At 39.5% G+C, this 143303-nt stretch overlaps 7 protein-coding genes and 1 pseudogene across 18 annotated transcripts in view; 4 read left to right on the forward strand and 4 right to left on the reverse strand.

The window, feature by feature from the left end:
- Nucleotides 1-223: 223 nt before the first annotated feature.
- LOC136677664 (protein transport protein Sec16A-like) lies at nt 224-12746 on the reverse strand. Of its 4 annotated transcripts, none has more exons than XM_066655256.1 (26): nt 12443-12746; nt 12292-12368; nt 11967-12061; nt 11750-11864; nt 11438-11630; nt 10811-10946; nt 10280-10413; nt 10064-10125; nt 8881-9019; nt 8526-8756; nt 8298-8395; nt 7873-7954; nt 7598-7715; nt 7166-7274; nt 6153-6270; nt 5906-6046; nt 5142-5255; nt 4850-5027; nt 4674-4765; nt 3214-4548; nt 2881-2961; nt 2746-2802; nt 2525-2642; nt 2297-2437; nt 2094-2182; nt 224-827 (listed from the first exon to the last, which is right to left on the reverse strand). In XM_066655256.1, the coding sequence occupies exons 1-26, from the start codon at nt 12470-12472 to the stop codon at nt 804-806; spliced, it is 4107 nt and encodes a 1368-aa protein (XP_066511353.1). In that variant the 5' UTR covers nt 12473-12746; the 3' UTR covers nt 224-803. The 4 variants fall into 4 exon arrangements, with proteins under 4 accessions (XP_066511353.1, XP_066511354.1, XP_066511352.1 ...); XM_066655257.1 differs by having other exon boundaries at nt 6153-6258; nt 10064-10128; XM_066655255.1 differs by having other exon boundaries at nt 2881-2958; nt 10064-10128.
- A 2643-nt stretch (nt 12747-15389) lies between these two features.
- LOC136677665 (probable peptidyl-tRNA hydrolase) lies at nt 15390-19169 on the forward strand. The gene is made up of 5 exons (XM_066655258.1): nt 15390-15953; nt 16300-16519; nt 17598-17697; nt 18384-18429; nt 18620-19169. The coding sequence occupies exons 1-5, from the start codon at nt 15780-15782 to the stop codon at nt 18875-18877; spliced, it is 798 nt and encodes a 265-aa protein (XP_066511355.1). The 5' UTR covers nt 15390-15779; the 3' UTR covers nt 18878-19169.
- Nucleotides 19170-32145: 12976 nt separating this feature from the next.
- On the reverse strand, nt 32146-39460 carry LOC136677614 (torsin-2A-like). The gene is made up of 5 exons (XM_066655180.1): nt 39304-39460; nt 37440-37705; nt 36906-37081; nt 36144-36271; nt 32146-35960 (listed from the first exon to the last, which is right to left on the reverse strand). The coding sequence occupies exons 1-5, from the start codon at nt 39446-39448 to the stop codon at nt 35716-35718; spliced, it is 960 nt and encodes a 319-aa protein (XP_066511277.1). The 5' UTR covers nt 39449-39460; the 3' UTR covers nt 32146-35715.
- A 1571-nt stretch (nt 39461-41031) lies between these two features.
- On the reverse strand, nt 41032-53808 carry LOC136678455 (SH2 domain-containing protein 3C-like). 3 transcript variants are annotated; one of them, XM_066656507.1, is made up of 11 exons: nt 53724-53808; nt 47461-47500; nt 46144-46272; nt 44854-45287; nt 44366-44442; nt 43393-43862; nt 42780-42895; nt 42506-42677; nt 42009-42120; nt 41663-41869; nt 41032-41448 (listed from the first exon to the last, which is right to left on the reverse strand). In XM_066656507.1, the coding sequence occupies exons 2-11, from the start codon at nt 47485-47487 to the stop codon at nt 41279-41281; spliced, it is 1914 nt and encodes a 637-aa protein (XP_066512604.1). In that variant the 5' UTR covers nt 47488-47500; nt 53724-53808; the 3' UTR covers nt 41032-41278. The 3 variants fall into 3 exon arrangements, with proteins under 3 accessions (XP_066512604.1, XP_066512605.1, XP_066512603.1); XM_066656508.1 differs by lacking the exon at nt 53724-53808 and adding an exon at nt 51333-51422 and having other exon boundaries at nt 43453-43862; XM_066656506.1 differs by lacking the exon at nt 53724-53808 and adding an exon at nt 51333-51422.
- On the forward strand, nt 53260-58930 carry LOC136678456 (cilia- and flagella-associated protein 157-like). Its single transcript, XM_066656509.1, has 9 exons — nt 53260-53493; nt 54013-54284; nt 55511-55664; nt 55837-56104; nt 56198-56328; nt 57177-57327; nt 57415-57569; nt 57809-57937; nt 58786-58930. The coding sequence occupies exons 1-9, from the start codon at nt 53342-53344 to the stop codon at nt 58811-58813; spliced, it is 1440 nt and encodes a 479-aa protein (XP_066512606.1). The 5' UTR covers nt 53260-53341; the 3' UTR covers nt 58814-58930.
- Nucleotides 58931-79304: 20374 nt separating this feature from the next.
- Nucleotides 79305-98038, forward strand: LOC136678406 (cilia- and flagella-associated protein 157-like; annotated as a pseudogene).
- A 1358-nt stretch (nt 98039-99396) lies between these two features.
- Nucleotides 99397-115106, forward strand: LOC136678052 (spermatid perinuclear RNA-binding protein-like). 7 transcript variants are annotated; one of them, XM_066655839.1, is made up of 17 exons: nt 99397-99493; nt 102047-102196; nt 102310-102512; nt 103066-103225; nt 103702-103855; nt 105637-105731; nt 106048-106143; nt 106569-106680; nt 106987-107084; nt 107181-107280; nt 107365-107433; nt 107518-107630; nt 108276-108410; nt 108639-108779; nt 109021-109126; nt 109609-109653; nt 112883-115106. In XM_066655839.1, the coding sequence occupies exons 2-17, from the start codon at nt 102179-102181 to the stop codon at nt 112981-112983; spliced, it is 1746 nt and encodes a 581-aa protein (XP_066511936.1). In that variant the 5' UTR covers nt 99397-99493; nt 102047-102178; the 3' UTR covers nt 112984-115106. The 7 variants fall into 7 exon arrangements, with proteins under 7 accessions (XP_066511936.1, XP_066511937.1, XP_066511942.1 ...); XM_066655840.1 differs by having other exon boundaries at nt 107368-107433; XM_066655845.1 differs by having other exon boundaries at nt 107211-107280.
- Nucleotides 115107-118278: 3172 nt separating this feature from the next.
- Nucleotides 118279-143303, reverse strand: part of LOC136678345 (collagen alpha-1(XXVII) chain B-like) — an 87505-nt gene continuing 62480 nt past the window's right edge. The window contains exons 24-61 of the mRNA XM_066656369.1: nt 142877-142921; nt 142740-142793; nt 142486-142539; nt 140180-140233; nt 138759-138812; nt 134552-134605; nt 133338-133382; nt 132895-132939; nt 132714-132767; nt 132343-132396; nt 131225-131278; nt 130611-130664; nt 130463-130516; nt 130245-130352; nt 129921-129974; nt 129722-129829; nt 129576-129629; nt 129198-129251; nt 128728-128784; nt 128562-128615; nt 128415-128468; nt 128056-128109; nt 127868-127921; nt 127638-127745; nt 127405-127512; nt 126986-127093; nt 126808-126861; nt 125919-125981; nt 125774-125827; nt 125628-125663; nt 125270-125287; nt 124866-124901; nt 124626-124652; nt 124386-124451; nt 124110-124278; nt 123742-123851; nt 121766-121984; nt 118279-120496 (exon numbers count right to left, since the gene is read on the reverse strand). Of these exons, the coding sequence (XP_066512466.1) occupies nt 120350-120496; nt 121766-121984; nt 123742-123851; nt 124110-124278; nt 124386-124451; nt 124626-124652; nt 124866-124901; nt 125270-125287; nt 125628-125663; nt 125774-125827; nt 125919-125981; nt 126808-126861; nt 126986-127093; nt 127405-127512; nt 127638-127745; nt 127868-127921; nt 128056-128109; nt 128415-128468; nt 128562-128615; nt 128728-128784; nt 129198-129251; nt 129576-129629; nt 129722-129829; nt 129921-129974; nt 130245-130352; nt 130463-130516; nt 130611-130664; nt 131225-131278; nt 132343-132396; nt 132714-132767; nt 132895-132939; nt 133338-133382; nt 134552-134605; nt 138759-138812; nt 140180-140233; nt 142486-142539; nt 142740-142793; nt 142877-142921 (2649 nt within the window). The 3' untranslated portion in view covers nt 118279-120349. The remainder of the gene's footprint in view (nt 120497-121765; nt 121985-123741; nt 123852-124109; nt 124279-124385; nt 124452-124625; nt 124653-124865; nt 124902-125269; nt 125288-125627; nt 125664-125773; nt 125828-125918; nt 125982-126807; nt 126862-126985; nt 127094-127404; nt 127513-127637; nt 127746-127867; nt 127922-128055; nt 128110-128414; nt 128469-128561; nt 128616-128727; nt 128785-129197; nt 129252-129575; nt 129630-129721; nt 129830-129920; nt 129975-130244; nt 130353-130462; nt 130517-130610; nt 130665-131224; nt 131279-132342; nt 132397-132713; nt 132768-132894; nt 132940-133337; nt 133383-134551; nt 134606-138758; nt 138813-140179; nt 140234-142485; nt 142540-142739; nt 142794-142876; nt 142922-143303) is intronic.

Below are 143303 nucleotides of genomic sequence, written 5' to 3' on the forward strand. Positions count from 1 at the left end.
CAGCCCATCATTAGTGGAAGCCAGACATCTATTCAGTGTCAGCAATATGAAACATGAATGTGTTTTGATTTTCTGATCTGCCTTGAAATAATCCATTTTTAATTTACACTAAAATTAGGCTTTACATCAAATCCAAGTGACTGCCAGTGGTGTCGGGAAGATGAGAGAGACGGACGTACACTCAAGGACTCTTTTATTAGCACAATCAAACCCAAAACCAAACAACATAAATCCTGAAAGCAAACATGTGCAAGACAAGGAAAACACAAAAACAAAGAACTCAACTAGAATAAACAGGAATCAACCATGAACTGGTGCAGATAAATAAAAACTACTAGAACAATCTATAAATAGAAAAATATATATCTACACACAATACCAGACAAAGGAACACTGACAACAAGGGGGTGTATATACACATGACCACAGTCAAGGAACACCTGAGAAGGATAATGAGGGGGCAGGATCACAAAGGAGGCACATGTGAGAACAATAATGAGAGGGCAGGGCAAAGGCAGAGACATGGAAGGAGACTAGAATAACAAAACAGAGCCATGTGCTCCTTTAGAACATGGTAGACAAGGGAACTCGGAAGACACAAAAGACAGAGCAGGAAAACAAGGCAAAAGTGTCTGACTTAACAGTGATGTCATACGAAAAAGTTCCTAATGAAATACTATAGTAAATACACTTAACACATACAGTTATTTGCATCTCAGTTTATGTTTATGTAGCTTAATGTATTTAATGTAGCTTCATCCAGATCCTGCCGTCGACCTCCATGAACAGGAACCACCTCATATTCACATTATCTCTTCAAGAATATCCTTCACGTGAAGCACAACATAAGAAAAATGATAGCAATTAAATTATGTGAGGAAAAACAATCAGTTATTATACAAAGTCTGAATAATTTATCAGAGATAACATGGAAGTGTTAAGAATATACAGTGTCATATTTCAATTTCTGTAAATACATTCTTGACCCTTGAATTTGCATAAAGTTTACTGACCATTAATGTTCAAACAAAAACAGTTGTATCTCCATTCCTGCTCCATTTGTCAAAATGTCACAGCAAACTGAGCACTATATTTGGTTCAAAATTACTTAAAAGCTATTGATAGTTTGCCTTCCCCTGGGAAATGATCATTTTTCAAATCTGTACTATTTACATATATACCTGCTACAGTATATACTAGGGCAATGAACAGACTGTAAAACATGCTGTAAAACGCAATACATGGACATTTATAGTATTGTGCAGAAGTCTTAGGCACTTAAGATAATTCTATATATTTAAGCTAATGCCTTCTCAGCAAGAGTGGGGCTTGTATAAAGTTATATATAATCACAGTAAATACAAAATAATAATAATATTTAACAAGTAAGAAATATTCATTCATTCTCTGTAAGCGCTTATCCATTTCAGGGTCGCAGTGGGTCCAGAGCCTACCTGGAATCATTGGGCGCAAGGCAGGAATACACCCTGGAGGGGGCGCCAGTCCTTCACAGGGCAACACAGACACACATTCACTTTTGAGTCACCAATCCACCTACCAACGTGTGTTTTTGGACTGTGGGAGTAAACCGGAGCACCCGGAGGAAACCCATGCGGACACATGAAGAACGCACCACACTCCTCACAGACAGTCACCCGGAGCAGGAATCGAACCCACAACCTCCAGGTCCCTGGAGCTGTGTGACTGCGACACAACCTGCTGTCCCCAAATAAGAAATATTTTTCTATAAAGTAGTATGTGAGTAATGTTTTGTTCAGATTCTCCTTGAACTGCATGAATTTGTTAAATCAACAGCAAACATTATTTAAAATCTTATTTATTAACCAGTAAAAATAGGTTTTGGATGACAACCTCAGATGACTCCACGAGGAGAGATTTGGAAAAAGTTAAACCAACACATTCTCACACAGAATATCACACTGGAATAATGTTATTTGGCTTTATTCTAATGTTGGGCATTATTGGTTTGTTTGTTTTTTAGATAAATAACTGCTCAGATAAATAGCTTTATAAATCTCATAATCTCTGGTGCCTAAAACTTTTGCACCGTACTGTATATCTTTTAATCTTACATCAGATGTTGGTGAATATGGCATAGACGGGGCACTTTGCTTCCATCCCATGTGTTCAGATACTTGCTTTATAGAGTGTCCAGAAATAGCTAAATACAAAAGATAACTTGTCATGATGTACAATAATTTGACTCAAAATAAAATTAAATTGTAAACAATGACAAACTATGTTTGGAACTATTACCATGACTACGGTCACCTACCTCGGTCAGTTTGATATGTGTTGGCAGGCTTGACCATTGGTGGCTCACAACTGCTTATGCTTGATGAAGTGTAAAAATGAGTGTCTGTATTGTTAGACATTAAGACTGGATTGAGAGTTGCCATATATCCTCTCTTAGGCCCTGGATTGAGTAAAATAAGACATCTGTATCATGATATTGCTGAAAACAAGAGTCACTAATATTTCAATGATGTGGAAGGGAAATCACCTGATGTCAAAATGGGCATGCCACTGGATAGCCCCTTCGTGTGTGGCTCAGCCAATTCTCCTAACTTTTCAGTAGTCATCCTATTAACTCTTTTAGAATGCACTAACTCATGTTTTCTCTGTAGGAAATCACACCATATTGTAAAGAACACAGTAACATTGTCATGAGCTTCATTTAATACAGATATTCTTCATTTTATAAACATGAAGCACAAGGACAACCTTTTTCTTTTCCTCACTGGGATCCACCCATCTTTGAAGGTTTTCATCCCAAACAAGCTGTGGGAGGTCAAATTTGTTATTTGTTTGAAAAAACGTACATTTAAATTAACTATATTGACATCAACTTTCACTTACTGATTTGCCAGTATCTACAGGGAAACAAACTTCCTTCTTTTTGCCAAACAACCAACTGAGCCACCCACCTCCAGCTTCCTGCTGACAGACAAAATAATGTGGGATGCTGAAGGGGAAAATTGAGAAAGAAATGAAAGAAAGAGAACAAGGGGCAAAACACTGCTATAAAAAAGCATCCAAAGCTATTAAACTGCTAATGGTGACCCCTTGTGGAAAAGTATTAGCCTGCTAAATATGCATGAATGAGTGAATCTAAAAAGACATGAATTATAGGAAAGGGACAGTATTGTAATTAAGAAGTTTAGCTATGTTTACCTTGATAGTATGACTAACCTTTTGGTCTTTGGGATCTGGATGTAGACTCTGAGGGACAAAGAGCCGAGGTATCAAGGGTTTTGATAATGTGTGTGTCTGCTTTGAGTGAGCCATTTTCTCTCCCATGGAATAGGGATTTGCACTGAAAAGTCTGGGAGGTGTCTGGCCTAGAGCTGAGTCTACCAACAGGCATGACATCTGGGCAGGTCTGATCTCTGTCTCTGCTGCATGCTGACCCTGGATTGCTGAATAATCTTTGCTGATTGGAGGCAAAATATGGGATGCAGGTAAAGGCACAGTAAGAAGAGGCACTGCTTGTGAGTCCACAGTATCTGTTCGCTGAGATTTTCCATTGGACACAGCTGAATGAAGTGACTGGGGCTCAAAGGCTGGGCACAGCCTGGGTGTTGTCTTGGGATGCACTTGTTGTACCTCGGGTGAAGACAAGTTCTGCTTTGTAGAATAATAACACTGATTATTATCAGATACCATTTGGAGTGGAGCTACAGCAACACTTGGTTGAGTTACTGGATGGTGTTTTTGACACCGTTTACCCATGTGGTCAAAAGATGGTGTAACAGGCAGTGGCACAATTAACTGCGGAATAGACTCTGATTTTGCTGGCAGGGACTTGGATGAAGGTAATACTGTAGAAGACAATGAATTTAGATCTGTGCATGGGCCACACGATGGAGGTATACACACTGAATCTTGTACCAGTGACATGGAAGAAGATAATGTAGAAGCCACCATATTTGTCTCTGTGGTTGGTGAAATTGTCGGATGGACACACTTAATTTCTGTTTCCAATGATATGGAAGGTAATGTTGTAGAAGGCACTGTTTGGGACTCTTTATAAGGAGAAATCAACCAAGGTAATGGTTCACACTCTGTTGCCACTGACATTGGAGAAGCCAGTGTTGTGGGCTCTATATTTGGAGCAGTTATCTGAGGCAGAATCTCTGATTCTGTTGCCACTGACTTGGAGCAAGATAACATTGCTGAAGGCAATGTATGAGGATCCAGTGTATGTTGTGTAGATTTAGGAACAATGCTCAGAGACTGGGATTGGAGATCACCTGCAGTTGGCTCCAGCGTTGATGGAGATGGCTGTGAACGGACCAGAGTATTTGTTGACGCGTTGGTTTCACTGGAATCATCATTTGGCAAATCGTTTGAATCATCTGTGTGAACTAGTCCTTCAGGTTGCATTACATCAGTGGGCAAAATCTGAATCTGGGGTTCCAACACTGCTGGTGGCTTGTCTTGAATTGATTCCTCCACTGGTGAGCCATTTAGATTTTCTTGGTGAGAAGACATTTGGTAAATTGGAGATACAGACAATGGAACTGCCTAAAAAAGATGCAGCAATTACACAAAATCTATGTAGACCTACACAAGTGCAATTTCCTGTAATATGCAACCAAAGGAATTTGAGATTTAATGACAAAATTAAAAAATACTAGAAAACACCTAACCTTCTTGCTAAGTTGAAAACAAGTTGGATCAAGTATTTGGCTAGACTTTGGAATCATGGGTTTGTCTCTATATTCAAGAATGTCTTGTGATGCTGAAACCATAGAAGAAGATGCAGAAAAAATTAATATAGTCTCTTAATCAGGATAAAATGCAAGCATGTAAGATGTAAACACACCTGGTGGTACTAGGTGCACATCTGGAGTATAATTTTCTTGGTCCGGCTTCTCTGTAGTCAGAAGGGAAATTTGATATGAAGGTAGAGTTCTAATTGTTGGTGGTGTGCCCTGGGAGTTTGTCTCTAACATAGGAAGATTTGTATCCTGTGTCTTTGAGCCATGTGTGTTCAGTTCCTCCTAAAAGTTAGATATGATAAAACCAGAAAGTTTAAAATGTGCCATATATAGACTACATACCCAAAAGCTTGACATAAAGAATAGGACATCTAGTGTTTATTACAAGAAACTTACTAAAATATGGCAGTGAAGTTTCCTTATGCTGATCAGCCATTCTGGTTCTGATGATAATTCAATTTCTGGGATGTCTTTAAACTGCTGGTCAACGTATCTCATTTTTGTAGACAACTATATGATTATAAGTAACAGCACAGCGGACATAACGATAAACTACTGCCATTTAGACATCAGAAAAGTGAGCACATAGAGAACACATACACAATCATATTAATACAATAATGCATCTTTTTGTAGCTCTATGAGTTAAGGGATTCTAATAAAGTGGCCAATGTGTGCACATTAAATAAAAAGTGGGCCAAATGTTAAAGTCTTTTTCTGCTAAGTTTCTCCTGATTTTTCACTTATGTCAATAATCCCATTAAATAACCCTGGGTGAGGCCTAAAAGAAAATCTCCACTTTTCTGCAATTAGGAGCCCAGCAGTGCCACACTATTTCATGTGTTACCCAGATGTTAATGTTATAATGAGTCTGTTATTAAATTATTTGTGTAATTACTTGCATGTTTACATGCTTGACCCTCAGTGAACCCATGGAATACACAGGTTGGACAGGCCTTTTCATACGTGGGCTCCTTACTTTTGAAGTTTGCAAATTTTGGAACTTACAACAATAAAATATAAGGAATTGAAGTGTGAACATGCAGACTAAAAGGTTGCTACTAAACCTTTGAATTCCTGTATCCTCAAAATGACATAAAATCATAAGACTACATATTAATTAATTTTTTACTTCTGTAAGTGTGTTGTCATGTTTTTACCTCAATGATCTGGCTTATCAAGGTCAGAGAGTGTCCTGAACCTGAGGCTAGCAGTGCTTTAGAGATCACTTCACAGTACTGAAGCGCTTGAATGTAAAGTCCGGCTTCAGCTAACCGGCAAGCATAAATAAATTTGAAAATCTAAAGCACACAAAAAGAACTTTTAAAAGTAGATGGTAATGATTACATGTTAATGTTAAAATACTAAACTTTTAGTTTGTTAGATTTAGGAAGTTAAAAAAAATACCTGAAAGTTATAAAGGTGAACTGAATCAAAGCCAAGAGACAGGGCATATTCAAAGATTTCAGTACGCTGGATTGCTTCATTGGTAGCATACTTCAGGGCTGGTAAACTAGAATTAAAACTGTGGAAGTTAATTATATTAAACACTGATCAGTTCAGGCCTTTTATTTATTTATTTATTTATTTATTTTTACAAATGTACAGTGGGGTCCAAATATCTTGGACATTTATTTTGTGCTACTTTTGATTTGATAAAAAATAATGATGGATATAGTTGTAAAAAAATCTTGTGATAATTTAATTAGTGTTTCCAATTTTGCTAAATTTGTTGTGTATTTCCAGGTTTTAATACATTTGGGCCCACTGTAAAAACTAATATACAGTAAGTCCTTAACATACAAAACTTTCAATTGTATACTTTCAAAAACAAATAACGTCCATGTCCATTTGTTTATAATTTGTTTAAATTAGTGCAAAATTCAAAATTCTATGGTTTAAGTAAACGTTTACATTAGGCACATGCGTATGGCATACCTTTTAGAATCAATGTATTGTGAATACAGTTGAATTTTTGCTATGTAACACATGTAATTTATTTACTTGTGAGCTTGTAATAATGTTACCCCATACATGTGGGGTTTTCTAACCAGTATTTGTTGTCTTCAGTGTAATTATATTCTGTTCAAGTATTCTGTCAATAATTATACCTCCAGAAGCGGACATGTCTACCAGTCCAAGATAACAGATTTTTATGTATTATTTTATTTCATGGCTCTCTTGATACTGCTGTCTTGAAACTTTATTAAGCTATCTTCTTATTTATTGCCATATAGAGCTACATGTTGAAGGCTTACTAAAATATTGGATGCCTAAGCTAACTTTGTTGGAACTAGAGTTATGAATGAAATTTCAGAACTCTTTAGTATGTAGAGGACTTACTGTATTATAATATAATACAACATAATATTCAAGTAATCATGGCAACTCTAAAGAAGAGTTAGTGCATAACAGCTGACCTGGAATTGACCCCAAAAAGACAGGTGTCTGTTTTGGTACTCTGTGTGTCCGTGCCTAGTTGAACCACCATGTAACAGAAACTTGCAGCAACAGAACATCCTTGGGAAGCTAAGAATGAAAGTATATTATAAACTTTCTTGCAAAAGCAAGTTAGTTCATGTTATTTATTTAGACATTGGACATATTTTTATGAACATACAGCATGCACTGTTAAATAAAACAGGTTGACTAAAAATTATTAAATTTGAACTTGAATCAAACTTTTTATTTAAACGCTTTTATTTAAAGTTTCTGGGGTTGTTAATTTTTGAATCAATATACAAACACGTAAACAGTTTAAGCTTGTAAGAATGCAAATATTTAAGGAAGCTTGCAGTTGTTTATTTTACAATTCTACAGTTAATGTTTACACCATATATGTTTTGTCTTACCCAGTGTGTCTCCCATCCTAGTAATGGTTTTCTGGTGTAGATGTTTGAAATGGGTGTGGTTTGATAAAACCATGGCCAGGTGGATGTGCCAATGTCCGCAGTCCTTAATTTCACAACACTAGAGAAAATACTCATATAAACCCCCCAGGCAAAATATTTGTTAAAAAGTAAACACTGAAGCCAAATTCATTCCATATAAACCACTTTCTGCCGCATGGAACTCTAATAATAAACATTACCATAAATAAACATTACCATAAAAAAGACATACTCACAGTTGCAGATGATGGCATCTTTCCAGACATTAGCTGATAAAAGGTCCGCAATGAATCATTCACTGCTAAACTGTCAATGAACCTATTCAAGGAATTAAGCATGATACTGAAACTATCTGTAAGCTGTATATACAAGCAGAGCTGTGCAGTGTTTAACGTTATTCCATACTCCTTATTTTCATTGTGCTCAGTCACTTTATTATTTTTAACAAATTAAATATATTTCTAGATAAGCATGCAGGCTAGATTTCCTGCACTTAGCTAGTATAATCCTCTTGTATAACACTGATACTTGAGACACCTTAGGAGAAGTTGGAAATGCTGCCTAGCTACAAAGCTGTAAGAAATAGGGAGCAAGGCAGTGTAATATAAATAGTGTAATATAAATGCATATTTCAAGGATGTTGTAATTTGTTATAACTTACTTGCTCATCACATTAGAACAGGCCCTGCTATCCATTTTACCAGCCAGCATGAAAGCATGTCCCCACAATCCTTTGCTTATCGCTGTCTCCAGAGCATCCTATTTGTCAGGTATTTGAGAACAACAGCAATGTTTAACTCAACTGTTTCTGTAAGCAGACAAAGCAGTATGTCTGCATTACCCTTTGTTTTAAAATATGCATTTTAAATTAAATTCAATACATATTTACCTTTTTCTTGCCAAAGATTAACAGCTCTCTGAAGCACTGTAAATCCTTCTCTGTGTCATTTGATATTGCCCAAACATCATCTTGACTGGCTGATTCAGCATCACATGTCTTATTTTCCACTGTTCTACTGAGTGCTTCGTTTGAAAAATCGATAAGATCAGAGGTGCTAATTTTTGAGGAGGAGTCTGAATTTCTCAACAAAAGATGAGATATATCAGTTCCCACAAGTTTCTGTAAAACATTACCATATACCTCATTACACTTTGCTACATGTTATTAGCATATCATGTCATTATATAATTACATTATTATATGCTATAATTATAAATGCCAAATATAATAAATTATAACTTACACCATTATGTTTGCATATTAATTCCATGAGCTTCCATATTAGGCAAGACGCTTGTTTTTCTACCAGTGTTTCATTATGTAAGCATTCTTGTCTCTTCTTTCTGATGAATTCCAGCACCTCGGATTTATGGGTCTTATGTCTATGAGACAAATTAATTAAAAACAACATGTGTCATGGGCGGCACGGTGGCGCAACAGGTCGTGTTGGTGTTGTGGCTTCTAGCCCTGCTCTGGGTGACTTTCTGTGAGTAGGTTGGTGTTTTTTTCCAGTGTCTGCTTGAGCTTCTTCCAGGCCAGGTGTTCAGATTTCCTCCCATGTTCCAAAACCACATGTTGGTAGGTGTATTGGCAACTCGAAAATGTCCATAGGTGTGAGTGTGTGTGTGAGTGTGTGTGTGGGTGTGTGTGAGTCACCCTATGAAGGACTGGTGCCCCCTTTAGGGTGTGTTCCTACCTTGCGGCCAGTGAGTCCAGGTGGGCTCCGAACACATTGCGACCCTGAACTGGACAAACGCTTACATACAATGAACAAATTAATGTATTTAAACATCACTGATGTTTCTGATTCTTTTACGGGCGCGAGGTGGAAACACACCCTGAAGGGGGCGCCCGTCCTTTGAAGGTCAACATACACTCACACATTAATTCACTCAAACATCTATGGATAATTTTGAGTAGCCAATTCACCTACCAGTATGTGTTTTTAGAGCATGGGAGGAAGCCGGAACACCCAGAGAAAACCCATGTGGACACAGGAAGAACACATTAAGCTCCTCACAGTCAACTGGTGTCGGCCTAAAACCCACAACTCCAGGAGCTGTGCGCCAGTGATACTACTTGTTGTGCCACTTTGCCGCCCCATTTAAATACTTCTAGAATCTTTTTTGAATTTTTGGAAGTGAGAAAGTTTCACAAACTCCATAATTAATGTATGTATAGCACCAGATTATGATCATATTTTGTAAAAACTTCATGGTTCTCTCCTCTGCCAACAGTATAGATATGCCACTGGATTTACACTAAAATTATGCAATGTCTTAAAATTATCTCCAAAGTCTTATCATGGAGTTAAAGCAAGTCCTCTATAATATATCCTTTTTCTAGCTGCGCATAATTCCTCAAGTTACATTTCTGAATTAATGTTATAGCTCTTATTTATATTAATTATTAAAACAAGCATTTACTTTATTAGAGGTCCTGGGAAGCCCTGGAGTTCTGGTTGGTCCCTGCAGCCTTGCAGCATCATCTGCTGAGCAGTCAATTGTTCACTTAGAGCTAAACCCACATAGCAGATTATAAAGCATAGCCAGTAAAAATGCCTCTTTAGTGTGAGATTAAAAGGAGGCAACTGCTTAATAAACACCACACAAACACAGTGAACCTGAATGTATGGAAATGACCTCAGTGCTGTGGATCTGCACCAGTGCTGGTTTGCCCTCAGAGGGAAGATTTGGAAGCACAACAGACAGCTGTCCACCAGGTCCAAACCGAGCACAGCAGTGAAGGAAGGGGAACTGCTCTGAGGTGGAAGGACCTATGGGAAGAACATGGAAAGGTATTCTTTAAAGAGGATTTCAACTTATTCATAAAAATATCTGCATCATTTAACAAGTTATTTAGAGTGGTTTAAAGTGAAATGGTAAATTTCATACAAACAAAATGACCAAAATAACCAGAGAATATGCACCATATTGTGATTTATATCTAATGTTAATAATTGTAGAGCTTAAAATGTACAATACATTGAATTTCTGAAAATATGTTTAGACCAAAATATATTATTCCAAAACTATTTTATGCTAAATCACTGTAATTACATCTTCAACTTCATTAATTCAACTTTACTGAAATGTAGAAAAAATAGTGGAACTCTATAAACAGTGTATGTGATGGTATGGTAAAAGGAAAGAGGAAAGTGTATTAAATCTCACCCTTTAAAGAGCATGCAACTGTGATTTTTCCGGATTCTTTCTCTAAATGAGCATGGTCGACAAAATGAGCTGGAGACTGAATATTGCCATCATAATGTGGATAGTCAGTGTACTGCTGTATTGGGTATCCCCAGCCCTGGAACAAATAATTAACACAATACCATTAACACTAATAGAAAATATGTATTACATTCTTTATGTGGTTAAAAGTAAAGGAGTCAAAAAGGATTTTTGGGTGATTGAACTAGAACCCTTGTCTTCCCAAATAACTGTTTAGTTGAAAGTTTTGTAAATGAGCCATCAGTCATTTTTTTATAGCAAAATTAGCAAACATAATTCTGAAAACTGCAAAAAAATAAAGTGCAATTAAGAAATTAAGAATTAAATTGCTTGTTTGATTCAGTTTACCCTATATACTATAAACTTACTCTGCGTTGCTTAAAATGGTTTAGATGCCAAAACTCTTATCGGTAAAGGCCAGTAGGTTTGTGTAGGAGATACAGTGTTCCTTTAAAAATACATTTTTGTAAAATAATGTTAGTTTGAAGATTTACATTCTTTTCCTCCCGGGGACTGTATGTTAAAGCTAAAAACCATGGAGGTAAATTTATGTATGGAGTCTATTACCTGTTCTGAATGCCAGCTAAAGTGACTACTCTGACTGTTAGTGCTAGACATGCTCTGAGTAGAGTAGCCACTGTGGCTGCTTTCTGTGTCATTCTGATCACAGGGAGACAGCTGGCATTGGGTGAACTGATCATAGTCAAAGGATGAATCATAACGTGGGTCATATCTCCACCAGTCTTCATAGTTGTAAGGCCTTAAAAAATAATAGACAAAACATTACAAAAGTAATCTGAATAACTGGCAAAGCTGGCAATTTTACTGATATATAGATAAATTAACTATATTTAGCTGTGACTGCTATATTGAGTGTACTTTGTGTTATATTGTTGACTGTTGCTTTTGGAGAAATCAGTTTGGTATCCATAAGTGCAAGGATAGTAGTAATCTTGGTAGTAGGCATTAGAATATTGTCCTTGAGGATTCCAACCTATAAAATAATAAAAAATCAAACAAACTTTCATGAATACTGGCATCCTATTTGTTTAAATATGCAGATGCAAAGCAAGACCACAGTATAAAAATGAATTACCTCCATAGTTATAATAGTCAGTGTAGTTTTCTGACCAGTATGTTGAGGTTTTATTTCTGTCAGTGCTCATAGACCTGTCTCTGCACCTCATCTGCCTGTTTGAAAAGAAAAAAAAGCTGCCACTTCAATGTCAACCTAAAGTAAGCATATATAAAGTTTATCTAATAGCCGATATATGATATCCATGAAATAATTTTAGTGACATCATTTATATAATTTATATCATGCTCAGGAAGCAAATGTAAATTCTCATTAAATCTGATAATTTTATAAGTTAACAATAACTAATCACAAGGAAAAGGATAAAATAAAACATTAAACGAACCTTAGCTGTGAGTTGTGGCTGTGTTCTGAAGTGCACTGCTCATGTTGTTTCTGCTTATGCTCCTCTTTTTGATATTTCTGTTAAACAGACATTATTTGGGAGCATTGAAAAGGTAATATATTGTAAATGGAGTTGTCTGAACTGTTGTTACCTGGTCATAAAACTGAGCTTCAGATCCCATTTGTGGCCAGTGACCACGTAAATTAATCCAGGTATATGGAGCCCTGGAATAATGGAGGGAATAGTTGTGTGATAATGGAAGATCTGCATTTTGATAATCACGGTAGGTAGATCCATAGTAGCTATTGTAACTTTCTGCAGATACAGTGTGAGGTGTCCGGTGAATTTGCTGTGTCTTTAGTCCAGGAAATACAGGCTGACTGATATCTGTTGAAGATTTTTTTATGTTCTCCTTCCTTGATGTGGGACCAACCTCAGGTGGGTTGTCCTGATTTTTGCCCAGTCCTTGTTCACCATGCAGATTCTCACAGCCATTATTTTTAACATCTTCCAGTTCATGAGTAGAAATATTAGAATGTTCTGAAGCAACTGAAGGTCCAGAACATACTTCATTTTGGATTGAGGCTGAGAAAACATGTGGGAGTTGAGACTGGTTAGTATCAATTGCTCTTTGATTATCTTCTTGCAGAGTTTTTGTGACTTGGAGGTATAAGACAGGTATGTAATCTGTTGACCCTCCTGGTTTGGCTTCAGGTAGAATTGGTGGCTTCATATCAGAAGGATCAGACTCTTCAACCTGATTTACATTAATATCAGAGACCTGTGGACACATCTCAGGGGCTAACAACATATCAAAGGATGTTTCTGAAGATGACAAATCACTTTGTTTAATGCCACCTTGATAGGATCTCTTTGTATTTACAATGCTGACATGGTCCTCCACGGGAACATTTATATATTCATTATTCAGTGATGGCGGATCAGGCAAATGACTGGGTTTATAGTTATACGATCCTGGAGTCAGGCCCTTTTCTGAGACGCAGTCCCCTTTGTCCTCTTTCTCACACTTCTGGCTACCCTGATGCAATGATGATGGATCTGAAATGTCAATACATTTAAATATTTCACCTCCTAAATTCAGCACCTCATCTGAGTTGTAATCCAATTTGTTGTGTTTTTCTAGCTCCTGTACACCTCCTTGTATAGAGTTCATAGTGCTTGCTTGGATTGGAGCCACAGAAGTTCCAGAAGGGAGGTCTGACTTTGCCCTTTCGTCATAGGAATGCCAACATATTGCTTCAGAATTCTCTGGTAGTTGTTCTGAACATGACGTTGACGTATGTCCAGAGCATTGGTCAAGCTGAATTTGAGATTGTGTATATGTGATGACCTCCTGTGATGGTAAGAGAAGATGTGGAGAACATCTTTCAGTTTCTGAAGCTGATTTGTTGTACAGATGTGAAGAGTTGGGTGGAGTAGAAGAAAACGTAGTAAAATGATCACAATTATCAGTTGAAGAGGGTCCATGGTTGAGGCCACTTGAAGTGACATCTGGCTGTATTTCAAACATAGGACTTTTTTGTTGAGAAAGGGATTGTGGGGTGACTCCCGTTGGGGATAACTCTTCCAGAAATACTGTATTATTGCTTGCAACAAAGGGAGTTGAACCTAGAGTTAAAGGTGTATGCTCACTAAGAAGGCCTTCATGATCATTTAAAGGCTGGAAGTAGTTTTCATGTTGAGCATAACTCTCCGTATCTTGCATCCTTTGGCTGCCTGTATGGTCAGTCTGTACAGAGTTGTCTATGTTTGTTGTGGGCAGATGAGGTGGAGATGCCATTTATGCACTGTTGAAACTGTGGGAATAAAATTCTAGTCAGTATTAGGCTTGGATATGTTAATATGTTAGAACAGTGCTGCCAAAAGTGTGAACCCTCGCCCCTACCTTCTAATGGTAAAACATATCTTATGCAAAATATAGGCCAGGTAGTGTTACAAAATACAATTTTATATATCTGATATCATAACTGATTCAAAGCCAAAACAGTGCACACTGCAAGACATTTTGGCAGTCCTGACATACACAAAACACATTTCTTACGTAAAGAAAATACATGTTAGTTAGCATTACCTCTATTTAGTGCAGAATTGTATTAAAGCAATATATATATATATATATATATATACAGTGGTATTTTCTAAATATTTGTAAACAAAACGGATATTTTGCAATATACAAAATCTCCTTTTTAAAACAGTCTAACAGCTATTTGAAAAGTGTATGTTGACGGCTTAAAATAGACCCCCTCACCCCTCTGTAATATCACTCAGTGATGGCGGTCTTCCAGGTAGACCCTACTTTACTCTGGGTGAACGGAGGCTGCTCTGGAGTTAAAGGCTACTTTTCCTAGTGGTTAAACTCGAAGGAGGAAACTACGAGACTTCAGAAGGATTAATGCTCCTAAAACAACGATCTTCTTTCGGGCGCAGAATGTTTTAAGCCAATTTTAAGCCGAGAAGGACTCACCTGCTGCAGACTGAAGTAAGCGAACCTACTCAAACAGACACCATCTTCAACTGTAACTAGATACTGAGTGGTGGAGAAGTTCGTTAGCGATAGCTAGGTCATAATATTTATCTATAAAATTAGAAAATAATGAATGATGTAATTAATTAAATATATAAATAAATAACGAAATTAACCACACATTTTGTTTTTAAATAATAATTAAAATAATAATAATAATAATAATAATTATTATTATTATTATTATAATTAGCAGTATTATTAGTAGTATATAGTAGCAGTAGTATTACAAGTATTATCAGTTGATTGTTATAATATTTATGTCACATTTCATTGCATTAAATTTATACAAACAGTATATGTTCATTATAATTATTATGATTAAATATAGAGGTGTTAATGTATATTACCAACAACACAATGGAATTATTACTATATTCATAACCATTATTATCTTGTAATAATAAATGTTTTTATATCCGTCTATCCTGACCGATCCTCCTCGGTAGATGGCGGTGTCGGTTTTTAGTTCCTTTTTTGTGTCACATCTGACGTTTCCGGTTGCCATGTTTTTCAGAATAGATCTGTGTCACTATATATGATTTAAGGAAAGAAATAAAAGATTAAAAGATGACCTTTCGTCATGCACCGTAAAGAACAATCTAGTTTAAAGATATAAAAGTCCGCCGTTGAAGTACTAAAACGCATTGAGTAGATTGTGGACAGAAAAACCTAAAGGAGAAAATGATTAGTCTACAATCTGGCAACCAACAATTCTAGTAAGCGGCATGAAGTCATTCGGGGTTTTAATGAACTGACGAGCGCTTTGACTGTGAAGGTCGGTCTAAACTCCACTGAACGTGAATAAAGAAGCTGCAAGAGGAAGCGAGACACGTTGTAAAGACAGGGACACCGCTGACAGTCTCGTGTGTTTGTTTAGTGAAAATGACGCGGTGGTTTTAATGCTGATGTAATGTAACTGTACCTTTCAACGTAGCTGATGAGTGACGAAACGAGGAGGGTAAAACTCCTGGCGATTTTGTCTCAGGTTTGGAGGCTGTTATCGATGGCTTTGAGGCGGATGATAAATAAGTTGATGAACCGTGTGCTTTTGGGCACAGTCCAGTCTGAGAAGATGGCCAGTGATGTGGTGAACAGTTCTAGAAGGAAACTGGTTTGTACTTTATTTTTAAATACATTACCTCAAATACTGACTCAGTGAATATTTAAAGGTTATATTAACGGGCTTTAACGTTTTAATAAAGGGCCCATATCGTTGAGTTCTACCTATAGTTATGTGTTAAAACTTGTTCAGCCCACTGTGGTTTATTGAATGTCTTGAACACAAACATCATAAGTAAACCTTGGAGTAGAAGGTGGACAAGGATAGCCACTAGGGAGCATAGGGAGCCAATAATTATTTGTGATATTTTCTAAATTTGATAACATTCAAATTTGAAAAATGAGTCGTACAGCTGCAACTTTCTGACTGGTAAATAAATGTCTAATGTTTTTTTCAGGTGGTAGGGCTTGGTAACCCTGGGATGAATGGTTCAAGGCACAGTGTCGGGATGACTGTGATTTCAGCACTGGCCGAGCGACTGGGTGTGGCTGACCAGTGGAGGTCAGACAGACAGGTGTCAGGAGAGGTCATCATTTCAGTTTTTCAGGACACTCAGCTTGTGCTTCTTCGTCCAAAGCTGCTCATGAATGTAAACGGAGTGAGTGTAGCTAAGGCAGGTGAGTGGCATCTAGCAGAATGGCTTACTAAAGTAACCATAAGTTTATAGATGGGTTTGTAAGCAGTTATTCATTCATTCATTATCTGTAACCGCTTATCCAATTCAGGGTCGCGGTGGGTCCAGAGCCTACCTGGAATCATTGGGTGCAAGGCGGGAATACACCCTGGAGGGGGCGCCAGTCCTTCACAGGGCAACACACACAGTCACACATTTACTCACACACTCGCACCTACGGACATTTTTTGAGTCACCAATCCACCTACCAACGTGTGTTTTTGGACTGTGGGAGGAAACTGGAGCACCTGGAGGAAACCCACGCAGACACGGAGATCACACCAACTCCTCATAGACAGTCACCCGGAGCAGGAATCGAACCCACAACCTCCAGGTCCCTGGAGCTGTGTGTCTACGACACTACCTGCTGCAGCACTGTGTCGCCCCGTTTGTAAGCAGTTATTTGTTAGAAAAATTATTTAAAACATTTCTGTCAAACAGACACCGTGTGTTTCCAACAGTGTCACTCTTCAGGGGTAGGACAAATATCACTATATTTAAAAACATGGTATTATTTTGTGGCTGCACAGTGGCCCAGCATGGCCACCAAACAACTTCAGGTTCCTGGGGTGTATTCCCCACCTTGTGTAACTATGTGTGTCTGTCTGGATATTGGTGTGTTCTCTTCTCTGTTTGTATGAGTTTCCACACACAGTCAAAAACACATGTAGCTGGATCGGCTGTATGAAATCTTCATAGGTGTGAATATGTGACTTATTATATGAGTGTGTGATTTCCTGTGATGGACCGATGCAGTGTCCAGGGCATGTTTTTTCCTTGCAGCCAATGATTCCTGGTAGGCTTTGGACTCACTGTGACCATGAACAACACAAAATAGTTACAGAATATGAATGAATATTCATGGTATAAAATTCTCCAGTTACGTAGAAAAATGAAAATGTAGATATGAAAAAAATGGAGATGCAAGATTTTCTCTCTACAGTTACAAGGAGTAATAATAATAGCCTGTGTTCAACAATGTACTGTATACACAAAGAGTTAAAAGACTGTGTTTGTTTCAGCCGGGAAGTTTTCTGTGCAGCCTGAACACATTGTCTTGGTTCATGATGAACTTGATAAACCCCTTGGGAAAGTCGGCATTAAACATGGAGGGAGTGCAAGGTCAGAGTTACTTCCAAATTACATCAGTTTTGTGAAGGAGTTCTTTCATTCCTATTTTCCATCTGGAAACAGACAAACATACTCTATGCAGAATGTCATATGCATCGTGTGCTGTAATGGCTCCATGTAGTTTTGAAAATAGGGAAGAAAAAATACATCATTAGGAATGTTTAGTCTTTTCACACTGCATTAATTGTAACTGCACCAAAATCAGTGATGATTAATACATTTGTACTATTTGGGATATTATTATCCCAAATAAACAAATATTATTTGTTTTTATATTATTCTTATAAATACCTCAAAATTTGTTACAGCATTTTAGAAAGTGTTTGATAGAGTAAGATGTATATTAAAGTACACAAACTCATTCTGCAGACGGTCTTATCCACAGTGATAAAGGAAACCAAATCAAAAGAATGTGTTCATTTAACAGAACCACATCAAATATGCCCAGTTCTATAGTTTGCAAACAAATAAGGCTATATGGCCTAAAATATGTTGATCCCTGCTTATTCAACACTTATAAAATCAGGGGTATTACGACAGTGCTTGTTTCCATTTGCTGCAGAAGCAGCGTCTACTCTCCTGGAGACTTAACTCTTGATGATGGATTATTAAATGTATTTGTGCTTGAATGTTTGCTAGAATTCTTTTCTTTAGTCTTTTCAATCCTTCTTTGACAGGGGTCATAATGGTGTCCGATCCTGTGTTGATTGTCTTCAAACTGATGTAAGTCTGCTTTTATTTAATACAGCTGCAATCTGACACAAAAAAAAGGAAAATAACTTTAATTTAAATCTTAAACCTCTTAACTATGTGAATCCACACTTTAGTTCTTTATAATATATATATATATATATATATATATATATTTATTGTTTTATTTTTTTCTCCTCATCTTACTTATGCCATATTGAAGGTTATGCCACGACTACGAATTGGTATCGGACGACCCTCTGGAAAGACAACTGTGGACAGACATGTTTTGGGACGATTTTCCAAAGAAGAGCAGCTCATTCTGAGCTCTGTTCTGGAGCAGAGTGTGGACCTTTTACTCGCACAGCTCACAGAAGAGCAGCTCCAGACTTTTCCAGCAGGAGGCAGAAGAGCAGCAGGCAGAAAGAAAGAGAGAACCCCTCCACCTCATGATCTTGCTGAAGAGAAGACTCAGAGCTGACCCCACACTTATTCATTTGTAATAACCTGCAAATATGAATGATCTTACTGGTCATTTGATGGTGCTCTTTTCCTTGTGATTTTTAAATATATTTTTTAATAATCATATATGGACATATTTTGTTTATGATGAAAGTCCATTTCTTGTTAGTAGACCATTGGCTCATACTGTTTTAAACCATACACAATATCATGCAAAAGTTTGGAAACCCCTGGTCAAATTACATTTTTTACTAATTTTCTAAATCTGAATAATTTATTACACAGTATACACTGAATAAAGTATTCTTATTTTTGTGCACTATTTTATGGATTCACATGAATTTATTAATGTTAAAGGAAGTAAATAAACAGTAATTGTGCATTAAAATATGAAAATATTTATTCTCTATAAAGAGATTGGTTTATTTTAGGAAGTCATCACTTTTTTTTTTCAGCAGGGGCTCCCAAATATTCTGCCTGCTCTCATTGTGAAGTCGAACATATTTTCCTAAAACATCTTTCCCAGACTTTGTACAATATGTATGAAACAGTTCACCCTCAAGGTTCTACCCAGCATTAAAACATCCTTTTCATGCCTCTAACACTGGGTAACCGTAAAATAAATATTATTTGTTATATACAGGGGTTGGACAATGAAACTGAAACACCTGGTTTTAGACCACAATGGTTTATTAGTATGATGTAGGGCCTTCGTTTGCAGCCAATACAGCGTCAGTTCGTCTTGGGAATGACATATTCAAGTCCTGCACAGCGGTCAGAAGGATTTTAAGCCATTCTTCTTGCAGGATAGTGGCCAGGTCACTACGTCATGCTGGTGGAGGAAAACGTTTCCTGACTCGCTCCTCCAACACACCCCAAAGTGGCTCAATAATATTTAGATCTGGTGACTGTGCAGGCCATGGGAGATGTTCAACTTCACTTTCATGTTCATCAAACCAATCTTTCACCAGTCTTACTGTGTGTATTGGTGCATTGTCGTCCTGATACACGGCACCGCCTTCAGGACACAATATTTGTACCATTGGATCCGCATGGTCTTACTGGCGCAATGTGCAATTAATGCAAGATTTAGCCATGAAACCTCCCACACTACAATGACAGGTGTTTCAGTTTCATTGTCCAACCCCTGTACAAATTATATGAATATCTGCCGTGCTCGTTTTATTAGTATATGTACTCATTTTTGGGCATATTTTCATTTAACTAAACTCACAGTGAGATCTATCTCAACAGTCTCCAGATAGTGGGGCTAGTTTTAACAGCGTGTTACAGATAAGTAAATAAAGAAGTACATATCTCGAGATATAGACAGCAATTTTTGGTATTATTTAAATGCACAGGTTATTCAAAGCCGAGTACTACAGGTGCTCTGTAAATAAAATATATTTCAGTTATGTTGTGCTGAGGTTCAGCTCAACAATATATATATATATGGGGTTCTTAAGTACTTCGTAACCTCATATATAAAAACATTCTTAAAATTAAGAACGTTTCTCAAAAGCATTCGTAACTAACGTAGTATTTATGTGAGTAGTCTGACCCACTCGTAACTCGCTAAGTTCTTAACTTGAAGTTCATGTGCAGTTCTCTCTTTAAAACGATAGAGGCCGCTAATTATCCTTTTAAACACACACTGACGCATGGTTTCGTGCGCAGTAGCACCACACACGTATTAATACAAACATTAATTCATGAAGTTTTAAATTTACATTTGAAAGCGTTAATGAATCACGTAAATTGCATCCAGCAGCACCATAATTCTAATCCAACAGCCTGATGATGTAGTCAGTGTACGTCTGGTACAAACAGTTATTTGCTTGTATCATGGTGTAGTGGGAAGAGCTCAGTCCTGCACATAAGTGTACATGAATTTGTTTTTATTTCTAGGTTGAAAACTGTGTATTCACGTGAGACAATTGTGAATCAATTGAAATTACTCAAAGTAAAATATATAATTTATTGATATATTCTCCAATGTAACAGTCATAGTAGTAAATTAATACATATATTATTTTCTAAGCAATGGTTACAGACTGGCCTATTGAGCTTGTTAACCAATCAAATTTACTGATTAATTATGTACACATATAAGTAAACAAGAGGAGGGCTGACAAAGGTGCGTATGTGATGAACATGGCCACAGTACAAAGAATATTGTTCCTAAACCAAAGACTCCATTTGAGGAGACGCTGTAATCCATGAGGACAGGCAGTTCGTCTTCATGCAGTTCTCCATTTAAATCTGGACCAACTTTATTTCCCTGATGATGTGCTGTGTGACAGATACTGTCTGCCTAGGGATGAGACCATGGCTCTCCTTGGTATAGTACGGGAGAAGTTGACAAGTGTCACCAGGAGAAATTCTACACTTAGTCCACTTAGTTTCATGCAATTGGAAACATTCCTGGAATTGTTGGTGTGGTGGATGGTACACTTATCCCCATACACACTCCCAGCCTCTTCAGCCCTAATTACACCTGTCTGCACTGAATGTTTAAGTCATATGCAACCACCAAGGCCTCTTTACGGGCATTGTGGCCAAGTGTCCTGGATTTATTCATGACTCCTTCATTTGGGCCAGTTCTGAAGTGTGTCAGATGTCAAGGGAGGGTGCATTCACTGGTGGACATGTCCTGGGTGACAGCGGTTATCCACTCCGAAGCTATTTACTTACTCCTGTCCTGAATTCCCACACAGAGGCTGAGGAGTGATATAACATGGCACACCTCAGAACCCACAGTGTTGTGGAGAGAGCTTTGGGCATTTTCAAGTCATCAGGGGGTCTTTGGTGTTCACCAGAACGCAGCTGTGCCATAATTGTTGTATGTGCTGTGCTTCATAACATTGCAGTGCAGGCTGGCATACACCTTCCTGATGAGGAGAGTGAGGAAGATGATGAGGAGGGAGAGGAAGGACACATTCACTACATCCACATGTATTATTTTGAGTCTCTGGAGCATGAGGAGCCCTTTGACTAGGCTGTGGACTGGAAAGGCCAGGAGATGATCCAGGAGTGTTGCAGGGTGAAGAAGGTTGCACAGGAGATGTAGGTTGAGGTGGGGTAGATGGGAACCCGTTTAAACACACATCTACACCACCAGACATCCTTTCAGTTGCTGTTGGGCCTAGTATTCCAAAGGCTTTTTCCTGTTCTGGAGTAAGGGCTGGTGTAGATAACTGACCCCCACCAGTCTTAGTCCTCTCTTTCCTGAGTTCTGCTCCCTTTCTTTTAGCTTGACTAGAAAAATCATGCCATTTTGTCAGTGTAAATGGCGGATCTCATTGTTGTACTACAGGCACTTATGTTCCTGGCAGTGTCCTCCCATTTCTGCCCGTTCTCTTTATTTGTAGAACTTCCGCAAGCTTTGGAATATATTATATTTTGGGGTTTTTTTTTCTATTTCTTTAAGCATTTGGCTTAGTTCATCCAGGGAAAAATTCCAAACAAACAACAAATAATGCCCCACAGTTGAATAAAACCAAATAACATTATTCCAATGAGTGTGATATTCTGTTTGTGAATGTGTTAGTTTAACTTTTTCCAAATCTCAACTCTGTATTATTTGAAGTTATCATCCAATTCCTAGTTTTATCATTCATTCATTCATTCATTATCTGTAACCGCTTATCCTTCAGGGTCGCGGTGGGTCCAGACCCTACCTGGAATCATTGGCCGCAAGGTGGGAATACACCCTGGAGGGGGCGCCAGTCCTTCACAAGGCAACGCACACATTCACTCACACATCCGGACAGGTTTGAGTCGCCAATCCACCTACCAACGTGTGTTTTTGGAGCACCTGGAGGAAACCCACGCAGACACAGGGAGAACACACCAACTCCTCACAGACAGTCACCCGGAGCGGGAAACGAACCCACAACCTCCAGGTCCCTGGAGCTGTGTGACTGCAACACTTCCTGCTGCACCACCATGCCACGCTTTCTTATTTGGTAAATATTATTATTATTTTGTATTTACTGTGATTATATACAACTTTATACACGCACCACTCTTGCTGAGAAGGCATTATTTTAAATATATAGAATTATCTTAGCTGCTTATGACTTCTGCAGAGTACTGTAAATTATTTTTTTTTTGGTTTAAAAGCTTATGTGGTTCAAAAAATTGAGATTGTGAATTAGTGTTTTGCATTGATTTAATAGACTTTATAGTGATTGCTACAACTTCCCACTCAGTGGCACAGTGGTGCTGCAGGTTGTGTTACCATGTCACACAGCTCCGGGTTCTTGGGTCCTGGGTTCAAACCCTGCCTCGAGTCACCATGAGGAGTTTGTTGTCTTCTCCCTGCGACTGTGTGAATTTCCTGTAACTGCTCTGGTTTCCTCCCACAGTTCAAAAAGCAGATGTTGGTAGGTGGATTGGTTATTCAAAACTGCCAATTTGTGTGAAAGTGTGTGTGTGTGTGTCATGGACTGGTGCCCTGTCCAGGGTATGTTTCTTTCTGGGTCACAGATACGCTCGAGACCCACATTCTCACTACTGCATTCTTTTTTTTAACTTTTTCTTTTAATTACTATAATCTTAATAATGCTACGAGGGGAGAGTGGACCCAATTTTTTAATGTTTCATTTATGCCTTTTGAAAGTGATGCACATCTGTATGAGAAGTCAATTGTGGCAGACTATGAGATGAGGACAGATTCAGAGCTGTTATTGCTCTTGGGAAGAAATCTTGGACTATAGGTTTGCATTTAGATGGAAATAAATCAAAGAGACATTAGCATAAGTGGAGGCTTTGCTGATGCTGGGTACTCTCCTGAGCCAGTGTGAGCTGTAGATATCTTCTGAACTGAGACATATATCCCAATACTGTACACACAGAAGATGAGCAGCTGCAGAGCTTTCCTGTCAGCTGCTATACAGCTGAGATACCACACAGAGATTTAGTGTGTTAAGATATTCTCTGTAATGCATTGGTTAGAGGTCACCAGCTCAGGAAACCTGAATGATACCTAATACTTTAAATGATGTTGTGCCTTTTTGATAAGTGCAGTAGTGTTAGAGGAACATGGGAGGTCCTCCTAAATGTGAATGACAAGAAATCTGAAGCTGGACACCCTCTCCTGTCAGTTTTTTCACTGTTGAGGGACAGGTTTTTCTCTGAGCACCAGCTAAGTTCAGCACCTGTAAAGAAAAAGTAGAAAACTTTGGCTTAAAATTCATTCCCTCTTTTCCACCAGTACTAAGTTATGTTCTTAGGGACAGGTGGGTTTGCAGACTTATCACTTAGTAATCATCAGACAGGACATGTCAGGACCCTGATCCTGACTTCAGGCATTTAGGACCATCACCAGAGTCAGAAACAGGTTGAAGACTTTTATGAAGACCTATGCCCTGTGAAGTCCACCTCTTCAAAGCAGTTCTAGATTTGTGAGTGGCTCCCTCAGCCTGTACTCTGCCAATTTTACTGCAGGTTTGTTTTTCTGAAAGATGTATAAGTCTGTGATCTTTAGAGTTTGAGCCTTTGGTGGAACACTGCACATGGTGGACATTTTGATCGTGAAGAACTAAAAAATCAATCGGCTTCAAAGACTGAACTTTGATCAAATGAATGTGAGTGGCTGAAAAATAAAGTGTTGACACATTGAAAACAATGGATATACTCAAAAGTACTGATATACTTTATATATAAATGTCAGTGAAATATACGGCAATGTTTAAATATGTGTTGCTTTGGAATTAAGCACAAAAGAGGACAGCTAAGCTAAACAGAATGAGTAGTTTGCATTGTTTTGTAAAAATATACCAAAACAAATACATGGGCATTTTCCTTATATAAAAAATAGAGACATGAAAACAAGTGTGTCTTTGTACTTACTTATTGTGAAAAGAAAACACAATTGCAATTTTGGAAAATGTAGTACTGTAGTAGATTTCAATTAAATGTTTTTTTGGATGGTACAAATGATTGTGTTTTTAAAAAATAATAATATGGAACTTAGGGGCCAGTATGAAGCTATCTAAACGTATTAATACTAAAAGTATTATTCATGAAATAATTGGCAACAAATTTAACTTACACTTAAGACTGTCTAAAGATCTTAGTTCAAGAGAGACAGGAGGGGATGAAGAAAAGACTCCCATCTATAAGAACTCTTATGACACATTCCTTGCTTTGACTGCAGAGTCTTGAAAAAATACACACTCTTAAGCTATTCTTTCTCATGCATTTTCCTCAGATTTAGTGGTTAGTGTTGGTTAGTTCAATCATACTTTTACCAGTCCTTCCCCATGAGGTCAGAGGTCATGAGCCGGCTGGACACTGGGCTGATGGAACACTGCTAATTTATTCAGAAAGTGTCTCCCAGCTTTGCTGGAGGTCTCCACTGTTTGAATAAAAGATTTACATCTGAACAATTCTCCCAAGCACACATAAAGCATAAACATAGTTAGAGTTAAATGCTATAAGAATAATAATGTTCTAATACATGAACCAATGTGTTATGATGCATTTTAATATATGCCCAGTATGATCACAGGAGTGGTTCTGTGTGTAATAATACACATGTAATCCAACCTTTCATTTCATTATTTCTTTCCTGGGTACTTTTTACTAGAAAAATACAGAAAGGACACCTGAACAGTCAAAGCTTACAATGGTTCTACAAAGTAAATGTGGTCACTTATTAGCTGCTTGTACTCAAATCTGTTCCTCAGTTCATAATGGGTTTTTCAATGGGTTTTTAAATATTTAAGTAAATACATATTATTAATGATACTCTTCTGTAGTGTGATCATTGGATCTAAAGACTCCCTTGAATTTATTGGAGATACCATTATGCACAGGACACCAACAGCTGGCAATGTATTCTTTATGTAGTCTTTAACGAAATTAAACAACAACAAAAACAACAATAATTAAAAGCAATATTATTAGTATTATTATGATTAACCATACCACTAATAATTTAAATAATAATAATAATAATAATACAGGTTTTAAATAACACAAAATAATGTTATTAAAGTGTTTATAATGTTGTAATACTTATTGTAATTCACTAACAAAATGTGGTTATTCACTAATAAAATTTGTTTTTGTATTCTATATTTACATTTTGAATTTAAATAACAATGACAACAGTAATATTTGCCTATTTTTACATTAACAACATAAGATATATGTACATTGTTATTAAAATATTTCAATGTTGTAGTAACATGTATATTATATTTTATTAATGTCTTATTATTTCTAAGAAAAACAGCAATGATATTCAGAACAGTTGTGTTTTGTTTGCTAGTTGTTGCTAATGTGCGCCTATAAAAATACTCCATTTACAAACTGTTAATGAACAACTCCCTTTGTAATGGAGTGTCAGGTAATCCTTTTGTACGAGGCTCTTTCTGGGCGCAAGAGAGAAAAAAAAAACAGAAAAGGAGGGCAACGTCACTGGGGCGCACAAAGCCTAATGGCACAGAGATGCACAGTGCTGGATTGTAATTGCTTTAGAGCAGAAAATAGCCTTTAGTGTCTTTAGAGGGGGCTGCTGGTCCGCGCGCAGCTGCTGGGGAGCGCGAGCTGAAAGAGAGACGGCGGAGATTCATCACCACTCTCTCCATCACACAATGACCATTTATCACCGCGGCGCTGGCGATGGTGGTGTTCAAATCTCGTACCAGGCGACCACCAGCCCCACTCCAGCTCTAGCCTTAGTCTCTGCACCTCTTTTAAATGGGACTTGCTCAGCATCTTGGTCTCTCTCTCTCTCTCTCTCTCTCTCTCTCTCTCTCTCTCTCTCTCTCTCTCTCTCTCTCTCTCCTGTTGCTCAGTCTCTTCATACTGGATCATTTTCTGGATTTTTTAACCTCAGGTTTTCCTCTTGGTGGTCTTTAAGTGGACTTCGAAGATATCACCCATGCTGCGTTTTTTTTATTTATTTTTTTTTTACCTGGGATGTGCAGAGGAACTTCACATGCTACTTACTGCCATTTTAGTTCAAACGCCAAACCTCCAGCACTCTAGCTTGGCTAATACCCCTGTCCAGACTGGAGAAACCGCAGAGCTGAAAGCAATTCAACATCGTGGTATTCGGTCCTCTGTTCATGGATGGATTTGAAGCTGACGAAGCTGATTTTTATGTGGCTTTCCCGCGCTGCGGTGAAGGAGTAGCTTTACAGGTGCAGAAATGGCGAACGGCTTCTGTGAGCTATGCTAACGGTTAGCCCGCGTGCTGCAAATGAACGTTGTCACTGCGACCGTTGGAGAAAATGTTACAATTTAACGCGACGTTTACCAAGCTGCTATTCTAATGACATGTTTTAATTTTTAAACTAAAGAATTTATCTCCAACTAAATGAGTGTTTCTGGCTTTAGAACAGAGACGAATTAATGTTATCAATTTTCTGCAGTTAATTTCTTTAGAAATCATTATTTTTTAGAGATGATTATTTCAATATTGATTTAAATACGGTGTTTATAACTGATGTGCTATTACTTGCTCATTTTAATAGTAAAATACCATGTTTTTATTTAATCAACGAGCAGTGTACTTAAAACAGGGCTAGGCTTGGGAGAACAATAATTTAACACATTATGTCTTTTTATTTATTTTTTTTTTCAAATTATTTTAATATGAGGTAAATTATTCCAACAATATTTCAGCTCATTTATATGTAGGTTTATCGGATTCTGTGTCATAAGGCCTGATTTACTTGTTAGTGCATCAACCCGTAAGAACAAATTTGCAAATGTCGTTTTAAATAACAGTCTAATGTTTTTTGTCGCCTACGTGTCTGCTGTTTATATGAGCCCAAGCTACTGATTGTCCAAACGCAATTCTTGTGAAATGTCAAACGTTAAATCGAGAATTGTGCATGGACATCTGTTGCTGTAGGTTCCCACACATCTGCTGCACGCTATAAATCCTCAGAGTGCTTCGGCTCAGAACACCTGGAGTTAATGGTTTATTATATTTTACATCAGTCTTACTCAGGACTAAATTTGGTGTTCGATTAATAAATGTTCATATTTCACTGCTTTTTACTAGTGTCCAAAAATCATCAAACCAATAAAATTGTATAGAAAACATAACTTTTTTTTCCCCCAGCACGTAGTTTTCTGACATCAATTTAAAACGTTTGTGAAACCATTTATAAATCCATTATGAAGGATGAACTGGTCAAATGAGGGTTCTCAAGCAACAGATGAAAATAAAAATCTAATATACACGAAGATTCACAAGCTCAGATTTTCTTTTTGTTCCTCAAAGGCTTAACATTGTTTTATAAATAACAAAAATACAATATGTCCATTTCTGTGTATCTACGTTTTTTATTTATTTAGTTTTTTTGCTTTTATTTTTTAAGATATTGACAGACTTAATTATCATTTAATATATGAATTGTGTTTTCTTGTGAAAGTCACTAACAGGTTATTGTACTTTATTAAATATAAAATAAGAGTTTAAAAACAGTTTTTAAAAATAAAGACATTATCTTACTTTTGAGGTGACATTTTACAAATTAATCTTGTTTCATGTCTTAAGCCTCTCTAAAGGAATACTGCTACTCTAAAACCTAAGCCTAAAATGCTTGACGTGGTAACATGCAATTGACTTGGTGTTACTGAACCCAAATATTTTAAATAATTTTCATCAGTTGAACTCACGAACGATTTATATACAATTAATGAAAGCTAAAAATACAAATTGTAAGAAAAATCCTGTTGGGTCAGATTTTCAGTAGGGGGCGATTGGACGGTTTTGTCATATTTATTTGTTTGAATAGCAAGGACCAAAGACTGGAAGGCTGGCTAACAATGACATGGCGTGTTAATCCAATCGGATTAAACGAGATTAGGACTATACACACTTGGCAAGGCTTTTGATTACAAAAAAGAAAAAGAAAAAAGAAAAAGAAAAAAGTATAACAGGACTGAATGTACTGAATGTATACATTTTGGTAACAACACCATGTAAAGCAGTTTATTTTATTTTATATTTGCATATTATTTTCGTATTATTTTATTTTGACACCTTATGATTTGTGCTCCTCAGGCAGGTGAAAGTGGTAGTGGCATGACAGACAAATTCATTAAACAATCTATTTCCTTATTTGTGTTTTCATTTATTGGTTATATAGTTTTAATGTTTCTTAGAAAAGCAACTCTGTTAACATTTAAACATAATCATTTTAAAGCGTTTATTCTTATATGCTTTAAAATGAGCCTTATCAAAGTTGCATTAACTACACAATCGAAAGTAACACTTACAATGCCTTGAAATAACTGGGATACAAATTTTTATCTGGGAAACAAATGCATTTAAGTTATATATATAATATGTAAATATGAAACAGGTTTTTGCAGTCATGGATTATTTAAACCTGATCGTGTGTGCGAGTTACTGGTATCGATGCATATTTTATTACTGTTATTCTTAACAGCCTTTATAATAATAAATTAATTCTAATGATAACATTTAATTGGAAATTACTCTGAAGCAGCCCTGCATTGGACTGTTGCCCTGTACCGGGTGTTTTTCTGCCTTCTGCTCAATGGCTCCGGACCCACCACGACACTGAACAAGATGAAGTCGTATGAAGAATATGAATAAATGAATAATGGAATGAATAAATAAATTACCCTGAAACACACAAAAACAAACTAATGTCTGATATTGAAAGATTAAAACCCTGAATCTAGTTATAGATTGAAATACCCATACATTATTTTCGCCACAAATCAGTAAGTATCAAGCTGAAATAATTAAACAGTCACTTTAATTTCTTTTAATATAATTATTGTATGTTTTATATGATTAACCTATCCCCCCTTGAACATTCATTGTGAGCATTATTCATTAGTTGACCTGATGGGATTGCTGTCATATCCACCACTTACAATTTATTTTGATTATTATTAAAGTTAAAACAGGCGTCTCCTGTAGGTCTGGGAAATATAGCAAAAATCACACAATAGGAAATCACACAATATATATATTTTTAAACTACCATCAGAAATACAATAATTATTCAGTTTTTTGAACTAAATGTCTTTAAACCTCTTTCAGCAGGTCTAATTACGTAGTTTTTTTAAGGATATATACATATATATATATACTGCAGCTGACAACTGGTCAGACAACTGACAACTGTAGACAGATAATCCAGAATTATTTAAGTGAATTCAGAATATTGTAATTAATAAAAAAGCTTGTCTTTAAAAGCAAGGACATTATTATTATTATTATTTTAAAAAGCCATTTTTGTGCTTGTTACTTCTTTGCATCTGAGATAAAAGGCATGGTCTTAAGACATTAACACAGAGTGAAATGAAGCTCTCTCAGAGGTTGTTCTTCAGGCATGCTGCACAGACTTGAAAGGTTTATGGCCTCATTGTGTGGAAAGAGTCAGTGAGTTGAAATGAGAAGCTGCTGCTGTGCAAGTGGAATATGCTCTTATCAGTGGGACTACTTTTCCTGAGAGCAAATGAAGCAATATATCATCTGTAGAGAGGATTGTGACAATGTCAAAGACTTTTTCTTTTCCTTCGTTTTTGGAGGGTGCGGGTGGGGGGTGGGGGTGGTTCAGGATTCTCCCAGGCTTGGAGGCTTATCAATCATTTTTAGGCTAAGGCAAGAGTGTCCCATCTTCTCCCATGTCCTTGAGAGGCCCATGTCCCCTACTGACCACATAGAGGCCAAGGGCATCTTGGCTGCCCCTTGGAGCCCACTCCCAGCATTCCCTCCTCCCTTCACCCTTTGTCCACCTGTTGTCTTGGAGACTCCACTGCCACCGAGACCACCCATTGTTGTGGTGAGAATGGAGATGAAGCGGCATGCAAGCCCTCAGTGATCGCAAAAGGGATTGATACGGTGAAAACCTGTATTGTGAGCAAAATAGGATATTGTTTATAAAAGAGCTTAGGAAGGATGTCCAGTGGTGTCAAACTGTGTAAATATATTTTAAGTTGTGCTTCTGACCACAGGCCTATTAACTAAACCCCCAGAGAACACACTGGCCCCTGGATGGAAGAAACTGAATGTCAATAGTTGTCTTGCGTCATTTTAACAGTAGGTCTGGTGGAGCTTTGACCAGAGGGAAGCAAAAGTTGGCTTTGCCAACTGTCCCGAATGACTGCACCCCAAAAGGATTTCCCTCTTTGTGGTGATTGTCCCTCGTCCCTGGCCCACACATGGCCTCCTCCAGCCCCTATCCCGCCCCTCAGCCGGCCGCTGGCTCTCCCCTGACCCTGGCCACGCACATGAAAGCCCCATCAGCGCTGTGACCAGCCAAATTTACAAGTGAAAGGGAGCCAATAATGGAGCGGTTAGGGAGAAAATGAGCAGACAGAGGGGAGCTCACAGATGTTGAGGGGGGTGCTGTAGGCCATTGTTGCCAGGGGGAGGCGGTGAGGTGCCTTTTTAAACCTGATTTGGATGGGGAGAGGTGTCCAAATGGAAGGGCCAGAGGCCAGGCGAGGACAGCAGTCCTGGAGAGCGTGTGAACCAGGCCGTGGGGGTCAAACCAAGTGTGGAGAAAAGGGAGTGGGGGGTCATTTTGTTATTATCTCGGTCGGCTTTTTTGTAAGGGCACTGGAAACATTGGAAAATCCTTCCTTAAACGCTACACTGAGGTTAAAGGGCATTCAGGCTTGAGACGCTTCTCTCTTCAATCTTCCTCCCCACACATAGAGATGAGGACTGATGAAGTTGTCAAAGTGGGTATTATACCAGGGCTTTGTATGCAGGTGTAACAGAGAGGAAAGCTAACTTGTAAGAACTTTATCCTCTACTGAAAAACCTTTGTTTAGGTCCTTTGATGAAAAGCGTTAAGTCAGGCTCTCTGAGCCCGAGGATCCTTCTCCTAAGACCACTACCACACACCATCTGACACCTCTTCATTTCCTGTTGAGAAACGACTAATTTCCTGTGGCAGAAGGCGGATGGGGAAATCTAGCAGAGATCTTCCATCAGAAAGAGATGACAGCTGGCCCCATACTTACAAAGGACATCAAAGTAAAAGGATCTAGAACTTGGGTCTTTACTGTCCCTACCTACATTAGTCATCATATCCTTAAACATGGCAAAACCAATCCAGAAATATCACTTATACTTAAGGATTTAGTGAAGCTGAATGCAGGCTCTCTATATATATAGCATTGCAAAATGAATTGGCTGATCTAAGACTTGTTGTATATATATATTGAATGTCTCTAGTATCCAGTCAAGTGTTGGACAGTTAAAAGTAAAATCTCATAAGAAAAGAAGAAAACAGGAGTTTAATTTGATTTCTTTTTCAGGCATGATACAGCAGGGTTTCTTTATTCTTGTCACAGTTAGCACCAATAATACACATGAGCCAGTTTCCCCAGATATGGATTTATTTGACTTAACTGGTGATGTCAGAATATCTTACTACTGTAAGGCATCTTCTGGGGCCAAGAGTCATCCTACGCATTTCAAATGAAATTACTTTTTAGTCTTGGCGTAAGCTTAAGCTTTGTTTTGGAAACAGGCTCCTCTCCCATTTCCAAAAGTTTGTAAACACATTCATATGATGCTTGTTCTGAAATTAAAGGCACTCATATGGAGCACACCCCTTCTTTAAATCAGTAACCACTTCTGCGCCGCTGCACTTTTAGCTGTCATTTTTCTGTGCTCATTTAACCCCATACAGGAAAAAGAGAATGAGAGGTTAAGTACTGATATAAGATTATTAGTTCTGGAGCACGAATGCCACTCAAAGCCCAGGCTTTGAATCCCTCTGACTAATGCTTAGCACTGGGCATGATAACCTTAGGCTCATAAGCAGTTGCTACAAAATGTCCCTTTCTAGTGATCCAACTTTTTCTGTGGTGATTTCTGTGTAAATTTGAACACTTACGTTAGCAATAAGTGCAGAGATATCAGAATGAACATACTTAGGGGGATTTGCGTTCTTGTGGACACATACTAGATGAGTGCATGATACAGAGAATGAATAAGTAGCAAAGCAGCTATGAATGCCTTGGTCTGACATAATTATGGTATAATAAACATTAATAATTTATGCATTTCTGCTGAAATGTTGTGAATGAAAAAAAACATCAAAAGAATCAATTTTTTTTCAAATGAGTTGTGGTTGAATACTGAATAAATTTGTTTTAGTCGGCAAAGGCAAGCAGAATGTTCAAGACATTTCAGGACATACCTTATTGCTTTGAAAATATACAAGTGTTTCCTCTTATAAACAAACTATTTATCCACCCTTAGTAGTGTCATTATTTCACTACTCCCATCCATGAAACAGATTCTGAATTGGTATGGGCAATGTGCAACTTGAAAAATGAAGCTGAGGATCAATAGGCAGTTAGAACTGTACTGAAACTTAGTGGGTGGTAATGGAGAAAGGAGGGGAGGATATATATATATATATATATATATATATATATATATATATATATATACACATACAGAGGGTCCTCGACTTACAACGTTGATCCGTTCCTACGTCGTAACCGTGTATTCTTCCGCCGCGCACACCAAACACGAAGTTCACGTTACGACGTTTACGACGCAAAATCACTTACGTCGAAACAAGGCTTTATACAGAAAATGGGAGATGTGTCGTAACCACGAAACATCGTAACTCGGGACTGACGTAACCCGAGGACCTCCTGTATATATAAAAAATGACAAAACCTTCCAAATACAAATGAGCGGTATCCACATTTTTGTCATACCCTCTATGTATTGTCAAGGTATATGGTGTTAACGTAGGGACGGTGTGTCTAGAGGGGTGCACAGTCAGGCCGCACTGAGCCTTATATCTGTCAGCACAAAGTCGAGTGAAGGGCTTTCTGTGTGTTTGTGCTCTGCAGTTCAGCCCAGCACAGCCCGACAGTGCACGCTGACACACGTGCTGATGATAAAAGCCTGTTTCTTAGAGAGCTAATTTCAGTGACTGGTGCTGGAGGAACAAAAATACTACACTGTTTAGAAACATAGCTGGCTAGCTAATAAGGCAATTGTGGTTTAGCACACTACAGCAGATGATTTTCCAGCAAATTGAGGCTCAGTGTGAGAGAGTGAGGATAAAGACCATGAGCCAAGAGTCGACTGAAAGGTTTTCTTGTGTTTCAGTTTCATTCCTTTCTCTTTTAACCCACCCAGCAGTCAGTGAGCTCCCACAGAGCCCCCTCCCTGTGGCTCTCTTCAATGCACAAGAATGAAATCTCTGGCCTTGTACTTAATAACACAACATAACATAAATACACATTTTTAAATACCACAGTATTACTGTTACACCGCCCAGTCCTACTTCCAACAATATACATCTAAAATAATCAGACCTTTGTGAAAAAGTTCATTTGTATTCATTCTTGAATTTAAAAAAAAATAATTTACATTTATTACCTGTAAAGTGAAATATTGCAAGCCTTTTTTGTTTTTGTTGATCATGGCTTATAGGCATCCAGTATTTTAAATTATTAAAATATCTCATGAGAACAAATGTAATAGTATGTACATTACAGAAATGTCCAACTTCTGAAAAGCATGTTCATTTATACCCTCATACATACAATACTTGGTTGGTGTTCCTATTCTATGAAGTACTGCATCAATGAGGAATAACACAGCAGCAAACAGTTTGTGACACTGCTGAGAATCAGTGTTTCCTGTATTCCTCTTGACCATATTCTGGTTCAGTGAGTTGGCTGGTCAATCAAGCACTGTAATATCATGGTCAGAAAAATATTTGTTAGTACTTATGGCATTGGAGGCTATGTTTTGCTGGAAAAGGAAGTTGGCATCTCCTTAAAGCTCTTCGGCAGAAGTGAAGACAGGAAGGATGAAGTGGTGTAAAATCTCCTGGTAGACTGCTGCATTGGCTTCGGACCAACCGCAGTAAATGACATAAAACCCCCAAACATCACAGGCTGTGGAAGCTTTTCAGAAGGGACTTTCTGTGGACAGTTTTCCAGTTCCAGACAAGTGTGAATTCAGCAGTCTTCCCCAGGGCTGAGGTTGCTGGTGCTTGACAGAGATATACACAGTATTTATACTGTTTGAGTAGTAGTAGGCTAAGACTCAAAATGAGATATTCTAATAAATACCGGATTTCTGATCTTCCTAAACTACAAGCCATACTGATCAACATAAAAAACCATTCAATATGTCACTCTGTTTATAATAAATATAAAATATGCAACACTTCAGTCATGAATTAAACTATGAACAGAAATGAACTTTTTCCACAATATTCTAATGTTTTTAAGTGTATATGAATCAGTTAATATTCCAACAAGGTTCTACATCAGAAATCAAATAAAACAATTTCTGGCTTTTGAAAACTGAGATGGCTTTGCAAATCAAATATGACAACAGTGTCACCTATAGGTAAAAATGTAAAACACAGTACTTCACTCCAACAAACTCTTTGGAAAATAAATACATGAACATTCCTGATTTTTAAACCAGCCAAATATCTTAAAATTACTCTCAATCAGGAAAAAAGGATTTCAGCCAGATAGCTGTTCCCTTTTGATTCAAAACTCCGCCAAAGCAATCGACGGCATATTTTGAGCTTCAGTCGATTAAAATGATCAACAGCAGAAACAGTCCATGATCTCTGCGCCAGCAGAGTGATGTGGCAAACAATGGTTTTAGAATTCTGCTTAGAAGAGGCAAACCTCGCCAGCGAGGTACTTAAGTATCTATATGAATTCTTATCTCAAGACTTCTTGATCCAAGCTGTAAACTTAGGTTTTTTAAAAAGGCAGAATCCAAAAGCAGTAATTCTGATTTTCAGGTCTTCACTTCCACAGAAGACTGTTCGCTGTTGGACTCCACCTGGCCTGCTTCATATTGTGTCCAGAAACATTTCATCTCTGTCTTCATAAGAAAAGATTGACTTTAGCAGGCACTAGTTTGCACCCAGTACTTGAGAAGTGTTGACCATCCTGTGGAGTATAGGTTACTGCGCCCCCTACTGCTTCTGCCACATCTCTACGCTGGCACTCACCACGCTGGCACAAATCCCGCTGGGCACAGCGTTCAATGTGGCGCCGACACAAGGGCAGGAATGGCACAAAATGAGCTATCCTCTTTTCTGAGATTATTTTGGAGTGGTAGAATCCACCTAAGGAGAAAAGTTCATTCATTAGTTACTGAGTGGTCTGGACAAAGAAGTTATCATTTTGGCACTGCAATTATGTATATGCAACAAACATCATGACACTGTTTTAGTTATAGTGCTAGAATACATTACATTAATCAGCTTACAATATAAAAATATCTCTAGTACATCACCTGTGTCACTTACTATTCTTATTGTTGAACACAGACTCTGCAATGGCTTCCTCAAGCTCTTCTGGCTTGATCTCCTCTCTGTCTCGTCCAGCCTGCCTACTTTCTAGGGCAACTGTGTTAATGACCTCTTGACCTGCAGTGCTAAAGCAATGGAATATCACATCAGCCATGCAAATGTCCAAAACGATGAAAGGAATATGTCCATGTGGTTAAAGTAACACGTTTTGTTCTGGCAAACAAAATCAGGAAGAAAAGACCAGCTCATATGCTCAGTTACAATTGTGCAACACTGTCTGTCAGGGTGGCAATTTGGTAACAGATTTATTGCCAGGGTTGAGAGGGCATGTTTTAGTAAAGACTGGTTAACCTTTTAGAAATTTAATCTGTAACCTATTCCAAACAATTTCTACATCAAAGTAAGGGAATATAATTATTTTTCGAATAGTTTTGAAGTTATTTATCATTAAAAAATTATTTATATTATAAAAAAACTTTGCTTTACAAAATGATAACGATGAAGATGAAACAGTTCACAGAAAAATACTTTTGATGTAATTTACAAGTTCCTAAAATCTGTCAGCGTGGCTCTTGCTATGTCGACATAGTGTGAAAAATGTCTGAAACAATGCCCTGATTCTAATCATTCTTATTTTTATAATGTACCTGTAATGTCATTATTAAGAGTTAAAATTTTTAGATTCTAATGTAATGGATAATCATACTAAACACTTAGACAGTCCAAAAAAAAGATGAATGGAAACTCTGTCCTACCTACCTGATAAAGATGTAGATAGCCTTACGGTAGTTGGTCTGGAAAACAACATGTGAAGGGCCAAGAAAGGGTTCTAATATGTCAATCACTCCAGGGGGCATCTTTTCCATCTCGTCGAAGATAAAGATAGAGCGAGCACAAGCAGTGAGATTACCCTGGACCCAGTGTTTTAAATCTGACTATAAACAAAAGTGAGGGAAACTGTTGACATGAGCGACACATCAGTAACATTTTATTAGATATGGCCCAATCATGGCTTCATGAAAATTTATTCTGCAGGCAATCAATTAATCATTTAAGATATATGATTAACACAGGTCCTAGTTTTGATTATGCTGTCTGAAAGCTTGGCCTTTCTTAAAGAAGCAGTCTGATTAATATGATAAATATTATTATAAAGATAAAGATAATTAGCATACAGTTACAGTCATAGCAGGTATCATACTTTTGCCTTTTCTACAGAAGCTTTACTGAATAAACATCTGTAAGTTTTAAAGCAGAGAATATGATTAAATAATTGTAATAAAACTACAATACCTTGTATTGCTTCACTCTGTCAGCTAAAGGAAAGTGCAGAGTGGGGACATACTGGTGGATATAAGGGCTTCCCATGGCTGTTCCATAGAGGTGGCGTCCTAGCATTGTGCTGACCATAGTCTTACCAGTCCCTGAAGCTCCATGGAAAGACAGCACCAGTGGTCTGTCTGGATTTTCCTTTTTTAGGAAACTAACAACAGTCTCTGACACAATATCCCGCACCAGATGCTGCCCATATACATTTTTATAAAGATCCCACTCCAAGCCTGTGTGAAGGAAGAAATAAATGAGTAGTTCAAGTAGAAAATCTTGCTATTTTCTGATTCATGTTCAAAATATGTTTTTGTAACTGTATACCTTGACCTTCATCTAATAAACCCAGATCTATTGGCGCTTTTACGCTACATGGCACCTACACACCTGTTTTGCTTTTCCAGTAGGCAAAGCCGGTATGTAGCCTCTGAAAGCTGATATTTTTACTTCCTGTTTGTGCCTGGCTCCAAGCGGGCAGAGTAGGGACTAAATGTGACATATAAACATTACAGAACACTGATTGGCCGGAGAGACTTGTCTACACTGCAAAATGCAGACGATCAGCACAAACTAACGATCTGTAAAATCTCCAACTACAGTAGCGATCACATTGTTTTGTCAGACTCATTACGGCAGCTTGTAAAAGTGTGCAGTGGTATTTTGAAAAGGTTCAAAAGAAACTGGTGGCCAACTGAATAAACATGCAAGAGACGGATGGAGCAACAAGGAATGGAAAAGCTCCACTGATCTGTCTGAACTGTGGAGCAGAGCCATGTTCAGTCCCAAATAACAACAACAAAACAAGAATACACAATTAGAAAACAACTCTTAACATCAGCCACCAATGTTTTGGCATCCAAAGCCAGAAGGCTTTTTGGAGTCAGATGGCTTTAAAATGGAAAACTAACCAAGGAAAATGAAAGTAGAGTCAATTAGAGCAGGTACTGTTGTGAATTTCCCCACTGCGGGAGCACCACCTCTATCTCCCCCATACTTCAGCTAATCACATGCAGTTTGAAAGCCCAGTCCTCCACGTTGATGCGATTGTTTCCTTAGGTTTATGATGTAAGAAGCCCTGGCTATCTGAATTTGCCCATTTGGCCCTGTATTTGAACACTGCAATTTCAAAATGGAAAAGCTCTTCTGTGGTGTTTATTGCTTATTTCACTCGTGATAGTCTTCTGACGTATTTATGTCACTACACATGTTAACAACGTAAAACAATTCACTGAAGGGTCTCTTTAAGAATATTGATAAGACAGTGTCATAATATGACATAAATATCACTACCAGCACGCAGTTAATAACAGATTCCGCTGATTTCTTTCACATTTTCAGATCCTCCTTAAATGAAGGTTCGGTTATTTAAAAGGAATATATTTAAAGTGGAACCAAAATTTCGAATAAGAAAACAAAACAAAACACACTCTGAGTAGCTACCTAGTTAATTTAATAATGTCTCGGAGACAGGCATTCTGTGTATTACATTCAGCATAGCATTTAATTCACCTTTAATATAGAGTATTTATTAACACGAATTTTCAGAACTACAGACAACGTTACGTAGGCATTGGCGATTGCCATAGCCTATTGGTTTATTAGCAACGTTAGCATGATACACAACAACTGAGCTTTCAGACTGGCAAATATATTCAGGCCAGCTAAACCACATGGTAAAACAATGAATTTAATAATAAAGAATACTTTGTGGCTAGTAATTATGTCTGGTATTTCTTAAACAACATATAGACGCATTAACATCACTGTTACCAGTTAGCTTGGTGCTAAAAGCAAAAGACTACAGGTTTCTCGAGAAGTTTATTGAGCTTACCCTGAATATTGGGCTTGAAGTCGCAGTCACAGCTGTCAGATATGGTGCAATATATCGTCTTCATTTCAAAACCACCAACTGTTGATGTACAGTAAACCCAGAAAAGTGTGAATATCATCCCTGCTCCTTCAGACCTCAGCTCCATTGTAGAACAGAAGATGGAACAGGTTCAATGCTTCATTCACCCACAAGGGGCGCATATTTCTTCAGGTAAAACATAAATATTTGTTCAATATTTCTATTTCAAGACAAGAAAAGGAAGGAAAACACTCTAACAGGGCCACCACAAGTCTCGCAGCTACTTCAGTTACAATTACTGAACTTCAGACGTGTGATATTATAAGCTACACGTTGGCACTTAGCTACAAAGTCTAAGGTCAAATCTTAAATGGCTCCATTCTCCCTACGTAGTTCACTACACGAATTAAGAAATCTTATTTTCTCTGTAGAAACAGTTTAGTATTCACCAAGTATGGGGTTGTACACACGGCGATTCGTGCCCCGAAACCAAAAAGCCCTTTCTTTGACGTATTAAGCACTCTCTGAGTGCAAGAGCCAATGTTTTAATCCATATGTTGTGCACTACATAGGGAGCAATTAGCCATTTGAACCGCAACACAAGATAAGTGAATTGATAAAGGTTTCAGCCTGAGAAAACAGGTGAGGAAATTCTTAAATTGTTACACAATTTACCCACCATTAATATAAATACCCACCATATAAAATAATTACAAAGTAAGAGGATATATTTAAGGGTTCATATTATATATTTTTTCTTGTAAACCCCTGCCCACCTGCTACTGTTAATTATTAAGGTAATGTGATTATATGTAAAGAATCATCATTATTTTTCCCTGGCAATTTCCAACTATTTTTAAAAATCCTTTAGAATTAAACAAGTGTTAGTTAATGTGTCATTTAGACTGAAAGATTGATGCTGCCCAATGCAAAACATGTTTCTCCAAAATAGTAAATACAGGGGAAAAACATTTTAGCTTCCAGTGTAAGTCAATGTAAAAAGCTTTTATTCCAAAAAAATCTGGAATTCTACTGGTCCATTAATCATTACAATTTCACACAATATCATTAACAGCTGCTGTGGTCAAATGATGTATTAAAAGAAAAGGGAGTTTAATGTTATAGTCATTGGACAGCAACAATATACAAAATATAAGATGAGGAATAACTATATAGTGCTTTTCAAACACTTTAATGTCCTCTATTATGATAGGAAACCTCTTGCAAAAAAGCAGTCCACTCTAAAGCACTGCTTAGAACCTCACTGTATTGTTAAACACCTGTAGGCATAAGACTGTTGTTGTTATTGGTAAAATATCATAAAAAAATGAACCAGCAGGGCAACACACACTCACACATATGGACACATTTGAATAGCCAACTGACCTACCAACAAGTATTGTGTGAGGAATCCAGAGCACCCAGAGTAAACCCATGCAAACATGGGGAGAACACACCTCACAGACAGTCACTCAGAGTGGGCTTCGAACCCACAACCCCAGGACCCTGGAGCTGTGTGATAGCAACACTACCTGTTGCACCAACATGCTGCCCAATAAACATTTCTTATACAAAGCAAACATTGTGACACAAAAGACAATTAAAGCAGATCTGGTTTAATCAGAGTAGATGGGAATGAGCTTACAAAAGGTTACAAAACTGTCAGTAAAAAAATGCATGTTTTTGACAATATAAAAACATCTGTAAAGATATTACGACTGCTGATATAATAGATAAATAACTAAATCATGTTAATTATTCTTAAAAATATTTTGAATAAAATCTTGATCTACAATATTTACAAACTTGTATAAAAGTTAAAAACAAATAACTTAAAACATTGTTCAGTTACTCTGAGTGGGACCATGATAGCTTCCTTATGTCATGGTGTGATATTCTTCGAGAAGTGGAGACAGATATTTTATCTTTAGATATGTAACGTGATCACTGCTTTAAGTCACTGTGATGGGTGAGGTGGCTCCAGTCTGTTAGACAGAGCAGTCAACACTTTATCAAACTTCTCATAGCGTTCTTCCCTGCTTTCTTCCACCCCACGGCTGCCCCAAAGCAAACGCATCTGAAACTCTGTGATGAAAATTTCTAGAAGGTCTGGCTGCTCCTGGAAATCTGTACATGACAAACAGAACTCGTAAATCATAAATGTTTTAAAGCATCAAAAAGTCATTTCTGCTATTATTAACACCTATGGTAAATTGTGACACAATAAAATCTTGTTATATTTTGCCCATATTTTATGACCATTTCAGGTTTTATTACAACAGCAATAATATATTACCATGCGCTCCCATGTAACATGTAGACAGGGACCCTGGACACCTACCTTGTAGTTTTGCCTTTGCATTTGTACAGAACATCTCCCCGTGGCATGCAATGGTTCGTGCTGCATCCAAATGACTCAGCACACAGTCCATCCCAGCATCCAGGCTCTCCCATGACTCTGATCCCTCAAGAGTGACTCCAGTTTTCTCAAACAGGAGAAGCAGAGGGAGCACATGAGGGATAGTGGTTTCTGAGAGATCACACATCTCTTCAAGGATATAAAAAGAGAGTGATTATCAGAAAGTGGCATTAAACAAAGTATGTAACATTAAACTGGAGATTGGACAGACCTACATGCCTTCCCCTGACTTCAATTAGGTTTTGTGGTGTGAAGTGTGACAGAGTACCTTTTCCATCATTCATTCTTTTCAAAGCTGGCTTTAGGGTTTTCTCATACAGGACGGCACTTTCTGTGTATTTCTGCCTTAAAACTGCCCACGTCTCCTCCAAACGTGAAATCTAGAGAAGGATTAGTGGTATATGTGTAACACTCATAAACATCAAATTTACAACATAATTAATGGCTGGGAACTTTGGTCCTGGAAATAAGATGTATTGCCAAAAAACAATTAAAACCTTTCACGCCAGGTTTTTCATACACACAGATTAGTTCTTTAAAGGAAAATCCAATAAAGGGTTTTTTTCCCCAAGGCTTTGCTCCAAAATACAAATAATAATAATAATAATGTAGTTAACTATAAATATTTGAAGGTGGTTAAGAAGTTTTTTAAGCCTTAAAAATGTCCTAAATTATATGATTTAAAACAATGAATTAATGAGCTTCAACCCTTTAACTAGCAGTGTACATGGTTTAAACCTGCAACTGTGTTAATTTATCTTGTACCTGTGGAAGTTCCAGGAATTTCATTACTGCAGTGAAGCCAAACATGTTTCCCAGGTTAGTCTTTAGCTCTGAGGCCAGCGAAATAGTTCTGTGCAGTAAAGCTCCTCTCTCTTCCACACTCCCAGTACAACCCAGCAGCTCCACCGCCAGCAGGATGGACATGGTGTGGAACCTAGGGCAAGCAAGGTGAGGTCAGTAAACTCCATTACATTTACATGGAAGGGATATAAAGTATTTGACATCAGCAAAATGCTCTTTGTTCATATGTGGACACCTTTCCAGCAGATCTTGCCGGAGGTAATGTCCATGTGGAAGTGTAAGCAGTTCAATTCCTGAACAAACTCCCATCCCTCTTGTTCTGTCGACAGCTGTGTCCAGTATTCTAGCGACCTGCAGAATGAAGATGGGTTTAATACCCTATATAACACTGTGTCAGGGTGTTTTAGCATTTAACGGATCCCATTAATTAGTTATCAGGTGGCTTGTTTACACTGGCATTACTTTGATTAGCAAATTCTATTATTTTGTGTCTATTTCCATTTCTCAGCAACAACAATATGCTACAAATTGCGATCATGCTACATGATAGTGATGATGATTTTTCATGTTGAAAAGATGGAATCAAATAATTGTGGACATTTTTAATTAATGCAAGAGTTGATTTTAACCTCTATCTCACAAAGATGAAATATTGCTTATTTAATTCTTGTTTATCAGGTGGACAAGTAGGTTTTGTGTGGATGTTAGGCGTCATATTTTTTTCTATTTTAATCTCTTTATTAAAACTGCATATTTAAAAATATTTTTTTAACCAAACCATTTTTTACACAAGCATCATCTAAAAGGACACTGTGATTCTACTGCTGCTGGTTCTAACAGAGCCCTACCATGCAGTCGACTTTGGTGATGTTCAGAGCCATTGTTTTTGTATCTGCATTTGTAAGCACCTCCTTCACTCTCCTCAGGACTCTTGTTTCTAGTGGTTTATTCTCTGTGGGAAGCAGTGGTGACTGGTACACACTGGGGAAGAAACTGGAGGCTGATTCAACCACAAGAGGCATTAAGTAATCCTCATTGTCCTCCTCCGGGAGGCCAGTCACTGTCTGCTCCTCTTGTCCACTGTGCTGTATCTGACTGGTGTTGGCTGGACTGCACAGCAGGTTGCTGGACTCTGCAGTGGTGTTCTGACTAGACCTGGTCATGGTGGACCAGATGTTGTCTGTAGGCTCCAGGTAGATGACGGCTCTGTCAGTGGGAGAAGTGCACAGTTGAGTTTCGAGGGGTCTTTGCAGAACAGGTGACGAAGGGACTACAACAAACTTCCTGTTCCCTGATGGACTCTTTCTGCGTCTGTACACTAAGCATACACACATACACACACACACACACACACACACAGAGAGAGAGAGAGAGAGAGAGAGAGAGAGAGATCAAACTTTTAATTCAGATTTTCACTACTATTCAAGAGAACACTGGTCATATTATTAATACATGCTAGCCATCTGCTCTTTACATTGGTGAATAAATTACTGTTAAATGCACTGAGAAATGTCTTTACCATTAACTTAATTCAAAATTAATACCCTTTTCTTTCTACTTTAAAGTTACTACTGAAGATATAAACATTTGTTTTCATAGCGGTGATAGCTAAAGCTTTATTGAAATATATAAGTATATATATATTACAATGGATTATAAGTTTATACAATTTATTATAATTTTTAGAACAATTAATAATATCACCATTTTCTCAGTCAGTTTGGATGGAAGTACCACGGCTTACATTCTGAACATAGCTAATTTATTTCTGTTCCTTATATTTGAAAGCTTTAAAAGAAAAATCTTGAAAGTAGCACTTACAAGTGTTTATTGGTGTTGGAGATGAGGTGACCACAACACGCTGTTCTAGGTTTCCAGCAAAGCTCTTTACTGCCTCCCTGTGGTTAAAAACATTTAACCTTATCATCACTACCTCAAAGCAAAAGTGAAACAAATCAATGGGAAATACATACATTTTATCTTTACAGAAACAAATGTGCTATTGTAGCTTTAGACTTCATATTTACCACTTATTTGCTGCATATGAAAACTCAAGAGGCACATGTAGAGTCACTGGTTGTTGTTGTGGAGAGCAAGTTACATTTCTATTTTTAAATTTTTAGATTTTTGTACGGTAGATATCACAACCACTGGTTCCTATCAACTTCACTGTAAAATTAGCAGTTTTAACTGTTTTTTAACAGTTTTACTCTGTTCTGAATGTTCAGAATTATTCAGACAAATCCAGAGAACATATGGAACAAAGCAAAAATGTAACATTTCAGATATGGCTCTTAGTTTTTTCTCACCTCTGTGGGTTTATTAGCTCTATTGCCAGGGCCTCAGTTGCTCCTGTGCATTCTCTATTCTTAAGGCTTTCCTTCCTGTGCGTGGGGGAGTTTATTGGAGTCCTCTCTGGACTAGTTTGACCAAACATATTCTCCAGATAACAAAGGGGTAGAGTTCTGTTCACTGGGGAGAGGACACGTGCCCCACTCTGCTGGGTTAGAAGCGTCTTGTTTCCCACATAGAAATGAACCAAGGCAGGAATGGAGTCAAACGTTTCTCCTTCCAGGACATACTGCATTCGACTGTAGGTATCACTGGAGCGCAGCAGAACTCTGCTGATTAAGAAGTGGAGGGGTTTCTGATTCCAGCGGGTGGTTAAGACATAGTCTCCCGAACTTGTGAGAGAGTCACGAATGAGGAAACTGCCATCCTCAAGCACAAGAGACTCTGCTACCTGCAGTGTGGGAAAATGGGAAATAAAATAGCTTTGAGACATAATTACATTCCACCTCTGCAGGAGGCCGTATTTCTGCCCAGAGATTATACTTATTCTTACAATAAACTACACCAGCAGTAACTTCTCCGAAATGCCCTGAAGGTATCTAAGGTGTTGCTTAATGTCTGTCTAGAAAAGCATCCTTTAGGATTATCATTTGTAATCATTTTAAGGCTTGTGTTTTAACTCTTTAAATTTATGTTTACTTTTCAGATTTTGGAATGTAAAACCAAGTATAAACATAAGTGATACATAGAGAGAAAATGACACGCTAGAATATAAAGTAGAATGAGGGCCCTTTAAGATTAATTACTTAATAATAAATCTAAATTATGTATAGAAAAATATCCTGTACCATGAATTTTTTAAATTTATTTTAAGATCTGTGATATAACATCTCAAAATTCTGATTTATCTTAAAGAGTCCATATTAAAGTGTCTTATTGCAATCAAATGTTGAACCCCACCCCCACACAGGCACAACTGAGCTCTAATTATACTTTAGCCCTCCAGAGTTATTAAACACCTTTTTTTTGCTACTGTGTTGTAATAATACTGATATATGTAAACAAAATTGATACTCATTCAAAAAAATGAATACTGAACACAATAATGTATTTAATTCACAGTTTATCTGCTGAATATTTTAGAGAAAACATATATAATGGTGTAGGACACTTTGTATTTTACAATTCCAATTTTAACTCAACACGTAAATAAAGGGATGTTGTGCATTAAAACTGAAAACAAAAATGCTCAACATTAGACCAGAGGCATCCATACATTTGCAGACATGTATAATGTTCAGACTCACCTCCCAAGGAATACGTCCATGGTACCATCCGTGGCTTTGTATATAGCTGCTGCTGAGTTTCAGCTCTTCCTCCAGCTCTTTGCGGAGTTTCTCTGATGGAGTGTCCAACAGGCACGTTTCCTTCGAAAACTTCCAAAGGGAAAGAAAATGAATATCTTTTCTCAAAATAACAGAGATCATTCCTCCATAAGAGCCCAGGATATCTGTACTTGTTCCTGCTCCCCAAAGCCAGACTGCCCTCAACTGGACACATCTTCTCACCACTTACATCTACAGTTCTGTCCAGTTGTTATGGTGACATCACTGTGTTACAATACTTCATTGACTAATATATCACTGCAGCAATCGGTTAACCTCGACATCATTATTAGGGCTCAAGCTAGGACTACAAAAAAAGAGTAATGCAAGAGAGCCCCACGCTCTAAGCTGAAAATATGTGGATATTTATCAATGTTTATTCACAACTGTAAACTTGATTTGTGAGAAATTTAGACTGTGGGAAAAGTGGAACTATTGTTTGGCAACATACACACTACAGAATGTAAATGGTGGGAAGGCTAAAAACAATCAGAGCTCCTGAGACAAAGAATCCAAGCATAAAAGGAACCAGTATCTGTATTTTTTCAGTTACAATATAGTAAGCTTTCACACTGAGCGTGGTTGTTGCCTATAGAAACCCAAGCTGACTGCAGGCATCCAGAGATATGGGCATGGCTCCAAGCCCTTTTGTGTCACCCATCTTAATTCAATTATAGCTGCACTGAGATTCCTCCCTGTTTCTGGCCTTCCATGAAGGAATTCAAGTACAACAAACAGTAAAAAAAAAAAAAACTTTACAGTCCCATGAGCTGAAGTTTCTCTCAGATGCTCCAACATACAACACAGCAAATTCTCCAGTGTTAATAATAGTCAACACTATTATTGTAAACTGAACACTGAGGGTGTTAAATTATTGCAGTAACATTTGATTTAGTGTTGATTTTACACTGGTGAATTTGCGGTGTAGGATCTTTTTACAAACACTGAAATATTTTATCAGCAGCCTGGAAAATGAATCTTAATTAAACATTAAAGCTGACTCATCATAGAAGCTCAAATACTACATTCATTTAAGAGCTAGGCCTAAAAAATGAAACATTAAACTGCATCAGAATTGCCTAATTTTAGACTTCTGAAAACTGAACCATTTAAGAAAACCAAAAATAAATACATTTCAAAACCAAATCTTATTAGAATTATGAAAACTGCATTTTGTTCAGCAGGCTTTAAACCCACTGCTCATCCCAAGAATTCAATTCAAAATGAGGGAAAACTCACCATCACATATTCGCCTCTGTTTTCCATGGATTCAGATGAACTATGAAGAGAAGAAAAGCAGAGTCAAAGTGTAATGTATGCAGCATTACAGACCATTCTGTGCTTTAATATGATAATGAATGATCACTGTGTCTCACAGTAAGAACATATTTGAATGTTTGTGACTCATAGTAACACCCATGCATGAAAAACACACATGACCATGCAGGGTTTGTGTATGCGCTGTATAGTTCATGTGCTGATGCCAGGTGGCTTCTGGACAGGAAATATTCAGAGGGACAGACTGTGCTGCTCTTTCCCATGACCACTTAGATCCTCAGTGCATCAGGGGGCGTGTTACACAACTCAGCACATTTATAGTTTGGCCCAGTAATTTTAAACACACACACACACACACACATGCACACATACACACACACATATACACACACACCACCAAGCAACAGACATGATCTTTCCCAAACACATCTTCTTTACTCAGAATATGGGGTTAAAGCCTTGGGTAGGGCCTGACTGAATATTTCTGAGATTGCAACACTCATTTTATGGAGCTTTATAATCAAATCAATATTCTTTTCCAAGACTTGCTGCATAATTCTTGCTTTTTTTGGATAAGAATGCATTTAGGGCATGGATGTAAAAAATGTTAAACAGTTTACAGGTTTCAGTTTTCACAAAGATTTATTCTCAGTTTTCTTGTAAAAACAACACTAACCAACAAAACCAAACAAAGCACTACATGGAACAAAAAATGGCAATGAGCCACAGGCAATGTCCATTCATCTTATGAGCTCACAGATCAGATTACAATTGTTTCAGGCATACTGAACCCCACCTCACTGTAAACGGAATAAATTAAATTAAGTCAATGGACTAATTACTGAAAAAAATGTTGCATGTACAAAAGTAAGCAGAATTAATACAGAGTTTTTTCTTGGTTGTTGCATTATCAGCTCTTACTTTTTTGGGTAGGATGTTGGCACATTGCTATAAGGATTAATTGCATTCTGACACATGAACCTTAGTGAAGTCAGGCACTGATGCTGGAAATTAGTCTGAGATTATACCACTCCACATTGACCACCTTTACACTAGTCCAAACTCATCAACACATACTAAATATATTGGATGGTGCATCAACACTCCAGAGAACAGATTCACTGCTCCACAGCTCAATGCTGGGGTTTTATATTCCTCTTGCCAACACTTGGCACTGAGCATGGTGATTTTAGGCTCAGGTATGGCTGCTAAAAGTGTCCTGTTCTAAAGGCAAGGTTTTCTTTTTAGACAAAAATTAAACACTGGATACAGAGGTTAACACCTGCATGAACAATAAATGTACATTAAACTCACCAATCAAAATGATGTCTATCATACAGCAAGCGTGCAATTTGAGAACTGTCACAATAGTGAACTTCTTCAGCTAGTAAATCAAGCATTTCATCTAATTAAGCGTGTTTGTAAACACTTGTTTCCAATGATTACTTCCTAGAGAACAGAGAACAACCTGAAAGCACCAGGTTGGGTTTTCACCAAGGTCATTTTTCTTACAAGAAAATGATTATTTGGTCTCAAGAGAGAGAGAAAAAAGTTAATATCCACACTCAATTCAAAGTGTTGTTACTTGCATAAATTAAAGATTGCAGTAGAAGCAACTGTAAGTTCCCAAAAAAACAACTTAAAAGTAAAAGAACTATCTAATGAACTAAATCTTTTGAGTCACCAATCCACCTACCAATGTGTGTTTTTGGACTGTGTAAGGAAACTGGAGCACCTGGAGGAAACGAGGAGAACACACTAAACTCCTCACAGACAGTCACCCGAGCGGGACTCGAACTGACAACCTCCAGGTCCCTGGAGCTGTGTGACTGTGATACTACCAGCTGCTGCCCCTAATGTTAATATATTAATATATAATATTAAAAAATTCTTAAACTGTAATGTAAGTAAGCACAAAAAGCCTGCCCTCTCTCATTGTGGAAATTACTTCACATTGAGTAACTCAAACCACATCTGAGCCCAGAGCAACGTCACGCTCTAAAACTGCAGCACAAAAACAAGTTCCTAAGCTCAGCTCTTACATAACGTCCACACTTCTCTCTCCTTAAACCTTTCTCTCCTCTGCAGGACTACTACAAACACCTATTATTCTGAATGTTTGCCCATCTTTTGCTGCACAGACAGAGTGGTCAAAAACAACAGTCAAGAAAAGCTCTTTTAGATCAGCTAAGCACTCAGCATAAGTACAATTAAAAATAGCCAAACAAATGAACACCTAAAATACGGTATACCTTCTAAAACATTCATGCAAAAGACATTACATGAAGTTGAGTAAAATAAATCCATACTAAAGTCAAAGATCTGTTACTTGGATTAATGAGTTAATGCAGTAAATATAATAGGACCTTCCCAAAAACAACCACAACAACTTGAGTAGGAGAACCAAAGTAGCATCTCAAAAACTAGTTAGACTCTTTATTTATGAAGTCATGCATTAAATATCTCATTCCCATAATTAAATGTGCAGTAGGCATCAACTATCTATCTTACATTAGAACAGTAAAATATGATTAAAGTGACTAAAACACTGATTTTAGCAATGGCACCAGAACAAGTGCATTCTGTGCCTGAGAAAACCTTTATGAAAAACAGCATTCTGCACAGTGTTGGCTGTCTTTGTCGTTCTGGTTCGCCTTCTTGTCCACTGAAGGTCGCCTTGACCAATGCACTATAGCAGAGGTCTTCAAATTAGGATCTTAGATCCTTGTTCCAGGCTGGGATTTTAAAATTGACAGCAGGAATTTTAAAACTAAAGTTACAACTGCTAAAGAACCTGACTTGCCAGGTATATTGTCATACCAACCGCCCATAGTAAAATCTTGGCATGGAACCTGGATCAAAGGTCCAGCTGTGAAGACTGTGGGTGGGCCACGGTGGGTCCGGAGCCCACCCGGAGCAGGTCTTAAACCCACAACCTTCAGGTCCCTGAAGCTGTGTGACTGCAACACTACCTGCTGCGCCACCGTGACACCCCTACATCATTCCCTTTAAGTTTATTATTAAGGAATGCCCTAAGTAGGTCACTTAAGTTTCATTTAGTCTTAAATTAACATGAATTTAAAATAAACAAATTTGTGTTTGGTAGATTATTTCTTTGTTGTAACAAGGCTTCTGGGCAATAAATCTGATCTGATACGAAAGCCTGTTAATTCCGCTTGCCAAGAGGAATTGTTACAACAAAGAAATAATCTACCAAACAAAAATATCCTTACTTTTTGTGCTATGTTTATTAGTTTGAATATCTTAAATAGTTACTGCCCACTAGAACGGTATAAAAATATAAGTGCAGAAACTGGACCAACACTCTTTTAAAAACTGAAGAACACTATGTCGTTCCTTAAAGAACTCTTCAATGGACGTATAATAGGATGTGTGCATGTGAAGAATCTTAAAGTTCAAAATCTTCTAAATACTCCATGTTATAATTCTGAGATGAAGTTGTTGTACAGGACCCTTACATCCCTGAAAGAACCCTCCTTGGCAGGGAGCAATGAAAACAATGAAGATAAACATATAACAAGATTATAGTTATTTACTTTAGGAAATAATTAAGAAAGACTAGACTAAAACTGAGGAAAATATAGCTTTCATCAGAATGGAACAGATAAATGTAATTTATAAAAATAAAATACGTGTCGATAAAAAGTGTAGAATCATCGTTACTGAGTAAAGAACATTATAAAAGTTCGACCAAAGTTTGCGTGCGCAACAACAGCAATAAAAAAATAAAAATAAAAAATAATAACAATATATTAATGATAATAATAATACGAATAACAGTCCTGATAAGGAGGCAGGCGTGTTTATCTTACCTTAGGGGTTAAAACACAACTGAAAAGTACGGTTTCAAATCTCGGTGCTCGGCTCCATGCTGTGAAAACCCCGCTGTTCAGGAGAGAGTCTGTCAAATCTGACATTTGCAAGGATCGCAACACTGCGCATGTGCACTGGCTACTGAATCAAACTGAACTGAATCGGTTCATTCCCTGGGCTGTTGGCCAGCCTCATTCTGTCACGGTTTTAAAATACATTATCAGGGATATCACAATAGACAACGCATGACTAAAATAGTTCCCTGTTTATTTACAACAGAAGATCTGTGCTGCTGGCTGTGGTATCAGTCCATGCTGAATAAATGTCTCTTTTATTTTTAAAAGTCATTTTTGTTTTGCTGGACAGTTTGTTTACTCGTCTTAGATTCAAAGCCTTATTCATCTCAGTAGATGTATTACAGCTGCACGAGAGAGAGAGAGAGAGAGAGAGAGAGAGGAGAAAAGCAAGTTTAAATTATGTCTAAAAGAAAAAAAGATTGTATCTTTTATAGTCAATGTGCTTACTTTATGGAGAATTAAAAATATGTACTAGAAATTTTGCCTAACTTCACAGAAGCCCTTTAATGAGTGGGTTGATGTTTAAGACAGAGCTTAATCCAAGCTGTTCCAGGCATTTCTGGAGCCATCACTTATCAAAAAGGAAATGGAACATTTCTTGCATATTTTTCACATGAGGGAAGAGCTGCAAGACAGAAACTTTAACTTACAGCACAGTCTTTGTCTAGGCTTCTCAAGTAGCAGAGAGAATAATCAGCTCTATAGGCCACCACTATACCATACAAATACACTTTCTCTCTTCCATTAATGATAACAGAGCTGCTTTGTAAGAGAGCAAGTTAGTAGTGGCAGTTAGCTCAGAGTCAGACTCAAAAGAGCCTCTCATTTTAATACATTGCAAAACAAAATGTCTACTTTACATTAGTTACACTGTAAAGAACCTGTATTTACATTTGGCTCATGCAGGCCTGAGTCACTGGGATGCTGATGGATTTGTATTTTCAAGAAATGCCCTTAACACTGCTCAAGTTTTCAGAGAGTAAAGGGAGTTATAGACTCATCGTGGACACAGATATTCATATGTGTACACAGTTTGTATAATCTCCATAGAAAATGTTTGACATGAAATGGGACAGGCACTGAAGCAACCAATTCAATGCCAGTTCAATGCTAGTTTTCATCAAGAGGGGTAAAGACCCCTGGGCACTGGGCTTTGGACCAATAGAACTGTGGTTTCCGGAGTGATGGTGCTTCATTAAGTAGCTTTGGGATGAACTGAAGTGGGATTTGTGTTGTCTGATATCAGGGCCTGACCTCACTAATTTTCCTGAGGCTGAATATCATGAATATGGTAACAGCAATGTTCCAACCTGTAGAGCTTTACTAGAAGAGAAGGCACACTTACTGCAAATAACTTCATAATAATACTCAAAGTCCCTCATATATTCATCTCACCAAATACTAATCTCCGTTCATCATAGTGATATATTTACAATCCCTTCTGCCTTAAGTGGCTTAGATATTATGTACATTTTTGCCTTCATTCTGTATATGAATATTAAATCAAAGCTAAACTATAATAATAATAACAATAATATTAATAATAATAATAATAATAATAATAATAATAATAATAATAATAATAATAATAACATTAATACAAAAATAATACAAATTGTTTTTGAATGGAGGGGCTCTTCACAACTTGCAGGAAAAAATATATAATGTTTCACTAACAACCTGAAACAACAATTCAATATGTTTTTTACATTACAATATCACTGGACACGGGCTGGAGAATAGAATGACGGCCAGAAAAGAGGTGGGGTTTTGTCAGAATCCGTGCGTCATAAAAGAGAACAGTCTCGAGCACCGCGGGTCCGCTTGCGTCACATGACCGTCCATGGCAACCAGCGCAACCTGGACATTTGTTCATTTGTTTAGTGACAGAGTTTCCCTAAACTTTACTGAGACTGAAGGAGAGACGAGCAATGTCTTCTAAAAAGAACAGAAAGAAAAGCGGAGAAAAGACCCCGAAGGCAGCCGTGTCTGTGAAGAAACCTGCTGCCTACGACGGTTTAAACGAGAGCAGCAAAGAGTTCTACATAGCTCAGATACGAGACCTGGAGGCGCAGTTAGAGAAGTGAGGACAAAAGAGCTGGATTTAGTTCTTACTCTCCAGCAGCTTTTCACAAGCCAGCCTCATGAAAACTGAAGCCAACAATTGCCTTACACGGTGCTTCTGTTCTAGACAGTATACTTAATCCAGTTCTGCCTTTGTATGTTTGTAATTAGTGGAGCTCATTGTTTATCCAGCAATCTAAACTACCTTAAACAGTACAGAATTAATTGATTAGACTAAGTTACACTTACCAGACAAGCTGTAGTTGGCAGAAGACTCCTAACAGGTTCCAGTGATTTTATTAAAAAATATATTAGATTCACTTCAGAACTGCTTTACTATCCACGTGTCCATCATTATAGCACGGCTCATAAGGAAGTTAAAATGAAACCAAGAACAAGATCATAGGCTATTCACAAATTATTAACCAGGTGCAGCACCTCACCCTTATGGAACAACAGCTGACTCACTCTGCTATCACAGGAAACCCTTCCTTTTACTTGCAATAATCTTATGTATACCCCTTTTCTCTTTCCCCAGGTATCAGCACAGATGTGATGAGCTGGAGATCAGAGAGAAGGATTTCTCCACTAACTACAACAATGCAGAGAGAGAGAAGAAGGACATAGTTCAGTATCTAAAACGCTTCTTGGCCCAGAAGGACGATGAACTCACAGATCTCTCAGAGAAGCTCATGGCATTGCAGCTGGCCAAAGATGCAGAGAAAGAGTCATTTGAGATGCAGTTGAGCACACTTCGACATGAGTTCCAGGAGAACAAGGACAAGCTAATTTCAGAGAACATGGCTCTAGGTATTAAATCACAGAGTCTAACTGATTTATTAGCCTAGCCAGCCTTGATCAGTTAATATCTCAAACCAGAAAATTAAGCCCAAAATGGCTCTTCATATATTCTACAAGAAATTCAGCAGCTCTTTATTCTAACACATACTGTCTAATACACATACATAATTGCTCATGTATACAGAATACAGAAATGAAGTATCATACAGTTACTCTCCTCAGTTTGGTATTAGGGGTTTAACAGGACGTGTGTGCATTTTACATATTTCTTTACCTTATTAAATACATGCTCTAGTCAAATCACCACTAGAATAAATAACAGTATAGCTCTCCCACAGTTTAACAGCTCTGTTTCATCACCTTTAAATGATAATGACCCACAGTTTGTTCATTCATTCATTCATTTATTCATTCATTCTACGTCTGCAACCATTTATCCATGTCAGAGTCACGGTGGGACCAGAGCTAACCCAGAATCACTGGGCCCAAGGCAGGAAAACATCATGCACCCTGCACCAATTCATCACAGGGCAAAATACACTTGCACAGTCATGCCCATAGATGCTTTTTGCATATCCAATCCACCTACCAATTTGTGTTTTTGGACTGTGGGAGCACAGAACTCTCAGAGGCAACTGATATAAACAAACTGAGAAAACTCCTTACAGACAGTGACCCAAGGCAGGCCTTGAACCCACAACCTTAAGACCCTGGAGCTGTGTGACACAAAAACTACCTATTGTGCACTGTGCTGTCCCAGCCACAGTTCAGTTCTGCACAAAAGCCCAAGTGCCATTTCCTTTAGTCCTCTTTCTTCTCTGTGCTGGTTTCTGGCATATTTAAAAATGTACACTTGCTTCTCTGCACTTGTTTTGCTCGGTTTTACTTGGTTCAAGCTCATCTTTGTGCAGTCAGATAAACTGTGATAGGAAAGACTCAGACCAGGAGGGGGACAATTCTGAAGACTTGGCCCATTGCATGAGATACATCACAAAAACAACTGATTCTGAGAAACATTGATAGGAGAATTACATGAAGATAAAAGCTGACTGGTTTTATTCTATTTCAAGTCTTATACTGTTTTAAACTATATTCTGAACACACTGCTGAATACATTTAAGATGGCATATTCATTATTCATTAGCATTATCAATGTATTCTTCCCAGCTAAAGCAAAGGGGTTGTGATTTGGTATTCATTCCAATCATGACTCTCATGTCCTTCTCCATTTCCAGCTGGGAAGCTTGCATCTGTGGAGGAGTTCCTTGTGCAGAAGGAGGAGCTCATGACCTTACTGACATCTCTGAAAGAACAGATGAAACGTCAGAAAGAGGAGCACCAGGCAATCATCTACAACCTTGAGAAAAAGGCTGTGCTGGACAATGAGAGGTCAGCGTAGCCATATATTAATCACAGAAATGAAGAACGAATAAATGAATGAACTGGTCCTCCCATATCCTTTAGTTTCCCACTGGTTACAGTTGTGACTAAGAACAAAACTTATATTTTTATATTTTCACCCTCCTATGTTTAAAGCTATGTGATATACATTACTCTACAGACTGAAGAAAGAGATGCTGCAGCGTGTGGCTACAGCTGCTGCAGAATTTTGGGAAGTCACAGAGAGGAGTATGCCAGAAACAACCAAGAGGGCCATCCATGAGAACGCATCACTTACAGCGCAACTCCGAGATCTCTCATATAACAACGAAGAGCTCTACAAGGAGAACAATGCTCTGACACTCCAAAAGAAAGAGCTCATGACAGAAAACGAGATTACGGAGTCTCTAATGGAGGAAATGACGAAGAAAAGTGTTGCAAATCAAAAGGTTTGTAGTGAAATCTATTTCGGCAGCCTGAATTCTCTAATTTTCTAAATGAGTTTGACAGATTAAAGAGTTTTCTTCCTCTTCTGATTGAAGGTGGTGAAGCAGCTAACAGAAAAATGCAAGCAGATGAAAACTGAGCTTGAAAACTTTGCTAGACATAAACAAGTGCACCAACAGCTGTTGGAGGACCACTCTGCACTACAGAAAAAGCATGATAACCTCAGGTGGGGTCTGCGTGACTTTTGACACACACTACAAACAAAAATCAAAACGCTTTCAGTTTTCAGAACAATATTTGATTTGTGGGCGGCACAGTGGCACAGTCACACAACTCCAGGGACCTGGAGGTTGTGGGTTCGATTCCCGCTCCGGGTGTCTGTCTGAAGAGTCGGTGTGTGCTCCTAGTGTCCGCGTGGGTTTCCTCCAGGTGCCCTGGTTTTCTCCCACAGTCCAAAAACGTTGGTAGGTGGATTGGCGACTCAAAAGTGTGAGTGTGTGTTGCCCTGTGAAGGACTGGCGCCCCCTCCAGGGTGTATTCCCGCCTTGCGCCCAATGATTCCAGGTAGGCTCTGGACCCACCGCGACCCTGAACTGGATAAAGCGGTTACAGATAATGAATGAATGAATATTTGATTTGTTTCTTTGTTATAGCTAAGTTGGCACTAACACAGAGGTATAAAAACAATGCTTTTCAGTGTGTTAAAGTTGAAATCTGCTTTTTACAAAGCCTTGCTCATTTCTGTCAAAAACACTGAGAACAGTAATTCTCAAGAATCAGTGAATTCAGTAATTCTCAAGAATTTCAAATTTCATATAAAACCGCTTGGAGTGTTTTTATTAACGTATTAATGGAAGGTCTTTGCAGAAAATTTGAAAATGTGTGTAACTCCAATTATAGTGATTGCACACTGGTCATATATGAAAATATGATCATTTGTGTTGACAACATATTTACAGTTTTGTTTCCCTAAACATCTGGTGGAAGAGAATTAAGAAGCAAATTATTATTGGCATCACGTTCATACTGGGAAATCATTGTATATCTCTTTTATGAATTGATTGATGTACTCAGAGAGGAACAGGAATCCATTATGGACAAGCTCAACCAAAAACAAGCCGAGGCCGAACATCTGAAAAAGGAGCTTCAAGAGGTGAACATGCAGCGAGAACAGCTGGAGACGGTTCTGCAGGAGGCTGCTGTGGCTTTAAAGGAAGCCTTGACGGTAATATTACAAGAGATGTGGCAGTTGTGGAATGATGGAGCTGTTAAATTAAATGAACAGTTGTTTTAATCTACTTGATCATTACAGGAGGTCCCTAAAGAAGAAGACTCAGAAGTGCTTGTTCTTGTCCGGCGAAATCAGATGATGCAAAAGCTACTGTCTGTGCTGAATAGTGCTGCAGCTATTGGCAAAGGTCCTGCACTCTCTGAATTTGTCCTCACAACAAGGCCAAGCATGCAAAGGTAATCATTTTTTTGGTGATTACAAAATTACTACATGACCCTCTTTAAGGGTTCTTTTGGGGGAGATTTGATGCATTACACCAACGTGAAATAAATTTGATTTGATTTGAAATTAGAATGATATTTTTCAGTCCTAGAAAACAATACCTGCATTTCCCAGTAAAGGAAGTAATCCTCTATGTGAGGAAAGAAAGGGGCCATTGCTGTCATATTTCTCATGCTTTTCTTTACTGTTAAAGAACAAGCCCACTTCCCCCACTGAAGAAGACCTCCCACCTGTCTCACTACAAACCTGGAGACCTGGGGCTGGTCCCACGGCCATCAAACACACACATGTCAGATAGGACCTCTCTCCAGAAACTGCAAAGGTAAGTTATGTATTGTGTACCTAACACTTAATATATGCAGTTTACATTACAACGTGTGAGCATTTCGCACCGCCACACTCTCTGAAAAACAGTCACTGAGGTGATTTCTGTACCTTAAGTTAAGAAGCATAAATGTATCATACTTTGTTGAACACCTACACACAGCCAAAACATTATGAATACCTTCTTGTTTCTGCGTTCACTGTAAGTGTAGAACTACAAAGTTCTTAGTCCATTTATTGCCCTGCATACTTTGTTTGCCTCCTTTCCCCGTGTTCTTCAATGGTCCGGACTCCCAGAGGACAACCTTAGACCAGGTATGATTTTGGTGGTGGACCATTCTCAGCGCTGCAGTGACACTGACATGGTGGTGTGTTAGTATGTGCTGAGCTGGTATAAGAGGATCAGACACAGCAGTGCAGCTGGAGTTTTTAAATCCCTCAGTGCCACTGCTGAGGTGAGAACAGACCATCAGCCAGAAATATTTAGCCAACAGCATCCTGTGGGCAGTGTCCAATGATCAAAGGGCTAGAGGACGAGCAACTCACTACCATCACCGCATCAATACCATCGCAGCGCTGAGAATGATCCACTACCCAAATTATACCTGTTTTGTCATGGTCTTGTAGGGATCCTAACTATTGAAGAAAAGGGTGAAAAGGGGCAAACAAAGTATGAAGAGCAACAGGCAGATTACAGTATGTAATTGTAAAACTACAAAGTGCTCCTGTATAATCAGTTTAGAGGAGAGAGTGGACAGTGAGTGTAGAAACAAGGAGGTGGTCATAATGTTATGGCTGATTGGTGTATATTTATTAACTGCCTCTTATCTTTTCTTAATATCAAAGGAAACAGCAGCTCCAAAACAATCACTGACCTCTTCAAACTGGTACCTGAAAATGATGTGTGCCCGGCAGTTTTAACCATTTCAGTGGATGTCCAACAGCATACTTTCAGTAATGGATGTTTTTCTGTTTGTAAATAAACTAAATGTACTAAGGCTGTTAAATTACATTAAAAAAAACTTCTCTCATATAAAACCCTCTCATATTATTCCAAATAGGCCCTCCTGCATGTGTTAGGCTTTTGACTTTCTGCCACTAGATGGCAAGACGGCACCCTTTATTCAGAGTTCTACTCTAAAATCTGGTGATGGGCTTTGCTTTATGACTGCTGACAGTGCCCATTTCTTTTATTCAGTGTAGAAATGGCTCAGTAAAGGAAATAAATGGTTAAATCACACTTTAAGACAACAACTGAGAGCAATCTGTTTCACCATCATGTGCGATCACTGTGAGAACATAAGGTCAATTATGAAAACCCATACATATGATCTGATGTCCCATTTCATGATGGAGGGATTACACACAAGCAGAAAAGAGCTTTATGTGTTTTAATCTCTGAAGCTCCTATTCTCTGATGCTTCTCAACCAAAGTAAAATCTGTCTGTTTGTCAAGTATTGATTTTTAACCCTGCCAAATATTCTGGAATATACAAACCGGATTCCAAAAAAGTTGGGACACTAAACAAATTGTGAATAAAACTGAATGAGATGGCAAATGTCAATATTTTATTCGTAATAGAACATAGATGACGGATCAAAAGTTTAATCTGAGTAAATGTAACATTTTAACGGAAAAATACGTTGATTCAAAATTTCACAGTGTCAATGAATCCCAAAAAAGTTGGGACAAGTAGCAATAAGTGGCTGGAAAAAGGAAATTGAGCATATAACGAACAGCTGGAAGACCAATTAACACTAATTAGGTCAATTGACAACATGATTGGGTATAAAAAGAACTTCTCAGAGTGTCAGTGTCTCTCTGAAGCCAAGATGGTAAGAGGATCACCAATTCCACCATTGTTGCGCAGAAAGATAGTGCAGCAATACCAGAATGCTGTTACCCACCAAAAAATAGCAAAGACTTTTAAGTTATCATCATCAACCGTGCATAACATCATCAAAAGATTCAGAGAATCTGAAACAATTGCTGTGTGTAAGGGTCAAGGCCGTAAAACTCTACTGGATGCTCGTGATCTCCGGGCCCTTAAACGTCACTGCACCTCAAACAGGAACGCCACTGTCAAGGAAATAACAGAATGGGCTCAGGAATACTTCCGGAAAGCATTGTCAGTGAACACAATCCACCGTGCCATCCTCCGTTGCCAGCTGAAACTCTACAGTGCAAAGAGGAAGCCATTTCTAAGCAAGCTCCACAAGCTCAGACGTTTGCACTGGGCCAGGGGTCTTTTAAAATGGAGTGTGGCAAAATGGAAGACTGTTCTGTGGTCAGATGAGTCACGATTTGAAGTTCTTTATGGATCACTGGGACGCCATGTCATCCGGACCAGAGAGGACAAGGATAACCCAAGTTGTTATCAACGCTCCGTTCAGAAGCCTGCATCACTGATGGTATGGGGTTGCATGAGTGCTTGTGGCATGGGCAGCTTGCATGTCTGGAAAGGCACCATTAATGCAGAGAACTACGTTCAGGTTCTAGAACAACATATGCTCCCATCTAGACGTCATCTCTTTCAGGGAAGACCCTGCATTTTTCAACAAGATAATGCCAGACCACATTCTGCAGCAATCACAACATCATGGCTACGTAGGAGAAGGATCCGGGTACTGAAATGGCCAGCCTGCAGTCCAGATCTTTCACCTATAGAGAACATTTGGCACATCATAAAGAGGAAGGTGCGACAAAGAAGGCCCAAGACGATTGAACAGTTAAAGGCCTGTATTAGACATGAATGGGAGAGCATTCCTATTTCTAAACTTGAGAAACTGGTCTCCTCTGTCCCCAGACATCTGTTGAGTGTTGTAAGAAGAAGGGGGGATGCCACACAGTGGTAAAAAATGGCCTTGTCCCAACTTATTTGGGATTTGTTGACGCCATGAAATTTTGAAACAACATATTTTTCCTTTAAAATGTTACATTTACTCAGATTAAACTTTTGATCAGTGATTTGCATTTTATTCTGAATATAATATTAGATGTTGGCACCTCCACATCATGTCATTCAGGTTTTATTCACAATTTGTTTAATGTCCCAACTTTTTTGGAATCCGGTTTGTAAATAATTCCAAAAAAGATGGTCTACGAAAAGCCAGATTTATATTGTTTCAGCAATGAAGAGTAATGATTTGTGACAGAGTTTATTCTGTGTACACTTACGACCGTATTATCAGTACGTTGTGCAGTTCTGCCCTCTTCGACCTTGTCTCAAACAAAAATCAATTCTTCCTGGATGTCCAACTCACTGAGAAAGTCATCAAAAATGCATGGGCAAGACTATATTTGGTAAGCCATTAGATTACCCCTTTTCATCAGCTTTTGGTGGAAACTCAGATGAAGCAAGCCCTTAACAACAAGGGTCTGTGGAAGTATAATTTAGTCTTATTTTTATATTTAGTAGATTTTGGATGAAAATAAAATGGCCTGTCTAAATAATGTCATAATCCAAATCAGTATTTCTTATAAAAATAGTGTAGATAAAGAAAATAAAGGATTCCTGTAAACATTTAGGGGCGGCACGGTGGCACAGCAGGCCCAAAAACACGTCCTCCCACAGAAACACACGTTGGTAGGTGGATTGGCCACTCAAAAGTGTCCGTAGGTGTGAATGTGTGTATGTTGCCCTGTGAAGGACTGGAGCCCCCTCCAGGGTGTATTCCCACCTTGCGCCCAATGATTCCAGGTAGGCTCTGGACCCACCGTGACCCTGAACTGGATAAGCGGTTACAGATAATGAATGAATGAATGAATGTAAACATTTAAGGTTGAACTTGTGAATCAATCTTTTTTTTTTCTCTCTGTAATTCTAGTCTTAAAATGTTTTAGTTTAGAAAAAAAGGAACAAACACACAGAAAGAAGTATTGGTGCAAGATGAGCACTTTCTGCTCCAACACGCCTACGCCTGCGCCCGCCGCAGAGAGAGAGAGAGAGAGAGAGAGCGACAGACAGACAGACAGACAGAGAGAGAGACAGACTAGTCATTGAGAAAGACACAGTTAACACCTGGCTCGATAAAAAGCGAAATTCCCGCCGTTTTTCCCGCCTCCATTCCTGAGAGTTGAACTGGTAAGTGCTTTAAAGGAGTTATGAGCCTGAGCTCTTCTGCTGCAGTGTGTAGTTTGATAGCGCTTTACTCGGAGCTGCTGCTGCACTTATCAACTCCTAATTGCAGTGAGAGTGAACGCTGCTGCAGTGGCTGTGGACGGAGCGCCAGTGTTTACCATTTTACGCAGCGTCTTAGTGAACCCGGACAGACACGTTACCTTCGTTTTATTCCGCGTCTGCAAGCCTTGTGAGCGTCAGTCAGTCAATGAGTCAGTGCAGGGGTGAGCTGAATTAGAGAGATAGCAGGTACATGCGGAAAAAAGTGGCTTGTTTTAATCACGAAATTGAAGGAGAAATTTCAAGGAGAGCAAAACTTCGCTTGTTCACGTGAAAAAATGTTTGTATTCATCTGTGGTGAACACGGCAGGAGTGTATTAATTCGAAATATTATAATACTTTAGGTTTTATGTGATCTTTGATTCTAAGAATGTTAAATGTGTTAAAGAGTAACGGTGGAACTTTTGGGGATATGGCGACCTCTGTGGTGGAAATGTGTATTTGTAAATACTTTGCAGAGGAGCAGTTTATAACGGTTATTATTTAGAGTTGATGTTTCAGATCAATGTGAGTGAATTTGAAGAGTAATTAAAACATCATTAACACTGCAAGATTCTAATGACTTTTTTAAATTATACAGAGAATGTTGTCAATAATACAGTTTTTAAATCAGCAGTATACTTTAAAATATACATCTTAATTCTGAGATATGTAATCAAAATCAGCATAACCTTAGACTTTACTGACTAGACCAGAACAACATACAAAATTTAGGACACTGTATCACCATACCTTTATTTCTTACTGGTTTTCGGACTCGTTTTATGAGTAGCCACTTCTTATTAACTATCGCTGACTCCTGCACTATGTAAGGATGGCATGTTTGTAGGATTGGCAACATTACTGGTGAAATATTTAATTTCATTAAATATGCTAAACAAAGCTTTAGAGTTGTTCCATTTTCCCATAGGGTTTTTATAGGATAAGCATATTCACATTGAAAGTGTGTTGAAAGAGATCTCCACCAGAACTCTGTAATACAAAATGCTCTGAATTATAGAATTAGATTTGTGTCAAAACTTTAATTGTAATAAAAAAATAAAGGCTTTTGAAAGTAGATATAATTTTGCAATAAACAGTTCCTTTTTCCAAACAATCATTTTTTTTTTTCCCTCTTAAATCTTCACTGTTTTTCACGATTCACAGACGGCGGACTGACGGAGGCGGACGCAAACGCTAAAACACAGTGATTTTATTAATGAAAGAACAAAACAAACACAAACGAACTTGAGGGCAAACACGGCGACTGAATAAATGAAAGGGCTTGAAACAACAACATGAAATGAGGCAACGAAAACAAGGAATAACTGACTAGAAATTAGAACAACACGACTTGGAATTGAAATAACACAAAACAAATGACCAATACCAGGAAGCGACACAAGGGGACTTAAATACATCAACAGACGAGACACACTTGAAACGGATAATGAGGATGACGGACAAGGAGGCGGAACAAAGGCGGAGACAAGGACAATACCAAACAGAGCCATGTGCAGAGAGAGCACATGGCAGGGAAAACAGACATGACAGGATGAGGGCGTGACAGATGCCCCCTCCTGAACACGCAACTTCCGGGATGCGTACACCTAGAACCCCCAGGAGCTGGCGCAGGAGAGAGCATGGAAAACAAGACAGACTAAGACAAGACAAGGAACCATCAGGAGACAGGACTCAGGACAAGATAGGAACAAACACAGGAACTGGGGACACGTCAGGACCGAATGGTAAATACAGGAAATAGGAGACTGGATTCGGGACTGGACAGGAGACTGACAAAGGGTAGCGACAGGAGACTAAACAAGAGCCTGGACAGGTAACTTACACAATGAAACAGGAGACAGGACTAGAGACTGGAACGAACTAGACAGGATGGGAGTGGAAACACAAGACTTGACAGGAGACTGGGGTTGCACATTGGACAGGAACTGAGACAAGACTGAGGACGGGACTAGAGACAGAAGTCTGGACAGGAGCAGGTGACTGAACAGGGGACAGAACTGAGGCTTGAGACAGGATGGGTGACTGGACTGAGGCTGGGTGCTGGGACTGGACATGAGGCAGGACAGAGGGTTGAAGCGGGGACTGGACAGAGGGTTGAAACGGACTGGACTAGAGACTTGACAGAGGGTTGAAACAGGGACTGGACTGGAGACTGGACAGGAGAAGAGACTGGTGACAAGACACTAGACTGAAACAGGAACTGGACTGGATTATTAACAGGGGACTGGACAGGACTTGGCTGGGGAACTGGGACTAGGACATTTATGGGGACAGACACAAACACAGTGACAGGGACAGGAGCAGAGACCAAGGCAGACACAGGTACAGGGACGAGGACAGAGACAGGAACTAGGACAGGAACAGACAGGGGAACCAAAACAACTGGAGGGTGCTCAGGACTGGCAAAAGTCTGTGGGGCTGTCCGAGGTACCAGCCTGGGCACAGTTCTGGGGATCGGCCTAGAAGTCCATGGGGCCGAGGCCACAGTCACAGGTGCAGAAGCGGCTGGAGCCACAGTCACGGGTGCAGAAGCAGCTGAGGAAGCCGCCCTCGCTGGGACAGGAACGGCTGAGGAAGCCGCCTCCGCTGGGACAGGAGCAGCTGAGGAAGCCGCCTTCTCTGGAGCAGGTGCGGCAGATGCCGCCTTCTCTGGAGCAGGTGCGGCCCCCAGGGATGCGCCCCTGTTAGCCTCACATCTCATGTCCTGCGGTTTAAGACTAACAGCCCCTACCCTCAACCCCCCTCCAAAAATTTCTCCGGACCTGAGGGGGTAATCCTCGGGAGCAGAAGGGGAAAACCTTTCCTCTAAGAGTTAAAAAAAATCTCCATGGTAAGATCCTGGGCCAAAATGGCCTTGTTTTTGAGATGTCAGAAAGACCCATGCATTGCCCACTGAAATCATCACTGAATCATGAATTCATCATGCAGTAAACATTTTTTTATTATAAAACAGAAAAAGAACATACAAACAGCTACTGATCATGTCACCTCAAGATGAGAGCCTTTTTGGCACCTTACTTGGTACCACCTGCACCACACAGCAGCTGGTCTTTGGAGAGGAAACCCTGGGATCTGGGATCTACTTTATCCTTTACTTTCATTAATTCCTCTTTCACTGAGACACTGGAAATTTGACTTATTTTAAATGTTAATGTTCTCATTGATTTGCCTGTCTACTTGCTTGAAATATCCTAATCGTATAAAAATTTACATAGTTAAAATGCCATAGAACTTCATGACCTTCAACTGTCATTCAGAGATCAAACAGGCAGGCTACTAAGAACGTTGGTTCTCTCAGGTGAGTTTCCTGAGATGACAAACGTGACCAACATAACAAAAATACCAGCATTGTGCTATTAAACAAAACAAGAAAAAGGCCATAATTCTCTGCTTAACTCTGGAAAACACCTGGTGGTATAATGCCATGTGGGGGTGTTTTACATATTTCAGTGTGGTTTCTGGCCCCTTGCTGGTATTTTTTTTATTCTTTTTTTTTGTCCTTTCCCATGTTATCACATTTGGCCTGCTCACTGCAGAAATCACTGATCTGCATCTTGAGTTAGCAAAAATAGCTCACCCTAAAGCTTTTCCAAAAGTTGTATAGAATTGACTGTTTGCAATAACGTTTCACATGCCTCTCACCTTTTGAAGTTGTGTCTAAATTTTCAATCTGTCATCAAATGAAGGAAAATCTCCTCAGCACAAACCTGCTGTGAGAATGGCACTTCATGTTGTTGTTATTACTACATATTTATTTATTAGATTATATTACTGAAACAGTAGTGTCCTAATTACGCACTAATTCTAACTAGAGTTTAAGTATCGCTAAAAGTGTCAAATGTGAGTATAACAACATACACAACAAATTATTGCTCTTCAAAATCTGGAAAAATTTGGCTGTCCCAGTTAGTGCTGTACTCCCTACATAGTGCATTTCACAAATTATAAAACTAATACTATTAGACATAGAGTGCACTATTTTATAAATGAGCACTACGTTTTTGAGTCTTTGAAAAAACATGCCTTGACATGTCCTGTTAGTAAGAAAAGGTGTATATTAATATTTTGTGTACTAAAGGTTAGTACTTTAAATATAATGTATGATATTAGTGTATAGTACACAGTTGGAACGCAGACATCTACGCAGATCTACATTTATTTAAACAATGAACAATAACAGGAAAATCTGAACATCGTTATCTGGTAGCACAAATATGAAGGATGTTACTTAAGAGGAGAGTTTGGTGGACACTGTAACAAATCTTAAGGGTGGCGGTATTCCAGTTTTTTCCACATTTGGCTAACAATCAATTTTCTGGCTTTCATGAAATAGTATCTCTTGACTTGCTGGGGATCCTAACTGTAGTACTCCACTTTTCTGCCAGTGTGTACTGACAGAAAAGCTTATGGCAAATCTGTTGTCTGTGTGTCTGTCCTGTTCTTTTCTTCTCACCAGTGGAAAACACAAAAGCAAAAGATCCATCTGATCTGCTGGACCAGCAGAGATGCCTCCTTGCTCTGGCCTCTCTGCGACATGCCAAATGGTTCCAGGTTGGCCATCTATTTGCACTATGTGTTTTTGTGGCCTTTGGCACAGATAAATACAAGAAATTTCAAACCCATTCACGGTCTGGAACTATTTAAACTGATTTCAAATTGAAAATCCAGTGCTGTCCAGTTGGGCTGCAAAATCAAACAAATTTCATCCCACCTATGAATGGCCCAAACTGACATAAACACTGTTTCTCTGGCACTCACCTTTCCTCCTTGCCTCACCTTTCTGAGCTGCATGACGTCTAATATTGGAACTGTATTTTACTTCATATTGGCCATATCATGCTGGTAAGATATAGTTTGACTTCTTCAGGTCAGAATAAGTGGTAAGAAGTCCTGTCTCATAGTTTTGCGGATCCTCAGGGACATATGCAACAAAAGACCTGCCTGGGAACCTCTCAAAGGATGGGTGAATTGTGTGGACTGGACCTCATAGTGGTAATATTGTTTATTTATTATTTCTGCCAGACAGAAATGCGTATCTCCAAAATGGCAAGCTTTCAGAACATGGGGAAAACCCTTATTAACCTTCAGATTTGAACAATTTCTCCTGGTCCCTTCATTAAGAAAGTTTAATAGCAGAAATATAAAATGATATCATGACATAATAAATGACAGATACTAAGCAATGTTTTTTTTTCTGACAATGACTATTTAGGCAGTGGGGTTCAGGGGGTGTTCAGAGCAGAAGCTGGCTGACCCTGTGTCTGTGATTGGTTCACAGAATTTTTTGCAGCCAGTCGTTTAGAATATTGCTTCACTGCGTCATAACTCACTGCATAAAGTAGAGAAAATCTTGGTTTATTGGTTGTCGCTCTGTCATCACGGCTACAAAAATAGCGTTCTTTCATTGGAAATGACTGGATGCTTATCGCTTTGTTGCCTGCTAGTGGGAACGCATGGTTAGACTCAATTCATCAGAATGTGTTCAGCTGTTGTGCAAAATCTGTATTCCATCTCCCCTCAGACATTGGAATTGATGTGTGAGAAATCTGTTGCCACAAGTTACAGGCCACTGGGGCCCAGCGAAGCTCTCCGTAGAGTCCTGAGTTGCATTTCATCAGGCATTCTGCTGCCAGGTGAGTTCCATCAAGCTATTGCCATCTAGATGACCTCTTTTTCAAGAATGCCTATGCCTATTTTAAAATAACAACACCAGTCGTATTCAAGACCTATAAGTTTGTGCAACTAACAAATTGTATAATGGATAAAACTTGCATGATTTTATTTCAAAGCTAAATCACTAGGTGTCTTTACTTGTAACAATAACATTTTTGGGGAATTAAAGTAACAGTACTAATTGATTTGTTTTACATTTTTTTTCATACAAACAGTCCCAACATTATTGCACTTACTGTTTGTAGTTCTTTAGTTTCTTCACTTTGCAGGTGGGCCTGGCTTACGTGATCCATGTGAAAAAGAGCAGGTAGACACTTTATCAGCCATGACAAACGATAAGGCTGAGCTTCTTACCCACACTGCACAGGTTAGTATTCCCTCCGTCTCACAAATATAATATATATATGACAATGAAAAAAATAAAAGAGAGTGAAATACCCATAAGTTCTCTCCCTTCTCAGCATGCATTATGACTGCTAGCTTTTCGCCAGATTCACAAGTTCCTCCAGATGGATCTGCTTCCTTCAGCTAAACCTGCCATGGAACTGAAATTAGCAGTAGGTTGGTGCTTTCATGTGAGTTAAGCCTATGACTTATTTAACATGGCCTTTTTCAGATGGTTTTGAAATTGTGTTTGGGATTCAGAAGGGATGTCTAAGAAGAGACTTTGTGCGGATGAAACGTTGCAAGAAACTAGAAGCAAGAGGATAAACTGAATGCACATCATTTTTTTTTCCCTCTTCCATCTTAATTTTTCAATAGCTGGTCAACTGACACTAATGGTCATGTTGCTGTTTTGAAGGTACTGATGTAAGCTCTTTGACTGCTGAGCACAAGTCAGACATTCAGAGGAAAGTGGAGACTATTTCCAAAAGCTCTATCAACAACAACACAAAGAGCTCTTCCCCAGCCAAGGTAAAATGCTGGGTTTCTTTCCCTCATAGACTTCATCCATTTCAGATTCATTAGCTTCTCTGGGCAACTACTAATTTAATTATTGCCCCTGCCATATCAAAACTGGACAGGAAATCCAGTAAATCTGAATAGTAAATTAACTGAAAGATGAACTGAAATTGGCCCTGTGAAGGACTGGCGCCCCCTCCAGGGTGTATTCCCGCCTTGCGCCCAATGATTCCAAGTAGGCTGTGGACCCACGTGACCCTGAAATGGATAAGCACTTACAGATAATGAATGAATGAATGAATTAACTGAAATTGTCCCAGTATTTTCTGTAGTGTGTATATAAGACTTCTTACAACCTTGTGGACGGCCTTAGTAAACCATGCCCAAACATGTTGGTACAAATCCAATAGTAATATCATAACTTAAAGTCAGATTTACATCATTTTCTTACTTCAGATGAAGTTAATCAAGACATTGTGCTTCTTTTTGTTTAATGCATTTGTCCATTTTATACATAACAATTTATAATACCACATTACACAGTGCTATGTGGTGTTGCATATACTTTCTAACGAATCTCCTGAAGATTTAAGTTTATATTCTGTTTGTTACTCTTATAGGTAAATTCAGCTACTACAAATAGCTTTCATCGAGGGAAACGAAGTGTTATCATGCCCAGATCAGTGCTTCCTCTATTTCCACCAGCCCCTGCATATTTTACACCAGGTAATTCTTCAGGTCACCTGTACTGAAAAATTTCCCTTAAAGGCATTAAAGTTGGGGCCATGTGTTGTATGGCTAATAACACGCAAAAAAAAGGTTACAGTGGTACTTGGTGTCATAAATGTTTGTTTCCTGGTAATGCCTCCACTGTCCTATGCCGGGAGTCCCACAGATTATTATTGGTAGCCCTCCATTTCCCATTACCTCACCCAGTGCAGGCATGTGTTAACTAACAAAGCCTCTAAAACAGTTATAGACAGGTAATTACTTAAAATAGTTATGTTTATCCTCCAAGAATTTTAAGTTGTCCAGTGACCGTGTTTGCAGTAGTTTGTAATGAAGCTGTGGCTATATTAACACATCTCAGTGGTAATATATGCTAGCGTTGTGTGTTTGGACATTTGGATAATGGCTAAAATTAGAAATCATTAAATTTTGGGGACAAAATTGATTAAAATGATACCTCATGTGAAGTATATGTGTGTGTGTTTGCTTTCGTGTGTATGCTCCTTATGGTTGTGGCCCAGTTGTTCCCCCACCATACGGTAGGTCTGAGTCCATTCAACCCTTAGAGCAGGGATTTTCAAATCCTTGATCCTGACCCTCAGATGGATCATAAGGCAAAAAAGGGTTTCAGAGGAAAATAATAATAAAAGTTGATAAAAGTTGAAAGTTGATTTATTTCAATAATTTCATTCAAATAGTGAAACCTGTATGTTATACTCATTTATTACACACAGACTGATATTTAAAGTGTTTATTTCTTTTAATTTGATGATTATAACTGACAACTAATGGAAACCCCAAATTCAGTATCTCAGAAAATTAGAATATTACTTAAGTCAATACAAAAAAGGATTTTTAGAAACGCTGGCCAACTGAAAAGTATGAGCATGTATAGCATAAGATAATTCTCTTTTGGGGGAGAGGAATAATGTGATTCCTCAGGCATGATTCCCCATGATTTCGCAAATGTCCACTTGGGGTGCTCTGTTGGTCCATGCTGTTTGTCTGGTTTGAACTCGCGTTGCGAGGTCACCTTTAGCCAGTCCTGGGGCCATCTGCCGATCTTGGATAAGATAATGTTCGGCAGTCAGACGCTGAGGGTGATAAAAAGCTGGGGGTTCTTTAATCCAGGTCTCCAAGGCTCTGATTGATCTTTTAAGCTGTGGAGTCATAAAATTGGGGGTACGACTTAGTGTCCATATCTGGATCCTCTTCTGAGCCTGTCAGGGTCCTGAAGAAGGGGGTTTTATAGTCATTAAACATCCCACCCCAGGGGTGTGCGTGGCTGCTAGCACACACACATTCTGGGGAATGTTAGGTCTTGATGAACGAAAGTCAAAGTTTGAATCCTAGTGTTTTTCATTTCTTGATCTGGATCCATCCTCCACTACATTCCCCCCTTTTCCAGTTTTATGGTCTGGTAGGGAGCATGGAGCTGAAAAGAACTTTTGCTGTGGAAGGAGGTGAGATCAGAAAGCACATTCAAACACATTTTCAGAGCTGATGTCTTCCTATAAGTGTATGGGTGCATATTGAGTGTTGATGTTTGCATGCTGAAGGGATTCTAATTACTTATGGGTAGGTCTTGTTCAAACGCAGCCTCAAGAGCTGGTTCTTCGCCATTGCCTTCAGCTTCATATCTAAAACTTGGGGGATCACCTCTCTGGGCTCTCTTATGTCTAACAAACTTAACCATTTTATTAGACCGAGTTTCTAACCTGCTCTGTAGGGCTCGAGAGTATTTGAAATAGAACCAAGTTATACCAAAGGTCAAAAGATATCCTAATCCTACCAGTGTAACTAGTAAGGTGTCTGAAGTGGACCATGCATATGTGACAGGCTGTACTACGTCTACCCAGAAAGTCTGGATAGGAAGGGGTACCCTTTCTGAGGTGTCATATTTTCATTATGAGTATTACTCATCATAGGCTTAAGGCCACAAATCCCATTTGCGCTGTCACGAATAAAAGGTTTGCTAGGGCAAAGTAGTGGATGTCTTTGGTGAGTGTGCACATAAGCAAGTTAGGCACCAAGTATAAATCAGGGTTATCATCCTGGTATGCTAAAAGAGGTGTTGTCTTTACACATACATAGGCAGAATCTTGCCAGAATCCAACGTTAATGACATCTTTCAAACGGTAGATGTTTTCAGGCGCCATTATGGGAATGTTAATGATGAATGCTAATTCTCTGTCTTGAGGACTGACATAAATTGGGATGGCGCTACCTAAGGTATAGGCTAGGTGGGCCTGGAGATCAGTGACTACTTCTCGAGTTGCTGTAGACAGAATCTCCTGTACTAAGGATATAGGCACCAGATAGGGAGGAATCCTTCCCATGGCTAGGTTATCCACAGAGGAGCTCATTTCTTGTAGCATATCAGACAATAGCATATTCACAAAGGTCAAGTTGTACTACTGAAAGCAAAGGGTTAACCGTCTGGAGCATTTTGTTCAAAGCGACACTGTGAGCATTGAGTACTACGACGGTGCCTTGTAGGGTTTGCCCAATTGTTTGCAGGTGTTGTTGCTGCTTGTTTAATTGGGTTTTAATGTTTGGAATTTCAGCCTGCAATTCCCCTACTTGACGTTTGACAGTGGACGTTCTGAGGCTCAGTAGTGATCCCACAGTTGCAACCGCCATTAGCAATCCCCCTATGAAACGTTTAGATCATTTGTTAAAACCACTTAATTCTGATTGCGTTACGGTAAACTTTTGTAGCTGGTGGAGCATATGAGTTACGTCAGCTTCGGCATGGCTGATAGCTTCCTCAGTCCATCTAGCTCCATTTCGGCCAGTTTGCAAGGCGGTTATCGATAGGTTTTTCCTACATGCTTCGGCAGGATTCAACCGTACGAATACTCTCTGGGTATGGAGGCGACAATTAGTGATTAGCAGTCCTGGCTGGTTCTTCAGTATTATCCCAGAGTCAGGACCCGGTTCCATCACTTCAGGGAGCATGATGGTTCCTAGGGAGCATGATGGTTCCTAGGGAGCCGACGATCAGGAGAATGAGCAGTGGGGCCTTCCTACCGGGAGAAATGCTCATGAATAGATATGTCTAGGGTAAACACTCTACAATAAATGACGATGAGAGACTAGGATCTTGCACCCTGAGTGTCCTCAGTCTGGTTAGAAGCTTGTTGCCTGCTGAAGAGTGAGAGGAAGAGGGGAAAAGAGACAGTAGAACTAAGGTGTGAGTAGAAGGCTGTAGTTGTTTGTTACCCAACACCCTTCTTGCCTTTGGTTCTATTGTTTATGACCTAACACAAACGTTAGTGTCCCCTACAAGTCCCATGAGGGTTTTATGTGGCCTGGTTTGGTTGTGGTGGACCCATTTGAGCTCAGCACTGCCCTGACCTTTGTTGATTTTGATCTGGTACACAACCGGGGACAGTTTGTCGGTGATCTCATAGGGACCAGACCATCGGGGTAGGAATTTGCGGGCCAGATTCCCTCCTGTTTTTCGCGACCTTCCAACAGGTTAGACAAAGATGTAGTACCACACTTTGTCCCCTATTTGTCATGGGATGCCTTGTGATCATAGTATGCGTTGCGACCTTCTGCACTTTTTTCCAGTTTCTGCTGGGCAAAGGCGAAAGTGGCTTTGAGATATTTCTGCAGATCCTCCATATTCTGATGGGTGGTGTAGGCTACTGCTATGCTAGCTTCACCTGGCTGATATAACAGATGTAGATGCAGAGTCATCTGTTTCCCTGTCATCAACTCAAAGGGTAAGACTCCAACCGCATCATGTGGTGTCGCACGTATGGCCATCAGTACAAGGGGTAGCTTAACATCCCAGTCTCGCTGGTTTGTTGCTACATACTTTTTCAGCATGCTAACAACAGTTCCGTTGACTCGCTCTACCTGACCTGAGCTTTGAGGATGGTAGCTAATGTGGAGGCTGGCTGTTACTACTAAGAGTTGCCAGAGCTGCTGCCTGACCTCTGCTGTGAAATGTGTCCCTCTGTCAGAGTTGACACGGATGGGTAGGCCAAACCGTGAGAAGACATGGTTCATTAGTAAGTAGGCTGTGGTTAGCGCTGTGTCATTCGGTGCAGGAAGGCATTCTACCCATTTGGTGAATGCACACGTAACTGTAAGGAAGTACTTGTTACCTTTTACTCTTCGGGTGAGTGGTCCAACCCAGTCTATCTGGAGGTTTGACCAAGGGAACGATAATCCTTTTTTTTTTGCAAGGGGGCTCTATGAAGAGAATTTGAGGGTTGAAATTGGCAACATACCAGACAGCCTTTAATGTAATCAGCCACATCTTTTACCATGTGGGGCCAATATGCCACCTGCCGTAGTGCATGGTGTGTTGCTTTGACCTCTTTGTGTCCCGCAGATAGGGAGTCATAAGTGTGCATCAGCATCACCCCCCTGTGGCACTGAGGAACCACGAATGCAGGTGAAGTGTGCGAGTCAGTGGCATGAACTTGGAGGGACACTCTGGTGCTGTATAGGTCTTTAAGACCTGGTATGGTGTCAAGATGTTGAGCCGAGATGGGACATGAAGATGGGTCAAAGACATGCATAAGCATTTTAGAAATGGACGGGTCCCGAGCTTGGCGAGTAACTAAGTCGGCGTCAGAAAAAGCAGGGTTAATGGAGACAATGGTACTTTTAGCATTGGCAGGTGACGCTGTCGCTACAGTTCAAGACCATGTAATAGCTAGGACATCGATGTCGGATGGGTTTGGATAAAGGGAGGGATCGAATGTCCATGATGTGCCTTCGCGGGCCCCTTGTTTGGCTAAGCTATCTGCCTGGTCATTGAATTCTTTGTCATCTCCCAGGATTCAGGAGTGGCCCCTCACTTTCTTCCAGTAGATCTGCAGGTCATGTGTGTCTACCAAGTGTTCACACGCCGCAAAAAGCTCTTTGTGTTTGACTGGCTTTTTGTTTGATGTGGTGTAGTTGTTGGTTTTCCACAGTTTCAAGTGGCATGTGAAGCTTAGGCGCGCATAGTTGGATTCTGTGCAGATCACCAACGTTTTTACCCTTTTTTGGACCGCAGACTGAATTGTGATGAGAATTCCTGCTATTTCAGCATATTGGGAGGACTGAGCACCCAATTTGAACATTAGGGGTTCGTAAGGCCACCCGTTTATACCGACAATACCCATCCCTGCAAATAGGGTGTGTTCTTGGCGGAACGAACAACCATCTACATATGCAGTGACAAGGTCTTTGCATGTGTTAGGGTTGAAGTAGTGGTGGTTAGCCATGGTAGGTACAAGGGTTTCCGGAGTCTGTGGCACTTGGGAAGGAATGTCTCCTTCGCATCGCCTGCAGGAAGCAAGGCCTTTGCCTAGAGGGCTCTTCTAGTTTTGTGCGTAACATACCTCCAAGTCAAAGCTTTGGAGAGCCATTAGCCAGGAGGCTACTCGAAAGTTAGTTACTACACCCTCTCAAATTCGTTGGCTGTTCAGGAAAGTGACTGGCTGATGATGAGTTTCAACAATCACCTTCTGACCACCTAGCTAGCTGGAGAAATGTTTGACTGCCCACACAGTTGCTAGTAGTGCTTTTTATCAGCCACTATATTTGTGTTCAGGAGCCAGCATAGTTTTACTAGCATAGGCTATGACACGTTTGTCTTTGTTATGTAAATGAGACAGTGGTCAGAGAATTCCACTTCTAGGTAGAATTCTTTGCTACTGTCAGGGTAGGCAAGGCATGGGGCCGTGCACAGTTTCGATTTCAGCGCCTGCATGGCTTGTTCTTGGGCTTCGCCCCAGGTGAATGGAGTATCCTTTTTTAGTAGGTCATAAAGTGGACGGGTTAGGTCCACATAGTTTTCGATAAACTGATGTGAGTAGTTGCATGCTCCTAAGAAACTACTGATTTCCTTAAATTTGGTTGGTGCTGCGAGGTCTGTTACCCCTTGCACTTGACTCACTTGTGGTCCAATGCCATCAGTGCTTACTAGCAGACCGACGTAATTCACCTTTGTTCTGCACCACTGACATTTGGAGAGTGATATTTTCGCACCTGCTGTTGTGAGCTGGTCAAGAACATGATCAATCTCGTCAATGTGTGCCTGTAGGGAGTGGTTACGCATGAGTATGTCCACATATATGAGGGTGCCTTGCTCGCGGGCATCAGGGTATGCTTTGTTCAAGAAAATGTTGAACTCAGCTGGAGAGAGGGGCACCGAGTGAATGTATACTGTAGGTTTGCGAAGGTGAAAGCTAGCTTGTGTTGGTCTTCTGCTTGCACCAGGATGGTCCAGAATCCAGAGGCTACATTGATGGTGGAAAAGTATTTAGCGTTTCGGACTGAGGGAAGTTCTTGCTCTAATTGTGTCATCAGCCACCAAGACAATGGGACCTGTTGATTTAGTTTTTGATAATCAACGCTCAGGCGCCATTTACCATTGGGTTTTATGACAGGCCATAATGGTGCAGAGTACGTGCTTGTTGCAGGGTCGAAATTATGCCCTTTTCCAGCAAGTCATCAATGATTTCTTGTACCGGTCCATAGGATGCCAATGGGATTTTGTATTGGTGGATAAACGTGGGTGGTGCTGCTGGATGAGTGGGAATGAGCACTGAGTGAATGTCAGTGAGACCACAGTCCGTTGAATCTTTGGCAAAAGATTTTTGGTATTTAAGAAGCACTTTACTGAGTTTCTCATGTTCTTCTCTGCTTTGGAGTGCATCGGCCTCCTTTAGAACTTGTTCAACTTGAAACATAAATTCAGAGTTAGATAGTTCCTTTGAATTGTGGGGACTCAAAGCGTCTTCTCCCGTTTCTGGGAGAAGAGATGGTTCCCAGGAGGATTCCAGGGATGAATCTAAAGAAAGGACCATGACCGTCATTTGATCATCATTGCAAGATCTATTCTACAAATGGCGTCTTTGCCCATGTCCAGAGCTGAGAAGAGAGCAACGGCTTGTGTCGGTTGAGTATAGAACACCTTTGATTCTGGGTGATCAAGAAGCAGAGATTCAGGCATTGGTCCTATAATAGAGATTCGCAACTCGAAGTCATGGAATTTCATACTTACCAACCAACCCAAAGGAGATGAATGAGGAATAGTCAAGGGTTGAGTGGACCTTGCTTGTGTTTCCACCAAAGGTGTGGCTTCTAAGGTGAGACCTAGTTCAAAGAACTGAGATGATGGTTGGAAAAGCGCATGAGCGTGGCTTAAGTGTTGGTCAGGCCGCATGACCAAGCGGATGGGTACCTTTGCGATGTTCCACAAGGGAACCTTGGTTAGTAACCTGACAGACCTCAGGAATTGTTTGTCCTGAGCCTAGGTTGCTGAGATCTGAGGACCAGGTTTCTGTCGAAACGTCAGTCAAGAACCACAGGACATTATTGAGGGTGTCTACGTGGACATCAAGGCACACCAAGAAGTCACTTCCAATATAAGTGTCCTGTGGCAAGTTAGGGATGACCAAGAAGTAATGGGTGACTACCCTTTTGTTCCACTGGATGGTTAGAGCACAAATTCCATCAGTGGGTGACATTAATTTTGATGTTGGGTCAAGAGGAAAGCGACAAGGACTGCGCAAGGCGCAGGGTTTCAAAGAGTGTTCGGCTTATGGTGGACTTGTCAGTCCACAGAGCCAGAGCGGCATTGTCAACATGATGGTCCTGCATTGTGAGGCCGTTCACGATGGGAAAGCCGGGAGTGTCTGTTGTGGAAGGCTTAGTGAAAGTGTACAGAAATTTGCTCTGCTGTTCTAACATGGCATTAGGGGGCCAAGAAGAGACTGCAGTCTCTGGTGTGGCCACCATGGGCTCAGTTTCTTCCTCCTCAAAGTGAGGGATCTGACTTGGTGGATCTCCTATTGATTCAGGCTGGATTTCAAGGTGGCAACACTGAGCTTCCCGGTGGTGTGGGGTGCAGATGGGTAAAGGCTCACACACTTGTGCCCAGATTTTTGACCTTTTGAAGTCAATCAGTGGTTTGAATCGATTAAGGAGATCTTTGCCGATGAGGAAGGGAATTGTTTCAAGAGGATGCGCATGAACTGGGTGCACAAAAGTCATTGGTCCAATGGCTAAGTGTATTAGTGCCATAGATTGGATTCTGAGACCTGCATGTGAGTACGGCTGAATCTTAAGAGAACAGTTTTGGAGCTGTATCTCACGATTTTCATGCCGCGCAATGGCTCGAACCTGGTGGAACAAGGTGGAAGACATTAGAGTAACATCTGATGCAATGTCCAGCAGAGCCTCATGTACTAGCCGTCCCTCCACGATGGTGGACAAAGAAAACTTGCATGCAACTCTCTTTTCAGTGAAGTGTCCCATGAATTGTTGGACGGGTGTGTCGCCTTCAATGACCGAAGAGTCATCTGGCATTAAACCTTCCTTGCCATCTAACTGAACAACCAAGACAGCACTGGAGGGTGTTTGAGTCACCCCCCTGTACCATTTGGTCCTCAGCGCTTGTCTGGGTCAGAAGGAGATCGCACTGTACACTAGAAGACGGAGCTTCGCTTGTCACCTCTCCTACATAACTCTCTACCATTTCTGAGGTGTTAGAGGATGGCTGTAGGTCAGATTGCACAGAGGTGATGGAGAGAACGTCAGGTTTTTTCTTTATCTCTTTGCAAATCATTGCAAGCATTTGGCGGATGTCCTCTAACTCCTTAGAGTTAAATTCCTTGCCTTTAAACTTGTCTTTGGCATGATTTTCTTTATTTTGATACCAGTATTTTTCCTTCTTTTCTTTATTAGAATCAGAAGGCTGGTTCTGAGCGGTTCGCTCATATCCCTTATGGGGATATGCTGGTTTTCCGCGGCCCGCACCGCGTTTTTTGGCAGGGTAATAGTCACGACCATACCCAGCCCTGTCCCGAGGGTTCTGCAAGGAGGGTAGCGTTTGTAGTGGTGTGAGGGCAGAGGAGATTTCGGGCCCTCACTGGACCATGGAGTTGGTGAAGGGTCCTGGGCGGATCTTTGTGGATCGGCCTGGGTAGCACCCTCCAACTCTAAAGGTGAAGAGTTGGATTCGACATTTAAGCCATGGGGTATTTCAGACCATTTGTTTGTATTTTGTTCTGATTTTAGGAAACCTCTGAGTGCTAAGTCCCGCAGCTGTCTGCTAGACAGGGTGCGAGGGCAAGCTGAGACTCCCAGCTGATGACTAGTGTGGGGATGGAGGTTTTGGATAAATAATGATTTAAAATTTAACTCTTCCTCCATTTTGAAGTCATTTCTAGGTCCGAAATATGCCTGTCTGAGTCTGTTATAATACTGCTGAGGGGATTCCTGGCATTGCTGTTTTACAGTCAAAGCAGCGGCTAGTCCTGTCTGCGACAGGTAATTGGAGAATTCTTCCTCCAATGCTTGGCAAAGCACATCATATCGGGCTTTCACATAGTCTGGCTGACATTCAATGAAATTACTGATGTCTTGACTGGAGATCAGTTTAATCACATATAGTTTGTCATCTACTGTGATTCCAGGGAATCGATGTAGGTAGAAATCAATATCTTTCAGGTAAGAAAAGATATCATTAGAACCATCTGGTTTGGGATCAAAGCGGGTTATATTGCGTGCGATTTTGACCAGGTCCTTGTATGAGGACGTGCTACAGCAGCTCTAAAGGTTATGGTCCCTGAGTCTGGTTCATGATCCTCACTGTCTTCCTGCTGGTCCTGTCTTTTGGTAGCGGCGCTAGGTGGCACATTAGGAGTGACCTGGGGTAGTGTGTTCCCTTCAGCCATTTCTTGCTGAAGCTGACTTAATTCTACCTCTAACTTTGCCTGCTGTGGCTGTGACACATCAAGTTCAGGTTCACTGGCCCTGAGCTGTACTACAGTAAGGATGGCTATTTGACCTAATGCCTCAGTTCGGGGTTTGCCCTTGAGGATGTCTGTTAAGTGGTTATCTATCCACTTGGCCACCATGTGGTCACGTCTGACCTGTGAGGCTTTCTGCACTGTTTCTGCAAGTCCAGGTATCACATCACTGGTGAGGATGGTCAGGACAGAGAATGCCTCATCCCATAAGCTTTCTCCATATACTTCAGAGGGAGAAGTCCCGTCTGCCACGTTAGCTGTGTCTAACTGTGGGGTGTACCTTAATTCTATTTAATTAGGATTAATCCCGTTAATCCCTTTTAAATTAACCTGAATTAAAATTCACCTGTACCAAGTACCTTAAGAATAAATGCTAGTCTGTATGGTGTTCGAGTTCACTTGTGAATCTCTAAAGGAAGACTGTTAGTATTAGAGTGTGGAGGGGAAGTTGCTATACGCTAGTGAGCAGAAAAGGATAAGAATTTTTTTTTAATAATTAAAGAATTATTAAAATTTCCCAAATTAATGAATGAAAAAAAAAATATATATATAATGATTTTTTTTTTCAAATTAAAGAATTATTAAAAAAAAAATTAAAATGAAAATATTATCAAACTAAAATAAAATAAAAATTTCAAATTAAAGAATTATAAAAGTGAAAGAAATTTTCCAAATTAAGGAATTATTAAAAATAACTAAAATTAAAAGATTTTCCCTTTTAACTGTATATATGAACTGGTATCAAGTTAAAATTACAATCTCTAATTACTGCACACTGTATGTTATAGTTGTATCAGCTTACTGTGTTTCCAAACCTTTAATCGCAGTTGATTTCCCTGTAATCACGCACTTTAACCACGAGAGGAAATTAGGCTTCCTCTGTTTTGGGGGCATTTTGAATTTCCCTCCTTAGTTTTAGCTCCGCCCTTTGAAAGGGGTCGTTCGTTTCCTGAATTTGCATTCAGTCCACAAGGAAGGAGCTGAAGAGCGCAGACACACAGAACACACAGGCCGTATTTTTCACGGCGTTCGGCTCACGTTTTCTCTGTGGTTGTGTTCTTAGTAACCTCCAATCTCCTAGCGCACGATTCATTATTAAAGCTGGGAGCGACCCAGTCTTAAAACGAACAGAGGAGTTTGGTTCGGAGGTCCTTCGCGCCGGATTTCGCGGCCGAGGGTCAAACCGTAGCAATAACCCACCGCGGAATACGTGCAATGGGGATGCTAAGACCTATACAGTTTATGCCTGCAAAATGGCGCAGAACCAAGCTTATTTTCGACCGTATATTCCACAAAACAGATTTTCAACAGTAACACACACACAACATGAAATTGCCCACATCAAGCTTTGAGCCTCAATCATTATTCAGCAACATAAACAGCGGCAAGGATTTCTCTAACCAAAGATGAGATTATTTTCCAGTGTATATAGTCCGTTCATAAGAGTCTTTCTCCTGCCCAATGTTGGGTGCCAAAAATTTAAAATGCATATATGTAGCGTAGTAACAGTATTTGACTTGGTTATGTTTAATGATGATTATCACTTATAATTATTATTATTACTGAAATTAGATGACAACAATATTAATAATTTTTCAGAGATTGAAATACTGTCAACACTAGGGATGAGTTCTCAGGATTTTCAGACTCCCAGGAATAATCTCCATACACTGTATCATTTCAAATAATGGAAATACTTTATTAAAGAGGAATGATAATACATTGATAAACATAGCAAAATCATCAAAATCACAGGTGAAACCAGTTCGAATTTAATAATTGGCTAGGCTATATGACTTGTGAATAATATGTTGCTAAATGATTTAATTAGTGTATAAATTTATCAAGAGACTTAATTTGGCATCAGCTTCTGAGAATGAGGAATTTACTTGCTTACTCTTTGTCGCAACTCAACCAATCGATGGGTACAGCATCGCGTTGAGGTGATTGTAGGGAGGCCAGCCTGGATCCTGTTGTTCTTTTCGTGGGAGCGTTGAGGCTGGGTCAACGTAGAAGTTGTCACTTACAAGTCAGGCCGCTTCAGGCGCCCTCAGAGCGTTGTGACGTCAGTTGAAGGATTTCCTCTGGCTCGCTGTCCTGACTGGGGTTATCCTCCAGAAGGAAGAGGCGTCAGAATAAAAGCTTGCTGTTTTGCTCTGATCCTCGGAAGCGATGTATTCCGAAGTAAATAACTAATACTAATTTCCAACTAATTTCAGCGGTGGCTCTTATTCTGGCCAAAATAAGTTTCACCTGCTTTGATCAGTTATAAAATTAAACTTGGATTGGGCTACAAACATTCATTCATTCATTCATTATCTGTAAGCGCTTATCGAGTTCAGGGTTGCTGTGGGTCCAGAGCCTACCTGGAATCATTGGGCGCAAGGTGGGAATACACCCTGGAGGGGGTGCCAGTCCTTCACAGGGCGGGCTACAAACAACGAACACAAAATAAAAAGTTGGAAGTTCAAGATTACTGACAATTAATCAACCTTGTTACACTTTATTTCTGTATTGCAATGTTTACTGACACAAGGCGTCCCCCGTCGCATGAAGATCTATCTTCTTTTAAGAATCTTTTGGAAGAGTCGGCTCCATCAGCGTAGAGAGAAACAAAGAGAGAGAGCATCAGAAAAAAAAACAAGAGACAAGAGCGTCAAGAAAACAAGGGTGTAAGAGAGAGCAACTCCTTTTTCATAGGTGGCGCAGTCACGCCCACTCGGGAGGTCTTCGTCCTCTGATTGGTTCCTGGGTTTGGGGAGTCCACGTGACCGTCTCAAGTTCCAAAGAAAGAAAAATATCATTTGTGGTTTGGTGAATATATAACCTCATTGAATTAATATAAAACACAACTGAAAAGTACGGTTTCAAATCTCGGTGCTCGGCTCCATGCTGTGAAAACCCCGCTGTTCAGGAGAGAGTCTGTCAAATCTGACATTTGCAAGGATCGCAACACTGCGCATGTGCACTGGCTACTGAATCAAACTGAACTGAATTGGTTCCTTCCCAGGGCTGTTGGCCAGCCTTTCAAAATACATTAATACATGCCTACAACTATTTAAACGAGAGCAGCAAAGAGTTCTACATAGCTCAGATACGAGACCTGGAGGTGCGGTTAGAGAAGTGAGGACAAAAGAACTGGATTTAGTTCTTACTCTCCAGCAGCTTTTCACAAGCCAGCCTCATGAAAACTGAAGCCAACAATTTGCCTTACACAGTGCTTCTGTTCTAAACAGTATACTTAATCCAGTTCTGCCTTTGTATGTTTGTAATTAGTGGAGCTCATTGTTTATCCAGCAATCTAAACTACCTTGACCAGACTAAGTTACACTTACCAGACAAGCTGTAGTTGGCAGAAGACTCCTAACCAGTTCCAGTGATTTTATTAAAAAATATATTAGATTCACTTCAGAACTGCTTTACTATCCATGTGTCCATCATTATAGCACGGCTCATAAGGAAGTTAAAATGAAACCAAGAACAAGATCATAGGCTATTCACAAATTATTAACCTGTTGCAGCACCTCACCCTTATGGAACAACAGCTGACTCACTCTGCTATCACAGGAAACCCTTCCTTTTGCTTGCAATAATCTTATTTATACCCTTTTTCTCTCTCCCCAGGTATCAGCACAGATGTGATGAGCTGGAGATCAGAGAGAAGGACCTCTCCACTAACTACAACAATGTAGAGAGAAGAAGGACATAGTTCAGTATCTAAAACACTTTTTGGCCCAGAAGGACGATGAACTCACAGATCTCTCAGAAAAGCTCTTGGCATCGCAGCTGGCCAAAGATGCAGAGAAAGAGTCATTTGAGATGCAGTTGAGCACACTTTGACATGAGTTCCAGGAGAACAAGGACAAGCTCATTTCAGAGAACATGGCTTTAGGTATTAAATCACAGAGTCACAGAAACTGATTTATTAGCCTAGCCAGCTTTGATCAGCTAATATCTCAAACCAAAAAATTAAGCCCAAAATGAATACATTTAAGATGGCATATTCATTATTCATTAGCATTATCTCAATGTATTCTTTCCAGCTGTGGAGGAGTTCCTTGTGCAAAAGGAGGAGCTCATGACCTTACTGACATCTCTGAAAGAACAGATGAAGCGTCAGAAGGAGGAGCACCAGGCAATCATCTACAACCTTGAGAAAAAGGCTGTACTGGGCAATGACAGGTCAGCATAGCCATATATAATCAGAGAAATGAAGAACGAATAAATGAATGAACTGGTCCTCCCATATACTTTAGTTTCCCACTGCTTACCTCCTATGTTTAAAGCTATGTGATATACATTACTCTACAGACTGAAGAAAGAGATGCTGCAGCATGTGGCTACAGCTGCTGCAGAATTTTGGGAAGTCACAGAGAGGAGTATGCCAGAAACAACCAGGAGGGCCATCCATGAGAACTGTTAGAAATTCGGCATTGAAGAGTGAAGAGTCGGGTGAATACGTCACAGGTACGTCACTTCCGGCTGACTACTCGCGTGCTTGATTTGAAATTGTTTGCCGTTTGTCGCTGTTTTAGTCCTCTAGACGTTTATTTACAATCTCTATTGCATATTCTTTGGCATTGCTTATCCTAGTGTGCTGTCTTCATCATTCCTAACCCACCGTGCTTCTTAACTTCATTTTTTTTCGTACATATTATTTCTCATTGTTTATTTTTTTCTCTTCATGGCACCTGCCGAGGAACGAGCCCTTTCTGAGCTCGGCGCGGAGCTCGAGCAGCTCGGTCGCCGGATTCAGCGTCTCTTGGAGAAGCAGACGGAGCTCCAGCGGGAGAAGACGAGACTCGAGGCAGCCCGCGACGCCTCCTACGTGGCCGTCGCCTCTCCGGCTCCTCTGCCGCGGCGGTTTGCGGGGGTACCCATCTACACGCCTGCACCGGGATGGGAGCGCCAGCGTGGGCGTGGGAAGCCGAGGCCGTCCCCCCCTCCACCGCAGCCAGTCTTCACTTCTGCCAACCGGTTTGAGGTGCTCAGCTCCTGGCCTTCACCTGCTCCAGCGCCGAAGACTAAACAGGACGGTGTTCTTATTATTGGTGACTCAATAGTTAGACATTTAAAAGTGCCGGGGATAAAGAGTAATGCAACCGTGTCTTGTCTCCCAGGCGCACGTGTCCTGGACGTCGCCAGGCGGCTTCCGTCGGCGCTTCGGCAGCGCGAGGACTTCGGCACCGTCGTTCTCCACGTGGGAACGAACGACATCTCCGCCCGCCGCAGCGAGGTCCTGAAGGAGCACTACCGTTCGCTTCTGGATACCGCTCGGAAGAAGACGGATGCTAGGATCATCGTCTCTGGCCCCCTGCCCACCTACCGTCGAGGATGCGAGGCATTTAGCAGGCTCTTCGGGCTCCACTCCTGGCTCCTGGATTGGTGCGGCACTGTCGGCGTGGACTACGTCGACAACTGGGAGTGCTTTCATGAGCGTCCGGCCCTGTATCGTTGGGATGGGCTTCATCCGAGCCGTCTAGGATCCGCAGTTCTCTCTGAGAACATTGAGGTGGTTCTGCGCCGGAACTGACTGGTCATTCCCAGTCACATCAGTCAGGTAGGTGGAATGGATAGCGAGCAGGTAAGTAATATTAAAATTCCTAATGTTCTTCCTGACCATCTCTCTACTGCTAGTATGATGAGTAGCATGTCCATATCACCCACTCTGATTAACGCTAATAAATTTTTCAGCATTGAGACTGTGTCTGTTCCCCGCAAAGCTTGTTATCACAAACGCCCAAAAATCAGTTTTAACAACCTAATTAGAATTAACACCAAGGCACTGCAGCGAACGCAATATTTCAGCACTTCCAGCATTAAATTAGGGCTTTTAAATATACGATCTCTAACATCCAAAGCACTCACTGTCTGTGATATTATTACTGATAACAAACTCAATGCATTATGTCTCTGCGAAACATGGGCTAAAGCCAATGAATACATTGCCCTAAATGAGTCCACTCCCCCTGGCTTTTTCAGTCTTTTTCAGTCTGGATTTAGACCAAATCACAGCACAGAAACGGCTCTAACAAGAGTAACTAATGACTTACTCCTTTCACATGATAAGGGCTATATATCTATTCTGGTGCTGCTTGACCTTAGTGCAGCATTTGATACCATAGATCATGTGATGCTTCTTGATAGGCTGGAAAATCTGGTAGGAATAAAAGGATCTGCCCTCTCTTGGTTCAGATCTTATTTATCCGATCGTTACCAATTTGTTTATCTGAATAATAAATCCTCTAATCATACTTTAGTTAAATATGGTGTTCCACAAGGATCAGTGCTCGGCCCTGTATTGTTCACACTCTACATGCTGCCACTGGGTCGACTAATCCGTAAGCATGGGATTCAATTCCACTGTTATGCTGATGACACACAACTGTATATATCAGCCAAACCCAATGATGTTGCTTGTCTATGTAAAATAACAGAATGTCTAACTGAAATTAAAGACTGGATGATGCAAAACTTTCTCATGTTAAATTCTGATAAAACTGAGGTCTTGTTACTAGGTAAAGATACTCAGATACATTCACTCAGAAATGCTGCTATTGATAATTCAACAGTAAAACACAATGCCATCATTAAAAACTTAGGGGTAGCCTTTGATTCGACTCTCACATTTGATACCCACATATCCAATACAGTCAAAACCGCCTTCTTCCACCTACGCAATATTGCCAAAATTCGGCATATTTTATCATTAAAAGATGCAGAGAAACTAGTGCATGCTTTTATAACTTCACGTCTAGACTACTGCAATGCGCTCCTGGCAGGGAGCTCGTGCAAAGCGTTACACAAGCTTCAGTTAGTTCAAAATGCAGCAGCCAGGGTGCTCACTAGAGCTAGAAAATTCGAACATATCACCCCAGTTCTCTCGTCCCTACACTGGCTACCTGTAAAATTTCGCATTGACTATAAAATACTCCTCTTAGCTTATAAATCTCTAAATGGTTTAGGCCCGCAGTATCTTACTGAACTTCTCATACCTTATCGCCCGTCACGTACACTTCGTTCACAGGATGCCCATCTACTCTTTGTTCCTCGCATTAAGAAAAACACAGCAGGAGGAAGAGCCTTTTCTCACAAAGCTCCTCAACTCTGGAATAGCCTTCCGGTTACTGTTCGGGGCTCAGACACACTCTCAATCTTTAAATCTAGATTAAAAACCTACCTTTTTAAACAAGCTTTTGGTTAATCACTCACCTTCAGGTTACTCCTTCTATATTGGTGTTCGGGCTGGTTTTCATATTATCACTGTTCTGTGTTAACCCTGTCATATCACCATAGCTACAGCATTCTTAGTTAGCTGTGTAGTAACCGCCAACACGCTGTCTGTCGCTGGGTTCTCTTGCCTGACCAGTGGAAGCTTTTTTCGCAGGACAAATTTCCCCGTTCTTTACCATGAACCTACTAACTTCTGTATTTATATTTGTTCCCTTTGTCTGGCTTTCTTTCTCCTGTCTCTCTCTCATGCTTTGAGATGTCCTGCTGCTCTCCAGGTGTTGCCCTGATCCAGCCCCTGTGTCCTGTACAAGATCCTGTCCTTGTCTCATCTACACTATCATGCTTGGCCATGCTGTTTTATTTCAGATTAACTCTGCACCTAATTTTAACTCACACTGAATCCCTGATCACCTCCTCCTTCATCAGACTCATACATCACTAATATCATCATCCTCACCATTTTCATTTCTGCTTCTCCATCATCACTAATATACTACATTTATATTACTATAACCCCTTCATCGGTCATTTCACTTTTACTTCTGTTCTCTGTTGTGTCTCCGGTGTCGACCCGAGGAGGATGGGTTCCCCGTATGAGTCTTGGTTCCTTCCAAGGTTTCTTCCTCGTGTGCTGAGGGAGTTTTTCCTTGCCACTGTTGCCCCTGGCTTGCTCATAGGAGGCTTGAACCCGGATCTCTGTAAAGCTGCTTTGTGACGACTTTTTGTTGTGAAAAGCGCTATATAAATAAAATTTGATTGATTGATTGATTGATCAGGAAACTGGAGTTTGGTGTTGACTGGAGTTTATTTACACAGACACAGGACCATGTATAAGTACAGCTGGATGATCTCAGTCTGCCCACATACATTTTATACTTTGAGATTTGGGGGCAGGAGCAGTGAGAGGAGGGGTACATAGAATGATGGTGATGAAGAATATGATAATCGGGAGAGGAATGAGAGGTGGTGTAAGTGTGAAGAGGAGGTGTAATAGTCGAAGGAAGTCGAAGTCGAAGGAGATGGGCTAGACGAGTAGGTGTGATGGGTGATGGTCAATTAGGAGTGAGGGGAGGTGTAGGTGTGATAAGGGTGACGGTCGAAGGAAGAAGGAGATGGGCTAGACGAGTAGGTGTGATGGGTGATGGTCAATTAGGTGTGAGGGGAGGTGTAGGTGTGATAAGGATGATGGTCGAAGGGAGAAGGAGATGGGCTAGACGAGTAGGTGTGAGACGAGTAGGTGTCAATCCCCCCCTTTTGATATCCCACAAAATTGTATTATCATTACAAGCACGAAAAATATGTTCAATTATGAGTCAAAGGCAAAAACAAACAATCAAGATTGTTAAAATTGTACAGAATACAACAAAATGTTGTTCCAAAAATGTCAGAGAAGTACATGTAGCCAAGTATCTGAGTTGTTCATAGTTGCTACTTGGTCATGCAAATGATGTAAGTCAGTGAGGATGTTTGAAAGATTTTCTGTTGGATCTATTACATCAGTGTAGCATTCTGGGCCTATTACTGTACAGGTTCCACCTCTACTAGATAGTATATAGACCAGGGCAATCCGGTTTTGGAGAATCATCATTCTGTGAAATGCTAGAGTCAAGCTGATGTTACACAGAGAAGAAACAGTATCATTTATCAATTGTTCCACTTGTCTTGAAAGTGTGCGGACCGGATCAAGGGATTGCATGACACCATAAGACGGGATCAGGGCTCCTAGAATGTGAGACCATGATGTTGGCTGACAGGTCAAACCAGGCACACAGGAGCCACTTTGGTCAATGCTATTAGTTGGAAGTTCTAGTTTTTTCTTTTTGCTTCTCATTGATGGAAATAGATATGCAAGTGTACATCGACCATAAAATCTAGAGGGTAATTCGGACCAAGCTGTAGTTCAACAAAGCCAGTATGTTCCTACTGGTGCAGTTAGACGACAGAGCTGGGTCAAGGCTACAAAATTATACCAGTGAGCCTTCTTTTACGCAGTCTTCATCATCAACAGGTTCTTGGATAGTGTCTTGAAAGGAAAATTCTGTGATGATTTTGAGTGGGTGTAGGCATCACCCTTGTTATCTAAGTCAGATTTGGGCACACAACTCTTTGGGAATTTCACCTAAAAAAGACGATTCATCCCTGTTTTCAATACATCAAGGAAAGGAACCGGAGGTAATAAGCTCTGAAATTTTGGTAGTAGGAAGTGAGGTAGTGTTACATGTCTTCTCACCAGGAACACAACAGCTACTTATTACTGGAGCACTAATATTATGACATAAAGATGTTTTTATTGGTTTACTAGTATGAGCTTGTAAAATGGAGCATGTGTCGCAGTTTGAGATCAGATGTGCTGTTCATGAGATTCCTCCACTCACACTCATAGGTTGAAGGATGCACACAGAGTGGTTCCCAAAAAGATGTTGTTTTGTTATTGAGAAGAGATGGGGAAAACACATTCTCACTTGGGTTATCTTGGGAAATGCTAGGAACATGGTTTCCCCCTTGGCTTGTTCTCAATGTGCTATCTACATAAATTTGGTCTTGAATATGATCACCACATTTGCATCTGTATAAGGCTTCATTTTCATACCTTGTTCTGTTAAAAAATAAGGTTCCATTCCATTGGAGAATGAATGGGATGTCTGTTCTTTGTTTCGCCTCCACTAAGTTTGTTTTTATTACTTTAAAATGTGCCATTAGCGTAGCTTCCCGGGGTACTACCATTTCTGAGTCTTTTCCGTTGCAGAAGTACCACCAGCATAAGATGTTTACAGGAAAATCTTGTCAGTGAGGGATACAGTTCAGGGAGCTTAGGTGATTTGTTTTTGCATGGTGAAATGTCAAACCTTCATTAGGCATGTGATTGCAATCCCATGCTTTTGTACCATAAATGGTTGTAAAGATCAGGCACAGTGTTTGAGCTAGTGGTGTATACATAATTTGGTGGTCTCCACAATGACAGTTTCTTGGGTAGATTGTTCTGAAGGTCTTTCCTCCAACTCAGCTAATCATCTGGGTTCCTTCAGGGTTGTGGTTATGTTTTGGTGAAGACCCTTCCAACTCAGCAAATCATCTGGGTTTCTGCAAGGTTGTGGTTCTGTAATACACATGGAAACATACGCAGTGATCTGTTCATCATTACAGTTTTGGAGAAGTTGGTTTAAGGTAATGTGCTGCTCCCTGCAGTCTGACCCTTAGAGGAGGCTATTATGGTTAGGCACAGTATGTTGGAATCTTCACCTGCAGGGGTGGCCACCACAGCCTAAAAACCATGGATCTTCCCTGAGGCTCTGTGCTTCACCGACCTCCCCCTTTTCTGACCCTAACCATTAATTTGGGGGAGCAGGCACAACCTTACAGTTCAAAACGTGAGTCCACGTTTTCTTATTTTCACATTTTACTGCTGAGTTAGTAATGAGAAGAACCTGGTATGGGCCATCCCATCTGGGTTCTAGGGACTGCTTGTCGTGTTTCCTCACCATGACCCATTGACCTGGAATTATTGTATGGCCACCTTCAGCTGCTTTACCCCATGCGTTGCTGACCTGAGCACTGAGCGGCCTGTACTGCTTGTGTTAGTGTTTGACAGTAGTTAAGCATTGGTCTACCTGTCAGCACTTCATAAGGGCTAAGCCCAACTGTTTTGTTGCAAGTTGCCCTTATACTAAAAAGTGCTGCAGGCAAGGCAGCAGTCCATTTTGCTTTCTGGCTATGGAGTTTAGTCAGTCGATTTTTAATGACACGGTGTACAAGTTCTACTTGTCCCGAGGCTTGTGGTCTGTATGGACAGTGGAGCTTCCAGTTCACCTTCAGAAGTTTACAGACTGCCTGTACTACTTGCCCAGTGAAGTGAGTGCCTTGGTCTGACTCAGTATGCTCAGGGAGTCCCCATCTAGGAATAAAAACTGTGCTAACATTTTAGCAGTGTGTATAGCAGTACCTTTAGAGGTTAGATAAGATTCAATCCAGTGGGAAAATGTGTCTACTGACATCTTGTTTTCCCTCACATTTAGGTAGTGTTATGGAATCTACCTGTAAGTGGGGAAATGGACCTGGGGGTGTCACTGTTTTAACAGCAAGGGTTCACATTTGAGGTGTAGCGTTAACTTGATTACAGGCAGCACAATTTCGTACAATTGTTTTGGCTTGTTCCTTGAACTTGGGATTCCACCAAGAGTGTGAAAATTGTTTGACCATTTTTTCAACACCAACGTGGCCTAAAGAATGTATCTATGTGGCAAGGTAAGGCAGTAGTGATTCAGGCGCTACAATTTTTCCCCCTTTGTCCCAAACACCATTTGGAGCAATTTTTGCACCTGAATCTAACCATGTCCATAATTCCCAGTTTGGGGAATCGAACTGTAGCTTGTGAATGGAAGAAATGTTGTTAGTGTTACATTCTGTGTTAGTGAGTGAAGCAATACTTGCTGGAGGTAACAAGCTTGCCCTTTTAGCCGCTTCATCTGCAATTTTGTTGCCTTGGGCTTCAAAATAAAAGGTTCCAGTGTGTGCTTTGACTTTGATAATGGCTAGATCCGTGGGTAGTTTAACTGCATCTAACAGATTATGTACTAAATCAGCATTTTTAACTGGGTTAACTGCAGCTGTCAGAAAGCCCATATGACTCCACAAGTGTCCAAAGTCATGAGCCACCCCAAACGCATAGCGAGAATCTGTGTAGATGTTAGCACTCTTGCCTGATGCAAGTTTACATGCCTCAGTTAAAGCTACTAACTCAAATCAAATCGGGATTATCAAGAGGAACATCTTTAAAAACAGGATGAGGTTCAGATAACTCAACACAATTATGATTATCCCCTTCCTTGTTAGCATCAGTCAGTGAAGACATCATAAAGGAGGAAGGGTTGTTCATAGGTGCACTCTGAATCAGAACATTTGGAGCTGTCAACACTGCAAGCCAGTTACCCCATCTGGAGGCTGTCACTGACAGTACACGGCCATTATTGAGCAGTGGTGACACAGAATGTGGACATTTGACTGCAACAGTTTGTTCTAGCGTCCGTGGTGCAAATGCTAACACTGCAAGATATGTATCTTGTACGGCTCTTAGACATGGACCCATTCCACATGCTACGGCATCTAATTTAGCGGAATGATAGGCTATTGGACGCTGCATACCGCCATGTTGCTGGGTCAGACAGGATGTCATAAAGCCACAGTCTTCATTTACAAAGATAGTGAAAGGCTTGTTTGGATCACAAAGGCCAAGAGTTGGTGCAGACCTCAAAGCCGATTTTAGCTTTACAAAAGCAGAAGTGGTATCATCTGTGTGAACAACAGGGTCATGTTTACTAGGGTTACCTTTAAGCAGATCATATAGTGGTTGTGAAATTGCAGCATAAGAGTCTATTCAAGGTCTACAGTAGTTACATAAGCCTAAGAAAGCTTGCAAATTGTGCACTGTAGTTGGCAATGTCATTGCGTTAATTGCGGAACTTCTAGCAGGCAAGATTCCTCTAGAGCCTTGGGTAACCCATTGTCCCAAATATTGCACACCAGAACAGCATAACTGGGCTTTGTCACGACTGGTCTTTTGTTAGCTAGAAAATCTAGAAGTGACCTCATATCTTTCGTATGTGTTTCTTCATTCTCATTACTCAGCAAAACATCATCAACATACTGAATAATAATAGAGGACTGCAAAATATGCTCAGCTTGGGAGAGATTATTCCTGAGAGCTTGATGATATATACTGGGCTGTTATGAAAACCTTGCTGCAGCCGTGTCCACTGATACTGTGCATCACCCACAGTGAATGCAAGCCATGGCTGGCTTTGTAAATCTAATGGGACAGACCAAAAACCATTGGCCATATCTACAACTGAAAAGATACTGTGGGATGAGGGGATGCCATCAAAGATTGTGGATGGGTCAGCAACCAATGGGGTTAGTTTGTCTATATGCTGATTGGCTACTCTGTAGTCCACTGTTAGTCGCTAGGATCCATTAGCTTTTCGAACTGGCCATACAGGGTGTTTTGACCAAGATACCTCTTTTCTCAAGTTGGTCTATGATAAGCATTATACCCAGCAAAACTTCTTTATTAATGGGATATTGCCTGGTGCAAGGTGGTTGGTGACCTGCAAGAACAACTGGTTCCAAATCTAGAAGACCACAGTCATCTTTGTCGTGTGACCAAATGGTGTGATCATTCAAATCAGATTGTTTTAAAGAAGCAATGTTCCAAACACAAGAGTCAGCATTAATAGACAATGAGCAGTTCAGTTTTCTCAGAAAATCCACCCCAAAAATATTTTCAACTTTACCAACCCAAAATTGCCAAGAAACTGTTTTAGGTCCTAGATTAACATCTATGGTTTCAGACAGAGTTAAAGGAATACCTCAGCTGTAATGTGTCTGTCTGTTAAAGACACTCCTAAAGATATACATACTGTTTCTGAAAGGGTGGCTACTTGAGCCCCTGTGTCTACAAGAAATGAATAATCCTGTTCCTTGATTTGAATATCAACAAAAAAACGGTTCTCAATGATTTTACTGATAGCACACAGATGGGCGGAAGCGGCTGGGCAAATTAGTTTAAAGACGGAGCAGATGGAGTTGTTGACCCCTGTGAGATGCCTTGCATTGCTTTGATAAGCATGGACAACTGGTCTTGTGAAATACCCTGCAAGGGCTTTCATATTCCCTGTTCTATTTTCCCCTGTGACAACTCCTCAGAAGATGAACCCACCATATCGTCCCTCATTTTTGTGTATCTTTTATGATTATCTGCTTGCTTCTTACGGCAATCTCTTGCAAAATGACCATTTTTATGACAATAGTGGCACTCTATTTTATGGCTAGGGAACTTCTGGTTGGAACCTGAATTGGAGCTGTTGTCTGCTAGCACATGTATGGAGGCTGTCACATTGCCTAATTCTAAGTCAAGATCCAGCCTGTCAAGTTCAGTTTTAATTTTACCCCATTTAACATTACGCCGGTTTGGGACAGATGTTATCAGGGCTTGTCTAATATCTGGTTGCAAAGATTAAACCAGCTGTGTAAAATGAGGACCGTCAGTAGTATCATCAATGTTATCACTGTTATAGTTATCAATTCCACAGTGGCGCAAAAAAACTCTTTCAAACCGTTCACAGTATTCGACATCTGATTCTCCTTTCTTTTGTCTGCAACCAGTTATCTGCCCCCAATCAGTGGTCTTTCAACATTTAAGACTGATCCATTACCTGAAGACTTTCCATCCTTTATCAATATCTTGTCCACTGTCACCCAAACCATCCAAAACCTGGCATCATTATGGCATCTAATGGAATGTACCCAATTTGTACTCTAGTTTCTTTTTTTTCACCTCCTTTATTAAGGACCTCAGAAGATATTATGGTAACAGGTCTCATCTGAACTTGTCTTGTAAAAGTTGCCTTACCACTAGTTTGATCAGAATTCTCATTAGAGAATGAGAGTTCTGATCCATCACAGTGGATTGTATCTGAATCTGGATACAGTCCTGCCAACAGTGGAGGTTCGTCATCCTCTGTATAGCATGGCTGACCCGGAGGAGGAGATACAGGTGGAGGTCGACATTGACGTTTTACAGGTTTGCAGTTAGCATGTTGCTGTTCAACCTCAGTCAGTGACTGCTGAAGTTTTTTGCAAGTTCTTTGGGCATTCATAGCAGCTATTTTATGCTTTTTACCTTCATTAGTAAGATCTAAAACTTTCCTCTCAGCTTCATCTAGTTTACTCTCCATGCATTTTAGCTTTGACTTCAAGTACTGCTGAATTACATAAAGACAATCTTTAAATGAACCATGTTTAATGCCATAGCCTAAGGCTGATTTACATTCTTCAAAAGCCCATTCAATATCAGAGGAAAAGCCTTTAGATGAAAAGTACTGAGTTCTCTTTTGCTCATTGATGTGTTTTTTTTTTTTTACAATGTTGGCAATTACCCTTTCAAAATCTGGCTTTGTCCATTGAGGCATTTCAGTCCCACCCTTAACTAGTGTGCTGTTTCCATAGTTAGTAGGGTTCCAGGTTGTTTGATCACACACTTGAACATTTTGGTCATTTGAAGTCATGGTGAGGCAACACAACAAAACAAGCAAACAAACAAAATAAACAAAACAAAAGTTTCCCTCAATAGCTAACAGTAACTTTAAGTACTGTTTTCCTCCAATCAAAGTATATAAGAACAGCCACAAAACTAAGTTTTTACCAGTGGCACACTAGTGTTTCAACAAACACAAACAGACCTTTCTTGATCAAAGAATATAAAACAGCCACAAAAGGCTAGGTTTTTACCAGTGACACACCAGTGTTTCAACAAAACACAAACAGGCCTCTTTTGATCAGAAAATCTAAACACTTATAAAATATGTGTAACAACAGTAACAACAGTTACAAACTACTGGTCTTCCCTCACCTGAGGGGATAACAGTAACAACACAGTTACAATTTCAGGATACTTTTACTGACTCTAATTCCTTATATCCTAGTCTGCATAGGAGAAGGTTCTGCCAGAATTCGTCTTTAGTTCGTGATGGCGTTACTCACCAAGAAGGATTCAGTATGCCATCCGGGTCATGGCACCAACTGTTAGAAATTCAGCATTGAAGAGTCAGGAGACTGGAGTTTATTTACACATACACAGGACCATGTATGAGTACAGCTGGATGATCTCAGTCTGCCCAAATACATTTTGGGAGGTTCATATATACGTTGAGATTTGGGGGCAGGAGCAGGAGGAAGAAGAGGAGTGAGAGGAGAGGTACATAGAATGAGGGTGATGAAGAATATGATAATCAGGAGAGGAATGAGAGGTGTGATAGTCGAAGGAAGAAGATGGGCTAGACCAGTAGGTGAGGGGTAATAATCAAAGAAAGACAGTTTATATCAGAATGCATCACTTACAGTCCAACTCAGAGAGCTCTCATATAAGAGTGAAGAGCTGCTAGAGGACAACAATGCTCTGAGAGGCAGAAAGAAAGAGCTCATGAGAGAAATGAAGATTACAGAGTCTCTACTGGAGGAAATGACAAAGAAAAGATTTGGAAATCAAAAGGTTTATAGTGAAATCTATTTCTGCAGCCTGAATTATCAAATTTTCTAAATGAGTTTGACAGACTAAAGAGTTTTCTTCCTCTTCTGAGGTGGTGAAGCAGCTAACAGAAAAGTGCCAGCAGATGAACACTGAGCTTGAAAACTTTGCTAGACATAAACAAGTGCACCAACAGCTGTTGGAGGACCACTCTGCACTACAGAAAAAGCATGATAATCTCAGGTGGGGTCTGTGTGACAGGGTTCTTTTGACACACACTACACATCAAAACCCTTTCAGTTTTCAGAACAATAATTGATTTGTGGGCGGCACAGTGGCGCAGTCACACAGCTCCAGGGACCTGGAGGTTGTGGGTTCGATTCCCGCTCCGGGTGACTGTCTGTGAGGAGTTGGTGTGTTCTTCCTGTGTCCGCGTGGGTTTCCTCCCACAGTCCAAAAAATATTGGTAGGTGGATTGGCGACTTAAAAGTGTGAGTGTGTGTTGCCTTGTGAAGGACTGGTACCCCCTCCAGGGTGTATTCCCACTTTGCGCCCAATGATTCCAGGTAGGCTCTGGACCCACCACGACCCTGAACTGGATAAGTGCTTACAGACAATGAATGAATGAACATTTGATTTGTTTCTTTGTTATAGCTAAGTTGACACTAACACAGAGGTATAAAAAATCAATGCTTTTCAGTGTGTTAAAGTTGAATCCTGCTTTTTACAAAGTCTTGCTCATTTCTGTCAAAAACACTGAGAACAGTGATTCTCAAGAATCAGTGAATTCAGTAATTCTCAAGAATTTCAAATTTCATAATAAACCACTTGGAGTGGTTTTATTAACGAATTAATGGAAGGTCTTTGCAGAAAATTTGAAAATGTGTGTAACTCCCATTATAGTGATTGCACACTGGTCATATATGAAAATATGATCATTTGTGTTGACAACATATTTACAGTTTTGTTTCCCTAAACATCTGGTGGAAGAGAATTAAGAAGCAAATTATTATTGGCATCACGTTCATACTGGGAAATCATTGTACATCTCTTTTATGAATTGATTGATGTACTCAGAGAGGAACAGGAATCCATTATGGACAAGCTCAACCAAAAACAAGCCGAGGCCGAACATCTGAAAAATGAGCTTCAAGAGGTGAACATGCAGCGAAAACAGCTGTAGACGGTTCTGCAGGAGGCTGCTGTGGCTTTAAAGGAAGCCTTGACAGTAATATTACAAGAGATGTGGCAGTTGTGGAATGATGGAGCTGTTAAATTAAATGAACAGTTGTTTTAATCTACTTGATCATTACAGGAGGTCCCTAAAGAAGAAGACTCAGAAGTGCATGTTCGTGAAATAAATTTGATTTGATTTGAAATTAGAATGATATTTTTCAGTCCTAGAAAACAATACCGGCATTTCCCAGTAAAGGAAGTAATCCTCTATGTGAGGAAAGAAAGGGGCCATTGCTGTCATATTTCTCATGCTTTTCTTTACTGTTAAAGAACAAGCCCACTTCCCCCACTGAAGAAGACCTCCCACCTGTCTCACTACAAACCTGGAGACCTGGGGCTGGTCCCACGGCCATCAAACACACACATGTCAGATAGGACCTCTCTCCAGAAACTGCAAAGGTAAGTTATGTATTGTGTACCTAAATTTTAATATATGCAGTTTACATTACAACGTGTGAGCATTTCGCACCGCCACACTCTCTGAAAAACAGTCACTGAGGTGATTTCTGTACCTTAAATTAAGAAGCATAAATGTATCATACTTTGTTGAACACCTACACACAGCCAAAACATTATGAATACCTTCTTGTTTCTGCGTTCACTGTAAGTGTAGAACTACAAAGTTCTTAGTCCATTTATTGCCCTGCATACTTTGTTTGCCTCCTTTCCCCGTGTTCTTCAATGGTCCGGACTCCCAGAGGACAACCTTAGACCAGGTATGATTTTGGTGGTGGACCATTCTCAGCGCTGCAGTGACACTGACATGGTGGTGTGTTAGTATGTGCTGAGCTGGTATAAGAGGATCAGACACAGCAGTGCAGCTGGAGTTTTTAAATCCCTCAGTGCCACTGCTGAGGAGAGAACAGACCATCAGCCAGAAATATTTAGCCAACAGCATCCTGTGGGCAGTGTCCAATGATCAATGATGAAGGGCTAGAGGACGAGCAACTCACTACCATCACCGCATCAATACCATCGCAGCGCTGAGAATGATCCACCACCCAAATTATACCTGCTTTATCATGGTCTTGTAGGGATCCTAACTATTGAAGAAAAGGGTGAAAAGGGGCAAACAAAGTATGAAGAGCAACAGGCAGATTACAGTATGTAATTGTAAAACTACAAAGTGCTCCTGTATAATCAGTTTAGAGGAGAGAGTGGACAATGAGTGTAGAAACAAGGAGGTGGTCAAAATGTTATGGCTGATTGGTGTATATTTATTAACTGCATCCTATCTTTTCTTAATGTCAAAGGAAACAGCAGCTCCAAAACAATCACTAACCTCTTCAAACTGGTACCTGAAAATGATTTGTGCCCAGCAGTTTTAACCATTTCAGTGGATGTCCAACAGCATACTTTCAGTAATGGATGTTTTTCTGTTTGTAAATAAACTAAATGTACTAAGGCTGTTAAATTACATTAAAAAAAAAAAAACTTTCCCTCTCATATTATTCCAAATAGGCCCTCCTGCATGTGTTAGGCTTTTGACTTTCTGCCACTAGATGGCAGGATGGCACCCTTTATTCAGAGTTCTACTCTAAAATCTGGTGATGGGCTTTGCTTTATGACACCTGAACAGTGCCAATTTCTTTTATTCAGTGTAGAAATGGCTCAGTAAAGAAAATAAATGGTTAAATCACACTTTAAGACAACAACTGAGAGCAATCTGTTTCACCATCATGTGCTTCTCACTGTGAGAACACAAGGTCAATTATGAGACTTCATACATATGGTCTGATGTCCCATGTCATGATGGAGAGATTACAAACAAGCAGAAAAGAGCTTTATGTGTTTTAATCTCTGAAGCTCCTACTCTCTGATGCTCCTCAACCAAAGTAAAATCTGTCTGTTTGTCAAGTATTGATTTTTAACCCTGCCAAATATTCTGGAATATAAATAATCCCAAAAAAGATGGCCTAAGAAAAGCCAGATTTATATTGTTTCAGCAATGAAGAGTAATGATTTGTGACAGAGTTTATTCTGTGTACACTTACGACCGTATTATCAGTCCATTGTGCAATTCTGCCCTCTTCGACCTTGTCTCAAACAAAAATCAATTCTTCCTGGATGTCCAACTCACTGAGAAAGTCATCAAAAATGCATGGGCAAGACTATATTTGGTAAGCCATTAGATTACCCCTTTTCATCAGCTTTTGGTGGAAACTCAGATGAAGCAAGCCCTTAACAACAAGGGTCTGTGGAAGTATAATTTAGTCTTATTTTTATCTCTAGTAGATTTTGGATGAAAATAAAATGGCCTGTCTAAATAATGTCATAATCCAAATCAGTATTTCTTATAAAAATGCAAAGGATTCCTGTAAACATTTAAGATTTAACTTGTGACTTGGTCAGATTCATCTCAGTGACATTAAACAAAACGACGAGATATTTTCCCCTGCTTATTAAATTCAAGAAATCTGAAGATGGGACTTGTAGAATATTTCAGAATTTGGATCCACACACACGTGTAGAAATGTATTATCAGTGCAAGGCACATAACTAGAATAAATCTTTTTTTTTTCTCTGTAATTCTAGTCTTAAAATATTTTAGCTTAGAGAAAAAGGACAAACACACAGAAAGAAGTATTGGTGCAAGATGAGCACTTGCTGCTCCAACACGCCTGCGCCCGCCGCAGAGAGAGAGAGAGAGAGAGAGAGAGAGAGAGAGAGAGAGAGAGAGAGAGAGAGAGAGAGAGAGAGAGAGAGAGAGAGAGACTAGTCATTGAGAAAGACACAGTTAACACCTGGCTCGATAAAAAGCGATATTCCCGCCGTTTTTCTCGCCTCCATTCCTGAGAGTTGAACTGGTAAGTGCTTTAAAGGAGTTATGAGCCTGAGCTCTTCTGCTGCAGTGTGTAGTTTGATAGCGCTTTACTCGGAGCTGCTGCTGCACTTATCAACTCCTAATTGCAGTGAGAGTGAACGCTGCTGCAGTGGCTGTGGACGGAGCGCCAGTGTTTACCATTTTACGCAGCGTCTTAGTGAACCCGGACAGACACGTTACCTTCGTTTTATTCCGCGTCTGCAAGCCTTGTGAGCGTCAGTCAGTCAATGAGTCAGTGCAGGGGTGAGCTGAATTAGAGAGATAGCAGGTACATGCGGAAAAAAGTGGCTTGTTTTAATCACGAAATTGAAGGAGAAATTTCAAGGAGAGCAAAACTTCGCTTGTTCACGTGAAAAAATGTTTGTATTCATCTGTGGTGAACACGACAGGAGTGTATTAATTCAAAATATTATAATACTTTAGGTTTTATGTGATCTTTGATTCTAAGAATGTTAAATGTGTTAAAGAGTAACAGAGTAACCTTTGGGGATATGGCGACCTCTGTGGTGGAAATGTGTATTTGTAAATACTTTGCAGAGGAGCAGTTTATAACGGTTATTATTTAGAGTTGATGTTTCAGATCAATGTGAGTGAATTTGAAGAGTAATTAAAACATAATTAACACTGCAATATTCTAATGACTTTTTTAAATTATACAGAGAAAGTTGTCAATGATAGTTTTTAAAAGTATCGACAGTACAATTTAAAATATACATCTTAATTTTGAGATATGTAATCAAAATCAGCATAACCTTAGACTTTACTGACTAGACCAGAACAACATACAAAATTTAGGACACTGTATCACCTTACCTTCTTACTGTTTTTCGGACTCGTTTTATGAGTAGCCATTTCTTATTAACTATCCCAGTAAACAAGTAGCCGTTGATTCAACGTTGAAATAACGTAATGACTGCCGTCTAATCAAAGTTTTCTTAAGGTTGAAAATGAAAAAGACGTCCAAACACAGACATTGAAAAGACGACTATTAGACGTATTTCGGAGGTCCATTGACGTTATTAATTGGTCCCGAAATAAATTACTTGTATAAAACACTTTTTGGACGTCCACTGACGTTATCAATTGGTCCTCACTTAACTTATTAAGATGGATTTTGGACGTCCATTGACGTTTAAAATATGTCCTTGACGGACAGACTACTTTTAGACCTATTTTGAACGTCCAGGGACGTTCCTTGTTTATTGGGATCAGTATTCTATCCTCCTATTTCCGACCGTCCCCCTAATTCTGGCCACTGCCGTATATGGTGCAATGCCTCTCTCTCACTTTCGCCAATCGCGAAAAAAATAAAACATAAGATCAAGCCCTAGTAGGGCATTTAAACATCAGTCTTGCAAGAAATCACATATCTAAACAATATTTAAGTATCTCTAACAGTGTTGTAAATCTTTGTGTGCAAAACTGCATGTGGAACACAACACATTTCCATTTCGCGACATATTTCCCTCAGTGTAAAAGTTAGCTTACCGGTTAGCTTCCTTTTCTCTGAGGGGAAAACCTACCGCCACTGTAATCCTTACATGTAGAGTACGGATACCAACACAGGACAAACGTAATCTCATTGTGAACCTCTCAAAACCACTGAATGTGGTAGCAACTGTCTCGTTTGACTGTCACAAGCAGCGGAGGTGGCCGAAGTTAAAGGACGCCAATAAGCTTAGCAGTATTGGCACCTACTTAAACAAAAACGTCTTTATATAAAAACATATATACTCTCAAAGTCAAACAGGACTTGGACATTAATCTACACATTTGACACCTGAAAAATGTTGATTTGAGTGACTAAAGTACTTCTATTTATTTACAGTTAGCTAATATTGTTCCAATATTGTAATTAAAGTGGCCGGAAGTTGGGGTAATTACGCTAACTCATGCCCTATGTAAGGATGGCATATTTGTAGGATTGGCAACATTACTGGTCAAATGTTTAATTCCATTAAATATGCTAAACAAAACTTTAGAATTGTTCCGTTTTCCCATAGGGTTTTTATAGGATAAGCATATTCACATTGAAAGTGTGTTGAAAGAGATCTCCCCCAGAACTCTGTAATACAAAATGCTCTGAATTATAGAATTAGATTTGTGTCAACACTTTAATTGTAATAAAAAATAACGGCTTCTGAAAGTAGATATAATTTTGAAATAAACAGTTCCTTTTTCCAAACAATCATTCTTTTTTTTTTCTCTTAAATCTTCACTGTAAGCCATATTCTTTCTAATGTTACTCAGGTAACCAGTCCATCAGGTCAGAACCTGTGTGTATGACGTTAATACATATGCCTCAGGAAAAACTCCTGCCAAATCCGATTTGACAGCTCGAACTTTTGAATGAATATTTCAGGCTTTGCAGGGTGACCCTCAGCAGCAGGAAGCTGTTTTTCAGTCATTATTTCCTCTTCACTAAGTAATGCCTAATAACTGCTTTATCCTTAGTCTTGATTCAGCATAAATCCTAGGTTGTTTTAGTTCTTCATTTTGGAATTTGGATGTAATGTTTTTTTCCTGTTATTATTAGTTTCCTCTTTCAGTCCAGTTGCTGGAAGAAATTGAACGAAGAACACTTGAAGTGGAGGTAAATGGTCAATAAATGAAGACTTTTGATCGGTTGTACTGTGACATTGTCTTGGTCACCTTTATCTAACCTACGATGGAGGAGACTACTGACGTAAGCTACACTGGACACATTTGTGTCTGTGTTTGCATGAGTATGCATATATTTATGTATATTCATTTTCAATATGACAAAATATAGTTTCTTGCTTTGGGACTATCTTCCAGAATCCTCCTGAATCATTGTCCAGTGATGACTGTTATGTGATGGCAAAACACTCAGCCATTTACCCATCAGCTGAAGAGCTGGAGGCGGTCCAGTCTCTGGTGTCAGTTGTGGAGGGAGGGCTAAAGCAGGTGTCGGAATGGCTAACTAATTCTACAAAGAATAGTGTTGTTACACATAAAGACCCTGCAGAACCCATCTCAAAGTAAGTTTTAGTAAGGTTGTGTTTTAATACTAAGAATTACATGATGTATGTAAACAGCAGCTGTAAAGGTTTTAGTAACAGGCCATTAGCCATATCACAAATTAATATTACCTGTGCAGTCTTTAATATTCAAGTAATATAAATGCATTCAGAATGTGTGGATGAAGACTTATTAATAGTGGTAGTGTAGTGAATGCAAATATAACAGTTAGCCTTCATGACAGGTGTCTTCATGTCTTCAGCTTCATTTCTCAAATGTAGCTTCTAGGGAAGGGGTGGGCAAGCTTATCTTGCATAGGGCCGGTGTGGCTGCTGGATTTTTCGTCCATTCAGGCCTGAGCACACCTGAATTCACTCCTTTAATTGGTTGGTCTCAGTAAAACAACTGATCATTTAACCTCCTGTTTGATATGAACAAAAAACAGCAGCCACACTTTGTTTACATTGCAATGGTTTTGTTGCGCAGGAACACTGTGAATTTAATGGAATGCTCCTTTAAGGTGATTATCAGGCTCTACTGGTTGTTCACGTAGTGCTCATTGTTATTGCACAGGTGTGCTGGGCCGCTGGTTGGCGTGGCCCGTGTTGGATCAGTAGCTAAAGGCCTCCTGATCAAGGGGATAATGGACTTGGAGCTGGTCTTGCTGTGCCGAGAGAAACCTACCAAAAAGCTGCTTCTTACAATTTGCACCAACCTGCCACTGCAGATGAAGGTTAGTTATTATAATTCTAAGCATTCCCACATTAAAAGGCTGTAAAACTGGGCTGAATCTGCTGCCTGTGCACATGTGCTATATTTCTGAAATGCTCCAGTGAAGATTTGCATAGTCTGTGTTGAGGACACAGCTCTGAAAATGTAATTAACTTTGGCACTGGAATTGTTTTAAGCTAAAGTAAAACAACTTTAATTACTGAACCGCAAGCTCATTTAAACAGGGAAAAAGATAATAAGAGGCTTTGATTAATCTTTCCTGATAGCGGGCAGCCAAAAGAACATAAAAAAATCTTTGTTAATCTCAGTTCGTGTACTTGGTCGACACAGCAAGGTTTTAGGAATCTAAAGTAACCAACCCTCAGAACAGTTTATTTTCCAGTGTAGTCCATATTGCTGGTGTGAAATATTTACTACTGAGAGCCTAGGGGCATATAAAATGTGCTATATGTGGCTGTATCTTTTCTTTCTTTCCAGAAACTGACAGAGGACTGTTACACTGTGCAGCCATGCATTCCAGAGGCAGCTATTCTGGTATTCAAAAGCAGCAGACCTGATCTGCCTCTCAGGGTCACCCTCACCTCAATGGAGATGAAAAGCAAGGAGCCAGAGAAAGGCCAAGGTAACAGCGGTGAGGTCCACACGTCACAAAATGGCCTTGTTTTTGAGATGTCAGAAAGACCCACGCATTGCCCACTGAAATCATCACTGAATCATGAATTCATCATGCAGTAAACTTTTTTTATTATGAAACAGAAAAAGAACATACAAACAGCTACTGATCATGTCACCTCAAGATTAGAGCCTTTTTGGCACCTTGCCTGGTACCACCTGATTCTCACATTCTTTGACACAGCAGCTGGTCTTTGGAGAGGAAACCCTGGGATCTGGGATCTACTTTATCCTTTACTTTCGTTAATTCCTCTTTCGCTGAGACACTGGAAATTTGACTTATTTTAAATGTTAATTTTCGCATTGATTTGCCTGTCTACTTGCTTGAAATATCCTAATCGTATAAAAAGTTACATGCAATGCTGAATCCTCTTGCTTCTTGGTGTGGTTCCAGAGGGCTTTGGTGTTTTGAATGTTGGGTGGGTGGTATGGCTATAAGGTTGTATTTACAGGCCATTGGCCATAGTTAAAATGCCATAGAACTTCATGACCTTCCACTGTAATTCAGAGATCAAACAGGCAGGCTGCTAAGAATGTTGGTTCTCTCAGGTGAGTTTCCTGAGATGACAAACGTGACCAACATAACAAAAATACCAGCATTGTGCTATTAAACAAAACAAGAAAAAAAGGCCACAATTCTCTGCTTAACTCTGGAAAACACCTGGTGGTATAATGTCACGTGGGGATGTTTTACACATTGCAGTGTGGTTTCTGGCACCTTGCTGGTATTTTTTTTTATTCTTTTTTTTTTTTTGTCCTTCCCCATGTTATCACATTTGGCCTGCTCACTGCAGAAATCACTGATCTGCATCTTGAGTTAAAAAGCTCATCCTAAAGCTTTTCCAAAAGTTGTATAGAATTGACTGTTTGCAATAACGTTTCACATGCCTCTCACCTTTTGAAGTTGTGTCTAAATTTTCAATCTGTCATCAAATGAAGGAAAAACTCCTCAGCACAAACCTGCTGTGAGAATGGCACAGGCATATCTTCATGTTGTTGTTATTACTACATCTTTATTTATTAGATTATATTACTGAAACAGTAGTGTAATTCTAACTAGAGTTTAAGTATCGCTAAAATTGTCAAATGTGAGTATAACAACATACACAACAAATTATTGCTCCTCAAAATCTGGAAAAACTTGGCTGTCCCAGTTAGTGCTGTACTCCCTACATAGTGCATTTCACAAATTATAAAACTAATACTATTAGACATACAGTGCACTATTTTATAAATGAGCACTACGTTTTTGAGTCTTTGAAAAAACATGCCTTGACATGTCCTGTTAGTAAGAAAAGGTGTATATTAATATTTTGTGTACTAAAGGTTAGTACTTTAAATATAATGTATGATATTAGTATATAGTACACAGTTGGAACGCAGACAGTTACATTTATGTTGACTTTAAGGTGATCTACATTTATTTAAACAATGAACAGTAACAGGAAAATCTGAACATCCTTATCTGGTAGCACAAATATGAAGGATGTTACTTAAGAGGAGAGTTTGATGGACACTGTAACAAATCTTAAGGGTGGCGGTATTCCAGTTTTTTCCACATTTTGCTAACAGTCAATTATCTGGCTTGCATGAAATAGTATCTCTTGACTTGCTTTGAACTCAGTCAGATCAGTGGGATCCTAACTGTAGTATTCCACTTTTCTGCCAGCGTGTCCTGACAGAAAAGCTTATGGCAAATCTGTTGTCTGTGTGTCTGTCCTGTTCTGTTCTTCTCACCAGTGGAAAACACAAAAGCAAAAGATCCGTCTGATCTGCTGGACCAGCAGAGATGCCTCCTTGCTCTGGCCTCTCTGCGACATGCCAAATGGTTCCAGGTTGGCCATCTGTTTGCACTATGTGTTTTTGTAGCCTTTGGCACAGACAAATACAAGAAATTTCAAACCCATTCACGGTCTGGAACTATTTAAACTGATTTCAAATTGACAATCCAGTGCTGTCCAGTTGGGCTGCAAAATCAAACAAATTTCATCCCACCTATGAATGGCCCAAACTGACATAAACACTGTTTCTCTGGCACTCACCTTTCCTCCTTGCCTCACCTTTCTGAGCTGCATGACGTCTAATATTGGAACTGTATTTTACTTCATATTGGCCATATCATGCTGGTAAGATATAGTTTGACTTCTACAGGTCAGAATAAGTGGTAAGAAGTCCTGTCTTATAGTTTTGCGGATCCTCAGGGACATATGCAACAAAAGACCTGCCTGGGAACCTCTCAAAGGATGGGTGAGTTGTGTGGACTGGACCTCATAGTGGTAATATTGTTTATTTATTATTTCTGCCAGACAGAAATGCATATCTCCAAAATGGCAAGCTTTCAGAACATGGGGAAAACCCCTATTAACCTTCAGATTTGAATAATTTCTGCTGGTCCCTTCATTAAGAAAGTTTAATAGCAGAAAAATAAAATGATATCATAAATGACAGATACAAAGCAATGGTTTTTTTTTTTTTTTTCCGACAATGACTATTTAGGCAGTGGGGTTCAGGGGGTGTTCAGAGCAGAAGCTGGCCGAGCTTCAGACCTAGGCTACAAATCGTGTTCTTTCATTGGAAATGACTGGATGCTTGTCGCTTTGTTGCCTGGTTAGACTCAATTCATCAGAACGTGTTCAGTTTTTGTGCAAAATTTGTATTCCATCTCCCCTCAGTCATTGGAATTGATCTGTGAGAAATCTGTTGCCACAAGTTACAGGCCACTGGGGCCCAGCGAAGCGCTCCGTAGAGTCCTGAGTTGCATTTCATCAGGCATTCTGCTGCCAGGTGAGTTCCATCAAGCTGTTGCCATCTAGATGACCTCTTTTTCAAGAATGCCCATGCCTATTTTAAAATAACAACACCAGTCGTATACAAGACCTATAAGTTTGTGCAACTAACAAATTGTATAATGGATAAAACTTGCATGATTTTATTTCAAAGCTAAATCACTAGGTGTCTTTAATTCCCCCAAAATCTTATTGTTACAAGTAACAGTACTAATTGAATTTGTTTTACATTTTTTTTTCATACAAACAGTCCCAACATTATTGCACTTGCTGTTTGTAGTTCTTTAGTTTCTTCACTTTGCAGGTGGGCCTGGCTTACGTGATCCATGTGAAAAAGAGCAGGTAGACACTTTATCAGCCATGACAAACGATCAGGCTGAGCTTCTTACCCACACTGCACAGGTTAGTATTCCCTCTGTCTCACAAATATTATATATATATATGACAATGAAAAAAATAAAAGAGAGTGAAATACCCTTAAGTTCTCTCCCTTCTCAGCATGCATTGCGACTGCTAGCTTTTCGCCAGATTCACAGGTTCCTCCAGATGGATCCACTTCCTTCAGCTAAACCTGCCATGGAACTGAAATTAGCAGTAGGTTGGTGCTTTCATGTGAGTTAAGCCTATGACTTATTTAACATGGCCTTTTTCAGATGGTTTTGAAATTGTGTTTGGAATTCAGCAGGGATGTCTAAGAAGAGGCTTTGTGCGGATGAAACGTTGCAAGAAACTAGAAGCAAGAGGATAAACTGTATGCACATCAATTTTTTTCCCCTCTCCTATCTTAGTTTTTCAATAGCTAGTCAACACTAATGGTCATGTTGCTGTTTTGAAGGTACTGATGTAATCTCTTTGACTGCTGAGCACAAGTCAGACATTCAGAGGAAAGTGGAGACTATTTCCAAAAGCTCTATCAACAACAACACAAAGAGCTCTTCCTCAGCCAAGGTAAAATGCTGGGTTTCTTTCCCTCATAGACTCCATTCATTTCAGATTCATTAGATTCTCTGGGCAACTACTAATTTAATTATTGCCCCTGCCATATCAAAACTGGACAGGAAATCCAGAAAATCTGAATAGTAAATTAACTGAAAGATGAACTGAAATTGGGGTCAACATGGTGGCGCAGCAGGTAGTGTCGCAGTCACATAGCTCCAGGGACCTGGAGGTTGTGGGTTCGATTCCCGCTCCGGGTGACTGTCTGTGAGGGGTTGGTGTGTTCTCCCTGTGTCCGCATGGGTTTCCTCCCACAGTCAAAAACACACGTTGATAGGTCGATTGGCGACTCAGAAGTGTGAGTGAATGTGTGTGTGTCTGTGTTGCCCTGTGAAGGACTGGCGTGTATTCCTGCCTTGTGCCCAATGATTCCAGGTAGGCTGTGGACCCACATGACCCTGAACTGGATAAGTGCTTACAGATAATGAATGAATGAATTAATTAACTGAAATTGTCCCAGTATTTTCTGCAGTGTGTATATAAGACTTCTTACAATCTTGTGGACGGCCTTAGTAGACCATTCCCAAACATGTTGGCACAAATCACCAGGTGTTAAAAGTAAACATAAATAATGCTGTATATTTTTCTGGTTTCCAGGGTAAAAGTCAGGGTCCTGTACTCACAGCCCATGGCAAAAACCCAGTCATGGAACTGAATGAAAAGAGGAGAGGGCTTTCATACGACTTAATCACAGAGAATGGAGAAAGTCAACAGCAGCGCTTCGTCATTGAGGTATGAGTATTACCTACCATCTTGATATTTGTTTCCACATATCTGTCTCAATACAGAGGAGTAAACACACATAAAGGTAAATGGTCCAAAGGTAAATGTACCTTTGGCAGTCAGACTTTGGCTGACCTTGCTTTTCATGATCAAATTATGGTGATTATTTAAAGAGAGAGGATTTTTTTTGATGCGGACCAATCACGCTGTTTTTTTTAAAAATGTGCTGTTTGCAAGGTGCAAGTGGATGGACTGAGGTTCAGAGGATGTGGGCCAAATAAAAAGGTGGCAAAGGCAAATGCAGCCCTGGCAGCAATAGAAAGACTCTTTTCCGCGCACAGTACAAACAGCAACAAAAGGAAGAGGTCTTACACAAAGGTAACTGGCCTAAGACTCAGCATCAGGCCTGCAAAAATCCAGTAGTAATATCATAACTCAAGTTAATAAGTCAGATTTACATCATTTTCTTACTTCAGATGAAGTTAATCAAGACATTGTGCTTATATTATGTTTTAAACATAATTTATAATACCACATTACACAGTGCTAAGTGGTGTTGCATATACTTTCTAAAGAATCTCCTGAAGATTTAAGGTTATATTGTGTATTACTCTTATAGGTAAATTCAGCTACTACAAATAGCTTTCATCGAGGGAAACGAAGTGTTACCATGCCCAGACCAGTGCTTCCTCTATTTCCACCAGCCCCTGCATATTTTACACCAGGTAGTTCTTCATTTCATCTGTACTGAAAAAATTCCTTTTAAGGCATTAAAGTTGGGGCCATGTGGTATATGGCTAATAACACGCAAAAAAAAAGGTTACAGTGGTACTCGGTGGCTGGTAATGCCTCCACTGTCCTATGCCGGGAGTCCCAGAGATTGTTATTGGTAGCCCTCCATTTCCATCACCTCACCCAGTGCAGGCATGTGTTAACTAACAAAGCCTCTAAAACAGTTATAGACAGGTATTTACTTAAAATAGTTAGGTTTATCCTCCAAGAATTTTAAGCTGTCCAGTGACCTTGTGTTTGCAGTAGTTTGTAATGAAGCTGTGGCTATATTAACACATCTCAGAGGTAATATATGCTAGCGTTGTGTGTTTGGACATTTGGATATTGGCTAAAATTAGAAATCATTCAATTTTGGGGACAAAATTGATTAAAATGACACCTCATGTGAAGTATATGTTTGTGTGTTTGCTTTCAGGCTATGCTCCTTATGGTTGTGGCCCAGTTGTTCCCCCACCATACGGTAGGTCTGAGTCCATTCAACCCTTAGAGCAGGCATTTTCAAATCCTGGGTCCTGACCCTCGGATGAATCATAAGGCAAAAAAGGGTTTCAGAGGAAAATAATAATAATGGAAAAATATGGGTTGCTTGGGGGGGGAAAAAAAAAAAAGTTTGAAAACCCCAAGTCAAACAAGTTCGTATGTTCTATTTTTCATTCTTTCATAGTTTATTTATAATAGCTTGACTTTCAGCCATTTACTGAGCTAAAATTAATGTTTTAATCTATCTCATTTAGAGATAAAATCTTAGTTCTTCCTTAAAGTCCCCGAAGTTTAAAAAAAAAGAAAGAAAAGCAACAACTGCAACAGTGTCAAACATAACCGCTTAGTCAGAATGGCAATTAGCGTGTGGGTGCGTGTTCAATTCCATGAATGGGTTAAATATGGAGGAGCAAATTAAAGTTAAAAACATATTTCTATTAATTTGTAATTGGTATGGTTTATGGCTAGATTCCATGCTCTTCACGTGTTAATACTGGCACCTGCACCCAGACAAGGTATGAAGTAGGGTATAAGTATTTGGAATGGAGCCCAGAACAAGCTGATTATCTGGCACGTGCAAGCTTTAGGCAACTAATTTCAAATTGAGTTACAAGTTATATGTAGTAAATTGTGTAAATTGATGTCAAAGATCACGTCAATTAAACTTCTTAAATTGTGACTGGGGCCAAAAACAAACGATGACCAATAAATGTTGGTTTAAAGAACGAATATGAATCACATACTTCATGATATTATAACCCCTTAAAGAAGTAATAATAATAAGTTCAATTTATACATCGCCTTTCTCAAACCCAAGGACGCTTTACATATAGACGGACAAAGAAAAATAATTGTGGAAAATAATGTCATCCTCTCATTTTTGTGGCTCATGTTCAGTGCTGTATATGTTACCTTTATAATGCTTTATTTCTGTTTTCTTTGTAGGAGGTAGATTTGTGCCTTGCATGTTCCCCTTTCGCCCACTGATCCCTCCTCGTCCCCCTCATTTTCCTCCCTTCTCCTGTTTTATGTAACTCCTCAACACTCCCTTTAAAGACAGTCTAGAAAATATAAAAAAATTAATTTGTTTTCTGGGTATTTGTTTAAAGTTTTTGCATTTTTTGTTGTTTGTTCTCCCTTTTTTGTCAGGAATTTGCACAGCTTCAAAAAATTAATAAAATGTTTATTTTTCAAGTCTTTGTACAGTTTCATTTTCACTAATAAGGCTGTGGTATAGAGATGGAGAGCTCAGGATTGTGTCTTGAATGTGGAGAATACAGACTGACTTTGCTGCAACATCTTGCATTGCAACAATTGTGGGGCAGGGGGGTCCAGAAGATTGGTATATACAGGTGCTGGTCATAAAATTAGAATATCATGAAAGTTGATTTATTTCAGTAATTCCATTCAAATAGTGAAACCTGTATATTATACTCATTCATTACACACAGACTGATATTTCAAGTGTTCTTTTAATTTGATGATTATAAATGACAACTAATGAAAACCCCAAATTCAGTATCTCAAATTTAGAATATTATTTAAGGCCAATACAAAAAAGGATTTTTAGAAATTCTGGCCAACTGAAAAGTATGAACATGAAAATAGGAGCATGTAGAGCACTCAATACTTAGCGGGTGCTTCTTTTGCCTGAGTTACTGCAGCAATGCGGCGTGGCATGGATCAGTCTGTGGCACTGCTCAAGTGTTATATGAGAGCCCAGGTTACTCTGATAGTGGCCTTCAGCTCTTCTGCATTGTTGGGTCTGGCGTATTGCATCTTTCTCTTCACAATACCCCATAGATTTATTATGGATTAAGGTTAGGAGAGTTTGCTGGCCAATTAAGAACCGGGACACCATGGTAGGGCTTTGGCACTGTGTGCAGGTGCCAAGTCCTGTTGGAAAATGAAATCTGCATCCCCATAATGTTGGTCAGCAGCAGGAAGCATGAAGTGTTCTAAAACTATCTGGTAGACGGCTGCTTTGACCTTGGACCTCAGAAAACACAGTGGACTAACACCAGCAGATGACATGGCACCACAAACCATCACTGACTGTGGAAACTTTACACTGGATCTCAAACAATGTGGATTCTGTTCCTCTCCTCTCTTCCTCCAGACTCAGGGACCTTGATTTCCAAAGAAAATGCAAAATTTACTTTCATCAGAGAACATAACTTTGGACCATTCCGCAGCGGTCCAGTCCTTTTTGTCTTTAGCGCAGGCGAGACGCTTCTGACTCTTGTTCAAGAGTGGCTTGACACAAGGAATGCGACGCTGAAACCCATGTCTTGCATACGTCTGTGTGTGGTGGTTTTTGAAGCGCTGGCTCCAGCTGCAGTCCAGTCTTTGTGAATCTCCCCCACATTTTTGAATGAGTTTTGTCCCTATTGCTGGTACACCTTTGTCTACCAAACTTTTCCTTCCCTTCGCCTCTCTAATGTGCTTGGAGCTTTGTGAACAGCCAGCCTCTTTAGCAATGACCTTTTGTGTCTTGCCCTGCTTTTGGACAACTGTCAAGTCCACGGTGTTCCCGATGACTGTGTAGCCTACAGAAATAGACTGAGAGACCATTTAAAGGCCTTTACAGGTGTTTTGAGTTAATTCTCTGATTAGTATGTGGCACCAGGTGTCTTCAATATTGAACCTTTTCACAATATTCTAGAAATAAACACTTGAAATATATCAGTCTGTGTGTAATGAATGAGCATAATATACAAGTTTCACTTTTTGAATGGAATTACTGAATAAGTTTTTCATGATATTCTTATTTTATGACCAGCATCTGCATTCTTTACTCTTAAACCCAGCACACGGACTCTCAGACTCAGTCTCTCATCTTCTCACTGTTCTCCACTCCACACATGCTCTCCCCAGTTCATACTGCTTTACACTCTTGATCCATTATAAGTGTCCTAGAGGTCCTCATCAGTTTTTACGATTCTGCCTCTTTGATATTCAGCTCTTTGGGAGCAGTAAATACAACCATTTATATTTTTATTACATTTATGTAGCAAAAAGCTTATTTTGAATCTAAAGACAATCATTTTCAAGATCTCTTTACCCTTTATAATTTTAATAAATACCTTTCTTAAGCTATATTTTAAATACTTTTGTTCTGATTGGCTACTTTTAAAACATAATCTTGGATGAAACACCGCATATAACTTTTGTTTTTTTTTAACTTTCCCTTCCTTCCTCTTCTGTAGGTGGTCTGTATTTCGACAGTGCAGTCTGTCCTCCACAGACCATCACTCCTGTTTTTATTCACCTGGGTCCACAAGACTTCTACCCTGATTTTTACGTTTAATGGTCCCTCCACACTGGCCTTAAGGTCTGACTGAGCAATTTGCAAGAGGGTCATTCTCTGGGGGGATCTTACTTGCCATCGTTACATGGGTCAATTTGACCTCTGTTGAACTTGACTACACTGACCCCAACAAAAATGTATAAAGCAGACATTGTTGCATTCACATGGTTTTTGGAAAGAGATCTTTTCTACAGTAGGTTCGCATCAAGCAATATCTTATCAGGATTACTATTAGCAATAATGGGTGATGTGCACTGCTGAACAGAGGTGGTATTTCACAATGCTGCTGGTTGTGAAGTCCACAGATATGGAATGTATATTTGTATTTTGATTTTTTTTTTTTAAGAATTCTGTATTTATACCAAGACCATATGTTAAAGAGTTGATGCCTGTAAATACACAAAAGCCACAATGATATTTGTTTCTAAGAAACTATGTTCAGTGCTTGGTCTTATCAGTGACATACTGCTGCACAGGTTAGAAAAGTCAGTACTAGAATATTAGTATTTCAAATAAAACCGCTAAATACATTTTATGATAAAAGTATGATTTTTCTATGACTTTATGAACATTGAATCAAGATTTGTGTCTAGTTTGTTGTGTCACTGTTTCCTGTGTGTATGGAATAACTATACGTTGTATAAATGATGCCAGATTATTCCATGCCATTAAATGTCCAGTCTCAGTTTTGCACCTGCCATTTAGTTTGAATGAATCATGGCGAATGAGTCTGGGTTCTGTTCTTATCTTCATGTAATGTGGTTAAATTGCTTTTGGAAGCAGAAACAGTGTTTCAGTGTCCTGACTAAAGCTCCTCTTCAGGGTCTTGGTTGATTTATGAGCTCTGCTGCATGTGTGAGGTCTTATATTTTGATGCAGTGTGGAGGGAGTGGACAGCAGATGTAGTGTATGATTACTTAAGGCGGGCAGCATGGAAATAAACCTTAGGGCTGTGGAGTGCTTTTTACTCGATTCTACTGCCTCCTATTGTGCTGACCATGAGCTCATGTTAAAGCAGAGGACACTGAGGGGTTTAAAGTGAGATTTAAGGAAGGGCTAAGAAATAAAGGCTGGGAATGACCATATCTGCTATAGATATTTTGATATGTATCCTACCTTACAGTATATTAGATAACAAGCTGCTTAACAACAAGGTCTACCACCCAGTAAATATCAGACTTGTGTCAGCCCCTTTCCAGTGATAAATGGGTAAAGAGAGACTGAGACTGATAAGACTGCAAACTGAAGTTGTATGCTACAATGTTTCTAATCATATGGCTGTTGAGTGTACAGTGGTGCCTCGCATTTTATGAGTCTAATGAAATATATTCCTGCATAAATTTGACATAAAACATAATTTAAAGAACAGGGATAAGCCTACCAACCCATCTTTTAAGAGTGTGGACTCCACCACACACTGTGCAATGGAGGAAATTAAAGACTACTGTCCCCCCCCCCCCCCCCCCCCCCCCCCAATCAACCAATAAAATTCACCCCAAAAGAAAGGTATGTAATAGTGTGTGAGGTCACATCTAGGAACCCATGGTACGTTCTAAGCCAGTGGAGTGGAGGCCTGTCTTACATTGGCTAATATGAATGTTCATGAGTACACTGTCAGGAGAACACCCCCAGCCCCTGCACAGGGGAAAAAAGTATGTATGTATATATATATATACTTATAAATTTTTGAAAAATGGTTATATGTTTTGTCTGGAGAAAGAAAGGCGTTGTCTATAATGTCAGGAAATCTGTCAATGAACTGAATCTCAAAAAAGAATTTGCAGCAAAACATGCCAGTAGGCACAACAGCTGCTCTAACATGAAATGGTTAAAGAACATAGTTAATATTTAAAAATGGCCAAGTCAAAGTTCCAACCTTAAGAGAAATGTTGTGGAAGAACCTGAAGCCAACATCCTAGAGTTGAAGTGGACTTGTACCAAGGAATGGGATAATTGTCCTCCAAACTGATGTACAGAACAGACCAACAGTTACTGGCAGTTGGAGTCAAGAGTCTGGCTGATTGAGGATTGTAATAATATATGTATTTTTTGTGTTAAATAAATCACATTGGTTTTATAAGCCATGTAAATAACATTGATAGATTAGGGATTAATTCTGTAATATTGGCTTTTTTGTGTCAAATAAATGACAAAGTATAAGTAAATTTGCCTCAGTTTTTTAATTGGGTCCCTTTATGATTTAGGCTTGAGTTAAAATTTTATTTTTTGTCCTGGTCCCTGCAACGCTTTGCAAACGACCTGAAGCTGGGAAAAGACTAGAAATTTGCAAAATCATTAACATGTGGTGTAATCAATCTAAAATATTTTTATAGGAAAGGCCTGGTCCTTTATTTACTGTGCTACTATATATATATGTACTATATATAACATGTACTGAAATGTTATTGAATCCTATGGGCTTCAGCTGCATGTGTTTTCCTAGGGAGGATTCTAGGTGCATTGAGTGAAAGTTTAGATACCAGTGGGAAGTCATGCAGTTTTTTGGGGTTCATGGAGCCAAGGAATTTCACCTGGACCTCACTGAAATGCAGAGGAAATGCACTAATGATGGTGATGAATTTGCTTCATTGACTGGGTTCTCTGTCTTACCAGCTGTGTCCAAGTGTGTGAAAAATAACACTTATTTAGTAATTGCACTGATTAAGCCTAATTCTGCTATAGAGGGAGTAAATGTCAATCTACACTGGAACACTGCCACAGTGAGAGCAGAACAGGCCAGCACAGCACATCCTGTACTGTCCTCCCTCTTTGTGTGTGTGTGTGTGTGTGTGTGTGTGTACCCGCGTGAAAAAGAGAGAGAGAGAGAGAGAGCCTTCTGTTACAATTTGTGCTCACATTGCATTTTCCAAAAATGCCCATAGATTTACATCCAATGAAACTGTATTTTGTGGATTTTAACAGCTCATAAACACATCTAGATTTTGTAGCTGCCCATAAAAAAGCTCATGTGAAACGAGGCTTTATAGAGGACACATTAAAGGGTATTTGCTGCAAATCTGTAATAATCAGGCATCTCTGGTTACCATTACTGACTCTGTTCATTCCGCTCATATCCTGCAGTGCTGGGGGCAAAGCAGACAGATGGTCTGCACTCCACAACCCTTCAACCCCGCACACACACACTAAAGCTGTACAAAACTTTTCTGAGGCTGTATGTGTGACATTAACTTGTAAAGATGTCTGACGTGGTCCAGAATACTCATCCAGCCAAATACCAGCTCAGATTTGTACCTCAGGAGTGAGTTTGAGCCAATCACATGCCAGTATTTTAAAATATGTAAATGAGAGGCTGAATGGGGATTAAACAGGACAGCAATAGCGTTTACTTAAAATTCATGAGTAATATTGGTATAAATCAGATTTACAATTACACATTGAACTATTTAAAACAGATATAATACTTATATTTAAAGTGGAACAGAACAACTAATCTCTTCATGTTGCAGGTGAGATTCATGTATAAAATGGAATGAAAAATGTAATAAGTGTAATAAGGCAACTTCAACTTCATGAGATTTCTCATTTAATGTGAAATGGAAGGTTCGAACAATTTGGTCTCGTAACGTGTTCTTATCAAAATGGAAGTTGGGCAGAAAAAAACGAATGAGAAGCAAACTTCAAAACTACCCTCGTGAAGATGGAAAGTTACAAAGCCCAGTCCCAAAATGGAGTCTGCAACTATGTGACGTCTACAACATGCAGACATGCCACAACTATAGGGTGACCAGACGTCCTCTTTTACCTGGAAATGTCCTTTTTTAGACTTAAAAAAAATGTCCGGGCGGATTTTCACAAACGTCCGGGATTTTGTTTTTCTAGAGCTTACATAGAATTTGGAGAAGCGTTTCGTTCACGAACTAGTCCCGCCCTCCCCTACTCCGATTGGTTCGCGTGAGTGAGAAGGGGGCGTGGTGAAGTAGCCTAAAATCTTCTGATTGGACGGTCTGACTGTAGAGCTACCGTTATTGGTCGATAACCTTCTCTAAACATTTAATAGGTCAGTCTGCACGTCAGTAGTCGTCCACCGTTTGTTTGTTTAAAAAAAAACAACAAAAAAAACACTTTTTCTAAAATTGTAGATCTTTCCTCACCAGTTGCTAGCTAATTTATAAATGTATATTGTCTTTTTTTATTAATGGAACAATGGGTGTTTTCTTCTACTTTACCTCATCTGCTGTGTGCACACGCTGAGGGCGGGAATTCCAGGAGGCACGAGACGGTCATATGTAAAAATATTAAACAACTTATTATTCAACCGAGATGTCTCTGGTTTAAATCCTTCTTTGGTGGTCCTTTAAGAATCATCTTTGTACAAAGATGTGGTCAGGGTTTTGAGGTGTACAGGTATATTAGACTGTTGACTATTTAAAACTGTAGAACTGATCCTAGCAGCAGTTATTGAGGAGAAAGCTGACAAACGCCAAGGACATTATTTAGTGGAAAAACACCCTTTTCTGGTCTGCTGTTGGCTCTGTCTCTGTTCAGCAGCACGCTCAACATCAGATCTCCACTGCAATGCTGCTGTAAATGTCTGCTGCATGTTGACCACGTTGTCTGGCTTTAAAAGCTTAACAGCTGCTGTTCTGTCTGGCACAATCTCAGATCACACATCGTTAATCAATCTCACTGCAGGCTGCTAAGGAGGCTCAATTAGTCCTGTCCTGATTAGTGTAGCACTGCACTGACCTCTCCAGCCTTCTTTAAGCACTTGATCTCTAATACTGTGGGAGATGAGACTAAACACGGCCATAGGGTACCACACACTGATTTAGCACACTCCATCAGCAGCGTGTGAAGTCCTGTGACTGCTGGTCTGTAAAGCTGTGCAGAAACAAACCTGGAAATCTGATTTGTGGCAGGCCTATCTGTTTACAATATTATATTAATAAAATGGCAGCCAGTTGACATGACTGCTGTGAGGATTTGATTACACTAGGTCACATTATATTACATCACAAAATCTGCAGGCAGGGAAGGGCGGGGCTGTACTGCAGGACCGAGTTTGAAAGCCGGTGGTTGAGAGCATGGGCCCTTTAATTCATAAGATTTAAGCAACACCTGCACTGCGCACAATATGATCACGATACAGCAGCGCCCTCTGCTGACTCTTTACAAAAATAAGTCTGGAGAATGCAACTGGGCTCTCTCTCAGCCACAGGAACTGAACAGCACCGATTAATAATAAGAAAAACACTTTTAGCAGCCAGTCAGTCAACGTAAAGGCTCTGACACTTGAGGAACACCCAACTGTTTATTCAGAGGTAAATGAGCAGGTGAAACGGCCAAGAAATATTGGGAATTCATGTTGGAGAGGACAGATACGAACAATCCTTATTTCCGATGTAAATGTGAGGTATTCCGACCTGAAAACAAAGAAAATGCTGAACGTTCACAGACACACTACATTGTTATTGGGATGGATCACAATCACAGCACAGTACACTCATTATCCTATAAACAGTACAAATAAATTCTCTTTGAAAGCTAAAATGTACAAACAAAAACACATACAATGCCTTGAACATCCTCTCTAGGAAAACATAAGATGGCTCTTGACAGTTTCACGCAAAACTATTTGCACCACAAAATGGCTGCCGTATCTGTAAGCTGGTCAGTCGAAGAAAAAGAAGTAGAAACTAAAATGGAACTCAATACCATAAAATGATCTTCTAATTAGGGCCATGGCTGCCGTTTATCAGCTGCTGTTAGTAAAAGAGTTTCAGGACCTTTGTTTTCAAGGAGAAAAAGCAACAGCCAGGTGTGTATTTGTTGAATGCCTGCTTCATGCACCTTAACCCATACCGTGTGCAAAAGTCAGAGACCACCATTCATTTATATAACATCAGTCAAAACGACCTTTAAGAGCAAGTTATTCATTTCTCACCATATACTTCTGGGAGGAATAGACTGATTGTAATACACTCTCATAAGGAAGGAGGAAAAGAGAAAAAAAAAATGAGAAAAAGCTAATTTCCAAAAGTAGATCCGAATGTTGTTTAAGAATATAACAGCCATGAAAACCCTTAACAAATACATGACCATTACAAAAACCATACTCCTTTTTTAGAGAGTAAGAAAACCCTTCCAGAAGAAAAGATGGACTCCAATAACATATTTCAGATATGTTTTTATCAAGGCTTCGGTGTATGATATCTGCCATTTTCCTGATGCTGAAAAATGAATAACTTGTACTCACAGACTGTATGAGTCTCTGACAGTTGCATAATACTGAAAAAATTGACAATTTTTCAAGGGTAAATGATATGTGCAGTCAGACAAAGCTTGTGGAACAACAGAATGAACTGCTAACAGGAGTCTTTGCATTTCTGGCTATTTTTGTTCTTTCATATGCAAGGCCTATGCTATGCTTCGTAGCACCAGAATGGAAACTGCCTGTTTAACTGAGGAAGATTAAAAACATTGTAGCTTAGTTTTCCCTCAGACTGTACAAACGCCTGAGAAAATAAAACACTGTTTGCTGACACTGCTGTAGAATCCAAGGATTTGTACAGATGAGGCATATACAAGAACGTTCATGAACATATGGCTGCATAAAAGGACACTGTTTTTTCTTTTTTCTGTTTATACAAAAATATTCCCTTTCAAAGTACAAAAGGCACTTAATTTATAGACATTTGATGGACATAAGCAAACCTGCTTTTCAAAGTCAACTCAACCACAGGAGACATGTATTTGTTTGAAGCTGATTTTCCTAAAGCACCATAAAAATGAGTTTGGAGGTAGACATTTAATGACACTTTCAAGCCTGAATCCACCTCCGGAATTGTATACGAATCCTGACGCGTTTGTGAGCACTCGCCTGACTCGGCCAACAAACCTGAAAAGTGACAGTAAACCTTGATTCCCTAGAACAGCCAAATATATGATTCATCTTTATACAACAATATCTCTCCATATTCTATTGCACTTTACAGAAAATATACATACAAGTATAAATACATATGTGTAACAAAATGATACAAAAGAACTGTAAATGCAAATACATATGTAGCTTCCTTTCCTTTGCCTGTTTGCAATCGGAGATGGGGCTTTGCAAAGAATGTGTGAATAAATTAACTCTTCGTACAGTTCGAGATAAGTCTACTGCTCAGGTTCTCCAAGTGTCAGGCAGGAAAACGGATGAAAAGAAGAAGCCCTTTAGAGAAAAAGAGCATTTTATCCACAGAGGCTCTGGAATGAGAAGTCCTGTTCTGTCCCTTCCTCATGTTTTGCAAGTTTGCAGTCTCAAGTGGAGCAGAGAGATCTGGGCCATAGTCCTCTGTGTTTCTCTCTGTATCTCCTTCTCTGCAGCGTGAAAGGAACTCACAGTCTACTCTTCTGTTTTCTATAAGAAACACACAGGCCCCACCTCTAGGTGGTAGTTAGATCCAGGTTTGGTGCTGGGCAGGTTGACTACGTCCACTATGGGCAGCAGGTTGGGGTCCTGTGTCCGAAACTGGAACTGGGTCTGATGCCACCGTCCATCCGTCATCTAAGAAAAGGAGGATTGGCACCTAGCATTATATTCTGCGCAAGTAAGGCTACATCATGTAGGCAACATTTTACATTGTATTTGTACTGCAACTAAACAAATCTGCTGAAATACTACAGTAAACTGTTTACTTTTTCAAAAGGACAATGTGATTCAAAGCGTATTTTTTGGTTGTGCAGTTTTCAACATTCTTTATTCCATAACTGTCCTGGGAAGTACAATACATACAGTGGAACCTCTACTAACGAACGCCTATACTAATGAACTTTCCAAGATACGAACCGGGCATTTGAATTTTTTTGCCTCCACCAACGAACCATCACTCTAGAAACGAACCAGAGCCTCCACCGAGCCGGCGGCTGGAAATGGCCACTGACCCCAATAGGCGAGTCTCCCAGTGCGCCCAGACTTGAGTGAGCTTCGTCTCCCCACATTCACCCTCCTACTTTCCGTTATTCCACCCCCCACCTCCCGTCATACAGCCAGTGCCTGTGTTACTCCTCCAGCCAGTCGTCACGTCTTCAAAGTAGCGATGTGTAACCACTTAAAACCTTTTTATTCCTTTTTTATTACTGTTACCACTGTATTTCTTTTTTATATTTCTTTTATTATTTTTTACTATATTTTATAATGCTACATGTATTTTTTTTTTACTAATTTGAGAGTGTTGTAAACATATATCAGTGCAAAAAGGGTGACTTTCGGGGTGGGAGCTGGAACGCATTAATTGTTTTTCCATTATTTTAAATGGGGAAAATTGACTCGAGAAACCAGGTCCACTTATGAACCAGGTCACGGAACGGATCAAGTTCGTAAGTAGAGGTTCCACTGTAGTCGGATTTGTGGCATTGGATTTACTGTCCCCGTCTGCACTCAGTGAAAAGAGTGAACATTTGTATTCCTTGAGTTTAGCCATCAATACCTGTGATAATTACAGTTTATACAAAATATTCCTTAATTCTAATGCACATGTGAGGTATTCTGACTTGAGGGCATAACCGAAGATGATGTTCACAGACAAAGGCCAACTGAAATGTTGGGGAATAATTAGGAGGGAACACAATCACAGCACAGGACACTCGATACATTCTCTGTCCTTTAAACAATACAGACTCTTTGGAATCTAAAATGTATAAACAAAATCACAATGCCTTGAACGTAAATATACGGAACGGAAATATAAAATGTTTTTTGACAGTTTCACACAACAACATGGTCTGTAATGACCATGTACATGACACGAAAAAGGGTATTTAAATATGCAATTACCCAACAATCGTCCTTCAACAGCTCAGGCTGGATGACTCCTCCACTCTGAATCATCTGTCCATTCCAAGCTTTAAAGCGCACTGCGTTGGGGGAGGGGGGTCTGGAAGCTGCTGTTGCCCACACAGGAACGTTTAGACAGTGGATGGTAAGGAGCTGTACAGCCTCAGAGCTCAGCAGGTGGATGAAGTTCATCTGGATCAGCCCCACACCCATTTCCAACTGTAGCACAAAATACAAATATATTTACTAAGTCTTACTTATTTCTATGCATGTTTAAATCAGAATGGATGGAGAATGACTGCATAAACAACAGATTCAAATAGAATTCACAGTCCACAATCTAATTTTATATCAGTCTTTTAATAAATTAAATCACAGTTATTAATTCTCCTGCCAAGGGACATAATGATTAAAGACTATTCCATGAACACCATGAATTTTAACCTTCTGCATTTAAAGGGAAGGTCTGTGTGATTACGGTTACGATTGTGGGGAAACAGTTCTCTCTGATTGTTTACATCAGAAGCTCTGTGTCTTTTATGATGGAATGGTGTGTTGGAGTGGAAAAAAAAGGCTGTACGTGGCTGGAGTTGGACTTGTCTGTAAGTTTATATTCACTGTTTGAATTACCACAAACTCATTTGTAAATCGAGTTATTTAGTTTTGTAGCACTTCCAGTAATGCAGTTAGCTGTCTCCCGGGTTTGGAGACATTTTATGGATGAAAGGAGCATGTTTTGAAAACAAACACACGTATATTATCAGAGTCTTTTACACGTAGTCAGAAGCAGACGGACGGCGATCGGATTTTAAATTTCAAACCTGTTCTATTTTCTGCATTTTACGGATAAATAAAATTCAGAATGACCAATCAGAGTGTCCTTTTCATGGATGAAGACCAACCAGATGAGCAAGAAGATGGCAGCTGGACACAGAAGCAGAGCCTCAACTCCTCCCCCATGGTGTGAATGTTCCACTTTGTTCAAAATTGCATCCTTTTCTTTTTGTACAAAAAAATTGTACTCGTTGTGAATAGGGCTTAAATGATCAGGAAAAGCAAAAATAAGTCAATATTACCAACCAATAATATGGAGCCCCGTGTCCGTGTGGGTTTCCTCCCACAGTCCAAAAACACACGTTAGTAGGTGGATTGGCGACTCAAAAGTGTCCGTAGGGGTGTGTGTGTGTGTGTGTCTGTGTTGCCCTGTGAAGGACAGGCGCCCCCTCCAGAGTGTATTCCCGCCTTGCGCCCAATGATTTCAGGTGGGCTCTGGACCCACTGTGACCCTGAACTGGAAAAGCGCTTACAGATAATGAATGGATGAATGAATGAATATTATGGAGCAAGAATAAAGCAATATCCTCCTCAGAATTTGTGCTTTTCAACGTTTGCGGTTCTCGTCGTTGTCTAAAAAACTTTTGATGCCTCTGCCATGAGCAGAGAGAGAAAGCCTAGCATATCGGACTGAGATGGTTTTTTTCCACTCATTTGCCGACACGGGCTTTGTAAACAAATTAGACAGGTCAAAAAGCTGTCACAATGCTTGCTTTCAGCAAACGCCAATACTAAATAGGCAATCGCAGGTTGGATTTTTCTTTCACTTCCTTTCATCAGGATTTGGACAGGTCTCAAGATGGCATCAGAAAAGTTTCCTGGTCACAGAGCAGAGGAGGAGGATAGGTAGGAAAAGCTTTCCTCGTGTGTTGGACATTGTGATTGGATGTGCTCCAACGGGATGGGGTGGTATAATGCTGAAGTGTCTGCACTCTGTATGAGGAACAGCACAATACCTGAACAGATTTTTCTACTTACTTAATCAGACCACAAATAATCACTGGGAGGTCTGGTTTCACATTCTGTGGCTTGGTAGGACCCAGATCCCCAAGTAATATGCACATGCAACTAGTGATTTGTGTTTTGAAAGGAACATATGGGGAGACAAGCTTAAACTATGCTCAGAACATTAGCGTGCTGACCTTGGACACAGTAAGTGGCCTAAGACAGGTCTGGCCTCCTCCAGTGAAGTTGCAAGTCACTTCAATTGTGTCAGATGAGCAGCCCAAGTTTGGGTCAATCCAGTAAGTGCCTGTCAATATATTAAAAAAAGGGGAAAGGGATGAGATGGTGCAGCAGGGTTTTCATCACAGCGGAGATAAAATAGGACTCCAAAGCTGTCTGAACGCAGGCAAAGTGTTTGTAAAATGGCTACCTCAGTAACTTCATTAATGGTTATGTTTATTATCACAGCATTAAGCAAGTTTAATAAAATGATTAAATTAAATACACTTTTTACAGGTCTTGTCGACTGATTGTGAAGAGCTCTGCGCACAAGGGTATTCCTCACCATCGTTCATCTTCTGCTCACAATCCAGCAGGTCCCTGCACATCCTGGCTGGGTTCTCCTGTGTTCCCAGTGGGTTCTTGATGCTGTAGATCAGGTTACTGAGGTAGTGAAGGGTCTTAAATATCTCTGTTCCCTGGTCCAGCATGGGGAGTTCCACGTCTGAATATGCCTGAGCACACAAGAGAGAGGAACAGAGCATACAAAGCGTTTTCATTTAATCTTAGATACAATTTATGTTTGTCCTCAGTTATTCATCTCTTTTTTTGAAGCACTTACCTCAGACCTCAGTGCAGAGTAGGAATCGATAATAACTTGAAATGCAGCACCAAGCGCCTCATTTTTCTAGATCAGAGTATAACCCAGAACAGACTGTGATGAATGGATATCTGTTTACACTGCAAATCTTTTTCACATGTTGCTTTTAACACATTGGGCCAGGGTAAAAGTTGATTCATTCCATTTTACAGAGATGTTAATCCACTATCTATAGTTATAGAATATGCTGAAATTACTTACAAGTGACAGAGGAACAGCAGGTGGGCCCTAGAACCCAATAAAAACACAATACATTGCAGTCACTTATTGGTCAGATCTTTCCTACAAAGCCATGCATCTCCAAAATGCTTAACATAACAGAACATGATAGAAATTGTCCCTTTTTTAGTGCAGTTAATGTAAGATGTTATAGTAAACATGTTTGGACCACTACTAATTGTTCACAGAGTGATATATATTTGATTTTTGATGTTTACTTACTGGGGGTCCAGGTGGTCCTCTAGGACCTGGAGGTCCCTTAAAAAAAGCACAAAAAAGCATTTTGTATAGTGTTTACTTGTTAATTAGTTGTTGTCTTTTGAACACATTGTTATATGCCACAGCAGGGGTGCCCAACTCCAGTCCTGGAGGGCCGGTATCCAGCAAAGTTTGGTGATTGCTCTGCTAAAACACACCCCTTAAACCTGGCAATTAACAGATGAGTTGACTCAGGTGTGTGTGAGCAGAGGTATAACCAAAATTTGCTGGATACCGGCCCCTTCAGGACTGGAGTTGGGCACCCCTGTGCCACAGTATTAGGAGTTAATATTTTAGCACCAAATGATAGACCTTAATAATTAAGTTGAATTTTGCAGCAGTGAAGTTATAAGCAAAGAGAGACCTACCCTTGGTCCTGGTACTCCCTATTCAAAACAAGAGAAAACCATGAGCATTGGGGATTAAACAAAACTTTGCAACCCCCCCAAAAAACCCAAAAACAACTGGTCTGTCTTGTATATAACTACATGTCCAAGCTAAAAAATAAGCATACTATTTCCTATCTGGTACAATAATTTCATGTGTTGACAGATTTATTGACTTCTATAGAAAGGGCCTCGGTGCCCTGAGTGAAAGTGACTAAAACATGAAAAAAGCAGGAAGTTACTGACTTTGAGTACACACTGAACTTTACATCTTTCTCCACACCTCAAAACAATACCACACCTGCAAGTACAGGAAAACACACAAGATTTGATCACTCACCATTTCCCCTCGACTTCCTTTGTCACCCTGGGGCCCCTGATGGAGAGAGGTGAATTATTTTAAACTACAAATTACAGACTGAAAGCTTTGGATCAGAGGGTTAGCAAATTTAAAAACATTAAAAGAAAAGATTATGCAGCACATACTGGATATCCATTAGGGCCAATGATCCCAACTGGTCCAAAGTTACCTTCCTTTCCCTGAAAAAAGAAACACCTACAGTAGTTGCTGATCCTGCAATCTTGGGCCATCTCATTGAAGTGTGAAAACTATGCACAAAGTGGTACTTACCATTAAGCCCTGCGGTCCTTTTGGCCCCTGGATACCCCTAGGGCCAATATCACCTGGTGGCCCCTGTGAAACATGCGTTCAGCAAAAAGTTGTAACTTGCAGTAACTGAACAAACAGCATGTTTAATACGTCACTGTTAAACAAATGAACTCATATGCATCATAGATAGAGTTTTCATTTTAAATGGACACTCCAGGGAAAAAAACCCTTTTTCATGTTTTGCTGTGGCTGTAAATCTTCCATTAACTAATGTCATGTCATCAAAGAGGAGTTTTGCTTCTCTGTTACGAGTGTCTTAACATCTTTTAAAACAACAAAAACAAAACTAGTTTTAAATTATAATACATACTTCCGTGTAATATAATACATGAAGATACAAGGGGCACATAATTCATATCCCCACTGTGCAGTAATGAAATCATCAGCACAGTGTTTGTCTGCTGTGTAGGAATCTGATTAATTGAGTGCAGATGGAAGACTGCTTTCTCAGCTGGGTTTCACCTGTGTATTCAAATGACTAAACAGGCCTTGTTGGATTTTCTAAGCTAAAAGACCGTTTAGTATCTTCTAACAAAAACAGATGGCAATTAAAATTAAAATTAAGATTCCTGAATCAACCAAGGGACTGATGTACTACTGGCAGTGCATGTTTTAGATTAGGTTTTAACCAAAAGTCCCACATAAATGAAAATAAACTAATGCCCTGAAACAACAATCGAAACAGCTTTTGAAACGGCATAACATCATTAATTGTTCACATTACATGTACTTTTCAGTAGAACAAAGCTGTAGTCTTGTATAAATATCATACTTCAGTATGGACTCCTGAAGGTGGCCCATATTTGATATTCATTAATTATGTTTGTATATAGACTGGACGATAGCTCACCTTAGGTCCAAACATTCCAAGAATTCCCGGAAATCCCTGCTCACCTGGATCACCCTGAGTAAATGAGAGAATATAAACTGTGAAACTGAACTCCTTCATCAGATGAACAATCAACATTCAAGTCAAAGATATGAAGGTGATATTCTAGAATAAAACAATGGGATAAAAAAATACTCACAAATTGTCCTTTAGCCCCAGGATCACCCTGCTTCCCTTGTATGCCCATGCTTCCAGCAGATCCACGTTTACCTATTGGTCCAGTCTCACCTGGAAGACCCCTCTCACCCTGCAGAAAATACAAGGAAAAGATTTGGTAGAATGTTGTGAAAAGTTAAATGCTTAATGTTACTCAAATTGTTCCATAACTCTAATAAGAAATACATTTAATTAATGAAATGTCGCTGAATCTGTGTTGAGCTGTTAGTGAGCAATGACTAGTAAAGGGGGCATGGGTGAGATGAAAAGCACTTGCTGTGAATACAATTTCTACCTCTTCAGAACAGACATCTGTGCTGAGAGCATGTGCAATGTAAGCACTGCAAACTTCCATGATGTGAGGCAAAGTAGTGAAACAGAATTTGCATTGATGCGAAGTACCTTTGATCCAAAGGAACCTTGACTGCCTCGTAAGCCTGGTGGTCCAGGTTTGCCAGTGGGACCCATGCTTCCTGGTAATCCAGCTTCTCCATCACTTCCCTGTTCACCCTAAAACAAAGACACACGAATTATGTGGCAGAGCTGAAGTTTTATTATTTATTTGAATTTTAATTTCGAGGAATCTGGCCTACAAAAGTGAAAGTGGAGACAATGCAACAGATCAACTTTCTTACTGGCATTCCTTTGGCCCCATCTTTTCCAGGAGGTCCATCCATGCCAGGTGTGCCCTCAGGTCCCTCTCGGCCAACAACACCTCTGGGACCTGGAAGACCAACAGGACCCTAGAGACACAGAAAAAAAATTGATTGATCATCAGCAGTGGGAGAAACTAGCAGGTCTCTCCTCTAAAGTATTGGAAATGCACAAACTCTTCTACAAGATGAATAAAAAACGAGACACTTACTGAGGACCCTCTGTTGCCAGATCCACCTTGAGCCCCCTTTTTTCCTTTCAGACCCTGATAATGAACAAAACATAAATATAGTAGCCCTAATCAAATGCATAAAGCAGTGGAAAGAGTTATGGAAACATTGAATGTCTTTATAAAAGATAAAGTCAGCTCTGTATGTGTCTAATTGCCTCAATGCTTACTTGATCGCCTTTGGATCCTTTTGGCCCTGGAACGCCTCTTGGACCAGGATTTCCCTGTGACAATACCATCATTAGAAATACATGAGATGAAGAGGGCTGAAATGATTATGCTGATGATTCTGTGTATAATGCAGATTAGGGCTGGAATTGATTTACTGATGTTTATAATATAATTAATTAATCTCCATCCTTTCAGGGTGGTGGTGGTGGTTCTGGAGCCCTCGCAGAAACATTGGGCACAAGACATTGCATGGTAATCAAAAATGACAATAAAGCAGAGCAACCAAAATCTTCAGCCAAATAATTTAGTTATATTTTCGGTTTTCAGAAATGCTCCGCCCTAATGCAAGTGAACTTACAGGTAGTCCTGGAGCTCCAGGTTTGCCTCTTTCTCCATCTACACCTGTTTGACCCTGAAATTGGACAAAAATCATTTATTCAATTAAAGACTCACATTAAGTAACAACTAACTCATTTTGAAAGGCTACTGTGGGTGCTTTACTTACTGGATAGCCAGGGTCACCTGGTTCTCCTCTGTCTCCTCTTTGTCCAACATGCCCCTGGAACCAGATCCAAACACAACACATTGAATTGGCTGCCATTATCGTCATCGTCTCATCAACAACATCATCATCATCAAGAACAACAACAAAATCTAGCAGACTGACTCACGATGTCACCTGGAGGACCAGCAGGACCTTCAATCTTCCCATCATCACCTTGCTCACCCTTCAGAAAATTGAAAACTAAATTATTTTTTAGGCAAGGCACCTTTTATATCACCACGTAAAAGTTTTAAACGTTGCAGTTGGGTAATTTCAGGCAATTCGGCAAAAATTACATTGTAAAACCAGGACAATGTGCCTGAATATGGCCTCAATTATAAATGAATAAGCACGAAGAACTTGTAAATCAGCTCAGTATTCCAGCCGTAATGAGCTCACTGAGAGCTAGTTTTCCTTTTCGTGTGAGAACCATATGGTCAGTTTTAAAATGATATTAAATGAGGCATAAAGTTTATGCTGTTTTAAAGCCAATAAAAGTGAAAAAAGCATCTGTGAAAAATAACAATAATACACAGGTTTATGATATACATATTTTCAAGCCTCAATTTAATCTAGACAGATCTTGGTTTCTTTTACCTTTGCACCTTTTGGTCCTGTGGGGCCAATTGGACCCTGAGGTCCTTGGTGTCCCTAAAATTAAATAAAAAATAAGAAGGTAAGGCATGCTGGACAAACTGTTAAGATACAATTCAATACCTGATTTAACACTAAAGAAGAGATTAAAATCATATACAAATCAGATATAGTTATATCAGCAATAATTCACTGTAGGGCAGTGTTTCTGAGATTGTACCAAAATAAGCCCTTCATGAAAATAATCACAGACATACACACATTTTTAATTGATGTGTGTCAGTTGTCAAGATGAGTTTATGTAGGTGCCATTACGCCTTATGAACACTGTGTAAAGTGTTGCAGTTCTATCAAAGCTTATCAATGCTTTATGATGCTCACTTCATATCCAGGCAACCCAGGATCTCCTTGTATGCCCATTTTTCCAGGTGCACCCTAAAGACGAAATCACAATGAAAACAAAATTGACTTCATATACAAAGAAATCTGATGGAAACATGGATAAATTAAATAAAATTAAAATGTACCACAAATCCGATGGTTCCTCTGTTTCCTTTTGGCCCTGGAAAACCCACAGGTCCCTGCTCACCAACAGACCCAGTCTCACCGAGGTGACCCTGGTGACCTTTACTACCCTGAAACACAATAAAATAATAAAATAAACCTCCTACAAAGACTTTTCAGATAATCTGCGGAGAAAAGAAAGAAACAAAAATAAGAACTTACTTTCTCTCCTTGTTTGCCTCGCTCTCCAATTTTTCCAGGTTTGCCTTCAGGTCCCTAAAACAAAGTGAAAACCACAGATGCAGGGGTCTTTATTCAGGTCCACACTAATGTGAACTCCCTTTAAACTGCATAATTAAAAGGATAAGATGTGAAATACTCAATTCTAGAGATATTTTCAAGAACAATGGTGATAACAACCAGCATACACAGCAAGAACACATAATAAATCTAAAAAGTGCCACACAGGAAGCACAATCATAAAAATGGCCGAGTATGTTGCCTGATGTCTAAGACACTGTAAATATAACAGTGAAAATAACTCACTCTGACACCAACTAGACCAGGATCTCCAGAGGGTCCTTCCTTTCCTTTCAGTCCCAACTCTCCCTTTTCTCCTGGTTCACCCTCTGGTCCCATATCCCCCTTTTCACCCTGCAGAAAATGCCAGAGTTCAGACTCAAGTGATGTTGCTACAGTGAAGAGCCCCTACGTGATCAAGCTTATCTGAGCAAATGCTGATGTTATGAAGTGCTTTTTCAGACCTTTGCACCATCAGGGCCGCTCTGCCCAGCTTCTCCGTCAAGTCCAGTTTCACCCTGAAATCAGCAGGTTATTAAATATCATTGATCTACATGGACAGGCAGGCACAGACTATATAAGCTGAAGCGTTATTAAAAACCATTGACCTACTCTTGGTCCAATCAGTCCAGGCTCACCAATGTTCCCAGGAGGCCCAACCGCACCCTGGAATACACAATTAATACTTACATCTGTTCAATAGAAGAAAGTGAAACTGAATCACACTTTGGCTGAAGTTGATAAATAAAACCTTAAGTTGAAAATACTATGCTACCAATCTGATCTAATCTGATCTAGGATGGAAACTACAATGAAAAATTATCCTGAAATCAATTCTGAAAACTAACAAACTCAAGTTCTGACAAGGAAAAAAAAACCCACATCCCACTCAAGTAAACTCCCCAAAAATCTCTCATAACGGATACAATTATGGGTGTTGTACTCTCGTTTTGTCATTTGTACAACTAGTCATCACTCATCATTTCACTGATTCATAGAAGAGTAGTCAGAGTACATGTTTAAAGAAATGGGCCAGAAGCAGCAGTCTGAAGGCATCACAGAGTTTGAGTAAAATACTGTCAAACTGAAACTGAAACTCTCCATTAATCAACCACTTTAGACTTTTATGGGGCATATGGTATTTTAGGTTACATTCACAGAAGACCATACGTCTAATCCGCAGGGACTGACCTTGAATTGTAAAAATAAAAAAATAGATGGTTTACCTTCTGTCCTGGTTCACCTGGTAAACCCAATTCGCCCATTTTTCCTGGTGGGCCCTGTCAAAGAGACACAGGAAACAGAATTACGACAATGTCTTCTAAAACCTTGGTGTGATGTAGCAGGCCATGTTTAATCACATCTTAAAATCTTCTACACTGTCGCTGTGTGGGAGTATTGGGCTGGGTGGATAATTGGAAACAGAAGAACAATATGGCCAAAGGCCTGTGTGTCATATTTTTTTAATTAGGCCCATTATTCCAATTAGCAAGGCCTGAGATAGAGTATCTAGTCCTGTCTGAAAGTATGCCATTGTACACTGGGATCAAGGAGAATTTTGCTGAATGATTCGACTATATAAAAACATTAATGGTAATGGTTTGTTAGAGTCTTTGTGTTTTACACAATGGGGTGTATCCACTGTGATATGGTTCATAATGGAAATGTTCTTACAGACTCACACACACACACACACAATGAATATATGGCTAAATATTTGTGGATTCCTACTTATTTTGTCTGAAATGAACGTTAATTTATAGTTTATAGCCTGTACTTTTTTAGGAAGGAAAGTGTCTTTACACTAGGCTATGAGGCTGTGAGTTTTTGAGAACATTAATGAGGTCAGGTACGGATGACAGATGATCAGTTCTGGATGAAACTCTAAATCATCCCAAAGATGTTGGATGCTCCTTCATCACTCCACAATGTAGTTGCATTGCTCCACTTCCCAGTGCTGGGGGACTTTATACCCATTTAACCCACACCTGACATTGAGTAATGTGATCTTAAATTCAGGTGTTGTTGTCCCATGTCATTGAATACATGTACATGTATGCAGATTATACAATCTGTCTTTTGTACAAATGAATATCCATGTACACACTGAGATCTCCTTATATATGTGAATTCAATCACTTTTATAAAAAGTGACTAAAATCCTTCTGACATATAAAGTATTTATAGTATACATTGTGATATTGTTACATAAACATCTTACAATCACTAGCATTTCCATGGAAACAAATTCCTAGTACATGTAAATGTACTTGGCCAATAATGTGATTCTAATTCTGAATCCAGTCTAAATATTTAAACAGACTAGCATGTGATGTAATGTTACCTTCAGTCCAATCTCTCCCAGAGGGCCAATCGTTCCTGGTGGCCCTGAAGGTCCCTATAAACAGACCAACATATGGAAACGTCTGACAAACCAAAACACTGATAATTAGTGCTGAGCATCAGATTAATTGCAGGCCTGTTCCCCTTCCCAGACATCTTTACGGAAATACTGTGCTATGATTTCATGAGAATATCTGAGACTGTAATGCAACAATAGTCCAAAACTATTTGGAGATGAGATGTGAGGAAGGTGAAGAATGCTGTAAAGTTAAAAGAACAAGCATTCTGTAGCAATTCATATTTTCCTTACAACTTTACATTCAAATCAAAATGTAAATGATATATTCCACACAAACTACCCAAGAAACTTACAGGGTCTCCAGGGATTCCTTTTGCTCCAGTTGGTCCAGAGGGTCCTTGAATGCCCTTAAAATGTAAAAAATCTCGAAGGGTTTATGGATTTCTCAATCTAAGCATTCATGTACTTCAACAGCTAATACCATTCTAAGCCTATGTGCATGCTTCCAAAGAGTTTCTACAGTTTGTTACTCACTGGAAATCCAGGAGCTCCTGGTTCCCCTGTTTCTCCAATCTTTCCCTGATATGAGACACAAACAGAATTCAATACCCAGCTTTTCTTTTGCAATGTAGACACTAACAACATGGTTCAGTATAATCTAAATTTACATAACAACCTTTCTTTCTAATATGTAACCACCCAGGGCTACAAATGCGTCCGCTCAGTAATGTCTTTTTATTGTCTATCTTTAGATCTGAGAATATAAATATTCTATCAGGGCAAAGTAGTGTATTTGGACATAACAAAAGGAATGCTAATGTTAGCCACAAAAACCCTGGCTGCCCCTCAAGGTTTATGAAGCAGCAGACAGTGACCTTAGGTGACTCTAAAACTTATAACCATCTCCTAGATTAAATCAGATAATTGAAATAAGCTTCTAAAGAAATTAGGCACCAGCCAAAAAACATGTGTCATACCACAGGGCCTGGAAAACCCAATTTTCCTGGTGGACCATCTGGACCCTGAAAAGGACAGTACCAACAGTTTACAACAGTGACGGCATTTCATCAGCTTTCCAATAAAATAATTAACAAGGACAAGTATTGTCAAAGTTTATGACAGAGTGTGACACAATAGATTTCTTGAATTTAACCGATTTAACTGAGGAATATAAACAAACTTGATGTCTTTAGGGGATGAGTTTTAGTTCCAGCGCAACAGCTCTAAGAAGCTATCAAAACAGCTTGATGTTTTCCTCATACAGAACACAATTTAACCCTTATCTTTCCTCTCAGAAAATAATCAGGACACACTGTAAAGCCACTAACAGAACTCGTCATTATTTAAATCAAATGAAGAATTCTGTTCTACATGTATATATGGAGCACAGAAGTATCTATAAACTAACAATTGACAGCAAACCAAAAGATATCAAATCAGCCCAGTGCTGTGCAAAGGTAATAGTCTCAATAAACTGATCATATTCAGATTCATTCATTCATTCATCTACAAGCCTACAATCTACATCCTAATCAGAGTTGCAGTGGGTAAACTTTATTGCTCATAGGTTTCTCTGTAAAGGCTCAGAAGACATAATTACAATTCTCCTGAATCCCATAGGAGAAAAAGCATAAGACAAAAAGGACACACGAGGCACAAGAGAGATATAAAGGAGATAATGGAGAGATGAAGGAGAGAGCTGGGTTTAGTTCATCTGGCAAATTTGAGCACAGTCTGTGACTGAGATCACCGCTAAAAATCAAGAAGAGACGTGTGAGATTACTGAGGTCCTTATCTCAGGAGACACATTGACCAGCAGGACACTTATGCTAAAGCCTCCTTTGTCTTTCCATCAGATTTCCCCGTTGCCTAGAAGAAACTACTGAGAAATTAAGGAGAGGTCTTATTTGATTCAGATTTTCTCTGCTTGGAATCGTAGGGCACAAGGCAGGAACACACCCTGGATCCTGTGCCAGTCGAGGGTATTGATGTAAGGGTTTTGTTTTGATGTAAACAACTCAATGTAAACTAGAGAAAACTTTTTTTGAACACGTTTTGATTAGAGCAGTTTTGAATGCAGATAAATCATGCTGAACCTACTGTTAATTAAAACACAAGCCATTAGTGCTTGGTTTCATTCACAGTAGAAAAACAAAAAGTTAACAAATGTCCACACAGAGCTAACGTTTACCTTGCTTCCTTCAGACCCCATCTCCCCGGCTGGTCCATCAGGCCCTCTTGCCCCCTGTGAGGGAATAGGTGGGAGGATAATTGTAGGATTAGTACAAATAAGAGTGGAGGAAGGAGAGAGAAATAAAATAGGCAAATAATTAGGTGAACAGCAGAGGGCTCACTTTGTGCAAATATAGAGGGAGAGTGAACAATGCAAGGTTACTGAGGGCACTGGGTCAAAAAAAGAGCCACTGCTCTCTACTCTGATTGGAACTTGTGGATGTAATTATTTTGAGAAATATTTCGTGTTGTTATGGCTTTCTGTCAAGGCTGGACACACTAAAGCACACACAGCGTATTGGTGTGCACACAAGTCCACAGCATTAGACAGCATTTGTGCTCCTGAAATGAGTTAATTCCCTGGCCAAGTGAACAGAGACGAGACATGTGGGACAAATGCAGCTTTGGGGGACTATGAAACATTAGGCTTTTTGACATCATGGAAGTTTGGTTAGAGTGGACAACTGCCATCGGATTTCCATTGTAGTGATTCAGACGCGTTATGAAACCACTGCAAAGGCAGAACAATTTCTCACGACTCTAAAGACTTGCTTTGCTCTGGGAGGTGGAAAGAGTGATGAATGGAGATATTATTATGGCTGCAGCCACTGTGGTTCCTGCAGAAGAACAGCCGTGCGGTATCCTGAAGGCTCTGGGTTCTGCGGCCCAGGACACACTGCTGCTTCTGTTCTCCTTGGTTCTCTGTGATCTGATGTCAGAGGCGGACCTCTGACCTTGCAGGGGGCCAATCACAACATTTGCACTGATCCGAATCTGGCCAAGACTCAGCACTCTGCTCATGAAAAATGGGGGGAGCTTTTCTTTAAGGAATGTCTTTGAATTCATAAAGAGCTCTCAGTTCTGAAGGCAATGGTTTCCAGTTGCTGAAATGACAGCTTCAATAACTCCTCTATAAAGAAATGAAAAAAAATGCTAAAGCTCATGTGATATTCAGAATAGTGTGTGTAGGCAAAGCTTGTAGACAGATCAGGTGCCAGACAGATCTCTGATTTAAAAAATATGGAATAGTGAAAACTGACAAAAATGCCTGACCAATAATGCAGTTTTCCAGCCTAATCTGGGTCTGCCACAAAAAAAACCATGAAAAAAGTTGTCTAATTTGTCAATGCTAGTTTGTCTGAACACACGCCCTTTGATTTCAAGTGTAATTGCTTTATTTACACTTCTGTTCACAATAATACTTAACAAAAGCATTTAAAGACATTTTAATTTCAAAATAAAGAGCATATGGTGTTTTCCAAGCTCCAGGTTCCATCAAATCCACCCTCTCCCATCACATGACCTTCACCCTCCTTAACCCCATGACCCGACGAAATATGTCACCTCCAACTAATATACGAAATAATTAAAAATGCAGCACAAATCTAAACAACTGATCCATCACTTAAACTAACACAACTACAAAAAATAAAATTAAATAAATAAATAAATGAAAGGAGGCTATAACAGTGTTAGAGAACAAGCATTTTGCTCATTAAATAAAGCTTTTACCATTGAGAATAGTACACTTAAATATACAGAATATATTCAGGATCATTTCAATTGTAAGAAGCTGAAAATCCAAACAGCGTTTATGACTGAACTTTAGAGCTGTGTAAAAATAGTCCTGAAAACCTGATGGCAACTCTCCTGATATGAATGGAATCTGGGACAATGACGGTGACCAATAAAATACCAAAAACTGAAACTATACTTAGTTTTAAAGCTGTATTTTACTGTTAAATATGTATCTGCTGATGTTCTTCCTGACTCATAATGACCATGTTTACTGTGAATTAAATAAATATAATATGCTGAAATTGTGTGTGTGGTAACCCACCATAATCTACAGATGTTGCTGCTTGAGATTAAGTTAAAAACGCTGAAGTGCTCCTTTCAAGACAGCACTAGCTTTTAAAAGGCACACAAGGTACAAGAAATGATGGGGCACAAATACATGACAAGCTGAGACAGACTTTCTTTGAGCTTATAGTCCATGGGAAATGAGCAGTTCTGCCATTACTCTTGGAAAGCGATGATACACTTGCATCTAACCCACATATCTGGCAGGAAAGGTAGTGGTTGTTCAGCCTCATTTCAACACCATGTGAACGTTAAAGGATTTCCCTGTTTCATCTGTACTGATTTCCTTTTATAAACCAGCATTTGCCTTGTGTGGACCGTGGGGAAGCTCCGAGCGTTGAGCGATGAGTGTTGCGACTGGAAAGCAGTAGGAAATTAGAGAGCTGTTCAGCAGTAAACAAAAAAGTACAAAACTCAGTCAGAAAGCAGGTACAGACTGGTGTACAAGTTCATCTGGAAAACTTGACTAATGTTTTTATGTAATGTCGCCTTTACGAATATTTAACTAGCAATTAAATGCTGTTCCATGTATTCAACATGTTGGCATAGCATTCTCAAAAAAGTTTCTCATAGCTGCCCTTAGCTCCCCTTAGCTCCCCAAAGTTATGACAAAAATCAAGTAAATAAACATTGCTCACTGCTGCCCTCTAAAGTGATTCTACCGCTGGTCAAAAGTTATTTCATTTTTTTAAAGCCCCTGATATGTCGCAAGACATGTGTTTCATGCTTTCTTTTATTTACATGTATCTGATTATATCTTGTGACTTTTTTTCCCATGAAAACTGATTCCTTACCATTATATTTCCTTATCATGTGTACTTCTCATTGGTACTGTTTACTGATGCTAGCTGAAGATCCCATTGTTTTCAAGACTGCAAATGTTTACATGCTTATAACATCACCAGTGAATCACACATCAAAATTGCTAACATATGAGAGATAATAGTTCTAAAGCTGCAGCGTTAGACCTTCACTTCTTCACCATCTGATAACATCAGCTCTATAAGGACTCTGTCTGACTGGCCTCGCTCTGCCCTCAGTTGCTGCTCCTTCTGATTCTGAGCAGAACACTGTTGGTGGTATTGTATTGTTCGACAAAATTGTGCTGTTTCATGTCTGAGGAATCTCTCCGTTTCACACTGCATCTGGTGGCAATTTATTTCACTTGTCTATAAAAGGGTCTGCATCCCTAATGACAAAATAGTATTTCCACACCATAATGAATGTGATAAAACTGAAGTGCAGCCTTCTTTCATGTGATTATTGCACATCTGTCATTTTGCTGGTGGCGTAGTGTGAAAACAAGCATTTTGACAGTTGGTACAGTACTTCAAAATAATTATTGTTTTAAAAAAAAGACATTGTTAGCATAATTCATTATATAGAAATCAGTCTCTTTGGCAATGAGATTAGCTACATCAGTGACATTAGTCAGGACAGGGTTGTTGACATGTCTCCTGCTGAATACGTAGGAAACAGGGAACTCACGGGAAATCTAACCACAATTCTCACAAACGCTACATGACACCAGTCTTCAAGAATTGATGCATTGATGCAATCCAATGATAACAGAAAATCTCAACTCCATAAAAAACCTCCAAATTGGTTTATTTACACGTGTAGCAGAATAGTGTCCTCCAAGGGTCATTAGAAAAACATTAACATCAGTGATGTCCTGCTTGATTAAAATTATTTGGCCAAATCGTGGACAATCACTTTGATTTCAATACCCCTTGTTTATGTTGTTGTGTTTGTGGTAACTTCCCCTGAGCAATCTGAAAGATCTTGCATGCATTTTGTAAGCTTGCAAAGTAGACACTGTTAGGACAAACCAGAACAGTCTGGCTGATAACAGCAACAAAAGGTACAATGAATATAAAATGGAAAAAAACAAACAAACACACACCAAAAAACCAAATCTGGAACAAATCTAGCATATAATAATACAGCACTGCTTGCAGTGCAACATAATACAATGCACAGTTAAGTAGGGCACATCATAACAACATTCATTGTCTGTAACCACTTATCCAGTTCAGGGTGGCGGTGTGTCCGGAGACTACCCGGAACCATTAGGCACAAGGCAGGAACACACACACCCTTCTTACACACACACAAACTCCTATGGACACTTTTTGAGTCGCCAAACCACCTACCAACATATGGTTTTGGACCGTGGGAAGAAAACCAATTTCACTGGACATCACAATGTTTTGAGGCTCTGTTGCCCCACGTGATACACACATTTTCAGTAGATGTATTAGTAAATAAAAAAGTGGCATTGTGCTATCAATAGTTCCTACCCTTCTTCCTTTGGGTCCTCTGTTGCCACTCAGTCCCCTCGATCCAGGAGGCCCCTGATAAGAGAGAAGAGGAAGTGCACAGTGAGGCAGTCAGCAGAAGAACACTGTCTTAGGAACTGCAGCTAGGCCTAGAAAGAGTCCCCCTGGCACACTCGCAAACATTGCTTGACCTGATTAAAGCTGGAGAGTGAGAGCCTTGTCCTTCAAAGCCCTGTGTTTATGTTTATGCTTGGCCACTCTGGACTCGCTGCTCTATACTGATGCTCCCCAGAGTGCCTCTAGCATTTCCTGTCAGGGCTGGTGTGATGTCAGCTTTCTGGAAGGCTTGAGCAGGGAAGTGTAAAACAGCAGAGGGGCGATGGCAGGGGTGCTGGGCTTTTTGATTTAAAAAGCCCAGCATTGCACTACTGTTCACAGCCGTCAGCTGCTGTCAGTATGAGCCGAGGTATGTGCAGTAGGCCATGTGCCAGACACTCTCTGCAGTCTTTGATCCGTAATGGGAGTAAACAGAGCTGTCCAGAGCAAGAATGTGCCTTAATTGTTGTATTAAATGAGACAGACTTGACTGTTCTGGAGACCTCTTTTGCTTTGGTTTACCAAGCAGGATACAGAGCAGATGACTATGTCATCAGTGAAAACCTTTCAACTGTCATTCACTTCATCTACTCTAGAACAAAACTTAAGTGGCCTTGTAATGACACCTATGCCTTGACTAAAGCTGAGCAGAATTATCCAACAGGTCTTACTTATGCATGTAAAAAGATGATATATATGAATGGCTGATATTGGGCTCCCATTATTTTTGTTGGTAACAATGAATAACACAGCTTTAATAATAAGCTTAGAAATTGTGCAAAAAACCTTGTTTATTTTATTTTCTGATAAAAATGACCACTGATTTGTACTCATAACTGAAATTGACACAGAAGCCTCTACCACCAAATAGTTTTTTTCCCCAGTATTTCACCACTTTGCATTTTTAGCAGCTTTAGTTCTCTGCTAAATGAATGAATGGAAATGAAATCAATTAATGACCGTTTTTGACATTTGCACGGTCCTGTATTCAGATCTGTTTAACATATCTATATGTTCCATGTAATAAATCAGTTTATTATTGTGGGTTATATGCTACTACACTATTCCAAATATCTATGTATATTTCAGCAGACCCCATTCGCTCTCATACTATTCGTTATTAAATAAAATCCATCACTTTTTAATGCATTATGACAATTGCTGGTCTTAAATGTGTCACTTTCCATCATTAATCATTAAGAAAAGGAAATGTATATGACAGACAATACACACCCCCTGCTAGATATTTACTATTCACTTCTGCTAATAATTACTTAATTAAATACTAGTTAAATCATTCATTTAAAATCTATTAAAAACTATTCATTAAAAAATGTAAAACTTACAGTTATTCCTGGTGGTCCAGGTTCCCCTCTTTCACCTGGCGTTCCTGGGTGTCCCTAAGAAGAGTAATCATGAGAACAAGACTGAATATAATACAACATTGTTTGTCTTTTTACACCAACTTAGTGATTCAATTATGTTTCAGTTTGGCAGTAAATTTAGTGCGTTGAATATTTATGGTATGGATTAATGAATGTACAGACATGGACAAATTTGTTGGTACTCTTCCGTGAAAAAAGATGAATCCACTAATCTGTCAGAAGTTAACTTAAAACTGACTGAAGTAATTGGCATCGTTTATTTCTTAATTTAAAAATAATAATAATAAATCAGACTTTGCTATTAATTTTTATATCAACTGAATATTTTATATAATAAAACAAATGAAAATGGCATGGACTAATATTGTGTGACCTTTAATCTAATACTTTGTTGCACAAACTTCAGTTCAATCACTGAAAAAGACTAACTGTCAGCAGCTCATTTGGCCCCTCTTTCAGAGCAAACTGCTCTAGCTGCCTCAGTTTTCAAGGCTGTCTTCTCCTCACTAGATGTTTCAGCTCTCTCCATAGATGTTCTTCAGCATTCAGATCAGGGCTCATAGAAGACCATTTTAGCATAGTCTAGTGTTTTGTTCTTAGCCATTCCTGGATGCTTTCTGCTGTGTGTTTTGGGTCATTATCCTGTTGGAGTGCGACTGAAACAGAGCTTTCTGACACTTGGCAGTACATTTCACTCCAGAATGCCTGGATAGTCCTGAGATTTCATTGTACCCTGCAGACATTCAAAGCACCCTGGTCCAAATCATCTTTTAATCTGTGAATTTAGAGATCCTATAACTTGCCAAAATCTCCAGTCTTGTCTCATCTGTCCAAAGAACATGGTCCCAGAAGCATTGTTGCATCTCAGTATGCATTTTAGTCAAAACCACTCTGGCTTTTTTTTTTTTTTTTTTTAATGTTTTTCCTTGAATAGTGAAGTCCTTCTTCCATGGAGCCCACTGAGGCTAAAAAAGCAATGGATAGTGCGATCAGATACTGTTGTACTTTGAGTTCAGCTTGTATCCCTTTCACTGTTCTTTGTTTACCCTTTGCACAATCATTCTGTTCAATCAGGGGCCAATTTTCCTCTTGTGGCCACATCCAGTGAGGTTGTCTACAGTCTCATAGACATTTAGCTCCTTAAAAATATTTCAAATTATATTCTTCTTTGGGATCCATCAAACAACTTTCTCTGGCCCATGTTATGTGTGGTGTATATCATGATGCCAAACAGCAGGGTGACTACTATTCTCAATTTAAATAGGCTACATGGCTGAATAAAAGTTTGAAAAGGTGTGATAGTATTTAAAAAAATAAACAAACAAAAAATACCTAGTCTGAATTATTACTATTATCCATTTATAGTTCATTTTTCTAATGGTACCAACAAATCGGTGCAGGCCATTGTAGAATATCTTTGTAGCTGTCTTATATCATATCCATAATCCTTAATATTGATTATGGAGAAATACTGTAGGCCCTCTCTGTCTAGCTGTTTTGGAAATCTTTACACAATCTGTTCCACCTTGCTCCTCATGTAATGAGGAGCAAGGTGGAACATGTAATGAGGCATGCTGCAGGAGGCTATTCAAGCAGAGACAAAAGGAGGAATACTGTCAGAGAAGCAAAAAAAACAAGGGCGTCAAGTCATAAGATCTCAGAAAAATGGATCATCAGCTAGTTTCATATGACAAGCTGTTGTTTTGAAGGTCTGAGAACAAAGCATATGAATCAAAACAGTTCCACTGTCTACCCACTGTCTAATGCACATAAAAAATGAAGTAAAACCCAGAAACAACATCTAACACAGAATGTGAGAGTGGTGCCAGCACAAGTATATGCCAATGTTTTCGATTGCTATGGGCACCAAACATTAAACTGTGATCCTTGAAACATAGTGTAAATGATGTCAAACTTTCTTGGAGAGCTTTAAATCTTGCCCTTGGGTTTGCTGTTGGAGCGCCTTGACTGTTGCTCTTGGTTGGGATTTTGACTTTGATCCCAAACCACTTTTCCTCACAGCATGTCGGGAAAGGCTATGATTTCCTTATGTCAAAGAAAGGAAATGACTCCATGGTCTTGTTGGTGAAGAGTAAATGGGGAAAGTGGCTGACCCAGCATTTTCCCACAGAGAACCCGTGACCGTTTCCCAGCCATTTCCGCCTGAGATTGCTGAGTTACTGCTGTGCTACAATACCTGAGCAGGTTTTTGTGTGGCTAAAAAGATAGCCCTGAGAGCAGAGACAAGATCCAGACTTACTCCTTACCATCGCTCCCTTTTCTCCCGGTGGCCCTGGAAGACCCATCTCTCCGCGGTCTCCCTGACAGCACAAACAAATATAATAAGTATAAACAAAAGACAATGAAAATCTGGTGGTAGACAAAAACAACACTAAAACAAAGCAAAATACCACTCAAACCACAAATGAGCCTCAAATGGTTATATTGAATATTATTATAACATTATAATTCAACTAACACCATATTGGACAAGAACATTAGTGGTTGATGACATACTGACCTTGTCCCCCGAAAGTCCAGTCTCACCAACAGGTCCAATGAACCCAGGAAGCCCCTAAACCGCATGAAGACATTATAAAAAACACCATACACAATTAAGAAACAAAAACAAAGTTCCTTCATGGAATTTTTCTTTACCCGTTCGCCAAGCATTCCAACTTTTCCAGTTATCCCAGGTTCACCCTACAGCAGAGAGCCAAGTTAGCATTTGATTTCAGTTTAAACATGTACATTTACATCTAAGGCATTTAACAAACACTCTTATCTTCAGCTAGTTTGTATATGACATAATCCAAAAGATTTCTCAAGCTTAAGTGCTACACAAATTCCACATACTACACATACAACACGTATGAAGGATCACCTCAAGCCAAAATGAACTGTAGTAACTACAGTGACTTGTTCAGGCTACATCTAATGATCTTATAATAATGTAGCTTATAAGACTAGGTTTGTTAGAAATTTGGATAAACTTTACAGATATGTGTCAATAAACACTTAAACTTAATAAACAATTCCATCAAAACAAATGAAGTATTTAAGGTCAACTATATTTGCTGCTAGT

The sequence above is a fragment of the Hoplias malabaricus genome, chromosome Y (assembly GCF_029633855.1).
Source record: "Hoplias malabaricus isolate fHopMal1 chromosome Y, fHopMal1.hap1, whole genome shotgun sequence".
In the NCBI taxonomy this organism is placed as follows: Eukaryota; Metazoa; Chordata; class Actinopteri; order Characiformes; family Erythrinidae; genus Hoplias; species Hoplias malabaricus.

Coding starts and splice junctions, on each gene's coding strand:
- LOC136677664 (XM_066655254.1), bottom strand. CDS start 12,472: ATGGGATCTGAAGCTCAGTTTTATGACCAG. Junction 7,716..7,872: donor AGATGCCATCATCTGCAACT/GTGAGTATGTCT, acceptor TATTTTCTCTAG/TGTTGTGAAATTAAGGACTG. Junction 2,962..3,213: donor CAGATCCCAAAGACCAAAAG/GTTAGTCATACT, acceptor TTTGTCTGTCAG/CAGGAAGCTGGAGGTGGGTG.
- LOC136677665 (XM_066655258.1), top strand. CDS start 15,780: ATGAGTGACGAAACGAGGAGGGTAAAACTCCTGGCGATTTTGTCTCAG. Junction 16,520..17,597: donor AGTGAGTGTAGCTAAGGCAG/GTGAGTGGCATC, acceptor TGTTTGTTTCAG/CCGGGAAGTTTTCTGTGCAG. Junction 17,698..18,383: donor AAACATGGAGGGAGTGCAAG/GTCAGAGTTACT, acceptor CTTCTTTGACAG/GGGTCATAATGGTGTCCGAT.
- LOC136677614 (XM_066655180.1), bottom strand. CDS start 39,448: ATGGAGCTGAGGTCTGAAGGAGCAGGGATGATATTCACACTTTTCTGG. Junction 36,272..36,905: donor GCTATCTACATCTTTATCAG/GTAGGTAGGACA, acceptor CCATTGCTTTAG/CACTGCAGGTCAAGAGGTCA. Junction 35,961..36,143: donor TGTGTTCAACAATAAGAATA/GTAAGTGACACA, acceptor TTTTCTCCTTAG/GTGGATTCTACCACTCCAAA.
- LOC136678455 (XM_066656507.1), bottom strand. CDS start 47,487: ATGGAAAACAGAGGCGAATATGTGATG. Junction 46,273..47,460: donor ACAGAGGCGAATATGTGATG/GTGAGTTTTCCC, acceptor TCCCTTTGGAAG/TTTTCGAAGGAAACGTGCCT. Junction 42,678..42,779: donor CGGCAAGATCTGCTGGAAAG/GTGTCCACATAT, acceptor TGCTTGCCCTAG/GTTCCACACCATGTCCATCC.
- LOC136678456 (XM_066656509.1), top strand. CDS start 53,342: ATGTCTTCTAAAAAGAACAGAAAGAAAAGCGGAGAAAAGACCCCGAAG. Junction 56,329..57,176: donor AAAAAGCATGATAACCTCAG/GTGGGGTCTGCG, acceptor TGATGTACTCAG/AGAGGAACAGGAATCCATTA. Junction 57,328..57,414: donor CTTTAAAGGAAGCCTTGACG/GTAATATTACAA, acceptor TGATCATTACAG/GAGGTCCCTAAAGAAGAAGA.
- LOC136678052 (XM_066655839.1), top strand. Junction 103,856..105,636: donor GAAAGGCCAAGGTAACAGCG/GTGAGGTCCACA, acceptor TCTTCTCACCAG/TGGAAAACACAAAAGCAAAA. Junction 108,411..108,638: donor AGCAGCGCTTCGTCATTGAG/GTATGAGTATTA, acceptor GCTGTTTGCAAG/GTGCAAGTGGATGGACTGAG.